We start from the raw sequence: 130,681 nt of genomic DNA, 5'->3' as shown, positions 1-130,681 counted from the left end.
GGAGATACAGTGGTGAACTTTGTGGTACCTAGCGAGAGGTCAGTAAATGTAGCATTCATGGTCATGTCTTTACTGCCCCTCCTTCTCTACCTGGCAGGGAGTAAGGTGTTTCTCTTCTCTGCTCTTGGGGCCTCAGTCTATATGTACAGACTGTATAATGTATAATGCAGACAGACCAGTCCTCCCTTGTGCTGCCACATGAAGTCTAGGGGCATTTTAGGAGCCACTGACCAATCTGGCCCTGGGATCAAGTGACTCAGATGGAAAGCCATGGGCTAGTGAGGGCAGGAAGCGCTTGGCAAGGGTCAAGGGGTCAGCCCCTTGCCTCTGGGCAGGCATGAGTGTGTGACCTGCCAGGGACCTCACGTGAGGGAAGCAGATTCCACCACCTGCTAGAAATGCTTGGAGCAGGGAGCTGACCTCTGTCTGCCCATTTGTAGAAAGGGGTGACCCCTGCAGAGCCCCACCCACACAGTGATGGAGAGGGCCCGATGAGATAAAAAAGGGGGGGATATGTTATAATTATCATTATTCTCTTCCTGTGTCTCTCACTCACCCTTTCCAGGAAGTGGACAGAAAGTCATGATCTGTGGACTCAGACAGGTACAGGTTTGAGTCTCAACCCTGCCACTTACTAGAAGTCATGGAACAGCTCCATGCCTCAGTTTACTTACCTGTCCCATGGGGGCAGTGAGGCCCTCTGAAATTAGTTCATGAGCTGAGGCTTGGAAGTATCCGGCTTAGGGCCTGACACTTCCTAAGTGCCCAGGAAATATACTGTGGGCCACCTCCTCCAGGAAGCCACCTCAGCCTTACCACTCCTGGGTGTCTCGAGTGCTCTGTTCCAAATGGGCCATGTGACCTTGGGCTAGTCATTTCATCTCGGAACCTGCTGCTTATCCATCTGGAAAATGGGCACCCAGCAGCAGCTACCTCCCTACCAGGACCGCAGGCCTGGTCCGGCGGGTTTTCTAGGTTCAGGCCTCTGCCATCCATTTGGACTTCCATGCTTCCCATACTCCCCCTCACCCTCTCTGTTCCTTGCTAGGTTCAAGGGTCTTAGTGCTGTCCATCGAACATGCCAGTACCGGTCCTGCCTCGTAGGGCCTTCACCCTCGCTGTCTCCTCTGCCTGAGACACCTTTCCCCGCCCAGATTCTGGGGGTGGCTCCCTTCCAGCCTGCAAGCCTCCGCATAAGTGAACTCCTCTAAAAAGCCTTCCTGGTCACGCCCCCAAATCCGCGGTTATTCTCTGCACGGCGCTCGGGCCACCAATGCCTTTCCTATTTGCTGTTTTTAAGCCAGCTCTCCCTCTAGACCATCGGCCCTTCCTGAGCAGGAATCTTGCCCACTCATCCCCTGCCGCAGTCCTGATGCACAGCCCCGGGCCTGGTGCATAGTAGGTGCCTAATAAGTACCTGAGGAATGAACAAAGAGAGGATGAAAAGCACGCCACAGACATCGATGAGGTGACTCCAGTCCCGTGCCAGCCTCCCAGGCACCCACATGACTCAGACAAGGCCCTTCAGTTGGAGGAGTCGACGGTTAGTCAGGGAGCCTGACAGCCCAAGAATCACAAAACTCCGTGTGGGGCGCTATAAATAGATGCCCGAGCAAGAGTCTCAGGAAGGTGCCAGACACCGCCTGGGTGAGGTCAGGGAAGACTCCTCAGAGGAAGTGACTTTGAGACGGACCTTTAAGAATCCCTAGGAGCTTGTCGGGCAGAGAAGCAAGGAAGAGTCTCCCTGGGAAAGGGGCCACGTATGAGGGCCAGACTGGGGCGCAGAGCTGCTTTGCTGCCACGGGCGGAAACACCACGGGAGGGCTTCTTCTTCTCTTCCCGGCTAGTCACCGCAACATCTGTGGGCCACCCTCCGCCTCTAAGGAGCACAGTGAGGCTGAAGGACTCCACGATCCCCCAGAAACCAGAAGGGGTGTTTGATGGGGTCACAACAGGTTGCCTCGTACCCCGACTCTGAGAACAAAAGTCCCAAACACCCCTGTCGGTAGACTCAGGGAAACTGAGACACAGGGAGGAAGAGGGTTAGGAGGTGGGTGTGAGCAGAGGTGGGAGGGACCTGGAACGGCAGAGGACTGGAAAGAGACGATGGTCTGAACCCAGGATTGGGGAAGCTCACTCATTCAGTCATTCAACAACAATTTGTTGAGCACTCACTCCGTGCCTAGCACTGAAGGCACGACAACTGAACCAGACAGACACAACACGACTCCCTGCCCTCGGGAAGGTGATGGTCTAGTGGGCAAGCCAGACAAGCAAAATGCCTAAGTTACCTTGCAGTCTGTCAGTGGCTAAGAAGTGCTATGGGACAGAGGAGGGAGGGAGACAGGGAGTGAGTCTGGGTGTGGGGGCCGTACTTCTAAAGATGGAGGGCCGGAAAAGCCTCACCGGAAGGTACCGTGTAAGCACAGAGCTGAGGTGGTGAGAGAGGAGTCATGAGGATGTCCGGGAGAAAGGCACGCAGGCGGAGGGAACAGCGGGTGCAAAGACTCTGAGGTGGATGGCTTCTAGGGGAATAACAGTGTGGCTGGAGTAGTGGGAGATGGGGGGCCCCTGTTCTCACCCATATGGATCTCTTGTACATTCTCACACACTCTTACACAGAACCCCACAAGCCCCCTTTCACACCTGTATAGGTACACACACCCCCAAATACCCTTGCACACAGGAACACAGCAAGGGACACAAGTGTGACCATGAGTGTGGAGTGGCCACACAGCTGCAGAAACAGCCCACAGGCACAGCTGTGCCCACACCACCCTGACACCAGCGGAGGCCTCCAAGGTTGCTGACACACAGCGCCCTCTGGTGACCATTTCTGGCATGGTGGCCGGACGCCTGCCGGTCACTTCACGGAGCCCTGGGCAGCATCGGCCACCCTCTCTCCTCCTCCTCCTCCTCCTCCTCCTCCTCCTCCTCCTCCTCCTCCTCCTCCTCACTTTGCTTCCTGCCGCCAGTTCCTCCACACCACAGCCAGAGAGCGCCTTCCAAAAGACACAGCGGCCCATGTCCCAAACCTGCCAGGGCTCCCTAAGTGGGGAACTTCCCCAGTCATCTCCCCCTTCCAGCCACTGCTAGCCCAAGTTTCCTCCCTAAACCTTTCTTTGCAAAAGCTGTTCCCTTGGCCAGGAAGGCCCTTCCCTGCCTTCTCCACCCGATGCACTCCTACCCTCCTTCAAGGCCCAGTTGTGAAATCGAAAGGGGAGGCTTTCCCTGACACACACCCCCTGCACCTCCACCCCAGCCCTCTCATCAAGGACCCTGGCTCTGCCAGTGGCTGCACCCCCATCTGCCTCTCCATCGAACTTGAGCTCCTCCAAAGCGGGAGCTGGGACTGGGTCCTTCAGGCCCAGCACAGCGCCAGCAGGTGCTTCAAGGCCATAGGAAGTTTCCCGGGAAGAGTAGGGCAGCAGGTGGGAGCCTGTTACTCAGGATCAGGCTCTGAAGTTACAGCGTACAGAGGAAAATGGTGAGGGGAAGGCAGGGGCTCACCTCCCTTGATTACATTGTCACCACTCTCAAGTATCAGAAGGTGAACTCCTACAAGCTCAATGACTCTGCTAGCAAAACAGCAGGTACTATTTTTAGAGCACCTACTGTGTGCTAATCCCTCAAAGCACATCACGTCCCAGGAACATGTCAAGGTGCTCAGGGGCTCTGGACACCCAGGAGCCTCAGTCCAGAGCCTGTGTGTCCCCAGGTCCTCAAAAGTGGCACTTCCTGCCCAGGAGGCAGGGACACGTGTTGAGGGACACCTGTCACACTCCAAGGCTGAGACTTAACGTGACCCAGCGAGGTCAGCACAGTTAGACTTCATCTCACAGACAAAGAAACAGAGGCCCAAGGCTTCAAGCAGCTTCCTGATTCTCAATGCCAGGAAGAATGAAACCAGACGTTTAACCCAGATCATCAGGACAGCCTACTGTGTATCCTAGCATTTTACTAGAAGGTTCATGCTTGTTATCTAGAATCCAGGATGTCGGATTTGTCCTTATCACCAGGGTATGGGGGAGGAGTGCAAACATAGAGACAAGCAAGTTGCCCAGCCTGACCAAGGAGGAGAGAGGCAAGCTGCATCCAGATCAGGCCAACTCCATGACCTGGGAACACCCCAACATCCGCCTGCAAAGACTGCTTTTGAATCTAAAGGGCGTCCTAACTCCCCCAGGAAGGAGCTGAGTGACCTTGAGCCAACCACGTGTCTCAGGCCTTGAAGATTAGCGCACCTGTTCTCTTCAATGCTTCTGTGCCCTTTCAGCCATCCCCAAGCCTAGACTTACATCCTTCCTACGACAAGAGTCTCATGCCCTCACTGGAAGTGTCTTCCGTTCCTAGGAACTTCTGACCATTACCACCTTCTTCCTTAAGTCATGCTGAACTTTGCCTCTTGGAGATTCCAAACTTAAATCCATCCATCCATTTGACATATATGTCCTGAGCATCTACTTTGGCCTGACCCCATGTTAAGGACTGAGGAGACAGGAAAGAACAAGATATACAAGGTCCCTGCCTTCGTGGAGCATAGCTCTGGGAGAGGTTGAGAAGGAAGGCAATACATTAATGAAAGTAAATACATAAAATAATTTCAAATAGTGGGGCTATGAACAAAAAGTAAAGCAGGGTGACGTGGCAGAGAGGCACCATTAGACAGAGCGGTCAAGGAGGCCTTCCTGGAGGAAGTACCTTCTGAGCTCAGACTTGGGGATAAAAAAAGAGCCATGTGAAACTGAGGGTAGGAGCTGATTTAACATGGTCCATGGTACACAGTAGGAGCTCAGAGAAAGGTGAAGGGGACTTCTAGTTAATCATGAACTGAATGGGGATATTTTTCTCTTTTCCCTCCCAAAACCCCTCTAAAAGGACCATAAAATAAAATGAAATAAAATAAATTAATCCTTAAGGCACAAATTCACAAGGACAAAGAGAATAAGAAAGTCAAAGACAGGGGCAAGAGGAATCCACAACATTTTTGAAGCTAAAAAATGAATAGACAAATAGCAACCAACTTAGAGAGTGGAGGAGAGTAAAACCAGGGGTTTCAGAGGAGGGGGCCAATCCGAAACCAGACCACGGACATGCCAGACTCTTAGAAACACTCAGCCTGAGAGGCACCAGGTCCTTCTGGAGGTGGAGGGGCAGGTGGGAATGGAAACAAACTAAGTTAAGAGTTCGTGAAAGGAGGGACGCCCGAGCGGCTCAGTTGGTTGAGCGTCCGACTCTTGGTTTCGTCTCAGGTCATGATCTCATGGTTCGTGGGATCAAGCCCCACGTTGGCCTCTATGCTGATGGAGCGGAGCCTGCTTGGGATTCTCTCTCTCTCTCTCTCTCTCTCTCTCTCTCTCTCTCCCCCTCTCCCTCTCTCTGACCCTCCCCCACTCGTCACCCTCCTTCTCTGTCTCTGTCTCAAAATAAACATCAAAAACAAAAAAAAAGTTTGTAAAAGGAGCAGTTGTGCCTCCCAGCTTCCCAGAGACAAAGGTCATGAGCCTCCAGCTTGAAAGGACCCCCTGAGCACCCACCTTGACACAAAAAGGGAAAACAGTCAATCGTTAACTCCTGGCAACACAAATAACACAAAATAGAAAACGTAGTCCTAATGGGCTACAGCAGCGCAGCTGGAAACAATGTTGACTTAATCACAACATTGTAAACACCACACACTGATGTATCCAAAAATTTTGAGGAGGTCAGATTGGGTGCTTGGGGGAGGAGAAGTACACGGGTCCATACATAAAAGAACGAAATCCTTGGAAGCTATCAGATACTGGCTAAAATTGAAGAGAGGGGCGCCTGGGTGGCGCAGTCGGTTAAGCGTCCGACTTCAGCCAGGTCACGATCTCGCGGTCCGTGAGTTCGAGCCCCGCGTCGGGCTCTGGGCTGATGGCTCAGAGCCTGGAGCCTGTTTCCGATTCTGTGTCTCCCTCTCTCTCTGCCCCTCCCCCGTTGATGCTCTGTCTCTCTCTGTCCCAAAAAATAAATAAACGTTGAAAAAAAAATTTTTTTTTAAATTGAAGAGGAAAAGAAATAGCAATATAAGCATGCCATGGAGAGATGAGGAAGAGCTAAAGGGGTTGGAGGCGGTCTCGCTAGAATATCAACTGTGGCCGGAAGGGACTTGGTCTGTTTGCGACGCCGCTGTGTCCTCAGTGCCCAGAAAAGAGCCTGGCACACGGTCCATGCTCCCTTCCCCACTTCCCGTTTGTCAGGGGCGGGAGCAGGCAGCTCCCGGGTTTCTGTTGTCCTTCCTACAAGCCTCGTAATGCCGTTTGGCTTTTAACCCTAGGTATATGCGTTGCTTTCATAAAAATTAAACGGAAACCTTCAGGAAAAATAAAAAGGCCCGTGGGTCTAGAGCATAGTACCAGCGGGAGCGGGGTAGAAGACTGGAAGGGCACGAGGTTAGGGGTCAGCAGGCCCAGGCCGTGGAAGGCCAAAATGGAATCATTTTGGAGGATCAGCAGTCACTCGGGGACGCTCAGGCCTGCCAGCCACACGCTCCCCAGAAAAGCCACAAGTGCCTCGCCAGAGCCCTGGGGATAAAGACCCCCACACCCTCCTCCGCAGCTGGGCCAGTGCTGCAGCCGCGCCCCCGCTGAAGGGCCAGCTGACCCCCGTTCTGACCGCTGCCTGCTTTCTGCGTGGAGTCGGGGCAGGCCATCCGATGCCCTGTGCCCGGGTACGGGGCCCCTTGGCAGGCTGGGCCACCAAGGTCTGGTGGTCTCCAGCGTCTCCCGTGAAGGCGGCTCTGCCTGGGAGGAGGGGGCGCGGTGGAGACCCCGGGCCAGGGTCTGCTGTGGGCGGGCCAAAAAGGGACATACGTGCCCACCAGAGGGGACCCCGGGCAGGGGAGGCCGCTGCGTGGTGGCTCAGTCTTGGCTGGGGCGCGACCTCAGAGCCCAGGGTCGCTCTGAGGGGCCTGCCGTGGAGATCACTGGGGCGGCACAGCCATCCAAGCCAAGCCAAGCCTGGGGTCTGTCCCTGACGGCACCCTGCGTGGCGCTGAGCGCTTCCCACCTCCCCACGCTAAGAGGCCTCAGGAGGGATCTCCTCGGGACCGGCTGTGCCCTTCCAGGCCTAGAGTCAGGGCGCTGCCTGCAGTCCTGTGCTGGGGAAGCGCCCCTGCCTGAAATGCCCTTGGCCGCCACCCCCAGCCTGCCCCTGCTGCGAGTCAAAGTCCCAGCCATCCCAACCTTCCAAATGTTCTGTTTCCGGCAACCGCACATCTTCCCGGTATAAGGGGAGAAAGAGTGTTCAGGTTGTCCATCCCGGGAAAACTGTCCTTTGGAGGGTTGCAGACGTTCTTTGGTGGAAAGAATCTTTCCCGGGGGGAGGCCCCAGTGAAGGACGGAGATTGATTCAGACACCTGGTGGGCAGGCGGCCACCGTGCCCCCGACGTGCTTAGACAAGTGGCTTCCTCAGCCCTCCTCCTAGGGATGAATTTCCACTGCCCCGGCTTTGGAGGTTAGTGCGTGTGCTTGGGGCTGGGAGAACCCAGAAACGGCAGGAAGGGTGTTTGGTCTCACACACTTGAGGTGCTCCCCCAGCCACGGCGGTGTTCTGGGAATGGCTCAGATCTGGGTCCACTGCAGGGGTGGCTGCTGTGACCTTGTCCTTAGACACTGTGCAGGGGCAGGGAGCGAGGGCACTGTCGTGGTAGGAAAGCTCCCTTCTGCCGGCTGTTTTCTGCCTTGCTCGAGCCATTGGGAAAGTTCGCCAAAAGTTGCTGCCTGGTTCACGTTGCTCAGTAGGAATGTAGGAAATACTCCCAGGGTGCCTGGGTGGCACAGTTGGTTAAGCATCTGACTCTTGATCTCGGCTCAGGTCATGATCTCGTGGTTTGTGAGTTCGAGCCCTGCATTGGGCTCTGCGCTGACAGTGTGGAGCCTGCTTGGGATTCTCTCCCTCCCTCTCTCTCTGCCCCTCCCCGACTCACTCGCTCTGTCTCTCTCAAAATAAATAAGAAAACTTTAAAAAAAAATTAAAAAAGGAAACATTCCCAACAGCTCGGCCATGGCGACCTGTGGGCAAAGAGGAATGTGTTGCCTTATTTATGCTTTTCTGTCAAACATTCCTGTAAGAACCAGGTGTTATTTTTCACATATATTCAATATGTCACGGTTTAATATGTCCCCAAAGCCAATGTTTATCTGATATTTTAATGTAAACAAACAGAATGTCATCATTGTTTGTAACTCTGCCTGTTCTTTACAGCTCAAATCCCACCTCTTACGAGCAGCCTTCCCGCAATACCCAAACTGAGAGCCTCACAGGACCTGACAGCACCTCGTGTCCCAAAACTCCAGAATCTAGTGGTATCAGAGGCTGTGTGTGTGTAGCAGTGTGTGGGAGGCAAAGGGGGACACAGCAGAACTTCCTTGGTTCTAAGCCAGCCCCGCTGTTTCACGGAGGAGTGAAAAACAGTGCCTCTAGGGTTTGACCCTGAGCCGAGTTCTAAGCTGGCATGGCCTCCCCAGCCCCCAGCCCCTCCTAAGTCCCAGCAGATACGTGTTGAGGAAGGAATGACGGTCAGAGACAGGGAAGGCCACCAAATCCACCCCGTCTGCTTATTTCCTGCTAAAATCATCCCCCTTAAACTCAGTTCCAATGCCCCCTAAACTCAGTGGTGTCAAATAACTATTTTATCACGCTCAGGGCACAGCAGGGGTGGCCTGTGTGTGACCCACCACATCTGTGGCCTCAGCCGGATTCACCACGAGGCCCCATTCACTTCCGTGTTGGGCACCGGGGCCAGGAGGACTCCAGGGCTGGGCCCGGCTTGGTCTTTGAACGGGAGCACCTACACATAGCCTCTTCCTGTGGCCACGGCTTCCTCCCCGCCTGGCAGATGGAGACCTAGGTGGAAGTTGTGTGGCCCTTTCTGATGCAGTGTGAGAAGTCACACGGGGTCACCTTTGCCTTACTCTATTGGTCAAAACAGCCCTACCAGTTTTGAGGACCGGAGACATAGACTCTGGCTCACCATGGGAAGAATGTCGGAGAACTTGCAGCCATTTTTATAAAACCTCCACAGCCCTTCTGCAGTCTACTGTGGACGGTGACCATCCACAGAACCACCTACCACACTTCCCAGGGTGTCAGCCACTCCTAGGGCAGCGCCCCTGGTGGGGACTTCCTTCTCCAGTGAGGAGCTGAGACAAGTCCAGATAGGACAGGAGTGAGGGACATGGTGGCAGAATCTGAGAAAGATCCAGAGGCCTCAGTGGCTGGCAGGAAGAAGGTGGAGGCCGAGGGAGGAGGCCAGAGTGATGAGGCTTCGGGCCTCCCACAGGTTCAGGGGAAGGGTGCCAATCACAGAGATAACACCGGGCTGGGCAGCAGGTGTGGGAAGAGAAGATAGTGAACTTGGTGGGAAACATGTGGAGTTGAAGGGTTTGACGGCCATCTCGTCCTTCTCGGCTGAGCGCCAGTCCACCTCCCCCAAGCCTTCTCGGCCGCTCCAGGAGGAATTACTGCTCCCTCCTCTGGGTTCCCGAAAACCCTGTGCTTGTCTTCCTCATGCTGGATTGGAGCCCACAGGCCCAGGCCTAATGCATCTTGGGTCCCCAGCCTCATTCAAGGGCAAGAGAAAGGCACCCCCAGGGTGGAAAAACCACGGACGGTCGGTCTCCCTCAAGAGGCTGCCAAGAGTCCCTCCATTCACCAGTGCATGACCCCGGGCGAGTTCTGGGGTTCTGTAAGTGTTCAGTGAGCCTCAGTTTCCTCCTCTGTAAAGAGGAGGTTTTACTCGTACTCATTTTAAAGAGTCAGGGGAGGACTAGAATGTGTTTAGCACATACCGCTCAACAGAGGCTCGGCTGTAGACTCAGCCCATTCCTGAGGCCCAGGGGCGGGAGGAGACCTCAGGATCTGGGCCAATTCAGTGGCCTCCTAGGGTCTTGAGCTGGACATGTGGGTTCCCCTGAAGGATGTACCTCGGCCAGGACTTCCCTCAGGGGTGTCTGGTCTGACCCAAAGACAGACAGGCGATGAGGGGATGGGAGGCACTTCCCAAGAACCGGTGGGGCAGCCAGATTTAGAAAAGGGGGGAGGCCTATCCTGACCCGTAAGTTACTCAACACCCTCAGCTTGTGGAATCAGGGGTGGCTTCCCAGAGGAGGGGGAAATCTCAGTTCAAAATTCAAAAGGGCAAAGGTGTGAGAGTGAATAGTGTCTCCACCTCTGTTCCCCAGCCACCTGGGCACCCTCCAGGGACTCAGTGTTCCCGCATCCTTGCACGGACAAGGCAATATCTGGGCTTTTCTCAGGATCCTGCACGTCTCTTTGTGACTTAACATCCCCCTTCGGTCCCGCGTGCCCCTTCGTCTCAGCACATGGAGAGCATCCTTATCCGTTTGCAGCTGCAAAAAATCCACCGCATGTCGCCCATAATGCACTTAGCAGGCCCCCTGCTGACTGGCATTTGGGTGCCTTCTAGTACTTCCCATTTACAACGAACGTCCTCACGCAAACAACTTTTCCCACCGTGCCAGGATATCTGAGGCTGGTGGTCCCAGAAAGGGGGTGGCCAGGGCGAAGGGCACCTGCGTCTTAACACAGCCAGGTCATGCCTGCCACGTGGCCTCCCACCCCCCACCCGGGGGCCCCAGCAGGGTGTCTGAGTCCGCCTCTTCCCGCCAGGAAGATTTTAATGAATAAAGCCATTTTTATAAACTGCTTGGGTGGGGAGGGCAGCCGGAGAAGCATCACGGCATGGAGAAGGGTCTGGAGACAGAGCATATCAGTCAACAAGCTTGAAGGGCATGTCAAGGTGAAGTGCGGAGGGCATGAGGGACTGCCCAGCGGTATCGTGCTGGTCAGTGAGGAGGCGCACATACTGTGCCCAGCAGCACAGAACAGCTGGCCACACAGGTTGGGGCGGGCCCCACGGAAGGGACAGAGCTGTGGGCCCGGTGGGGCCCAGCAGTCCAGCACTCAGGCCGAGGTGACAGCGTGCCTGCATTTAAAGCCTGCTCTGCCACTCTGACGAGTGAGTCACTTGGTCCCTCCAAGCCTCAGTTTCCTCATCGGTAAAATGGGCCAACAGCCACTCCCCCGAGCGAGATAACTCCCTCAGGCCCAGGGCTCGGCACCTGCGAGGTGCTCAGGAAACAGTCGCCGCTTGCCTCCAGGTGTTCTCGGCCCAGCCTGGCAGTGTGCACGAGCTGGGTGAACGCTGAACACGAGTGCGTGCACACGCCCATGCCCGTGCAAGAGAGCCCGCGGTGGTGTCTCAGTGCCACCCTTCTTGGGCTGCAGGACTTGGGGCGGCCGCATGGGCTCTCCAAGCCTCAGGGGCCTCACTTGGCAAATGAAATCAGATACCGGGTGCGGTGGTGAAGCTTGAAGGAGGGAGCATGTCCGAGCATGCCCGGCACACCAGAGTCTTGGAGGTGGGGGGGGGGGGGGGGGGGGGGAGGCGGGGATGGATGTGGCTCTGCCTCATGGGCAGGGCGGGTGAGGGTATCTCTGAGGTCTCTTCTGGGCCACCCTCCCCTCCCAGGAGCAGCCCAGCCAAGCAGCCTAGGCCAGCTGGTTGGTTTTGATAAGTGAATTTTATAAGCAACAAACAACACAGAGATGCTTGGGATCCAGTAGAGGCTATGTCTCCCTCCGGGAGTTGCAGCCCGAGGGGACATGAGTGTTGGGTTTGGGGGCCCTGGGGAGCTTCCGTTGGCTGGTGCCACTGGGAGTTCCAACCCAAGAGGCATGAGGTTTTGTTCTATCCACAAGGACAAAATAGAGTAATAAAGTAGCATTAGTCATAAGAATAGTAATGATAAAACGCCCACTTACTGAGCATTTACGATGTTATTTAATCCTCAGAACAAGCCCAAAAGAAAATATTTGCAAAACACATTTCTGATAGAGGGCTCATACCCAGAATATACACAGAAGTCTTACAATTCAAAAATAAGAAAACAAACAACCCAATAAAAAATGTGCAAAAGATCCAAACAGACACTTCACCAAAGAAGAGACACGGATGGCAAATAAACACGTGGAAAGCTGAAAACAGCGTCATTAGTCACTAGGGGAAGGCAAATTAAAACCACAATGACGTTCTACTACACACCCATTCGAATGGCTAAAATTTAAAACACTGACAATTCCAAGTGTTGACCAGGATCTGCAGAAACCTTGCTGGCAGGGATGCACAATGGTATGGCCACCCCAGAAAACAGCTTGTCAGTCTCTTATGAAATTGAATATACACCTATCTACGAGCCATTCCACTCCAAAAGAAAGGAAAACCTTTCTTTACACACACACACACACACACACACACACACACACACACACACACAACTTGTATGTAAATATCAATAGCATATTTTTGCATTATAATTAAAACCCAACTGTCCATGAACTTGTGAATGGAAGAACAAATTATGGCATATCCGCCCATGGAATACTATGCAGCAACTAAAAAGGAATGGGCTACAAATACAGGCAGCAACATGGCTGAGTCTCGAGTGCATTGTGCTGAGTCAAAGAAGCCGCACTACAAAAGGTGACATTGGATACAATTCCATTTGTATGCCATCCGGACAGGTAAAACTACAGTGACGCAAAACAGATCAGTGGTTGCCAGGGACTTGGACTTGGGGTGGGAGGATTAGCTGCAAAAGGACCTGAGGAAAATTGGGGAGTGAAGACAATATTCTACAGGATGCTCGTGATGGTGGTAACGGAGCTGTGCGCTTTTGTCAAAAATCATCAAAATTACACTTACATGTATTAATTTTATGGGGTGTAAACTATACCTTAAAAGCTTGGGGAGGAGGAGGAAAGGCAGTCCGTAAATTAAAAAAAAAAAAAAAAAAAAAAAGCTTTGAGCAGCACAGAGCAGGGGGCGGGGGCGGGGAGGTGCGGGGAGACTCAATGCTCAGAAGGGTGACATCATGGGTCCAAGCCCTGATAGGAGCCAACACACAGAGAGTGAGGATGAGGCTGGGGGGTGGGGGTGGGGGAATAGCAGCTGGGGGGTCTGGAGTTGGGGAAGAGAAGGACTAGAGGAGGCGGCAATGGCCCTTTGGGGCAGGCTGGGTGGGCGAACAGCTGGGGATTCTGAGATTTCAAGGACTGCAGGGGAGGGGGACATATGACAGCTCTAACCGTTCACAGGGCAGCAGGCCAGGAGCCTTCTCACCCCAAACTATAGCTCGGAGAAGTTAGGTCAGCCCTCAGGTCACACAGCCAAGCTGGAGGCAGAGCCTGGCCTCTTGACTCGAAAGTGAGTGCTCTTGCTCTAGGGACAGAAGGAATCTGTCTAGGGACAGAAGGAAGACAGGAATCCCTGAGGACCAGCTTCCTCTGCCCAACTTGATGTGCAACTCAGTCAAGTCACTTCCCCTCTCTAGGCCTCAGTTTCCACCTCTGTAAGATGGGACTCTAACAGAACCCATCAGGAAGAAAGAAAAGGCCAAGAGAGAGGAAGTGACTTATCTCCACCAGCCCAAACACCCACTCGCACACTGGATAAGGAAAATGAATTAGGAAGGTAAATCAGTGGCAAAAAGAGGAGGCTCCTTCCTTCTCCCTAGGCCTCAGTTTCCCCACTTGGCATGGGGGTTAATTGAGCTAAATGACAGGTGGCAAACAGGGGGCCATTTTGAGCACCCACATACATTTTGTTTTCCCCCCATGGTTGCTTTTTCCATCTTTACCCCCAACTTTTTTATGCAAAACTTCAGGCACACAAGAAGTTGGAGGCTCGGATGGCCATTGCTAACGCCTGGCCCACGTAGTCTCCTCTCTCGCCACCTCTCTCTCCCACACGTAGGTCTACGTTGTCTTCCGGATCACTCGAGGGTCAGTTGCTGCCATCGTAACCTTTTGCTCCTAACCCTTCAGCACGTGTGCCCCGAGAACAAGAATAGTCTCACTTGTAGCCACACTATGATCATCCCACTGAGAGAAAAGCTGTAATTCCATTTGATACGCAATTCATATTCCAGTCACTCCATTGTCTCCGAGATATCTTTTATGGCTGAATTTCTTTGTTTGAATCAGGATCTAGCCCAGATTCACTTACCTACCTGCCCCCCCCCCCCGCTAATTTTTTATTTTGAAAAAGTTTACATCCCCCGGGGGGGGGGGAGGGGTGGAAATGGCCAGAGTGGCTCAACGGATGCACACATGGTCTTCACCTGGATACGTCGATTCTCTGGATCTCTCGCTCTCCACCAACCATGTAAGGCTTAGCAGCAGACACACGTAATTGTGTTTGCTCATCAGCTGCCATCAGGTAAACATAAGAACAGCTCAATTTATTATTGATTTCCAGCTTCTGTTGAAACCCCAGGACAGAGGGCGCCTGGGTGGCTCAGTCGGTTCAGCATCCGACTTCGGCTCAGGTCATGATCTCACGGTCTGTGAGTTCGAGCCCCACGTCGGGCTCTGTGCTGACAGCTCAGAGCCCGGAGCCTGCTTCGGATTCTGTGTCTCCCTCTCTCCCTACCCCTCCCCCGCTCATGCTCTGTCTCTCTCTGTCTCTCAAAATAAATAAATAAATAAATAAATAAATGTTTTAAAAGAACAAAGAAAACTTGGGACAGGCTTTCCACATGGCACAGTCAGCTGGAGCGAGCAGCAGCTGCCCCTCTGGACAGGGCAGGAGTCCCCACTCTGCCACAATCCCCACCGCTCCCTTTTGTCTGACACCCAACCTGTCTCCCTCAATCGTCCGACCTGCCTAGACTCTGCGGACACAGCTCTTCCCGCTCAATCTCCTCCAGATGATCTCTGAGAGACTGGGTCTTCTCAGGAGGGAGCCATCCTTGCCCTTGGGAAGGTCCCGTCTGTCAGGTCCACCTGGTGGCTTGTCCCCTGCTTGGGATACCAGACTCGGGACTCAGCCTCACCTGGGTTCAAATCCCAGCGCACTACCTTACCGCTGGGGACACTATGAACGGTGCTCAGTCTCTCCAAAGTCCCGTCCCCTCATCTGGATGATCCCTGCTTCACACCCAGGGAGAGCGTGAGGATTTAATGGGATCACCCACATGCAGCACAGCACTCAGCACGGCACCTGGCAGAGAAGGAGCTCTCGAGAGACGCTGTTGGTAGCAGAAGGCTTTTTGAGAAGGCAATTGCAAAGGTAGGCGACAACATCTGTGCAAACATTCATCTCCAGGCAGCGAAACATTGGAAGTTGACCTAAACGCCCCACGACAGGGAACTGGTTAATTACGGTATCCATAAAATGGAAGAATCAGCAGCTGAGACAAAGATGTTATATTTAGACATGACCCAAATAGCCATCAATAAAGGACTGTGTCTAGGAGGATGGTTAGGGTCTCGTCATCTGTTAATGACATCATGATACTCATCAATGGAAAATGATGCAGCTGTAGCGTGAGGGTACCCACGATGTGCTCATACAGCAGGATCTCTGGGACATACTGGTAAGTGACACAGCACACTTAGCAGCTACCTGCTAACTGGGGGGGTCAAAATGGGAAGAGAGAGGGGCACCCGAGTGGCTCAGTCGGGTAAGCCTGACTCTCGATCTCAGCTCAGGTCTTGATCTCAGGGTCACGGATTCGAGACTTCACACCGGACGTGGAGCTTACTGTAAAAAAAGGCGTGGGGGATATACACGTGTATTTACCTAGCGTGTGGAAAAGTCTGAAAAATGCATAAGAAAGAAGAAAAACCGCTTCCCTGTGTGTGGTGGGGAACTGAGGACACGGAAGACGTGGTCATGAGGTAGATTGTTCTCAGTTACCCGGATTTATTCTGCCTCGGTTTTTGAAACATGTGAACTTATTACCTAGGCAAAAATTAACTTTAAAAATGTTCTCCAAGAGGGGTTCCAGGCTGGCTTAGTCAGTTAGCTCAGGTCATGGTCTCACGGTTTGCGAGTTCGAACCCCGCGTCGGCCCGACACAGTAGACAGTGTAGACAGCCTGCTTAGAATTCTCTCTCTCTGCCTCCCCCCCGCCCCACTCATGCTCTCTCTCTCTCTCTGTCTCTCAAAAATAAATTTTAAAAAATTCTTAAAGAATGCTGTGTGGCTTCCATATATTAACAAAGAAAAATGCTCACAGTGTATCGTTAAAAGGAAAAAAACAGTACGAAATAGCTAATATGATTTGATTACATTTTTAAAATATTTCTTTATTTTGGGGGGAGAGCGCAGGTTGGAGAGGGGCAGAGAGAGGACAGAGGATCTGAAGAGGGCTCTGTGCTGACAGCAGGTGTGGGGCTTGAACTCACGAACCGTGAGATTGTGACCTGAGCCACCCAGGTGCTCCTGATTTGAGTACACTTTTGTTGGAAAAAACACTCTGTGTACAGACCTCCATGAGAGCAGGGGTTTTGTCCACCTTATTTATTCGTTGTGATGTTCTCAGAATCCAGAGTGGCTCCATAAACACTGAATGAGCAAGCGAATAAGTGAATGAGTGAATGAATGAATGGCTACAAGAGCAGGATGTCTAGAAGGACATGCGGCCGAACCGTGACCCGTGGTGGGCTTTAGAGGTAGGTTTGTGAGGGACTTTTATCGTATTAATATTTTTGTGTCTCTTCTGAAATTTCTAAATGAGCACCCCTTGTGCATCTAATCAGGAAAGAAGAACAGTAAAGGCATTAAGAGGAAAAGTGAAGGGGCGTCTGGGTGGCTCAGTCGGTTAAGCGTCCGACTTCAGCTCACGTCATGATCTCATGATTCATGAGTTCAAGCCCCGCATCAGGCTCTGTGCTGACAGCTCAGGTCCTGGAGCCTGCTTCGGACTCTGTGTCTCCCTCTCTCTCTGCCCCTCTCCTGCTCGCTCTCTCGCTTTCTCTCTCTCTCGAAAATGAATAAACATTAAAAAAATAAAACAGGAAAAGTGAAGGCTCTGTCCAGGGACCTGGGGGTGGCTGGAGTCCAGATGAGGTAAGGGGATGAGGGCTGGCCGGGAAGAATGCTGGGCTGGTGACCAGGGCAGGCATCCCCCCACATCCTACCCACACTCATTCCATGCAGTCTTGGTGGAGCTGAGGTACTGGGGGCGGGGGGGGGGGGGAGGTAAGGCCGGTGACTGACCTGGGTCTCACAGCAGAGCCAGGATGGACAATCCAAGCCTGTTCGGGTCTCAGCCTCCAACCTCAGGAAGTTGGACACTTGGTGAGGTTATTCACACCCCTTAACTATCTCACAGATGAGGAAACTGAGGCCCAGGGGTATAGAGCTAGAGAGGCTAAGAGCACAGGTCTGGAGACTAACAGGCTCAAATTCTAAATCTGTCACTTTACTCTCCAAGGAGCCTCCTTCTCATGAGGCTTCAGTCCCCCTGTCCCAGGGGAGGCGGGGGGGGGGGGGCAGTGTGGGTGCCGCACCCATGAGCTACCTTCAACTCGGCATTTCTATGAGAACCACAGAGCTGAGGACAACGGGCATTGGCCACTGTTGTCGCTGTTTGTTTGGACTGCTGCAGGGGTCCCCTGCTTCTCTGCTTCCCTTCCCATGGTCCATCCCCCACTAAGGAGGCAAAGGGATTCTCACAATGGAGGTCATTATACAGTGCCATGGAATGCTATGGAACCACGGAAAGGAACAGGCTGCTGGCAGGCACAGCACCCTGGATGCATCACAAAGACATCATGCTGACTGAAGGAGGCCGACATAGGTGGCCATGTGCTACGCGTGATTCCATTGATAGGATATGCTGGAAAAGGTAAACCGATGGGGACAGAAAACAAATCAGAGGTGGGGTGGGGGAGTGGTTAAAGGGGTTCAGGGGAGGGGCGCGTGTGTGGCTCAGTCAGTTGGGCATCCGACTTCAGCTCGGGTCATGATCTCGCAGTTTGTGCATTCAAGCCCCGCATCGGGCTCTGTGCTAATGGCTCAGAGCCTGGAGCCTGTTTCAGATTCTGTGTCTTCCTCTCTCCCTGTCCCTCCCCTGCTTGTGCTCTCTCTCAAAAATAAATAAACATTAAAAAAGACTTTTAAGGGGTTCAGGGGATTTGGGGGAATGGTAAAACTTTTATAACTTGTTTGGGAGTTTTGCTACACGAGGGTATACATTTGTCAAAACCATACGCTGAGGGGCGCCTGGGTGGCTCAGTTGGTTAAAGTCTGACTTTGGCTCAGGTCGTGATCTTACAGTTTGTGAGTTCGAGCCCCACAACAGGCTCTGTGCTGGCAGTGCGGAGCCTGCTTGGGATTCTCTCTCTCTCCCTCTCTCTCTGCCCCTCCCCCACTTTCACTCTCTCTCAAAATAAACAAACTTAAACAAAAAAAAAACTATACCCTGAAAAGGGTCATTTTTATTGTATGTAAATACTACCTGAATTTTTTTTAATTAAAAAAATTTTTTTAATTTTTTTAATTTTTAATTAAAAAAATTTTTTTTAATTAAAACAAACTCCCACAAACAAAAACCTCAACCATGATGGGTACATTGGGCCTCATCTTACTATTCAATGTATTTATATATACTGTATGTTTGAAATTTTCCAATATTAAAAAGAAAAACAAAAACCCTAAGATTGTATCTCTCATCTGCTCAAAACCTTCCCATAGCTCTCTCCTGGCTCAGAGTAAAGGCCAAAGTCTTCACTGTGGCCAGCAAGGACCCTCAATCTATCCCTCAGGCCCCTCAGCATCACCCCTCTCCCCTGGCTCCCTATGCTCCAGCCCCAATGGCCTCAGTGGGTTCTTTAAACATACCTCAGGGCCTTTGCCCTGGCTGTTGTCTCTGCCTGGATTGCTTTTCCCCTTGCAACATCTCCTGACTCACTTTCTTATCTCCTTCAAATCTTTCATTAAAAGACCTCAAGTCAGTTGAGGTGGGTCCTGGCAAACTTGTCTGAAACTTCCCCCAATAACATGGCCCACATCCCACCTGGCAGAATCTCTGGGACATTCATCCCCAGGAGATGGAACAAGTATTTCTTTCTTTCTTTGCTTATTGTCTCTCCCTCTCCTAGAATGTAAGCTCCTAGAGGGCAGGGAGTTTGGCCTGTTTTGTGTGTCCCCTTAGAATAGTGCTTGGCACACAGTCGGCACTCAATACATGTTTGCTAAATGAAGTAATGAAATGACTGAATAAATGATATCCTTATACATAGGACCGGGTCTCCATGTGGCCCCACCAGCCCCCAGTCATAGGGGCTTTAAGCAGTCAGGGCTCACCGACCCCAAGACTATTGGGACCCGGCTTTGCTTTCTAACTTCTGGAGTCACACATTCATTCAGCAACCCATCCGCAAGTTCTCCTTCGTGGCCAGCATGCTCTGGGGTCAAAAGATAAAGCAAATCCATTCAACCTGGTATATATTAATTATTCACTTCATCTTTTATTGATCTGCTGCCTTGTTTCACAAATGATTTCTGCACGTTTTAAACACCCCAGCAAGCTACTACATTAAAAAGTAGGAGAAAAAGAAAGGAATCTAAAACAGGTTGGGGCGGGAGGGGGGGGGGGTTGGGGCGGGAGGAGGGGGGGGTTGGGGGAGCGCCTGAGTGACTCCGTCAGTTGAGCGGTAGACTCTTGATTTCAGCTCAGGTCATGATCTCATGGTTTATGAGTTCGAGCCCTGAGTTGGGCTCTGCACTCACAAAGCCTGTTTCAGATCCCCTCTCTCTGTCTCCTGCCCCTCCCCGACTCATACTCTCTTTCAAAAATAAACATTAAAAATTAAAAAAAAAAAAAAAAAAAAAAAAAACAGGGAGGATCTTGGGCTCTTCTGCTAGGCTTGGTGTGCACTGGGACTTGGTGTGCCAGGGACTTATTCAGAGAGGAATCTCCCCTGGACTGAGGCTGGTTGGGAAGCATCAGTGAGGGCTTCCTGGAGTAGGTGATATTTGACTAATAGCACAAGCAAAGGCCCAGATGGGAAACAGCATGGCCTGTTCATGGAATTTCCAGAAGCAAGTGCTTTGGAGACAAAGAAGTCACCTGAGACATATAAAGGTCACATCTTGCTTGCACAGGATTACAGTCAACCCTGACTCAGCTGAGGTCAAGGCCCCGTCTGACCCCAGAATCTCTTTCTGTCTCCTTGTACATAATGACTCACTCCTCAGCCTTGTTTTTATTTCCAAACTCCATGATACAATGTACACTTGTTAAAAAAAAAAAAAAATCCTGCTAGGATATTCTCAATAAATACATCTGACAAAGGACTTACAACCAAGCTATAAAAAGAAAAGTCTCCAATAAATCAAAAAGAAGAAAAGTGAACGGGCAAAATCCTTAAGCAGGCTCTTCACAAAATTGGATATCCAAATGGCTAAGAGTCTTTCGAAAAAGGCTCAAGATCATCCGTCATCAGGCAAATGCAACTTAAAGCCACTGAAAGACCACTTGACAGTCACTCATCAGAATGGCTAAAGTTAAAAGATGCCAACACCAAATGGAACTCTCAAAATTACTATTAGGAGCATAAAATAGTATGGCCATTTTGGAAAAAGGTCTGACAGTGTCTCCTAATTTGGTCTCATAAAAGGCAATTTTTCTTACACCTTCCATAAGACACAGCATTCTTGGTAAAGACCCAGCAGGAGTGCTACAATACAGACACTGACAGAGGTGTTCAAGAATGTGTTCAAAAGAGGTGTTCAAGATTTATTCGTAATGGTCAAAACCCGAAAGCAACCCGAGAGCAGATAAATAAATTATAGTATGTGCCCACAATGGAATACCATTCAGTGACGACAAGATAACATAGATGAATCTCACAGATAATGTTGAACAAAAGACATTAGACACTAAAAAGTGCACACTATGATTCTGTTTATGTGAAATTCCAGAAAAATCAAATTAGCTAATGATGCTAGAAGTCAAGGACAGTCCTTACTTGAAAGCGTGGGCCACTGATTGGAAGAGCTGTGAGGGAACCATAAGTGTTCTCTGCCGCGATTTGGGTAGTGGTCATGTGGCAGTGACCTTCAAGCTTGCACCTTAATTAACAAACTAGTAAAGGGTAACCTGTAGTTCATGTGATTCATAAACAGCAGTGGGTGGGAGGGAGCACAGCTTCAAGTGTGAACACGATGAGGGTCGGAGGAAGGCTGGTCAAGTCCCCCTTTCGGAAAAGAAGTTTGCCGCCACCCCCACAGTCTTGTGAGTCCCTGCCCCTCTTCTGGGACTCAGTTTCCCCAACTGCGGAGTGGATCCAGAGATCTCCACGGCTTCTTACACTTCTGTCTCTTTTGGGGTGAGGCGGTATTTCACCCCTATCCCAAACGAGTCTTCTCAGGATTGTCCCTCCTCACCAGCCATACCTGCATAAAGGTCGGATACGAAGCACCAAGCCTCCCAAGGTCCCAGCTGTGTGACCTCAGGTCTTTCAGTGCCTCGGGCCTCTATTTCCTCATCTGTAAAACAGAGTCAAGCATACCTATTTTTCAGGTTTGTGATGAGAATTTTCACTGAGTGCAGGGAGTCGTTACTGAGCGCTCCCTGTAGCTTACCAGGGCTTTGCTATGCACACGCTGTGCACACAGCAAGTGCTTAATAAATGGTGGCTTCGAGAGGACGATTAGATTCCCCACGGTGGTTACATCTTTTTGAGAAGGGGTCCGTGTGGGGGGCCCAAAGTTGCTTGCGGGTCAAACGCAAGAGGGGAAAGGGGTCCTGGTGCAGACGGGGAGAGCGTTGTTTTGTTTGCGGCGGCGAGTGGAACGCGGCCAGCGAGGCGCACGGCCCCTTTAAGAGTCGAATGGAATGTATCAAAACAAAAAGGTCGCGCGCCCACTGGCTGCGCGCCGCACGTGACCTCACAGCTGATTTCCTGGCCCCCCTCCTTTTTTTTGTTGCTGCCGCCGCCGCGGCCGCCGCCGAGTGTCAGTTTCTGCGCCGCCGCCTGCGGTCTCCCGGCTGCGGGCTGCCGGCCGTCCCGAGTCTCCGTCCCCGCCGCCGCCGCCGCCGCCACCGCCGCCGCGGGCCCGCGCACCGCTCCGCGCGCCCGGCCCTGCCGAGCAGGCGCGGGCCGCGGGTCCCAGCGGCCGCTGCCCGGCGCGCAGATGGCGCACTCGGCGGCCGCCGCGCCGCTGGGCGCGCTGGAGCAGGGCTGCCCCATCCGCGTGGAGCACGACCGCCGACGCCGCCAGTTCACCGTCCGGCTCAACGGTAACGCGGCGTCCGGCCCGCCCCCGCCTTTTGTCTGCGAGCAAGCGGGGCCCGCCGAGGCCGCCCCCTAGCTGGGGCGCGCGCCCCCGGCCCGCGGCCCGGGAGGGGCGTCGCGAGCGCGCGCCGCGGGGTGGCCTCCGGCGGCCGCCGCTTGGGTGCTGCTCCGCCCGGCGCCCCGGGATCAGGCCGGGGTCTGCGCTCGCGGGCTTGGTGGGGGCGCGGCCGACTCGCGGGCTGGGGAGGAGCGGGCTGCCCGGGAGAGGCGCGCCCACGCGGAGCGCCCCGGGCAGGCGGGCAGGGGACTCCCTCCGCCCCCACCTCCCCCCCCCCCCCCCCCCCCCCGGGAAGGCAAAGGTAGAAGTAGGGCCAGCTCGGGTGTTCTGCGGCCGGCACCCTGCTTCAGCTACTCGGGACCGTCACCTGCTGGAGCGCGGCTGTTTTCCGGTGTTGGACACCCCCTGAGGGCTGCCGTCAGTGGTCCTGGAGTGTGGGTCAATGGGGACGTCTCCCCTTTCCCTGGGTGCTAAATGGCTTCTTGCCGCCCCCCGGACTTTAGCTTTCCTGCACCGACAGAGTTGGGAGAATCTTCTGAGCAGACCTAGGGTGGAGGGAGAGAGTGAAGTGTCTGCCCCGGTGGGGACGATGGAGGGGAAGGTGTCACCGTCAGCCCCATTGGCTCTCAGGCTTTGGCCAAGTTGCCTCATCTGTGTGCCCCAGTTCCATCTTTGCAATGGTAATACCACCAGTGCACTCCTCTCCGCTGGTTGTAGGGATGAAATACAATAATGAGAGTGAAGAAGGCTTAGAATAGCGCCGGCAGCATAGAGCAAGTGCTGATCAGCGTGGACTGATCACTGTTTTTAAAACCAGAAAGTAAAGTCGCGTCTTCATTTCCTGTAAAGAAAGTTTCCACCACTTACTAACCCATACTCCCTCCCGGCTAAGAGGTCTGGGGGATTGAAAAAAGAATTATAAAATCCAGGACCATGAACTCCTTGTGCACCGCATTAATAACTTTTTCTTCCCTCCCAGCTGGGCCCCTGGAGGCAGTGTCCAAGCCGGAAGGGCCCTTAGGGGCCATTGTGCCCATTTCTGAGAAAGGAAGGCAGGGGATCAGAAAAGGGAAAGGCTTGCCTGAGGTCGGGCAGTAAGTTAGGGCAGAGCTGGGATAGAATCCTACCTGGTGTGACTCCTGGAATGGGCTTGTCCAGCCTGCACTTGGAAGCAGTCAGGAAAGGCTGGGGCTGGGGCTGGGGCCTGGACATTTCTCAGGCCCTACCACATCCCGGTGGTGTGGGCACTATCACCTCCACGTTATGGATGAGTAAACTGAGGTTTGAACCACAGGGACAGTGATTTGCCCCGCATTACCAAGCGCCAGAGCTCAAACCCAACTGACCCTATGCAGCGTTCTTTCCTTGTGGACCTAAGGCCTTCCACCGCCATGGTGCTCGCTGTGGCCTAGCTGGCCATGACACTCAGGGCTGGCCATTCCTGTGTGGAGGGTCCTTGGGGTTTTTCAGATCCTCTTTTCTGAGGTTCCAGAGAGGCCTCTGGTTCCCTTGGGGGCTCCTCTATACATTCATAGAGACAGAAGAAAAAGGGAACATTTGGGGTTTTCCTTTTTTTTGCAAATCAGTACAGCCGAAGGACAGCCCTCTAGAATTGGCTGTGGTCAAGGCTGGATGTGGGCCTGGCTTTATTTCTGAACTTGCCTCCTTCCCTTCCCCAGATGGCTAAGTATAAAATGGCCTGGGCTCCCCAGCCAAGCCCCGGGAGGAGTGGGAGGCGGCCAGCTTCTCTCCAGCCTGCAAGGTGGGGTCTGGGTGTGTATATGGGGAGGGGATGGAGATCATCTCTCTCTGGGCCCAGTCCTGCCTCGGCTGCCGAGGGGAAACAGCCTGTCACGGCGGCTCCCGAACCGCAGAGCAAGCCCTGGAGACTGGCTCCTTGTGCCCCTTGAGAGACGTGAATGCCTAGGCGGACAGCCAGAGCAGCCCCAGGGCTCCTGGTGCAGGCTCTGGGGCCATCCCCCCTGGCAGAGCTGTGCTGATAAGCTTCCAGCAAGCTCTGGTTCTGGGTGAGGGAAGAGACTGAGCAGCTGCATTCAAGTCCTCGCGTTCCACGAAGGCCCTGGGCATGTGAGGGGCGGGGGGAGGGGACACTGCCCTTCCCGTTTTGCGGATGAGGATGCTGAGATACAGGGAAGCGACCGACTTGCTCGAGGTCTTGTACCTGGGAAGGGAAGAGTTGGGATTCCTTCCACAAGTCCTTATTGAGCACCTACCGGGTGCCGAGCATCATTCTAGGTGCTGAGTCCTCGTGGAGCTGACAGTCTAAAGGGGTAGTGAACAGTAAAGAAAGCTTAAAGTGTCCTAGAAACCAAGGGCCTGGTGAGGAATAAAGCAGGGCAGCGGGAAGGTGTGTTGGGAAAGGGCTGCCGTTTAGAATCAGATGTCCAGAAGGGCCACTCTGGGAAGGTGCCATTTAAGTAAAGACATAAAGGAGGCAGGGAAGGGGGTTCTGAGTGGAAGAAGCAGCAAGAACAGGGGCCCTGCGTTGCCTGGTGTGTATCCAGAGAAATAGGGAGTGGAGTATGGAGAAAGGAAGATTCGGGGATCGCAGCAGATAAGATCAAGAGGTCATGGGGTGGGGGGGTACCAGGGCCACAGAAGCCACTGAGGACTTGGCTTTGACTCTGAGTGAGGTGGGTGCCTGGGAAGGTCCTGAGCGGAGGAGGCTAGACGGGATGTTCTGGGCTCCTTCCAGCTGCTCCCAGGGACCAGACTGTGTGGGGCAAGATAGGAGCAGGGAGGTAGCTACTGCACTAGTCCGGACATTGTGAGGAGGGCTGGGGAGAAATGGCCGGGTCCTGAAGAGACGAAGAAGGACGCGTGGGTAGAGCATGAGATGATGCCGGAGCTCAGGCTTGTCCCCCACATCCAAGTTCTGAAACACTAGCTTGCGCATCCCCATTTCCCAGGAAACAAGGGCACACAGCCAGTAGGCATCTAAGCCAGAATTGAGCCCCTATCCCTGGCAGGTCCCTTCCTTGACCTCTCCTCTCCCCTCCCAGCCGGGGCCGAGTTTCCCACATGCTGCAAGTAGGAGGGTCATCTGGGGGGTCCTAGAATCCTGGTGCTTTCCACATCCTCTCTGACCCCCATTTCGCAGATGGGAAGACTAAGTCTCCAGAGAGTTGGCAGGTACCTAGAGCAGGGAGGACGGAGAGGATGCCTGCACTGGCGAGAGGACTAACCCAGTCTGTGGACGGACTCGCCTGGGGGACCCGCAGGCTCTGGCCTCATGTGCCTCCTGGCTGTGCTGGGTTCTGCCCCTCGCACTTCTCTGGGTCACAGCCCCGATGTCTAACCCGCCTCGAGCCACTGATGTGTAGCCCCTCCCCAAACCAGCCTCTATATGTGCAGATGCCCAGAAAAGCCAGCCGGGTGCTTCTTGGGCCTGCCCCCCTGCTCTGGCACCCACTTGTCCTCAGTCTGCCACTTAGGCTCCCGGAGGGAGCAGAGGGCCCGGGTTCCGGCTTTGCCTCTGCTTCAGTTTCCTGACCTGTACAATGGGTGTTTGGATCCACCGGCCCCCGACTCAGGGCCCGTTCTGGCACAGCAGGGTTGGTGGCTCTCTCCAAAAGTCCCACATCTCCAACCCTGAATCCCGGCTCCTCCTTCCGGCCTGCCAGGGAAAAGAATTTCTCGGCGACCACTTCCCCTGATGGCTTCCCGGGGACCTCGGTCCTCAGTGGGGCCGGATGGAGGGTGCCAGAGTGGAGACACCCAGGGCAGGGCCCCATTAGCGGAACAGCTGTAACTTTCTTCAGAATCAGTTACAGTTCATGATCTCGATGTGATTCTGCGGTCCGGGAGAGTGGTACTGATTGTCCCAAGCAGGAGAGGTAAGGTCTTGGACACAGAGGTCTCAGGATTGGCCTGAGGTCCCCTGGCAAAGCTGGGACTGGAACTCAGGGCCCCGCTCTGCCCTGGGCTTGTTCCTGTGGCCCCCCAATGGCGAGCACTGACCCCCTTGCTAGTGAGGCTTGGAGTTCTTGGCAGTTCATGGGACCTGGCCCAGATAAGGGTCTGGGGCCCAAGGAGGCGGCAAGAACAGTTCAACAAAGGCTGGGGGGTCAAGAGCTGGGTGTGTGTAAGGAGCCACAAGGCCAGTGTGGCTGGACCAGGTCCCCCCCCAGGTGAGAGAAAGGATCCAGTGGGCGGACTCAGGGAAGCCAGCAAGGCAGCCGGAAGAGGGTGCCTGTGCACACGTGAGCACTGGCCAGATTCCAGGCACATTTTGAAGGTTATGTCCATGGACCTGCTGAAGGATCAGGTCAGAGTTTGAGAGGAAAGCAGGGCACGGAGGGCCCTGAGGATCTTGGCCTGAGCCACGGGAAGGTGGCCGTTTTCTGGGGCTCTCCAGGCGTCAGGTGTGGGTGGTTGGGACCAGGTGACCTTTGCTGCCTCTCTAAGGCCCAGGTGCCAGGCCACGGGCCAGGCTCCCCAAGACTGTTCACTAGGGGTCTCTGGGTCCTCCCCAGCCTGGAGTCCTGGGTCTGGCCAGCGGGAGAATTCGGTACAGAGCTTTTCCCTCACACGTAGCCCACCCACCCTGGTGGCCCCAGATGCCTTTTTGTACCTCTTTCAGGTAGAAAACTCTCCTAAGTGAACTCAGCCCCACATGCTGCCAGCCTGTGTGACTGCCTCTTGGAGCCTCAGTTTCCCCATCTGTAAATGGGGCTGTAAGAACCTTACCCATTTTGTAAGACCGTGGAGAGGATTGGTGTGTGGAGAGAGCTGAGCACGGGGCTGCCCGTGGCAGGGCCCCACAGATGTGAGCTGCCTGTCATCTCCCTGAAGGCCAGCCTGGGAAAGCCAGGACCCCAAAGCGCCTTCCTACTGCTCTCCCTCCTTCATTCGGGTTTGCCCCCTCCCCAGCCACTGGTCTGAGAACGTTCCACCTCAGGGCCTTTGCACATGCTGTTCTTAACCACCTGGATAGCTCAGCCCCTGCATCTCCTCTTGGATGGTTTGCCTCCTCCAGGTCTTTGCTCCAAAGAGGCCTCCCTGTATACTCTGTTTAAAATGGTAGGCCTTCCCTCTTTGCTGTCCAACTGCTCGCCTCGAGTCTTCTATTACGGTGGTTTTGTTTCTCTGTCTTCCTCCGCGAAGGCAGGGTCAGTCCGTTTTCTTCACTGCTGCATGCATAGCATCCAAAACCCTGCCTGACACATAGTAGACCCTCCGTGAGTTTGGGGGTAATTAAATGGCCAGGGCAGGCAGACAGCTCCTCCGGTGACTGGTGACCAGCTCGGGCCCAAAATAGCCTCCTGGTTTCTGCTCTCCTGTCCTGGGTGAGCTGGAGTAACTCCAACAGATGCAGGAGCCGAGAACCGAGTCCCTTGCGACACAGCTGGGGCGGGCTGCCGTGGAGGCCACAGCCGGACCCTGGCCCCAGCTCAGCCGGCAGAGCCACAGTTGGGACACAAGGAGGAGATGTTGGGGGTCTGGAGGTGGGGGGAGGAGGCAGAACTGGGGCCACCATCACTGGGGCTGAGAAGGGGAAAGGGCGTTCCAGGCAGAAGGAACTGCCAAGGCAAAGGCCGGTGGCAGGAGGCGGGAGGCATGTTGGGGGCGGGGGCAGGAAGAGAACTGGGCTGAGGCTCCGGAGGCCTGGGTGGCAGTTTCCCCTGGCACTCGCTGTAGTACTTGGATCTCTGGAGCTCAGTTTCCCCATCTGGAAATTGGAAGATGAATTGTAGCCTCCCTCCTGGAGCTCTGGGGAGAAACAGAAAGCCTCCCGCATGGGATCGGGCCCTGGTGCCGTGTCCGACTTGCTGCAAGACCCTGGTCTGGTCATTTCTATCTCTAGGCCTGTCCGTCTTCCACACCCGCCATAGACGGGGAGCCCAGACGGCACTAGGGGCGAATTCTCTGGGATGCTTTAAAGTTAAAACACATGAGAGACAATTCGCTTTTAAAAATTAGAAAGATGGGGTGCCTGGGTGGCTCAGTGGGTTGAGCGTCCAAGTTTGGCTCAGGTCATGATCTCACGGTTTATGGCTTCGAGCCCCACATTGGGCTGTGTGCTGTCAGCATGGAGCCTGCTTTGAATCTTCTGTCCCCCCCACCCTTCACCCTCTCGTGCTCACTCTATCTCAAAAATAAAATTTTAAAAACATTACAAAAATTAGAGAAAGACACTTGGCACTGACATGTTTTCTTTTAGGGGCAGTGATTTGTGTTTTCTAATCTCAGGGCCTTTGCATTGACCGCACCCTCTGCCTGTCCCTCCCTCAAGCACCCCCTCGACTCAGAGGTTTTCTTGGAGGGATCTCCCCAGACTGCCCCCCTGGCTAAATGGCCCCATCTTGCCCCCAACCCACTTTACTTTTTCCTTCGCACACTTGCAACTGTCTGAAATGATAAACCGTGGAGTTGTTCTCAACTCTTGTTTCTCTCACTTACCACGTCCGAGTCATCGGCACACCCTGCTGGCTACACCTGCAAAACACCCTCAGACTCTGATCCCTTCTCGCACCCCCACTGCCCCCACCCGGGGCTGTGTCCCCATCATCACTCACCTGGACTAGTGCAGCAGCCGCCTCAGCTGTCTCCCTGCTCCTGCCCCCGGTCTGTTCTCGAGGCTGCCGGACGGATTCCACGAAGTCGTGAGTCACCTCCTGCCCCTCCTCTGCCCACGACCCTCCTATGGCTCACAGCTCACAGAGATCTAAGAGGCTCTGCGGGAGCTGCTCCTGTCACCTCCCTGTTCTCACCTTCTCCCGCTTTGCCCACACTGCTCCAGCCGCCCGAGCCTCCTCACTGTCCCTCAAACACACCACGCCCGCTCCTGCTTCAGAGCCTTTCGCCAGCTGTTCCCTCCGACAAAACACTGTTCCCCCAGACGTCCCAGGGCTGACTCCCTCTGCTCCTTCCTGTCTCTACCAGACACTCCCTCGGCCACACCCTCTGCCACGCTACACATTAACTTGTTTTCCTTGTTTATCCTCTGTCTCCCCTTCTAGCCATTTCCACGAGGGCAGGGCTCTTTGTCTGGCTTGCTTGTGGGTGAGTCCCAGTATCAGAAACAGTGCCTGGGGCTCAGTAAACACGTGTTGGGTGGAATGGATGGATACATGGTTGAATGGACAGATGGACCGATCAGACGGCTGGGGACTAGATGGGTGGCTGCATGGCTGAGATGGCTGTGTAGGTGGATGAGTGGGTAGATGGATGGCTGGTGCTGAGGTTGCTACTCAGAGCGTTTTGTAGAGACGACCTCATTTAGTCGTCCAGCTACGTATGAGGAGTGCTTTCTCATATCCCCACTTTATGGATGAGGAAACTGAGGCACAGAGACATTATTCAGGATCCGACTCCAGCAGCGTGCCTCCAAGTGCCCGTCCCTCCACCACTTGCCTGAGTCAGGCCCCGAGAGTCGTCACAGCCTCACCTGTTCACCACCCTCCGTCCGCAGGATGTCACGACCGGGCCGTCCTGCTGTATGAGTACGTGGGCAAGCGGATCGTGGACCTGCAGCACACGGAGGTCCCCGACGCCTACCGCGGGCGCGGCATTGCCAAGCACCTCGCCAAGGTAGGGGGCGCAGAGGGTGAAGGGTGGGGAGAGGGAGCCGCCCCCGCGTTCAGCTAAACCATGGTCCCGGGGGCTGATCGGGGCCTGTGTCTTGGCTGACGTGTAGACGGGTGCCCCCCGCCCCGGCCAACAGGTTACAGCTGGGAGTATGCAGGCGTCAGGCAGCACACTTTGCCTTCCCCCAGCTCCTCTGGGGCCCGGGTTTCTGTAGAGCTAAGCCTCCTGGCCACTGATGCCTGCCGTGCGTCAGGAGCTCACTGGCTGGGGCCGCAGCACCCGGCATATAGTCCGTAGGCGCTCAGTAAATCCTTCCCGAACAAGTGGATGAATGAACGTTCGAGTACATTGGCTTGTGCTGCAACCCCCAACCCCAGCCCCTTCATCCAAAAGCCCCTCAAACCCCAGGCCGGCTGAAGAGCACGTTTGGGCTTCATGCGGGGAACCGCAGCCTGGAACGGAACGGCCTTCCGTTCGTTCTCCCGAGGGCCACTCCAGGCCCACGTTCCCTCCGCCCGTCCTTCGAACCTCCACCCCGACCTCGGGCCTCTGTTCCTCCTCCAGCCTCTGCCCTGGTTTAGTTGCTGACCGGGGCCAGCGGCTTGTGCCTGAGTATTTCAGACGTGGCTGTCTTCTTCCTTTAAGTGGGACGAGCTGTGAGTCGGTGTGGGGGGGCTGTCCCGTGTGACTGAGGAGGAACCCCGGGAGCTACCCACCTGGGTAGAGGGGAGGTGGGCCGTGGAGCGGGGTGCGCCCCTCCCTCACGGCCTCGGCCAGCCACGGGACCTGCTGGAGGCCCCGTCCGGGACTCCCCTGAGCTGTGCCTGCCGAGGGCACCAAGTGTTCACCGTGTGGCCTCTGACGGGTATCTTCTTGGGCCTTCGGTTTCTTTTTCTGCGAAACGGGAGCAGAGACTGGAGTCTTGTCTCTTGAGGGTCTCAGGTCGTGAGTCCTGAGACGGGGTGTGGACGGTGAGATGCACCAAGGCCTGCTCGGGCACGTGGGGCTGGAGGGTCACGCTGGCCAACCTGGAAGCACGGGGTCCCTAGTAGGTGCTCAGTAAATGCTGCTCCCCTTCATCAGACCAGCCAACCCCACCCGGGCTGTCTTCCACTTTGTTTCAGCAAACGTTTATTAAACACCAGCCGTGTGCATCATCCTGCCAGGCACCAGAGGCAGGGCGTGCACCAGACAGGCCCTCGTTCTCCGTCTCGTGAGCTCGTTGGTGCACACAACCACAGCCACAGATGAAGGCCACACACTGGCACCCTCATCGCTTCCCCCACGATTGGCTTTGGGAGCCCTGTAAGAACTAAGCGTGACCTCTGCTGGGTGCGGGGGGCCCTGGGGCGCCCCTGACCCAGCCTGAGGGTAAGGTTCCAGAAGGAGGCATCAAATGAGTGGCCACGTGGAGATGAGGGGAAAGGCGCTGTAGGCGGCAGGTGCCTTGGGAGCACAGAGGCCCTGAGCTCAGCCGGGGCAGGTGCATTGGGTGACAGATGTCCTGGTGGCTGGCTGGTGGGGAGGGGCGGGGAGGGAGGGGACGGGCCAGACCGGCCACGGGGAGGGGGTTCTCCTGCTCCGTGTCCACCCGATGCCGTTCACGAGCGCAGAGCTGTGCCCGCGTGGCTGCCTGGGTAGAGACTCCCTCGCAGGGCGGTTTTGAGCGGGGCCTCTGGATCCAGTCCTGGCCTGTTCACTTCAGTGCCGTGTGGCCTCGGGCAGCGCACCAAAGCTTTCTGCCTCGGTTGCCCCAACTGGAAGAGGAGGGTGGCGGCAGCACCTCCCACCTTCCGTCGCAGACCAGGCAGAGCATCGGCCGAGGCAGCCAGCTCCCGCCCTCGGGGTCGGGGAGCGGCCCGGGAAGCGCGGTGGCCGGGGTGCGGGCTCCGGGCACTGACCGCCTTTCTCTCCGCCCCGCCTGCCAGGCCGCTCTGGACTTCGTAGTGGAGGAGGACCTGCGGGCCCATCTCACGTGCTGGTACATCCAGAAGTACGTCAAGGAGAACCCCCTGCCGCAGTACCTGGAGCGCCTGCAGCCATAACCCCGGCCCCGCAGGGCGGGAGCCCTCCATGCCAGACCTCTCCTCACGGCCTTCGCCCTGGCCCTCCGCGTGCTCTCAGGAAACCCGCCCCCGCCCCGGGGGACAGACTCAGAGTTATTTTTGTAAGGACACTCACCTGTGGCCCCTGGAGGCCGCTGGCCGAGGATGGGCAGTGGTCCAGCTACCCCGGTAAAGGGGAGGCCGGGCAGCCGAGGGTCCGGCCGCTCCCCCTCCTCAGACGCTGGCTGGCTTCTCAGAAGGCCACCCGGGCCGTTTGCGGGCAGGCCTGCGAGGGCCTGCCGCCAGGACCGGAGTGTGCTCAGGGGCGTCCCGCGGCCAGTCTGGCTCCCCCCTGCTGTTCCCAGCTCTGTGATTGGCAGTAGGGCCAATTTGGGGCCCCGTCTGCCACCACCTACGTCTGTGTCCTTTCTGCAGATGAGGAGGGTGTCCCCCCGAGTGGAGAGGTGCAATAAGAAACCTCGTGTGCCAACTTCCCGGGGGCGTAGCACCGAGCCACGGCTGCCACCAGCACTGCCCCTTCTCTTCCTCCGGCTCGTGTGCCCTGGCGCCGGGGGCCAGGCCAGGGCGAGGGGCGAGCCTCCTTCATGTGCAGAGCCCGGAACGGGTGCGCACGTGAGCACACATGCACACGCACACACATGCACGCACACACACGCATATGCGCACACACACAGGACACTGTGCAGGGCTGTGCGTCAGCGGAGGGAGCGCCGGGTGTTCTCTCCGCGGTACCTGTTCCCTTCACTCCTTGCCCCCTGGCCTGTCAGCTCTGCAGGAAATCGACACCCACCCGCTACCCGCCCCCACCCTCCGTCTGCCTGGAGCCAGCTCCGGGTGTGGCCCGAGCAACCAAGCACTGGGAAGCCCCCCTTCACCGGCCCCTTGGCCACCCGCAGGGTGGGCTTTCTCAGAGATGACCCTTTGGAGCTCGAATGGGAGGGAGGCGAACTGTCCTCAAGGAACCGTCCTCAGCACCCAACGGGAAGAAACATTTCTGCAGAGGGATTTCCTTCACGGCCGCTGGATGTCAGAGCTGCTTTTCTTTCTTGGCAAGCTGGTGGCCGGGCACGTTCTGTGGCCTGGCTGGAATTCCGGGGTTCCTCCCAGACCAACTTTCCTGGCCTGGGAGGTGCACGCCAGCACCCTTTGTTCTGCCGGCCTTGTGAGCTGGCTAGAGCTCGGGGTCCTGACCTGTGCCCTACTTCCCACAAGGTCAAATCCGTGCCCGCTCCTCTGTGGGGCTGGAGGGCGACCCTGGGGTCAGAGTCCCTCTGGGGGACTCTGAGATGTCAGTTAACAGCACATCTGGAGGGGTCTCCTGTCCCCTTCGGGCCTCCGACTGGGGGAGGGTTTGGGGAGGTGTGTGTGTTCGGGGTACTGGTTGCCAGGTGACCCCTCCCTTTTCTCTGACTCGCCGTGGCATCCACTGGCCTGCGGTCGGCCTTTTCCGCTCACCTCTTCGCTTCCAGTCTCTGCACCAAGCTCACCGCTACCACCGCAGCAGCTCAGGGGCCACCTCAGACATTTGCACAGACACCTTCTCACCCAGTGGCAGGAACTCTAGATCAGCAGGTGCACAGAGGCCCGACAGCCTGCCCACTGGGGGTCCCTGAGCCCCAGAGAGGCACTGCCCTTAGCATCCCCCACCCACTCCACGTGCCAGCCCCCAACCCCACTCTGGCCTCCAAGAATTCCCCGAGGGCTGAGGACACCCCTCACTTTCCCACCGTGCTCCTCAGCTCTGTTTGCGAAGGGCTACCGCGAGGAGTCAGAGAATCGCCTAGGCCTCCGCTGGGCTGGGAGTCCCTGGGCAGGAAGAACCCAGCAGGAAGTAGGCTCGGCTGCCGAGTCCCCTCCGAGGCTGGGGGTATCGCATCCCTGGTGCGGTCTGAGGAAAGAGCAGGCTGTAGGCCCAAGAATGGACAGATGGGCCAGTCCAGGAGCTGGGCCTTCTCCCTCTGACTCCTGAGGCAGTGGGGTTGGGGGTCCCCTCCCACTCCCCACCCACACATGCCTTCCCAAGGTCAAGCACAGACTCAGTCATGAAAACTCCTCCCCAGTAGCTCAGCAAGCTGGTGCTGCTTCCCTCCCTGGTCTGCAGGGTGATGTGGGTACCAGGAGAGTACTTGGCCCCAGGGTCCCCCCGGCCCATCCACGGGAGGGTGCCCTGCAGCAGTGGCACACGGGACCCCAGGGCCTACAGGAGCAGAGAGCCAGGTGGCATCAGGAGGGAGCAGCCCTGTTCCAGTCCCCAGGATGTCCCAGCCCGAACCTGTGTTCTTACAGCAGGTGACGTGCCACACTGGCCAGCGTACACCCAAAACACTTAGTACTTGAACCAGGAGAAATGCAGGGTCTCGGGGGGCCGTGTACAGCCCTGGGCCCAGGAACAGCTCGTCCCCAGTTCCTGCAGGAGCAACCTGGAGCCTCCTCAACTCCGGCTGCCTTAAAGGACCATTGCCCCCACTATGGGGCCCTCAGCCTTCAGCAGAGTCTCCAAGCAACAGCCTGCTCTCTGAGGCTGGGACCCCGCCGTCTGCAGCAGACGCGGGCCCTGGAGCTCCCAGCCCACCTCCACCGGCCTGCCCCGGTGCTACTCAGTCTGTTCCAGCCTCACCCCCACCCATCCGGGGAGTTCCGGGAGCCCTTCCTCAGGAGGCGGGTCACGCGGGCCAGTCCTTGCACCACCCTGCAGGGGCAGGGGGACGCTTAGGGATCCCACCCGGGCCCCCCCCTTCCAGCAGATCTCCCCCAAGGGCCCCGCGCTGTCCTGCCATGTCTCACTTTGTGGGTTTTTCTTGCCCAGTCAAAATAGGGGGTAACTCATGTGCCTTTCCTACTCAGGACCTGTTCCATGTGGTGTCTGGGCCAAGGCTGGTCTCCAGACCTGCTCCCTTTTGTTATGTTTCAAACTCCTGAACAGATCGCATGGCATACATTTCAATAAAAGGTGTGATGTGGCGTGCGGGCCCCAGGACTGCTAGATGCGACAGGGTGGGCGCTCACAGGCCGGGGTGGGGGGGCGGCGGTTCCCCAGCATCTCGCGCCTTCCCCACAGCAGTCTGATCCCTGGCCCCCTTCTACCTATTCGATTCGGGAGCCGTGGGGTGTGAGGAAGGAAGGGAGAGCAGGCCTGGCAGGCGGTCTCCATTCTGTCCCTGGTCCCTGGCATTCAGCCGCTTATTTAATGAGCAGCAAAGCCCCCATTTTCAGGTAAGGAACTCGCTGCGACAGGCACCAGGGCTTGGCTAAGGTCTCCCGGCCAGACACCGGTCGTGTCAGGATCCGGGGACTTTGGCATCGTTTCCCGTGCCGCAGCTCCCACCTCCTGAGGCCACGGCCGTGCTCTCAACAAGGCCAGCGGGGCAGCTGGACGGGGGTCACCAGGAAAAGGCTGTGAGGTCCCGTCACCTCACGTCAGCTACTGCTCTTAGGCATGGCCCTCTCCCCGCCAAAGAGCCTTGTCGGGAAATCCTGGTCCAGTGGTGCGGGCCTCTGGGGTAAGCCGGGCACTGTGCTCGAGGACTGTGTGGCCCCGTCGTGTGTGTGTCCCGCTCCCTACCCACGACGCCACTGCCCGGGGAGGGCGGGACCCTTGAGTGGGAAGTTTTTCTCCTAGTCCTCACTCGGAATTACGGTGCTAGTCCGAACAGAACGGGAAGGCACCACGATCACCAGGCCCTTCAGAGTTTCCGTCCGGCTTCGTCGTCACAGCCATGCCGTGAGATCCCGGTTCTTAGGCCTGTTTTACGGATGAGGAAACTGAGGCTCAGAAGCGGGGAGTCATTAGGCTGCAGCCCACATAGCTAGAGAGCAGGGGAACCAGGATCCACACCTAGCTCCTGCCTCATGCTGCTGCGCTTGTGTGTCGTGAGATCTTACTTTAGGTGACAAATGGTAACCGAGGGCAATCCACAGATAACTCTTCTGGCAGCTTCTCTGCTCGTTTGGAAGGCTGAGGACGGTTCCGTGCCGAGCTACGAGGTGCATCACTAATCGGGGGGCCCAGCGGGCGTGAGAAGACATCGCGTGCAGCTGGGGTAGGACGTTCGAGCATTCGCTCACATTGTCCCTTCCCCAGTTCGGGATTCTCTGATTTGCTCAAGTCCAGCCAAGTGTCCCCTGTGCTATTCTCAGGGCCCCGCTCCTTCCAAGTCAGCACCGTAAAGTGCACATCAGAGTCTGGCGAGGCTGGGAACGCGACGGACTTGTCACCACAACCAGCCAGATCCTATCCGGGGTTCTGTTTGCAGTCGTATCCGGCCGACAGCTACACGATATCAAAGACGGGCTTTTCTGGCCTCGGACGCTTTGTGGTTTGGGACCTGCGCCTCAAGCCGAGCCCTGGGTTTTCCTCCCTCTGGCTCCAGCGCAGCCCCCGCTGCCAGCCCATACCAGAGCATCTGCGCCTGTGGTCCCCATCACGGTGACTGGGGACAGCAGCCAGGGGGGCTCCAGGCCCCGCCTTCCGGCAGCGAGGTCATGCGTGCGCTCCAGCGCAGCCGGGGCCCGGCCCCCCGATCCTCGGAGGCCGTAGCCCATCCCAAGAACAGCGGCCAGTGGAGAGTCAGCAAAACTGACTCTAGGTGCTTCAGACAGAGGGGATTTCGTGCGGGGACTGGTTACCAAACCATAGGAAGGATGAGAGGAGCCAGCGTGGAAGCTACCGGTGGGAGCCGGTGACAGAGTGTCGCCGCAAGCTGCGATCACTGGGCCGCTGGAAGGGCTTCGCTGCCCAAACAAAACCCCGGAGTACAGGCCCGCAGGTCCCTGCTGCCACCGCCGCTAAAAACGCCCCCAAATCCAGAAACTCCTTCACTGCCTTCTAGTCTCCTGCCGGCGCCTCCCTCGGGCAGAAATGACCGGGCAGCCCAATGCTAAGGGCTCTGGGAAGTGGGGCTTGCAGGCGTGTCTTCCCTGCGTGGTCCAGGGGAGGAAGGGACGTGGATGCACGCAGACAAGTAGCCGGGATAAAATATTCTTGCCAGCTAGGGGCGGGGCATCTGCCATCACGCCAGGCCATCTAGACGCCAAGGGCTGAAGCCGGCATGATCGAGAATGACAGGTCCCAATGCCAAGCCAACGCAGAAAGGCTGTCGGAATGGCCACTCCCATCGGGAGGCCCTCAGTCCTCAGGACGGTGGCGCCCCAGGGGCTGGCGTGTCATGAGCCTGTAGGAGGTGAAGGGGGACGCTGGCAGGCCAGAATCAGGGAGTTGGATGGGAGACCTGTGGGTTGAGGTTCGGCAACCTCCTGGATCAGGGAGAGGCTGGAAGGCAGGACGTCACAGGATCCTTCAAGAGGCTTCTTTCTACAGACTGTCCAGATGTGAGAGGCACTCCACGATGAAGTCACACGTTAGATGTGGGAAGATGCCGAGACAGGACAGGAATAAGCCTCTCCGCGGTCGTTCTGGAATCTAGAATAAGAAGAGTCGGGGAATAAGAATTCACTGGTGTTTCATCTGCTAAGACAAAACGGCCAACTAAAGAGCCACTTGCCCTCGTTGAAATTTCCCAAGACACCCGTGAAGGGACAGCCCTCCTTTTCCACGTGGAGACCCCACAGTTCAGAATGCCAGTCCCATTCCCACGTGGAGTAGCCGTTATGTGTCCCCGGAGGACATGAGGGTGAGCAAGGCAGATGGGGCTCCATCTTCAGGGGACCCACAGTGCGTGGCGGGGGTCAAAAGCACACACCCAGCCAGAAGAGCCCGTGACAAGGCTGCCGGCATACACAGGCGAGGCACCCACCCCACTCAGAGGGCCCTGGAAGGCTCTCTTGAAGAAGGAATATCTAGCTTGAAAGCTAAAAGAGGTGGGCTTTGTGAAGGGATCAGCGCACAGGCCCCACACGACGTGGTCCCCACGGCCTCTGACCTCATAAGCCACACGGGCTCCCCCGCCACCACTGTTCCTCATGCCTGCGAAGTCACTCCCACCTCAGGGCCTTTGCACATGCTGTTCCATGTGCACGGAATGCTCTTCCCCCAGACATCCTCAGGTGTCCCTCCCTTGCCTCCTTCAGGTCTGTGCCCAACCGTCACCTTTTCAGTGAGGCCTCCTTTCCCAGAGCCTACCCTGCCTTTCATGTTGCTACCCACCCATCCTGACTCCCTTACCCCTTCTCCAGTTTTCCCCGTCATCGCTCACCTCTTACGTTGCGTACATACCCGCTTTGCTTGGGATTGTTTGTTATTTGCTGTGTGCATCTCGCTGCAAAATACAAGCCCCGCGAAGACAGAATTGTTTGTTTTCCATGTTGCTCGTTTTGATATGCTCGTTTGGAGATCAGATCAGTGCCTGGCACATGTTTAAGGCTCAACGATACTTGCTGGATGGTTGGATGGATGGCTGGCTGGATGGACAGATGGGCAGACAGATGGAACAGTCGGGAGAGAAAGCTCTGAGTAGACCAAACAGCATGAGCAAAGGCCCAACAGTGAGGTGGCTTAGGGCATCTTTTGAAGTTGCCGGAAGTGAGGGAGTGAGGAAAGGAGTCTGGGGAGGTGGGCGGGCCAGATGATGGAGAGCCTTGAGCTGTGGCGGAGGCTGCTCACAACTGAATCTGTCTCCACTCGCGGACACACAGCTGCTGCACCTACCGGCCTCCGTGTGGCTGGCGTGTCCCTGGGCCCCGAGTCCTGGCCAATGGAACATGTGTGGAAACGAGCCGGGCTCCTTCCAGGCTCTGTCCTTCTCATTCCACTGCTGGATGAGTCGATGGCAAGGCTTTGGGGACAGTGAATCCACTCGTAAAGACCACGGGTCCCTGAACTGCTGCATGGAGACGAGGCCCCTGTCAAAACCAAACTCTTATTTGGGCTTGGGCCGAGCTGCATTTGGGGGCGTGTTTGTTATACCAAATAGTGCGCCAAAGGCGTCTTCAAGTAGGGCACCTCCAGGATCTACAGCCGGAAATTCGTAGCACGGGCTCAGTGGTCAGGCAGCGGGGACATATTACTGCAGAGTGGGAAGCTGGGGACTCATGTTCTGCAGGGGCCAAATGTTTGTGAACACCGTCCCCTGCGGTGCCTTGGGGGGCAGACCGGGCACCCACCCTGTGGCTCCGGGTTGGGGGGGGGGGAGTCCGGTGAAACAAGCTGGATACCCACGCGTGCGGCTTGTTCCTTCAGCTCGAGGCGAGGCGTGAGGAATACAGGTCTGCAGCCAGAAGAAAGGTGGGTGAAAGCGTTGCAGGCCTTGCAGTTGGAAAAGGCACCTGCTACCGGCCCCAAATAGCAGGGAATAAAACCGAAAACGTTTGAGCCAACAACCTTCTCGGTTCTGTGGGCAAAGGCCTCGGCCGCAGGCCAAGCTCAGGGGAAGCGTTGACTTGGCCTGCTCGCTAATCGTCTGAGAGGCTCGGGAGGTGAAGCATCAGTGAACTGAGACAGGGACAGACGAGTGATTAGAGAGCAAAGCAAAGAAGCCTCCAGAAAGCTATGTTAAAAAGAGAACCTCAGGTGTAGTCCCCTGGAACTTCCTGAAAGGAGAGCTCCCTGCATTTTGGAGGAAATCGCTCTTGCCAGAGAAGCCACGAGCCTGCGGTTTGACCCCCGAGCCACGCCTGTGTGGGCAGGCTGCGCAAAGTGTACAGACTCCTCCTCGGAGAAAACGGGCCTGGGAGGGTCCTCCCAGAGAGCAGAGCCAGGGCGGGGGGACCCCCGATGCCTGCTCCCTGGATCCCACCGTCGCTGGCCTGGTGCTGCCGCGTGCTCTCCCTTGTTCTGATGAGTTTTACCCGCATTCATCCCGTCCCTGTCCCACATCTCATTCTGGTTCAGAGCAGGTAGTAACTTGGCTCTTACTTCTAGATCCCGGGCTGCCGCAGGTGGAGAACATGGTGCATCCCTAAGAGATAGGAGGCCTCGAGCGGAAACGGGGTGTGGTGTGAGGGTGTGCCCCTGGTGGAGGGTGGTGCGAGCCAAGAAGGGGGACGCTACCTCTGGGTCGCCAGAGGGCAGATTGTTGCGGGGGCTCAGTAATTCACCAAAACTCCATTTCCTACCCTTCCTGGACAGATTGCACTTCCCGGCCTCCTAGGTGGTTAATGGCAGAAGTGGACGGAGGCTTTCAGAAGGTGGGGCTTCCCCCCCCCCCCCCCCGCCCCACCTTCCCCTTCAGGAAGCAGCTGGCTGCGGGGAGGGAGCACCCAGCTTGTACATCTGATCTCTGAGGCATTGTGCAGTCTCTCTGTCAGACTAACAGAGAGGCCCGGTCCGGTCAGGCATTTCGATTTGTTGCTGAGGCTTATGGGGAGTCATCGAAGGGTTATAAGCAGGGAAGTGCCATGTTCATTTTTATCTTATGTTATTTTTAATGTGTATTTATTTTTTAGACAGAGATAGAGCGTGAGCAGGGAGGGGAAGAGAGAGGGAGACACAGAACCCAAAGCAGGCTCCAGGCTCTGAGCTGTCAGCATAGAGCCCGACGCGGGGCTCGAACCCACGAACCGTGAGATTAGGACCTGAGCCAAAGTCAGAGGCTTCACCAACTGAGCCACCCAGGCGCCCCAGCCATGTTCATATTTATTTTAATTTTTTTTCAACGTTTATTTATTTTTTGGGGGACAGAGAGAGACAGAGCATGAATGGGGGAGGGGCAGAGAGAGAGGGAGACACAGCATCGGAAACAGGCTCCAGGCTCCGAGCCATCAGCCCAGAGCCTGACGCGGGGCTCGAACTCACGTACCGCGAGATCGTGACCTGGCTGAAGTCGGACGCTTAACCGACTGCGCCACCCAGGCGCCCCTTCATATTTATTTTAAAGGAATCTTGGCGGCTGCAGTGTGGAGAAAGGATTGCAAGGTGAAGGCTGCGGGTAGGAAGGCAGCTTAGGAGGGCAGGACAGAACCTAGGCCACAACAGGGGGGTAAGACAGAGAAACTAGTGGGTTCGGAGTGTTTCGGTCACCTGTCCCAGAATCCCACAGCTGACGAGTGGCAGGGTCGGGATTCAAACTGGAGTCTGTCTGGGTGGAAGAGGGCCCCATGTGGTGTGTGTGTGTGTGTGTGTGTGTGTGTGTGTGTATACACATGGCCCCCAGATCCCATCTCCACTACAGCCAGCCTAGGCCGGAGCCCAGCCTCCCTTGCCTGACCATATGGTCTCCCAGCCAGAAAGATCTAAGACCTCAGTCAGATCACGTCTCTGTCCTGCTCCAAACACTCCACTGCCCTCCCGCTGTGTGAAGGGTACCATCCGAGGGACCCGAAGCAGCCCCTGCTCCCCCCGTGTCCCTCAGGTTCCTCCCACTTCAGCCGCACTGACCTTGTTTCAGTTCTTCAGATCCTTCGAGTCTGTCCTTGCCTCGGGGCCTTTGTACTTCTGTCCCCTCTACCTGAAGTCTTCTTCCTCCACACATTACCATCATTTAATCTTGTCATTTAGATCTGTTGTCATTAGACATGTGTTCAGCTGTTAGGAAAACCCAACTCACAGGGGCACTTCCTTTGTCTTATGTACTAGAAAGTCTGGAGGAGAAAGGTCCGGGGCTTGTGCGGTGGTGCTGTGAGGTTACTGAAGGCCCAGGCTCTTTTTGTCGTCTACATCCCCTTTCTTTTTTTAAATTTTTTTTTCAACGTTTTTTATTTTTTATTTTTTTATTTTTGGGACAGAGAGAGACAGAGCATGAACGGGGGAGGGGCAGAGAGAGAGGGAGACACAGAATCGGAAACAGGCTCCAGGCTCCGAGCCATCAGCCCAGAGCCTGACGCGGGGCTCGAACTCACGAACCGCGAGATCGTGACCTGGCTGAAGTCGGACGCTTAACCGACTGCGCCACCCAGGCGCCCCCCCCCCCGTCTACATCCCCTTTCTATGCTGACTTTTGCCCTCCTGATTGTTGCTTCCTGGTCACAAAATGGCTCCCATACCTGCAGGCATCACAGCCATATTCTAGGCAAGAGGAAAGGTGGATGCTGCCCTTCCTGACCTCGCCATCTAATGGTGCCTCCCTGGGCACCCTTCACCTCATTTCCCCATCTTATTCTGATCCTGCATCACTACTTGGAGTTTTCTTCCTTGCGTCCTTGCTTGTTGACCAACTCTTGCCACTGAAATAAAAGCTCCCAAAGAGCAGGACTGCACCCACCTTGTGCATTGCCAGCCCCCCCCTGCCCCCCGCTGCCGCACAGTCTTTGGAGCGTAGGAATGTTTGTCGAATGAGCGAACAGTTAAGTCCCCTCTAGGTGCCGGAGTCAGGACGCAAACCCAGGTCTCCCACTTCACGGGCTTGGACATCTCACGGAGTGTCTCTGGGACCCTCTCTGTGAGGAATCCAGGCAGCCCAGTCCATTTGCAGGTCAGGCATATGAACAAGAAGCCTGTGTTTTCAGGCCTGGATACAGAGAGAGAGAGAAAGAGAGAGAGTGAGAAATCCTCCCCTGCCCCCCCACTGGGATTTGGGGAGTGCTCCTTACTTAGTGTGAGGCTGTATTTCCTCAAAGGCTGGCTGGCCAGCAAGGTGGTCCTGGGTCGTGCGGAGCCCAGAGTTAAATGGCAACATCTCACCTAGGGGGCAAGTGCCCCCCTTTCTGAGGGAGCTTTAGGGGAGCGACAATATCTAACTAGAATCTAATAACCTTTTTTTTGTTGTTTTATTGTATTTATTTTTGTAAGGTCCTGCCTATGATACAGACATTACATTTGGATGGTCACATAGAGTTTCCCATTTAAATAAATATATTTCAGTGCTCAAAGAGTGAACCCATCAAGGAGCACTAGTGAGGGTGGACTAAGGGTCTGGCACAAATGCCGATCATCACGTCTGCCTGCTTCCAGAACATTTTCATCCCACTTTTTTAATGGCCAAATAATACTCCATCGTGTGGGTTTATCCATTCATCCGTGGGTAGTTCCATCGTTTGGTGACTGAATAGTGCTGGCGAGAGCACGGGTGCCTTTTAGACAGCTTCGCGTGCAGCCACCCACCAGCCCACAGCAGCCCAACCCACGGGGCCCAGGGCAAGTGTCGTCACCCCACACGTCCTTGTCCCGAATCAATGTTCCTTTGGATCGCCAACTTCTTTTAGGCTGGATGTTGGCAACGGTCACCGCAGGGCACAGAGACTTGCTACATATGGTGGCCTCAGTCCAAACTAGGCAACAGTGTGTTTCTGGGCAGAGTTGTGTCACCCCAAAATTCATATGTTGAAGTCCGGGACCTCAGAATGGGGCTGTATTGGAGATAGTCTTTAAAGAGGCAAGTGAGGTGAAATGAGGTCACATGGGTGGCCCTGACCCGATCTGACTGGCTACTTCAGAAGAAGAGAAAATCTGGGCCCACAGGGAGACACGAGGAGTGTGTGTGTGTGTGTGTGTGTGTGTGTGTGTGTGTGTGTGCGCGCGCGCATGCGCACAGGAGGTCATGTGAGGACCGGTCTGTAGTACTTTGTTGTGGCAGCCCTAGCGAATGAATACACAGTATGTTTCAATGTCCTGGGAATATATCCTGAATCGCCTCCCTTCCCCTGCCATCCCCCAGCCCCAGTCCGGCTGCGAAATCAATATACGAATGGATGTCTTGCCTACCTCATGCTCCCGAGGGAGGCGCAGGCCATACGATGCACTGCAAAAAGGCACTATTATTACCAAACCATCTTGGCCCAGTTTGCCTATTTCCTCCTCATATCAACACGGGAACGTTCCCATAGGGGCACCTGGGTGGCCCAGTTGGTTCGGCGTCCGACTCTTGGTTTCAGCTCAGGTCATGATTACACGGTTCACGGGATCCAGCCCCACACTGGGCTCTGCGGTGACAGCACAGAGCCTGCTTGGGATTCTCTCTCTCTTTCCCTCCCCCCCTCCCCCGCTCACATGTACGCTCGCTCTCTCTAAACGAACTTAAAAAACCAACACTGGAATGTCACCCGTTCGCGTCACCCTTCGGTATCCTTGCCCCGTCTGCCCCAGCCCTGAACTAGGGCTGATGGAAGGCAGCGGCCTCATCCATCTATTCCTCTGTCACCAGGGCTTTTTCACAACCTGGCACAGAGCAGGTGCTCAGCAAGGATTAGGTGACAAATGAACGAGTGACATACCTCCCATGGATCACCACAACTGCTAAGTAGGCTCACCGCTCATGCTGACCACTATCAGTCTCCACCAAGAAGATAAATTAGGAGCGATCTGTGCCTTTCCCAGACTCGCTGTGTGAAGCTGTGGCAACTGTTTTATCTCAACGGGCGTGAACGGCATGTGCTGGGGGTTCCCGAAGAGTGCGGTTTCTGCACACACACCGGGGCCTTTTCTGCATCCGAGGTGGCCTGCCGATGGGTGGGATGACGGAGGCTCCCCAGGAACATCCTGGAAGGACACTGGCCAGCTGCAGTTGGGCTAACGACTGCGCTTTTGCAGCAGGGAGCACAGGTAGGCCCACTTTTGTCTCACCAAGTGGAGAGCTGTGCCAAAAGGAGTTTAGGAAGGGGCTGTTCCAGCTGCCTACTGCCGCGTAACCGGCCACTTCACGGAGGCATAGAGCAGCAGCCATTTGATCCTGCTCATGCAGTCTGTGGGTCAGGAATCCAGACAGGGCACAGCAGGGAGGGCTTATCTCTGTCCCTCCACGTCTGGGGCCTCCAAGGGGGCGGCGTGAAGAGGGTGCCGATGACGCTTCGGGAAAACAGCCCCCGCTGGTGGGAGCGGAGGACGGTCGGGCCGTATTTATCACAGTGACAAGCGCCCACAGCCTTTGACCCAGCAAGTTCCCTTTCGGAAATGATCCCACAGGAAGACATGCGCACGGGCACTAGGAAGTTGTGCAAGCGTACGCACCGCAGCCCTCTCGGAAACGGTAAAAGACTACAGGAGGCTGGCTAGGAAAATCATGGTGCTGGTAAGACAAAGTGGTGTGTGCTGAGAGCGACCTCCAAGATTCGGTGGAGAGAGAAACGCGAGTCCCGGAGCTGTGTGCGTGGCACGCACCCTGTGGGTCAAAGAAAACAGTTGTTTTGAATAGACGCATACCCTTGCCCCGGTCTGGACGATCCGTAGACACAGAAGAAAGGAACCAGCGATAGCTTTAGGAGGAGTCAAGGATGAGGCAATGAGAAGACAGGATACGAGAAACTTATCTTCGCCGCATATTGCTTTGCAATTTGAATTCGATGGGTGAATACATCACCCATTCGGATTTAAAATTCTATTTTAAAAATGCTGATTTTTGATGCCTCACATCAGAAGTTCAGACCTTCACGTTAAAATATTATACGAAAGGTGTTTATATAAAGGTGTTTAGTATAATATATTATACTAAAGGTGTTGCTGTTTGCCTTTCCCGCATGCCTACTACGTGCTATGAAGCATCCGTGCAGTAATTTGTTGAACACATACTTGTTTCCCTCCTCGTACAGAAGTGTGCAGTGGCTGGTGTGGGAATGGCGTCTGTGGTTCCCATCCTGCGCTTGCCTTTGTAGGCTCTTCTTCGCAGCCAGGACCGGGAGCCTGCAAACCTCATTTCCCAGATGCCCTGGTCAGGTGACCCTGCCTCCAGGAGGCACCAGCAGGGCTTCAGAAGACAGGAGGGAGGGAGGAGCCATCCCAGCCCAGGATTCTGGTGGCCCCTCAGGCCGTGGTGGTGACAGCAGCTGTGTGACAGTAGCACCCCTGAGGGTGTGGCTCTCAATTCCTGCTCCAGCAGGAATCACGGTTCTGGGAAACATTGTTTCTCCTTTTGCTCCTCTGGTCTTAGGGGCCACAGCCGCTCCCTCCAGTTACTAATCTGTGGGTGTCCTCATTGTTCCCTGGCTCCTCCTGCCCTCCCAACACCTCTGTAAACAATGCCCCGTATTACATTCCTTCTGCCTGAAATACCTAGGGTGACTTTCCCCACCCCCTCACTAGACACTAACACATAGGTAAAATTACACCCATTTTACAGATGAGAACACTGCAATTCAGAGAGAGGAAGTGACTTAACCAAAGGCAAACCCAGCACCTCTCCTCCCTCACCATGCTCCAGGTATCCTCATCTCATTTCTGGAACACATCAAGCTTGCTCACACTCCAGAGCCTTCACACCTCTTCTTGTGCAGAACATTCTGTCGCTAGGTCTACATGTGCACACTGTTTCTCTCCATTCAGGTCCTGTGTAAACGTCACCTCTTGAGAGCTCCGGTAGCCACCCACAATCCCCAAGCCACTCTACACCACCCTGCTTGATTTCTTCTTAGAAATTCTCTGAAAATATTTACTCACACTGGAAAGCCCATGAGACCAGGAATAGTACTTACCTTACTAAATGCTGTGTCTGGTGCCTGAGAGTACCTGGCACTGAATGTGCACTCAATACTTGTTGGCTCTAAGAATGAATGAGTGAAAAGGGTGCACGAGAAGTGCCATTAGTTTTGAGCTCCAGCGAGGCCCCACCTTTCCCACCAGCTGGTTGTCTGTTAGCAGTTCAGGGGTCTCTTCAGGAGGCTCCACTGCGCAGGAGCCCACAGGAATTTCAATTCCCACCATTCAGGATGTACCCTCAGTAACTGGGTGCTCAGTTGCTACGAGCTGAGTGAACCAGCCTCCCTATGAACCTTCCCAAAGATGTCTGTGCACTATCAGTGATCAAGAGGCAACATTCTGGGGGGTGAGGGCAGGATCTCAGCTCAAGTCAGCAGACTGGAAGCAGATGGCCTGCTAGAAGTTAAGCGCAAGAGCCAGGGAGATGGGAAGATCATGGTAGGTCCACAGCTATTGGAGCACTTAACATTTCCTCTGTGCTTTAGACACTGGCCTGGGACCTGTCCTCGTTGACGAAGGTGGCGTTTCCAGAGCTTTTCCTGAGAGGCACCATAGCATGGTGTGATCTCTGCAATCGGACAGCTTCGGTTCAATTCCTGGCACCATTCTTGACCCGGCAGGGTGACCCTGGAAAGTCACTTGGGCGGTTCCCTCATTTGCACAATGAGAATGCTGATAAGACTTTCACAAGGCTGTTGTGAAGATGAGAAGAGTTAAATCACTTAACATATGACACTTGGAACATATAACACTTTGAACAGGGCTTGGCACACATAGCCATCGGCTGTTCTTGTTACCTTATCTAACATTTATCTGGATAAGTTCCATACCCGTATCATCCTATATCATGTCCATAGCAGTTGTGTGAGGAGAGGTACTAATATCACCACTGCTTGGCCAACAAGGAAGCTGTGAGAAGCAGGTTCTAGAAGCAGCCCCAGATCCAGAATGGGGAGCCATGCTTCAACCCCAGCTGTTCTAGAATCCCCAGAAACCCTCAAGAAGAGCAGATAGTTCTGAGGGACCAGACTCAAGTCTAAAGGATAGTTGGGGGGGGGGGGGGCGGGACGGACAAAGGATTGTTGGCTGGGAGACAAAGAATTTTAGGGAAAACATGAAACAACGAGGGACCTACAAATGTTCTGAATTCGCGAGCCTGGCAAGTTCCAGGCAAGGAGAGGCAGTTGAACCTGGTCAGTTAGACAACCTCCAAACCGCGAAAGGGCTTCCAAATTGTGCTAAGGAGCTTGAATTTCATCGTATAGGTGATGAGGGACTGTGAGAGGATTTCAAGCATTTAAATCTACCGCAGAATGTGAGCTGGAAGGAAATACGGATGAATCCTCAGTGGTAAAAGTGCCTTCTACACCTGCCAACCCCCTGCCCAGGCTTGCTGAGCCCCGCCAGAGTTGGATGCTGGGAGCGCTGTGCTTCTTCCTGTCTCTGAATCTGGACATTTTGACATATTAAGAGGTGCTCAAATATTTACGGAGCCCCCTAATGTGTCTGGCAACATTGTCTGTGGAAAGCAGGAGAGGGCCTATAAGTTCAAACACTGCAAAGGTTCCCCCCAAATAGCCCAAAGGTTCACGGGAGCCGCATCTAGGAATCCGTGGTTTCCATTTAGTCTCTCCTGACTTTACAGCAGCGTCCAGGCAGGGAAATGCCAGGTCCTGTGCAGGGATCCCGTCGGGGGGCGGCGGGGGTGTTGCCCCCCATATACCTTCAAAGACACGGAAATATGCGATTATGCTCACGTCCCCGCACCAAGACACGGGTGGGAGGCGTGGTGGAGACCAAAGGGCCTGAGTTGGCCCACCTAAAATCGGCTTTTCTCTCTACGGGACCATGTTTCTTTCATAGCAATGATCGCGTGTTGTAGTTCTTCTTCTCTGCTTCGAGATTCTCAATTCCAACAGTCTGCAAGCAGGGACTTTCGTGGCAGCAGGGACCGCGTCTGTCCTGTCCCCAGAGCATCCCGGGAGTCCAGAGCATTTGGGGGAATGGAGCGGGAGTAGCGAGGGCCTCCGAGAAGGGCCGGTGGCGCCTCGGGCCCCTCGGTGACCTTAGTGGACAGAGGCGGCTGTGAAGGGCAGATCGGGCCGCCTTCGCGGAAGGCGAGACCGAGGCGCCGGCTGCGGGGCGGGCGAGAGGGCGACGAGCGCGGGTAGGACCGGCAAGCGACAGGCGGGCCTCACAGAAAGCGCGGCGCCGCTCGGCGACTGCAGCGGGCAGCGCCGGGACGCCTCCCGCGTGGCGCTCTGGGAGTTGTAGGCACTTTCCTTTCCACTCTCCTTCTGCGCTTTGCTCTTGAAGCCCAAGGCCGTACTAACGGGTGGGCGCTGTAACTCCTAGCCTGTGAACTTTGGGAATTTTAATTTCTAAAAAGGTGTCCTGAATAGAACTCCTCCCAGAGTGCCTCCTTCTGCTGGAAGGTTTGAGGACTACATTTCCCAGGCGACGTCAAGGAGGCGGTGCTTCCGGCGCGCGCGATGCATTGTGGACATTGTAGTCCCGTGGGGGCTCGATTTTCACCTCCCGGGCAGTCCGGGAATGTGGCCCGGACTACATTTCCCTTCAGTCCGCCCGCTGTCCCGAGGCCGTCTTGGCGCGAGACATTTGCGAGCAGAGTGTCTCCAAGATGGCCGCTTGGGGAAGGAGGCGTCTTGGCCCGGGCAGCAGTGGCGGCAGCGCCCGAGAGAGGTGAGATCCGGGGGCCTGTTGCTCTCCCAGGACGAGTGGCTTAGGAGCCGGGGAGCCAGTAAAGCCTCCTGGAGCCGCACCGCTGTCCCTGCCTTCGTACCCGGGCTCCCCCTTCTCGCCCACTCGCCCTCGTACCCCTGCGGGGCACGCGGGGTTCCTGCTCGGGCCGACCCAGGATCTGGGTGGGAGCCGGCGCCCCCTCTAGCTGGGCTGAGGCTGTCTCCATGGAGGGTTCAGGGGAGGTGACGATGGCGGGGCCGGGCGAAGTGGGCCGCGGCCGTACGGGGTCGGGCCGGGGATCGAGGCCGGGCCACGCGGGAAGGATCCGGAGCCCCGCGCAGGCCCGAGGGACCCGCCTAGCATCCCGCGGCCGAGCGGCGACCGAAGCTCCCGTCCCACCTGGCCACGAGCGTGGTCATATTGGCCGCGACCCCTGACGTGGCGAGGAATAGCTCGGGGAGGAGAGAAGGAAGGGGAAACCTTCACTAAGTGGGCCAGCTGCGGGCAGGGCAGTGCAGTCTGCACGTTTATCAGGGGAGCCTTAACCTTCCCCAGTTTGTCTCCCGGGCCGAGAACCGGCCGCTTCCTCGAACCCTCGATGTTTGCGACTTTTCGTGGGTTCTCTGCAAGCGCCCCTGCCGTAGAAGTCCTTTGAAGTGACCTTTCCTAATGAATGGTGTGTGGGTACGGAGCTAGGGACTTGTGTCTTCCAAGGTGGATCTCGATTTGTAGAACTGACTTCTAGAAGATGAGATTGGAATAGTTTTCATGTTTCTTGTTGAATTTACAGTTTTTGCTTCAGGAAAGCAGTGTCACCTAGTAGAAGCCACTAGAAGCTAGCTGTTCAGCTACCAGAAATTTGGGAAAGGATGTGTATTGGTGGAATCACCTGGATTCGACTGCTCAGTCCATTTTGTTATGGCTTGGTTGGTATAGCAGAGGTCAGCAGGAAAGTTTTGTGTTTGCTTTTTTTTTTTTTTGTCTTTTTGGAGAGGCTTATTAAACAGAAAAGTTATCTTTCTCTCTCTCCCCTCACCCCCCCCCCTTTCTCTCAACTACCCTCCTTTTCCTTTTCTTTGATTCTATCACGTTCATTGCTGTTTAGTGCAGATGGCTTTCTCAGCTCAGAAGATTCCTTTTTGATAGTTGTGATAAACCAGCTTGCATTTTATTCTTAAGCTCAGAGTTATCCAACGGTATCGGTTCTGCATTTCCTCTTCCTTGGAAAAGCAGTGAATGGCAAGCAGATATTTTTGTTTTTCCAACTGTCATCTGGTATTTCTTAGATCAGACCATAGGAAGAAGTTAAAGGTTTCCAGATGGTCTTTAAACCTGGCAAACGTCTTCAAGGTCTTCAATCTGAACATTAATCCTTTAGTAATAGGAAGTAACCTGTTTAGAAAACTCAAGAGTATCTGAAAGGCATTTCTCCTTACTGGACAAAAACAATTGAAAGGGCCAAATGGGGATGCCCCAGACATCATCCAAGGGCCGTGCCAGCACAAGTTAAGCTTTTATTGATCTAAGAAATCAGATACTGGGGATTTTTTTCTCCTTGGTTGGAGACCAGCATTAATTCAAAACTGAGTTTGCAAACCAGCAGCCCAGAGGCTGAATCCAGCCCTTGACTGTTGACCATCAGTTTTAAAAAAGAATTTAAGTTAGTTGCCAGTACTTAGAAGTTGAAAGATTTCACATAAAACTCTCCTCGAAAAGCTGAGTGGTGGCCGACATTTTTGGCCAAGGCAAGTACTCTCTAGTTCATTACTCACCTGACGGCTCGACTCACTGCAGTTACCTGCCTGGTCTCCTTAGGTGTTCAGATTGCGACCTTTGGCCTGGAACTACTCACTCATGCAGATGCTGTATGTGAGCCAGGGTCGGGGTGTCAGGTTTTGTGGTTCGGGTGGTACCATCTCTCTTTCTTCCAGATAACGTGGTGCGGCTGCGGGGAGCCCCTCTGTTTGCCTTTGCTGCGAGGCCCTACCGGGGCTCTGTTGGAGGGGACATTTGCCGGAGCCCGGTTTCCCAAAGATCCTCCCACGCTGAGCAGGGGATGGAAACATAACCCGCTGCTGGGCCAGCTAGCTAACTTCTGGGCACGCCTCCATCCCTGCTCAGTGGGCGGAAAGAGTGTTCGGGTGGGGCAGGCTGGATTAATTGATTGCCCAGCACCGCAGATTAAGAGGCCCAAGCATATTATTGGCTCCAGCGTCGGAAATAGGCTGTTTATGGCCCTCTTAAATGAGTTTGTTCCATGTCACATTCATGCTGACTCAAATCTCAGCTTCACATTGTAAGACCGCTTTCTAGAATTGCTTGACACACCTAGTTGGAGTCTGCTTTATGCTGAAACTGAAGGACACGTTGCCTGGTTTGGGGCAGGGGCTGGAGTAGAGCAACACTTTGGGCAAACTTTCCAGATTCGCCAGGGCCTGCAGACTCCAAAGCACGACTTGTATTTAAAGGCCCTGCCTAGTGCCAGACTGTCCACAAGACAGCGTTAATGACGGTCCACTTTAGAATACCCAATGTGTGAATTCTTTACCTGGTTCTTGACTCTAGAGCTGTGTTCATTCAGTAGCCACTAGTCACATGTGGCAATTAAATTTAAAGTAATTAAAAACAGGAGCTCCTGGCTGGCTCAGTCGGTAAAGCATGCAACTCTTGATCTCGGGGCTGTGAGTTCAAGCCCCACGTTGGGTGTAGAGATTCCTTAAAAAAATAAAAGTAAAAAGTGATTAAAAATTCGGCTCCTCAGTCACAATAGTCACATTTCATGTGCTCAGTAGCCACATGTGGCTTGGGGCTACCACACTGGACAGCACAGATAGAGGACACATCCATCACTGCAGAAAGTTTTGTTGATACAACAATACTGGTCTAGACTAAAGTAGGAGAGGGGTAAGAAATAGCAAAATGATAGCTGCTTGCATGTTGATTTTTCTCTCCGCTCCATTAAATCCAGGGAATCAACAGTGTTTGTAATGAAGAACATCACACTCTGAGCTGTAACCTGAATTCTTGTCCAAAATTCAGCACCCTGGCAGCGAGCACACGACACAGATTGCCACTTGTCCCGTCGGCGTCTTTGAGACACGCTTGCCCATCTAGGAAGGCACAGTGCAGGCATCTGTGTGTTCTGCCACTCGGGTGCCAACGCGGACCAGCTCACAGACGGTCCCTCCTGTCCCACTCGGGCTGCTTCTCTTCACTCCCTCAGGGCCTCTGAGCATCCCTGAGTTCTCCGTGATTGTTGGAATGGGAGTATAGCCACGTGCTGTCAGCTCCTGTTTCTCTCATCATGTGAAGATGTCCTTGATCTGGTTCTGACCATGGTACCAGGCAGCGGCGCTGTCCGAAGACCTGGGGTGTTCAGAGGGCCGTGCAAACTGGACTAAACGCTCAGGTTGTAGTGTGAGATCACCTTTCGCGGCCCTCCTCTCCCCTGGCTTGTGCAGCCGTCGGCGTGTTTAGGCGGCCCGTGCCACGGGACTGCTTCCCCATCTTTGCGTACCACACCTTATTCCCCAGGACTTGGGCCTCCTTTCTGCCGCTTTGTTTCATATGTGAATTGGACAGACGTGCTCCCGGATGGCTGGTGGAGGGCGCAGTTCCCAGGCCAGCCGAACAGATGGGCCACAAGCCACGTGGGCAGGTGGCTCACATTCCGGGAGTGACATTCTCCTCATTCTGGTCTGATCCTTTCCTTTTAGAGCTGAGGCACCTTAGGGGTCTGGGGTATTTTATTTCTCTTGGAAAACTGCCGTTCTGGCTCTAGCGTGTGGTAAAAATGTTTCTCTCCTCCTGGTCTGGATGAGCCGCGCGGGTACGGCATCCGCCCCCAAGTCTCTGGGTGTGCGGCCCTTGACGGTTGTGGGTCCTCCTCAGCTGGCCGCCAGAAGGTGGAGCCCGGCACGGCTGGGCCACACGTTCTGCTCCCAGAAATTGGATGTTGCGTGTTAAGATCACCCGCTGGGGTTCATCCTGTTAGGCACGACTTTCCATTTTCCTTGATTTACGTGAGCAGTCTGGAGTCCGGCAGCGCTGACTTGTGCCTCAGTGGTTCAGTCCCGTAGGCCGCGTTCCAGCGCGGGCCCGACTTTCTGAAGAACGGAGGGGCAGCCTTGTACCCAGGGACGGGAGGAGGCGGCTGAAGCCAGGCCTGAGTTTAGCTTCTGTGTCCTGGGCCTCAGTGAGCGGGGGCCGCGGGAGGAGGCGGGAGGTACTCCATAGAGCGGGCACAGGGGAACCTCCCGGCTGCCACTGTGCTCGGTCCCCGGTGCCAGCAGCCACTGGATGGGCCACAGAGTTCTTGGGAAAGCCAGTAATCAGTAGCCATAAGAGTTCTCTAGCTCAGGGCTGTTCAGTAGGATTTTCTGCCACCACAGAAGCGTTGCCGATCTGTTCTGTCCGTGAGGGTAGCCGTTAGCCACGTGTGCGTGAGCATTGGAAGCGTGGCTCCCGCGTCTGAGCAACTAGATTTTTTATTTTACGGTTTTCTTTTTAAGATTATTTACGTATTTATTTATTTTGAGGGAGAGAGAGCACGCGCACGAGTCGGGGAGGGACAGAGAGAATCCCAAGCAGGCTCAGCAGCGCAGACCCTGACGCGGGGCTCGAACCCACGAGCCGTGAGATCGTGACCTGAGCCAAAGCCAAGCCGGCGCTCAACCGACCGAGCCACCCGGGCACCTTTTTATTGTCGTTTTAATTAATTTAAATGTAAACAGCCGCCTGGGCCTCAGATGGGGGCGGTGCTTTGCGGCCGTCACTTTGGCGTGCACACCTGACCCCTGCTCCACCTTCACCGTGGCCCTGGGGGAGAGGTAAGGCCTCTGCCCTAGTTGACGCGGGGCGGCCCTGCTGGAAACGGCCAGGTGTCTTGCCCTTGGATACAAAGCCAGTGAGTAACCGAGAGGGAACTTGAATCCAGGTCTCTTGACTCCCACCCTTGGTGCGCTGTGTGCTTCCCACGGCAGAGAGCTGCTCGGTTTCCAGAGTACAGAGGAGGAAAGTGTGGTCTCGCGGGTGGCTTCCTTTGAAACAGATGATAATGTCAGGTGCTTTTGGAAGTTCCTCGGCCCGTTTGGAACTGTCCTCAATATTTGGGGCTACCTGCCTGTGTCTTTCTGTACTAATTGCCCCCATTCTTTTTGTTTTTTTTTTTTAATTTTCCAACTTTTTTTTTTTAAGTTTTTGTATTTGTTTTGAGATGGAGTGTGAGCGGGGGAGGGGCAGAGAGAGAGCGAGAGACAGCCCCAAGCAGGCTCCACGCTGTCAGCGCAGAGCCCGACGCAGGGCTCAACCCCACGGACCCTGAGGTCGTGACCTGAGCCAAAACCAGGAGTCGGATGCTTAGCTGCTGAGCCACCTGGGCGCCCCCTTGTTGGGCTTTCAATCCACAACGTACAGTCCTACCGCCTCTCTGGCTCCTACTCCCTCTCTGAGGGAGCAGTTGCTCCTTTCGGTTAGCCAAAAGTGCGTTCTCCTCGATCTGGGAGCTAGAGGGACAGTCCGGCACCTCACAGAGCATAGGTGACCCCGTGCTTATTAGGCGGCGAGCAACCTGACATATGGACCTAGTTTCATGTAATTTTCTCCTGTCAGTTATTTCAAATGAGTTTCCACTGTCTTTTTTTTTTTTTTAAGTTTATTTATTTTGAGAAAAAGAGCGTAAATAAGTGGGGGAGGGGCAGAGAGAGGGGGAGGGAGAGTCCCTAGCAGGCTCCGCACCGGCAGCATGGAGCCCGACATGGGGCCCGAACCCATGGACGGTGAGATCACGACCTGAGATGGAAGTCAGGCGTTTAACCGACTGAAGCACCCGGGCGCCCCGCCCTGCCGGTGCGTTTCGGTGACCCGTCACATTCAGGCCCAGTGCAGGGGATACCGTGACGAAAACACACTCTGCCTTCACAGAGCTCAGGATTGACATCCTTTGTATGTCACGTGGGAGGGAGCGCATGCCTGGGCCCTGCCTGTGAGCCCCGGGCCCGCTCCGGGACGTAGGTCTGAAGCAGGCGCTTCCGCCACAGTTCGATTAGGTTCTTCTGGTTCTGCCACGACCAGGAGGTGATGGGGGCTTGCGTGAGCGAACAGGGAAGTGGAATTTTCCTCCTCCTCTCTGGCAGGACCACACGGGTGTGACCCCGGCAGGACGCCGCAGCCACGAGATGCCGCCTGTGCCCAGGCTCGCGGTGGCGGGGTGCTTCCCTGGTAGCGTGGGCTTCTCCGCGGGCACAGAGACGCTGCTGGAGCCGGAACTGGGCTCCCTCTGGCTGCCGAGGGCCCGTGGCTGTCTGCCCTCGTCACCCCAAGGGATATGGGCTGTTGAATAAGATTTTTCTTTTTAAGAAAATGCGTACAGTTAATTTTCCCACTGTTATAAGAGAAACCCATGATTCTTTGTTTTCTTTTTTGAAGAATACAGATAACGTATGAAGGAAAATAAAATCTCAGTCACCTGTTAGGCCACCATCCAGGGAAAACCATTGTTGACCGTTTTTCACGTATAGCATCTTTGATACTTCCCTCCAGATGTTTTGTCTTGGATTTTTAAAAATTGTATATTAAACAGACCCAAAGTATGTTTCTAACATGTGGAAAGTCATAAACTTGCTACCATACGTCTGGCCTTTGAGAACCTTATGCTAAATGAAAGAAGCCAGTCACAAAAGACCACAAACATAATTTCATTTATATGAAACGTGCAGAATAGGTGAGTCCATCGAGTCAGGAAGGGGACGGGTGCTTGCCGGGGGCTGGGGAGGGGTGGGGGAAATGGGGAGCCGTGGGGTTTCTCTTTGGGGTGATGGAAATATTCTAGTATCGATTGTGCTGTTTGTTACACAACTTGGTGCACGTGCTGAGCCACCGAATTGTACACTCCAAATGGGTGAGTTGTGTGGCCCGTGACTTCTGTCTCAATAACGCTGTCATTAAAAAAATCAAAAGCACAGTGAGATACAACAACAGGCACCTGGGTGGCTCTGTCGGTTGAGTGTCTGACTTCGGCTCGGGTCGTGATCTCATGGTTCGTGAGTTCGAGCCCCGCATCAGGCTCACTGCCGTCAGCGTGTCAGCACAGAGCCGCTTCAGATCCTCTGTCCACCGTCCACCCCACCCCCCGCCCTTTCCCTGTTTACGTGCTCTCTCAAAAGATAAATAAAACATTTTTTAAAAAACAAAATAATAACTTCTGGTGAGGATGTGGAGCAGTTGGAACCCTCATGCTCTTTTGGTGGGAATATAAAATGACGCAGCCGTGGGGCACGCGGGTGACTCAGTTGGTTAAGTGACTGACCGTTGATTTTGGCTCAGGTCATGATCTCGTGGCTTCACGAGTTAAAGCTTCGCATCGGACTCTGCACTGACAGTACGGAGCCTGCTTGGGATTCTCTCTCTCCCTCTCCCCCCATTCGTGCTCGTGTTCTCTCTCCCTCAAACTAAATAAATTTTAAAAAATAAAATGATGCACCCACTGTGGAAGACGGTGTGGTGGTTCCTCAGAAAATGAGAAGAATTAGGGGCGCCTGGGTGGCTTAGTCAGTTAAGTGTCTGATTCTTGATTTCGGCTCAGGTCACGATCTCAGAGTCACGAGACTGAGTCCCGAGTCAGGTTCTGCACCAAGCTTGGAGTCTATATCCTTAAGATTCTCTCTCTGCCTGCCCTTCCCCTGCTCACACACCTGCACGCGGATCCCTCTCTCTAAAAAAATCTAAAAAATGAAAAGAATGACCACATGATCCGACAGTCCTTCTAGATACGTATCCAGAAGGATTAAAAGCGGAGAGTTGAGCAGGTAGGTTTATACCACGTTCGCCACATTCCTAATAGCTAGAAGGTGGAAGTGGCCCAAACACGATGGATGGATGATGGATAGACAAGTGCGGTGTATACATATGATGGAACATTGTTTATTCGTCCTTAAAAAGAAAGGAAGTTCTGACTCATGCTGCATAACCTGAATGAACCTTAAGAACATTACGTTAAGCCAGCCACAAAAGGACAAATACTATGTGATTTCACTTGCATGTGGTCCCTAAGGTTATCAGATTCACAGAGACGCAGAGTAGAAGGTGGGGAGTGGGGGCTGGGAGCTGTCGTTTAACGGGGACAGGGTTTTAGTTTCGCAAGATGAAACCGTCCTGGAGATTGGTTGCCCAGCAATGTGACCTAACGCTACTGAGCTGCACACTTACAAATGGTTAGGACAGGAAATTTCATCTGTATTTCCCCGTGATTTGAAGATAGTTAAACCTGCGTGCTCGCCGCTCAGCCTAAGAAGTAGAAAACTAGCATTACCCTGGTGCACATGTCCCTTCTTGCAGGCAGAGGCCACCTCGCTCCTGAATTGTCCTTTCCTTGTTTTTCTTCCTAGTTACCACACACGAAAACGTTCCTAAATGCCGTATCCTTGCATTCTGTGTGCTTCTGATGTGTCTGTCCGTCTGCGTGTGTTCTGAACCTGCTTTCTCCTTCGCTTTGCGTGGGAGGGATTCAGCTGTACCTCCGGTTTCCCTCTCGTGGAGGAACAGCTCAATTTATCGATCCCTTCCCATCAGTTCTGCTCTTCTCGGACAGTGCCACTCAGAACTTTTTTGCGCAGCTCTGACTTTTGGGGAGGTATCTGCAGACTTTGGGGATCCCATGTTTGAGACTACTTCTGTAATTTCAGATCCCTCTGAGAGAAGCTTCCCAGTGATGCAGGGGACCCCAGGGCCACATGCCGGGCAGGCTGCCAGCTGTGCAGAGAAGGTGCCCGCACCCAGGGAATGGAGTTTGTCAGGTTGCTTCTTCATTACGGCCACCTTCTCACCACAAAGCCAGTGTTTCCGAGGGATCCCTCTGATGCGAGCACAGATTCAGAGGAGGAGAGCGGAGGGTCTCAGGCCCACTGTGGTTGAAGGCAGAGGGAGGGAGGCGGATCCAAGAGCCCCGGTCACAAGTGCCCGTGACCCTGAGGCCACATCTGTAGCAGCCACCCCAGCTCAGATGGGTTGATGTTCTGCTCCACAGGCTGGTTAAGGGCTCAACGGTGCACATCGATCTCAGCACTGGCAGAGGGTGTGCAAAGGCGTAACCCTTACTTCGTGGTAAGTACCACGGAACGTGCTGAATTCGAAAGGTTCAGAAGCCATTTGGTAAACGGGACTCTCCTTTCTGGAGCCACTCCATGGCCTTCCCCAAGTGATAGAATTCTCAGGTCTTTGTACTTCCAGAAATGCGTGTAAAAGCAAGCATGTGCACTAAAGTTAGCATACTCTAATCACCGTTCTGGATTTGGCCTTTTTCACTGATCTCGTAGATACTTTTCCGTCACTGCTCTTTCCCTCTCATACTCTTTTTTTTTTACATGAACTCTTTATTAGGACTCTTACTGGTCATTACACACCTGCCATGGAAAGCACAAATGAAGTCCCTTAAGCCCCAGAGACTCCCAGTTAGCTTTTTTTTTTTTTTCCCCCATATGCCCTTGTATACCAGGGTTCAAGTTGGGGGTTGGCTGGTAATGCTCTGAAATCGTTCAGGGCAACCTTCTAACTAGGCTCCTTCTTTAGTTGGTTACATTTGACCCGGAAACAAGCAAGCCACACGTGGGTGGGCCCTGGGGTACCTGGGTGGTGATGGACATGCCTCTCTCCTGGGAGTAGTCAGCCACCAGGTTTCTGAAGTAACTGCCCGTGGCAGCCATGTGAACTGAACCCTGTGGTCCAGGCAGCTTTTAACACCTATGTTTGCAGGCACATAGGGCACCCCAGCTGCCACAGCCAGGTGGAAGTTGAGTACTTGACGGGGTGGCCTCTAACAGATGGGGGCCCCAATGTGTGTGTGTGTGTGTGTGTGTGTGTGTGTGTGTGTGTGTGTGTGTGTGTTTTGAACCTTGCTGTCTCCTTGCATATCTTGGAAATCTCCTTCTCCAGACTTCAGATTCTATCCTTTGGCAATGAAACAAGAACAAGAATCCCTTTCCTGAATTTGGGCCGAGTAGTTTGGCTTTGAGAGGATTCGAGAGGGTCAGGGCAGTGGTGTGGCAGTGCCTGCCTGCTGGACTGGCTGCAGAGGCTGCCTTGTTTGAAGGCCCCTGGGATGTTACTTCAGCGTGGCTTACGCTCTTTTGTTTTTGCACCGTGGGCGACTGGCGATGGGTAGGAGTGGGGTGGCCGGCCCACAGAAAGCCGCGGCGGCTTTAGGAAGCTGGCGTGCTCTGGATGTGTATATTGGGGGAGCCAACCCGTGTCCACACACACTCCTCTGAGCTGTGGTGTTTGTGACTTGCCGGCAGCCGGAAGGCAGAGGGTGGACGGCCGGCCATGTCCCCTCACTGTCCGTTCCTGTGCCGTCGGGCCTGACGCAGGCACACGTGACAGCAGCGGTGAGACAGGAACCCGGAGGGTACAGGGTCAGGCTCGAAGGGACCCGTAGACACACCTACTCATCTGTGTCAACAAAGGGCAGGAGAGTACCGTGCCCACCACGCCTGCCCCTGCGACGGGCTGGGAAAAGGCAGGCGGTGTGGATAGGGATGCCGGCGGGGCTTGCAGAAGCTGGGGGAGGGCGAGGTGGGATGTCTGCTGACAGGTCTCCAGAATGGAGCAGTCTGTTCTAGGTCGGTGGGGTTTCAACAGGCATTTCTTATTGGGCCTCACAGTACTTTTTTCCACCATGTTCAGGATGGCTACAATGTGCTGGGCAGAGAGGGCACCGTACTGAGGTCGAGTTGGGTTTGGTCAGGAATATTCTATAATCCCAGTCTTGACACCCACGTTCGGCTTTGAACATTCTAGAGGAACCTTGTGGCCAGAAAGGCATCCCTGGCCTCGCTCTGATAGTCAGCAGGACACACGGCCTTGGAAGTGTCTCCTCTCCACCACCTGAACGCGCGGCCTGGGAGCAAGCCCTCTCCCTGCCCCTGCACACGCGCGCGCAGTCAGCCCCTTACCAGTGACTTACCCGACCAGCGTGAAACCCTGCCTCTCAGGTTGGCGTGTTTGCTAACTGGCTTCTAAAGTGCTGAGTCCTGCCTGGGAGGAAGGACTGAAACAGCCCCATCTCCTCTCTCTGAACGAAAACCAAGTGGAGGCCTTGAAAGGGCAAACCCCACTTTTCCTGTTTTCTCAACTTCCGGTGGACTCTTGTGGAAACAGCTCATTGACCCATCGTGGAGACGCAGCCCTGACTACTGGTGAGCTGCTTTGGCAACGTCCCATGTTTAGGAGGCTTCTTGTCCGACCCCCAGGGAACGACTTCTCCCCAGTGCACGCCAGTTAATTAGGGCCTGTGATTTAATTAGGAGGCTTCCTTGAGCCCAGCTTAATTACAGTTACCTTTTCAGGATAAAGACTTCCCTCTGCCGGAGTCCCAGCCCGTGCCTTCTGCTACAGTGCTTCCCACCGGATAGGAGGCCCCTCCTGGAGGATGCCCTTCCCCCTGCCCCTGGGGGCACGGTCAGCCTGTTACCAGTGACTTTTCCTTTCTTGTTTTGTTTTTTTTTTTAATGTTTTATTTGTTTTTTGAGAGGGAGAGACAGTATGAGCGGGGGAGGGGCAGAGAGAGACAGAGACACCGAATCTGAAGCAGGCTCCAGGCTCTGAGCTGTCAGCACAGAGCCCGACGCGGGGCTTGAACTCACGGACCGCGAGATCATGACCTGAGCTGAAGTCGGTTGCTCAACCGACTGAGCCACCCAGGCGCCCCTAAGTGACTTTTCCTTTCTGATGTGCCCACAGGAGAGTATTGATCAGGCATTTTCCTAACAGAGTGAAACTGCCTCTTAGGTTTGCTTATTTGTTGGCTGAAAGTAGTTTCTACTGTGCTGAATCCTGCCTGGGGGTAGTAACTGGAAGGAGTGCTCAGGGGTCTGTCGCTGTGGTCTTGGGCTCTGATCGCCCGGCCTTTGTCCTTGAAGTGCGCCCATGACAACCTGATTTTCACCACATCTAACATGTAATCGCGTTCATCTCTGAAGGAGGGCCAGGACCCAGAGCTTCTGGGGGTGACCTTGTTTCACAGCCGCTGAGGCATGTGTGAGAGGTGCTCTGCACTGCCTGTGACAGGGGTTAAGTGACTTGATCCAGCCTTGAGCCGTGTCTAGCAGTGCCCTCTCAGAGGCTGGTATAAAGAAGGCTTTTTACCAGATGAACAGAGAACACAAAACTAGGAGAAACAGTATATACTAGACAGCAGTATGGAGATTTGGAAAGATCTGGACAGGCTGAAACAAGCCAAATGGAAATGACAAGGCGTGTACAGGTCTATATTTAGGTTTGCCCATCAGGGGGTGTGGAAAGACTCTGCTTTGGATGCAAAGTCTGCACTGGAGGGACCTCACATAGGATCCCGAAACTGCCTGCGCTGCCCCGTGGCCCACGGTCACAGCCAACTATCTGGCCTTGACCCAGAGCTGAGTTGTCTGTAAGCGTCCAGATTTGTCTTCCGCTGGTGAGGGTCAGGCCGCCCGTCCCTAGTCCCAGGGGGACGTCAGATCAGCTCAGCCACTTGAAGTGGGTCTTTGTGAAGTGTTTCTTATACGAACGAGAGGAGGATTTACTGGCAGTAAACACCTACAGAGTCCTGGAGGACCAGGGTAAGAATGGGCCAGAACCTCTGGGGCCCTTTGTGTCATCCGTACACTAAATTTCAGAGTCACTGCTGTTCTTGAGGCTGCTGGCTTTGGGAAGGGCTGTGGGGGCTTTGTGTAGCTTGTCCTCTGTTGACGGCCGGAGGAGTTTTGTGCTCCATCATCCAAGGCGAAGGCGACCCTATCTATCTATCTTTTGTCCCGCAGGGCAGGGCTGACTCCTTCTAAACTTTGCAAAGGGCAGAGTGTTTGGCACTGTTGGTCTCAGGTCTGTTGGTTTCCATCAAAGAAGCCTCCTCCTGCAATCGCCGTGATTAACCAAGAGCACGTGTCCCTCTGCCGACCTTGGGCCTCTGTGTTGATAAGAATCCGGGCTGAAACCATTCTTTCTTCCTTGGGGCTCCTTAGGGAACTTGGATCTGTCCACTGCCTCAGGCTATCTCCCGGGCGCAGTACACATCATAGGCTGTCATCTTCTGGAGAGCTGGGTACCCCTTCTTTCCTGTGTCTTTTCTACATTTCACTAGTAATCATTCTCTCAGAAAAACAATAAAATCTTTCCTATCTTACATATTGGGTTCCAGGGAGGATTAACTCCTAAGTGAGATGTGGTGCCCTCAGGAGCTCAGGCTCTCTGCTGAGCGCCAGGCCCAGACTTGAGTCACGAACCTCTCGCGGCGTCTCAGCGCCGAAGCGTGGTGCGTGTGCCCTCAGCCTAACTATCTCCTCTCTCTCCCCCCCCACCCCACCCCCACTCCAAGGGTGAGCTTGTCGGCCACAGACTGTTACATCGTGCATGAGATCTACAATGGGGAGAACGCCCAAGACCAGTTTGAGTACGAGCTGGAGCAGGCCCTGGAAGCCCAGTACAAGTACATCGTGATCGAGCCCACGCGCATCGGCGACGAGACTGCCCGCTGGATCACCGTGGGCAACTGCCTGCACAAGACCACCGTGCTGGCGGGCACCGCCTGCCTCTTCACCCCGTTGGCGCTGCCCTTAGATTACTCCCACTACATCTCCCTGCCCGCAGGCGTGCTCAGCCTGGCCTGTTGCACCCTCTACGGCATCTCCTGGCAGTTTGACCCTTGCTGCAAGTACCAAGTGGAGTACGACGCCTATAAACTGTCCCGCCTGCCCCTGCACACACTCACTTCGTCCACCCCGGTGGTGCTGGTCCGGAAGGACGACCTGCACAGAAAGAGACTGCACAACACGATAGCACTCGCCGCCCTGGTGTACTGTGTAAAGAAGATTTACGAACTCTATGCCGTATGATTTCAGTAGAACAGGGAGAGAAGCAATCGGCCCGGCCCACGAGAGACCACAGAGTGTTCAGATTTGCCACAGTAACAGGTTTTTGCTCTGTGAGGCGGCGGCGGAGCCTGGGAAGGTGTTTGGTTTAATATCTGTTATTTTAAAAAAATAACACAGGTCACAGGCGTACCAAGGGTTTTTCAACTCCTTACACTAAGATGTGGATTTCCATAACCCGCAGGGGGTCCGAGCGGTGGAAGTCTGGGAAGACCGGGCGGTGCGTGTTGGCGGCACGGCTGCCGAGGGGATGTGAATGCGCTTGCGGGGGGCGGGGGGAGGTCTTTAAGTATATTGTTTAACTGTACCATCCAGAGCCAACCAGAAGCTATTGACCATTAAAATTATGAGAATTTCAACTTCGGGTGTCTTCTCTTTCCATGACTGCCTAGCTGCTGCCCACAGTCTGCTCTGGGTGGTAGCTCGCCCCGGGGCAGCGGTGGGCACCTGGTGTCGCCATCCACAGCAAGGACGGGCCTCGGAACAAGGCAGGCCCAGACCCCAGAGCGGTTCACCTCTGACGGCGGCCTCGTTCTCAAGGCCAGCACAGCTGAATGCTGCTCGGGCCACGTGGTAGGATCAGGTGACGAGGTCCAGAGGTCACTGGGTTTCCGTTTGGGTCCACGTGGAGAACTGAGGCCTTGGATCCCCTGTCCAGAGCTTTTGATTTTGAAGGACACACAAATGAACATCCGGCACCTGAGCTGTTCCTGAGGCGGACCCTGAGTTCAAGCCCACTGCCCTAGGCTGAGGAAGCACCCTCCCCTCGGCGCCCGTCTCAGTGTTCCCATTCCATAGCAGTCAGGTCCCGTGTCCCCCTCACAGCAAAGGGCAGATTGCACACCATCCTCCATATCCCTGTAAGGTTTCGGATAAATGAAACCGGCCTTTCCACAAAGACACTCGGTTCCCCGCCTTAACCGCAGCCTTCCTAAGACCTGCTCAGTCCTCCCTGAAGAGCTACATGGTACTTCTTTCTGAAGGGCCCATCTTCAAGAAGCAACCTAGTTTTAAAGGCTCTACCAGGAAGAGCTGATACCAGAGAATAATGAAGGGGTGCATGCGGAGGTGTCCAGAGCTCAAAGGGAGTGACTGGGCTTTTTATTATAAGGGAGATTCAGAGCTTTGAAAAGCTTTCAAAATGGACCGTCCATCATCCACAAAGGGTTTGAAAAACTGTAACTCCGAGGAGCCTAGAAGTACTAATCACTCATTCAAATGCCGGGTGGCAAAATGGTGTCGGGTACACAGTGTCGTTTACGGGGCAGTCTGTCGTCTGGAGCAAAAGGATGAATTGGTAGCGAGCCCAAATAGACCTGGTCTCAATTGTGCAGTGCCTGCGGTCCCTTGGGTGTCTGGCTGCCGGCTCCCGAGCCTGCTGGGCCGGAATGGTAGGTGTTTTTGTAATAAACGGCCCAGGTTCGGAAAGGGAGCCCCATGCTCTGCCTGCACATCAGCTTTCCTGGGGCAGGAGGCTAGAAGTGGACAAGTAGCCATCTCGGTGGGTTGAGGGCTGAGCAGAAGCCCTCACCAGGAGAAGAGGCCAAGTGCGAACAAGGTGCCTGAGGCTGCGCTCAACAAACTGATTCTTGTCGAGTGGACTAGCCCAGGTTCTGGGACACCACCTCACTTACAGGTCTCGTGCCAGGGTGAGGGCTCGGCACTGCTGGGGAGCGCGGGGCAGGACTCTCATGTTCCAGGCCTCTACGCGAGCCGCACCCCAAACTGGCTGGGAAGGGGAGCGGCAGGATCACACCTCCTGCAGCTGGAAGGATTCCCTTCTGTGGGCGCCGGCTTCTCTGTTCCCGTCGCCTTCCCACTTCGACATCGCTGACAAGTGGGTTGTGCTCCTCTGTGACGTGCCACGATGCTCTGGAAGAAACAGCAATTTTTAAGTCACTGCCAACTAAGAAACAAAGGCCAAGTCGGCTGGGCCCTTCTCTGCAAAGTCCACACACGAGCCCTGTGCGTGCCATTTCTGTGAATGCGTCGTGCAATTAACCTAATTACATGAGTCTTGTTGGAACTGCCCAGTCTCACCCCGGTTTCACAGGAGAGCAAAGAGCCTTTGTGAAGGTCAACTCGTCAAGAATGCGGGGGGAGCAGACCCTGGCAAGCACTCACGGACGGTCTCTCTTCGTTAGTCTATCTGCGCCCTCCAGAGTGTTCACATCTGCTTCAGCAGCTGTCAGGCCCCGCTGAAGAGAAGGGAGACTCCTTCCACGGAGCCTGCGAGGAGCCGGGCAGTGCGCCCAGGCAGCTGCGCGCTCACCATTCCATCCAGTCACTCGCGAGCCGTGGCCGCTCAGCAGTGCGCAGATGTGTGGTGCTGCCATCTGGAAACTCACTTGGTTGTACTTTCCATGCTCTGATCTGGGCACGAAACACAGGTGCGCCTGCTTCTGCCCTCGGACCAGTGAAACACCAGGAGACCTGAAGAGCAAAGTGGAAAGTGCCTTTGAACTTCATCTGCAGGCAGAAGCAATCCAGAACTGAGCTTTTCAAGCATACCCAGAATCCCAGGATGCAAGAGAGAGAGGAGAACAAAGCTTTGAGGACAGAAAGGAGAAACTGGAACAGCACCACCACCACCCCAGGCGGCAGATGTTCGTATTCAGACACCGATCTGAAAGCAAGAGTGACATTATCAGGGAAACACAAATCAAAACCACAGTGAGATACCACCTCACACCTGCCAAATGGCCACGATGAACAACTCAGGCGACAACAGATGTTGGTGCAGATAAAGAGGAACCCTTTTGCACTGCTGGTGGGAATGCAAACTGGTGCAGCCACTGTGGAAAACAGTATGGAGGTTCCTCCAAAAACTGAAAATAGAACTACCCTGCGACCCAGCAATTGCACTATTAGGAATTTATCTAAAGGACACAGGAGTGCTGATTCGAAGGGGCACATGCACCCCAATGTTTATAGCAGCACTATTGACAGTAGCCAAAGTATAGAAAGAGCCCAATGTCCACTGCCTGGTGAATGGATAAAGAAGATGTGGTATATACATTCAATGGAATAAATGTATTCCAATCATGGTTTCACTCACATGTGGAATTTAAGATAAAAAACAAATGAACATAAGGGGAGGGAAGAAAAAATAATATAAAAACAGAGAGGGAGACAAACCGTAAGAGACTCTTAAATACAGAGAACAAACTGAGGGTTGCTCTCGGGTGTTGGGTGGGGAGATGGGCTAAATGAGCAATGGGTGCTAAGGGCACTTGCTGGGAGGAGGACCAGGTGTTATATGTAAGTGATGAGCCACTAGATTCTATTCCTGAAATCATTAGTACACTATGTGTTAAGTAACTAGGATCTACATTTTTAAAAAATTTTTAAAAAGAGATGCCAAGTTGGGGTCCTGGTCCCCAGGAAAGGGGCTGCGGCTGCCATTCCAGTGGAGACAGCAAGCCCCGCCTTGACCAGGCAGTGCTGTCTCCGGGGAGCCGCGCCCAACTCCAGAGGCCCCCCAACATGGCTTGACGTGCCACACGAACTTTTGAAGAACCCTGAATCGCTTGCCCTTTTAGTCCTCTGCGTAGTTTCTAAGGCCGGAGAGAGCATGTGCTGCGGTGCGAGCGCGTCTTCAGTACCTCTCTGACCTTGCCAACCTCCTCAAGGGCAGCTGAGCCTCAGCCTTTGGCAGACAGCCAGATCCAGCTAAATTTAACGGTTGTTTGTGTTATATTATTCACTATTCATACGGTAGATTATAAGGTTTCTAAAGTAAGTTTTAGCAAGTGAGTTGGTTGAGTCCTCAAGAATGTGCGGTAAAGACACATCCAGTGGTTTGGGATCTGACTCAAGTGTCGTGTCTAGGTTGAAACCCTGCACGTCTGCTCCAAGTTCTGCGTGCCACCTGCACCCCAGTCAGGGCTTGGGGGGCTCCCAGCCACTGTCACAGTGGCCCCCAAAGCAACCACCTCAACAGTGCGTTTGACGTCGTCTTTTGATGACAGACCGTGTGGCTGCTAAACGTGTGTTTTTTTGAGGGCAGGAGATCGCATCGGCCTCCAGGTGCTGCCCGTTTTGTTTATCGGAGAGAAAAGGGCAGCACTTGGATACGGGCCCTGTTGAAAGTGCCCATCAACAAGTGTCCAAGGAGAGATGTTCTCTCATTCCCATTTAGAGGAAAAGCTTTCTTTGTCACTGCCTTTTCCTGAGCACCTGCTGTGCCCTTGGCCATTTAACTCAATGTCACGCTAGGCTTTAGAGTGGCTGCTACTGCTGTCTTGGGTCCAGCTCTTCCCTGGCTCTAAGAGCCCTGATGTGAACAGTAAGGTCTCTCTGTTCCATGTCTGGAGGGAAGTAGATGGTTTATTTGGAAGATGAAGAGCCAACCCATATGTCTATATCCACATTTCAACCAGGGGCCCTTGGAATGTTCAGGCCCATGGTGGGAGCTGGAGAAGATCACCAGATCTAATGCCCCACTCTTCATGCTCCTGCTCTCAGGAAACTTGACGGCCTCAAACACTAACCACAGGCTGTGGCTTTGGCCATTTTTATTTCAGGGATAGCTTTTAAAACACAAGCTCCATAGGACCAGAGTTGGGACACAGTGCGAGGTGCCGGTATGATATGCAAGATTTTTATTCCAAGTTGGGAAAGTCATACAATGCACCCACAATTTCCACTTTCAGCCTCAATAATAGGAAAAGTTTCATCCTAGACTTTCAATATGAAGTTGATTCACTCATTGAACCTCAAGCATGTATTTTTAAGAAATCAAAAAGGTGGAAGCAGGCATCCAACAGGCACAGCTAGCAAATGACTGCTCTCACCAGGGACCAGATGCCGCTTTAGAATCCCTCCCCACCTGACCAGGCTTCTGAGTCTTCTTTCCTAGAGGATACACGGGACCATGTGGGGTTTTCCTCTCCCTTTTGCCTGTTTCCTTAATAAATTCGTCTTCTGCTTGGAGTGGGGCCTGGTCTACGGGGCTTGAGGTGAGAGTTTACAGGGGAAACGGGGAATTCCTTTTAGGAACTAAAGCCGGCATCACTTGGGTTATGCTGGAAGGCAGAAGGCGTATTAGCCCATTGGTCATGTTGGATGATGGACTGTAGAGCCCTGAAAATGGATATGGATGATGGCTTCTTACGACAGCCTTCTCCCTTGAGTGCTGCAGGTGCGTCTGCCAAAACAATTAGGCACGTGGTCCAGGTAAGTCAAATATGAGAACTGGGTCAGGTGACGTCAGGATGTCTTCTGTTTTCAAGGCTGAAACACTTTCTAGGAGCTGGCGGGGGCTGGAATTCAAAGGAGGCATAGTTCTTCCAGCCCTTGAGGACTACACCTCTGACTGCTCATTCATTTATTTCAGGTCCTTACTTTAAACTGAGCTCCACATTTGTTCCGTAAGGTTTACCCCTCATCCCTGGGAAGGAAGGTTGTTGCCTTTTTGGTTTTCATTCTATTAGCAGAGGCCTAGCCAGGGATCTTCAGTTCAGGACAAGCGTATGTATGTTCCATCTTTCCCACTCGTAAGACAAACGTCCAGTAAAGTCTCAACAAACACAGCTGTCCCTTGTCCAGCACCTGTACCCAGGCAGGTGCTGCTTCCCTATCCCAGCTCAGACCGCGACTAGGAGTTCTTGGATTTCCTCTCCTTTCTGGCCCTGGAGGCCATGAGGCTGAAGAAGAGCCCAGGAGCCAGAGTTCGCAGATAAATGGCCAAGGAAGGCAGGAGGTCGGCCAGGATCACATCTTTCTTTTTCTTCCCCACCGCAGCCAGAACATCTTGGGCCACCTCCACGGGGCTTCGGCCTTGGGCTGTGGTCTTGTCCATAACTAAAATAAAACCAAAGAAACACATGAACTTAGAAGCAGAAGTCTCTCTCCGCAGGACTTGAGCTGACATGAATCGATGTCGGCTGAATTTCCCATCATGGGGCCCTCACCACAGTCTGTCAGGAGGCAAGGGGTTTGCCACCATCCCTGACTATTCCGTACTCCAAAGAAATGAGGAAGCCGTCAGCAGCTCAGTGTGTGTGAGGGGGGAGAGGGGACTGTGGGTGAGATGTGGAAACGAGGTAGATGGGTGACCTTGTAAGTGCTTACAACTGGTGGCTCACGACAAAGGCCAAAGGCCAGCCCAGATGGGGTCTCAAAGAGCAACCACACACACACCGATTCCCGACCTTGGGAACTGTTGTCTACCGGGACGCCCAACTAAGGGTGTTGCAGCACTGATTTGTCTGGGGTAGCTTGGCCTGAGGTCTGCCAGACGGGTGATAGGAGGAGACTATGACCCCTCATGTGCACGACAAGCTGGCCAGACTGAGAGTGAGGTGGGTCAGGAAGAGACGTCCCAGTTCCCCACATCATGTGGTGACCAGATAAGGAACAGGAAGAAATCCTTGGTTTGTTTTCGGTGTCAGAGGCAGCTCAGGAAGGTTAGGAGGTGTTAGGCTGGTTGACGCCAACTGATGTTCCTTCTTTCCTAGTGATGTGACAATGTTGCCGACCAAGCAGAACCAGTTGGCAGCCAGAGAGGAGAGGCCACTAGCGCAGACCATTTGAAACTATTTGTAAGTTGTCCAAACCGCGTGAGCCTCCTCACCGATATCTATTCTCCTTGTGTTTTTGTTAACACAGAATTGATTTCTGATAGTTGCTGATTTTTAAAGGCCATAGAGGGAATTTTTTAAAAAAGATTCTTCTAGGGGCACCCGGGTGGCTCAGTGGGTTAAGCATCTGACTTTGCTTAGATCATGATCTCACGGTTCGTGAGTTTGAGCCCTGCATCAGGCTCTCTGCTGTCTGTCAGCTTGGAGCCCACTTAGGATCCTCTGTCTTCTTCTCCCTCTGACCTTCCCCTGCTCATGTGCGCACGCACACGCTCTCTCTCTCTCAGAATAAACTGGAAAAAAAAAAAGGAAAAGAGCTTTACATTAAAAAGAAAAAAAACATTCCTCTAGGGGTTCCTGGGTGGCTCAGTTGGAAAAGATTCTTCTAGGGGCAACTTTGGCTCAGGTCATGATCTCGCAGTTCACAAGTTCAAGCACTGGACTGGGCTCTGGGCTGTCAGTGTGGAGCCCACTTCCGATCCTCTGTCTCCCTCTCTCTCTGTCCCTCCCTTGCTTGCTCTCTCTCTCTCTCTCTCAAAAATAAATACTTAAAAAAAAGAGATTCTTCTAGGTATAAATAAGTATGAACCTCTCTAGCTCTATGCCTCTATATGGTTTCTGCTGACTTGCTGAGTGAGCGCCTATCCAGGGCATGTGCAGTTCAGGTCTGGCCGAGGTGGGGTGCAGGAACAGGAGGCCCCTGGTGAACACCATAGCATAGGCCCAAAAGGTCACATCCAGGGAGGCAGGACATGGCAGGTCAGTACTTAAGAGGTGGGCAGGCCCCACGCAAGTGTGGGAAAGCAACTCAGTTCCCAGGACAATAGCGTGCATGGGTCACCTGACCCGGCAGGCTGGCCTGAGCCTGCACGCTGGGGCCGGGCCATTCAGCCCACTAGTGGTGACTGCAGGTCAGCTCACCACATCTTTGGCTGAAGCAAGATGGGAGATCTGAGACCGGTACCCCCAGCGTCACCCTAGAAGACTGTGCTCTTTCCTTTGAGTATCCTGAAATCAGTCATTTCTCAAGCACACTGAGTGGGGAATCTTTTGGGGCAAGCAACCCATACTTTCCATGCGATTAATCCACTTTAATTTTACTTTAATTCACTGAGGATGGGTGAGCGGAAAGTCTGGCAGCATTTCAGCCTGGCCCTCAAAGTCCTTTAAGGACTGAGTCCTGGCCAACAGGGACCCTGTTCCAACAGCTGCAATGGTGATGCTCAGGCTAAGGATGGCTCGTGGTAAATGACCATTATTCAACAGTATATATAACCAACACCCGTACATCAAGTTTTTTAGTTTTAAAAATTATATTCCAGGGGCGCCTGGGTGGCTCCATCAGTGAAGCACCCGACTTTGGCTCAGGTCATGATCTTGCGGTTCCTGAGTTTGAGCCCCCCATCCTTCTGACAGCTCAGGGCCTGGAGCTTGCTTCAGATTCTGTATCTCCCTCTCTCTGTCCCTACCCTGCTCACACTTTGTCTCTCTCTCTCTCTCTCAAAAATAAGTAAACATTTTTAAAAAATGTTTTTTTAAATTATATTCCAGGGGCACCCTGGGTGGTTCAGGAAGTTAAGTGCCCCACTCTTGGTTTAGGTTCAGGTCGTGATCTCATGGTTCGTGGCATGGAGCCCCACGTTGGGCTCTGTGCTGACAGCATGGATTCTCTCTCTTTCTCCCTCTCTGCCCCTCCCCCACTCATTCTCTCTCTCTCTCTCTCTCTCTCTCTCTCTCTCTCTCTCTCTCTCTCTCTCAAATAAATAAACTTAAAAAAATTACATTCCAAATGAAAAAGAATCGAAGAATCATCAGGTGAGAGAAGCACATCTCACTATCGCCAGCCGACAGCTTTTCGTGGAAGAAAAGAGAAACTAGGGCCTCACCTCCGTATTTGGACCCATCAGCAGTGACAGCATTTACAGAGAGGTTGGTGTGGATGTAGCCGGGGCTGATGACAGTCACCTCGATCTCATACTGTTCCATCTCAGCACGAAGACAGTCAAAGAATGCCTGGGTTGCATGTTTGGAGGCCGCATCTGCAAAGGTTTGTGGCCAGAGATGCAGGTGAGGGAGAGGGCCCGGGCCCGAGACAGGCCCACATATTCGTTCTCATTCATTCGCTTTTACTTAAAAACTGATATTACAATTTAAGATTACAGTATTACAGCCGTGTTCCTTTCCTGACTTAGGGAAGTACAGTGTATACCTGTTCTTAGGAAATACCCTGCTGTGTAGGAGTAAAGGAGCATCATATTCCTCACCCTCTTTCAAATGATTCAGGAAAAAAATTATAAATCACATATACACACATACATGCATATATACACACAACACATACAGAATATGACAAAGCAAATATGGTCAGATGTTAACAACTGGGGAATCTACATGAAGGCGACATGGGAGTTCCTTGTACTGTTCCTGCAACTTTTAAGTCTGAAATTATTCTAACATTAAGAGTTAAAACATATATATATATCACAACTTAATGTCTAATGAGTGAAACATTTAAGTGGGACAGAGGATGTAAGAGTCAAAGTCTTCCTTCTGTCTTCCAATTCCATTCTCCAGAGATAACCTATGCTAATGGTTTCTCAGCATTTACTTTTTAGATACTCTATGTACATATATGTGATTTTACACTTAATTTTTTTTTTAACAGAAGTGAGCTCTACTGTTTATATTATTCCTGCCAGTAGCTTTCTCCCCCTGGTGACACAGACCATATAGCCTCTGTGGCACCCGTGCAGGCCCACCATGCTCTCCACTGGCCACCAGACTTCAGGGGTTGGAACTTCTGGGCTTGTCTCCAGGTCTCGTCACTGAACAGGGCTGCCAGTGAGCATCCTTGCATGCACGGGAGTGTGTGTATAAAATCCATGCTTAGCTTTCTTATGTATTTTGTTTGATAAACTTCCATGAAGTGGCTTCCTCTGGAAGAGCCATCGATCCTGCTCCACTTGGGAGAAGTCGAGCCACGGCAGCTTGTCGGCCACGGCTCCACAGTGTGGTGAAAGGTGCTCTGAGGGGGGACAACAGTGACCCGACAATGACATTCTTGGGAAACACACAGCATCTCCACTGAAAATCAGTTTCCTCCAATTCAGAGTTCTAAGTAGCTTAGCCATAGGAAAGGGGCATCCATCAGCTGAAATGGCAGGAAGGGAAAAAGCAAGGAAGTGTCCCGGCAAGGCACGTGAGAGAGTCCAGCGTTGGCCCTCCCTGCGGCGCCTTTCTCAGGCCAGCGCCTTTGGTGTGGGCCGAGCTGCTGGGGGCTGGACGAGGAGTTTGCGGGTAGGTGGGTGGAGAAAGCTGCCCCTGTCAGCTGTGATCCCAGGGGTGCAGCCCAGGCCCAAGGACTGAGAAGAGTCACCCTGGCGGAGGGGTCCCCAAATAGAAGGCTGCACCCTGATGACTAGTCTCACAGAGTCCCAGGCCGTAGGTCCTCAGCCAGGCTGACTTACCACCATCACCACAGCTGTCACTAGTGAGCCTCTCCGACCTGCAGGGCACGGGGCTCGACAAGCTACCTGGATCATCCCACCAGCGGTGGGAAGCGGGTAAGGCCGCTCTCCCATTTTATAGTCAAGAAGACTGCTGCTCACCAGGGTTAGCTAACATGCCCAGGCACACCGCCACACTCAGTCTGCTCGTCATAAAGCGCCCAGACCAACTCTGCGGGACCTACTGCAGCCACAGGCCAAGTGGAGAACAAAATTCAGGGAGATTAAGTCAAAGTAAAGTTTGAAAGTAATTTAGTACAAAGAATACTGTATATCCTTTACCCTGATTTATCTATTACTAACATTTCACCTCATTTGTTTTATCATTTGTGATTATATTTCTTCCTGAACCATTAGAGCTGTCTTAGAGAGCTGTCCTGTGCTGCCGGGAGTCAAAATGGAATGCTGGTGAGCAGGGAAATAACAACCCCAGAAACAACTATGGATGGAGAACCCCACAGTTCACAAAGGACTCTTGGTCTCCAGGTGTCTCCTCTCATCTTTAACACAGCCTTGTGAAGTGTGTGTGGTAACCGTCAGTCTCTTCACAAGCAAGGAGACAGAGGGTCAGGGACTTTAAGTTACTTGCCTAAGGATACGCGACTAGAACCACAAGGCAGAGCAGGGGTTCATATCTGGAGAGAAAGAAGATGTCTTTGTCACAGCTCCGGTTCAGATAGCATCCGGCCGGATGTCTGGTACGGTCCTTGCAAAGTGCTGACCCGGCTCTGCCCTCCCTCCCTTCGCTGCCCAGCGCGCAACTGCGCCAGGCGGAGGCCCGCACTGGAAGGTGAGAACAGATGACGTCAGCACTGACTGCACAGGGTAGAGCAAAGGAAGGAGTTCCCTGGGCGGTCTGTGAAACCACCTTTGAAATCTTTCAGCAAAACAGAACCAGGCTCCGTCTGCTTGCCGGTACAACGGGGCGGTAGACAGCGGAGTGAAATGATATCTCAGAACTCTGGCCCAGTCACTCGTACGTGGAGGTGAGTGTGCAAACTGGAAGTCAGTTTGGCAGGGTTAATTTCCTGGTCCTATTTAATATTTCCACTTTTGGGAGTTTATCTTACTGAAACCCTCCCACGAGTGCCCTGAGATGTAAGTATTCAAGGAGGTTCTGGGTAGCACATCATCGGTACCGGTCAAGAACTGAGGGCAGGTGATCCTCACGCGTCCAGGAAGATGGCTCAACAGCTCACGTCATATCTACCCGAGGCATTACTACTGTATCGTCTGGTGGAATCAGCAAGCCACAAAACGGTATGTACAATGTGATTCCGTGTTTGTACGCTACCATGTGTTTGCTCACACGAGAAAAGTTTGGAGGCACGTGCCGCAAAGTGACCCAGCGGAAGTGCCCGTGAGGACGGTGCAGACCGACAATGAGATGGTGGCCGGCGCGCACGGCCCTCGGCCCGGCACCGCTCCGGCGCTTCTCTCCCAGCGCTCAGAGAGGAACTCAGTCTTCCCGGCGGCTCCTCTGGCCTGGGACTGGCCCTGTCGCCCTTCTGCAGCTGCAGACTGGGGGTGCGGCGAGGACACTCGCACGAGGTCACGCGGGGGAGAGGGGGGTGGGTAAGGAGTGGAGCTGCGATCTGAAGCCCGGCCGGCTCAGAGCACATTCTGATCAATTCCCTCCCACACTCTCTATTGAGTATCTGCCCAGCGACACTAAATGTGTTATTTTTATAATCACGAGAAAACATGAGGGAAAAGTCTCTCTAGGGAGAGAGACCAGGAAGTACTCACATGCTGATCGGAAAGGAATGCTGATTTTGCCCTGGATGCTGCTGATCGCAACAATATGGCCTTGTCGCCTTTTGATCATGGAGGGCAGGAGTGCTGAAGAAAGAGAGCAGAGGCTTTAGGGCAGGACTTCTCTTCTGGCCACCACAGCTCACACTGACAGGAGGCGAGCTTGCTTATTGTATGTAGTCAGAGCCAGGGAGGTGAACAGGGAAGGCTTCTCAATGGGGAGCACCACGCTTCCTTGGGACTCTCAGGTCCCCTGTGCCCAGCAGACTGCCAACAGGAGGGAGGAGGCCAGTGGAGGACTGGGAAGGAAGCAAGGAGGGAGGCAGGCAGAAGCCTAATCACTAGGAACAGTCAGTCAGCTCAGTCACCTTTTCTAGGCAGAGCCTCTACCCTTGAGTGATGCCCACGGCTGGACATAAAAATATCCCCACTGTGTATGGGTTTCCAAACGCCATGAAGAGGAAATGGCGGGGGGAGGGGGGGACAATGCTGTATAAATAAAGCTGTCACTGGGGAGAACATCTTGATTTAAGGCTATAAAGCAGATAAAGAAAATGCAAGTGAAAGCCTGGAGAAAACAAACACCCAAGCTCTAATGACAACACCCATTCCAGGGTAAAATAGATGGAGACGGGCAACATTTACCCATTCCAGGGTAAAATAGATGGAGACGGGCTAAAAAGGAACCAAGTAAAGTAAAAAGAACGTCAACATAGCACTGCTCCTTTTTCTTTTACTTCAGGACTGTTACCTTTCGTTAGAGCAACTGGGCCAAAGTAGTTTGTCTCCATGACTTTCTTATCCACGTCTGGGGTAGTGTCCACAATGGCGCCTCGGTAGCTGATGCCAGCATTGTTAATGAGCACATCCACGTAGCCGAAGCACTGCAGGATCTCAGCTGTTGCTGCAACTATGGCCCCAGGGTCCGCAAGGTCAAAGGCCACCGTGTAAGGCTTGTGTGTCTGCACCTGGTCAAATATGACAGAAACCGAATGCATCTTCAGAGTGACAGGCACGTGAACCACATGTCCCTGCTTTTCAGAGGGTGGGGAGTAGCCCGCTGGGCATGACATGCTCAGGCTCTAGCACCTGTCTTCCAAAGAAATGTGGCCTGAAGGATCTTGCCTATGGTGCTCACACCTGACCTGGGCAACCTGTCCCCTGAACTGAAAATGACTTCTAGAGCCAGACTCCCCTTGCTGCCCTGTGCCAGCATGGTGCTCTACGGTACCATTACATCTCAACAGAGGCTCTATTCTTCTCGGGTTAAGTCACTTTCATTCATTTGTTCATGAAACATTTCTGTTGTTGTTGTTAATATATCTTCTATGTGCCGGGCACTAGGGACAGGGCAAAAAGCAAGACAAACATGGTTCCTGTCTTCTAGAAGCAAACTGTCTAGTGAGGAAGACAGACAGATTCTCGAATTGTAAAGAACGGGATGCCAGAGAAATGAAAAACTGAGCCGTCTAACTTACAGGACTTCCCAATGGAAGTGAGTTTAACAAGAGGCAGAAGGAGTGGGGGTATGAAATGAGAGAAGATGGAACAGTAGGAAGTTCTAGGAGTCTGTCTTTCCCCCTGGACGCTGTACTAGCAGAAACTCTCTGATATGACAATTTTGGAACTCTGTAGTCTATCTGATGCTTGCAGCTTCTGGGGCAGTGCTTGGCTGGCAAGTTATGGATAATCTGGGTCAATTCTAGCCATCAGCTTGGTGGTAGCTTTCCATTCCCCACCCCCATCCCTGTGGCAGGCCGCTGTAGGAAAGGCTACCCACATCTCTGGTGCAGCTTGAGGATGCCAAGGTAGGCAATGAGGACCTTGTCTCCAAAAATCAGGATTGCGTTCTGACGGTGGATTGCTGCTCTGATCACTGAGGCGCAGTATGGATGCAAGTTGCATTATTTTAACCACTACTAGCTAAAATAGTTTCCAATAGATTTAAAGGAGTTACACTTATTATTCTGATATTCAAAAATATAAATAAATCCCCAGAAAACACACCTGAGGAAGCCTAGACAATGGGCTTCCTAGACACAGATTTTAAAGCAAATGCTTTCAAAGTGCTAAAGGAAGACATGGAAAAAGTCAGAAAATTGATGTATAAACAAAATGAGAATATCATTAAAGAAACAGAAATCATAAAAAAAATTCTGGAGCTCAGAAGTACAATGACAAAAATGGAAAATACCCTAGGAGTTCAAAAGCAGATTTGAGCACAGAGAAGAGAGAATCAGTGAAACTGAAGAGAGGACATCTGAAATCACTGACTCTGAGAATAAGAAAAAAAGAATAAGGAAAAGTAAACAGGACCTAAGGGATCTGTGGGATGCCATCAAGTGTACCAATAAACACACTGTGTAAATCTGAGAAGGAGAAAAGAGAGAGAAAGGGGAAGATAGAATATTTGAAGAATAATTGCTGAGGGGCCTGGCAGAATGGCTCCCTCAAAGAAGGGTGGCGAGAAGGGCCGTTCTCTCATCAATGAGGTAGGGACCAGAGAACGCATCATCAATATTCACAAGCACATGCATAGAGTGGGTTTCAAAAAGCCCCTTGGACACTCAAAGAGATCCAGAAATTTGCCATGAAGGAGATGGGAACTCCAGATGTGCACACTGACACCAGGCTCAACAAAGCTATCTGGGCCAAGGGAATAAGAAATGTTCCATACATGAGTAACCATGTGCGGTTGGTTGTTCAGAAAACATAATGAGGATGCAAATTCACCAAACAAGCTCTATACGTTGGTCACCTATGTATCTGTCACCACCTCCAATAATCCACAGACCGTTAATGTAGATGAGAACTAATTGCTGATTGTCAAATAAAGGTATAAAACCGGGGAAAAAAAGAATTGCTGAAAACTTTCTGAACTTCATGAAAGACATGAACCTACACATCAGAGAAGCTCAACATTGAGTTAGATAAATTCAGAGGCCCACTTGAAACATTATAATCAAACTGTCAAAAGACAAAAACAGAATCCTGAAAACAGCAAGAGAGAACTACTTCTCACATAAAAGCAATTCTCAATACAATAATCAGCTGATTTCTAATCAGAAACGTTGGAGGCCAGAAGACAGTGGATTGATATATTAAAAGGGCTAAAAGAAAAAAACTGTCAACCAAGAATTCTGTATCTGGCACAACTATCCTTCAAAAAATGAGGGAGAAATTAAGATCCCAGATGAACAAAAGCTGAGAGAGTTAGTTACCACTAGACCTGCTCTGCAAGAAATGCTAAAGGGAGTCCTTCAGGTTTGAAATAAAAGAAAGCTGAACAGTATAATCCAAAACTATATGAAGAAATAAAGATCTCCAGGAGAGTAAATGCAGGGGCAATTATGAAAGCTAGTATTATTATAATTTTGGTTTGTAACTCCACTTTTTACTTTCTACATAATTTAAAACACAAATGTGTTTAAAAACTATTATTAATCTGGTAATGAGCAAGTAACATGCAAAGATGTAATCTATGACATGAGTAACGAAAATGGGGGAGGACAGAGCCATACCACAGTAGAATTTTTGTATGCTATTAATCCCTTTAGAAACCACAAACAAGGGGTGCCTAGTGGCTTGGTCGGTTAAGCGTCTGACTTCAGCTCAGGTCATGATTTCACGGTTTGTGGGTTTGAGCCCCACATCGGGCTCTGTGCTGACAGTTGGAGCCTGGAGCCTGCTTCAGATTCTGTGTCTCCCTCTCTCTGCCCCTCCCGTGCTCGTACTCTGTCTCTCTCTCTCAAAAATAAATAAACATTAAAAAAATTTTTTTAAAACAGAAACCACAAACAAAACAGCTGTAAAATACACACATAAGGAAATACAAAGGAAATCAAAAACACTTCACTACAAAAAAATCAACTAAACACAAAAGACAGAAATGCAGGAAATGAAGGACAAAAAAGCTGTAAAGTATACAGAAAACAAAAAGCAACTTGGCAGAAGTTCCTCCTTAATATTAATTAGTTTAAATATAAATACTTTCAAATCTCTAATCAGAAGACAGATAAAATCTGGAATTTCTTTAAAAAAATCCAACTATACGCTGTCTTTAAGAGACTCATTTTAAATCTAAAGATACAATTATCTTGGAAGTGATAGGATGAAAGAAGGATATTCTATGTAAATAATCACGAAAGAGAGCTGGAGTGGCTGTACTAATATCAGACAAAACAGATTTTAAATCATAAAAGGTTACAAGAGACAAAAAAAGGATATTGGATGTAGGCATACCTGAGAGATATTGCAGGTTTGCTTTCAGACCACTGACAGCAACTATCTCAATAAAACAAGTCAAATGAGTTTTTTGGTTTCCCAGTGGATATAAAAGTTATGTTTACACTATACTGTAGTCTATCAGTGTGCAATAGCATTATGTCTAAAAACAATGTACATATCTTAATTTTAAAATATTGCTAAAAGTGCCAACCATCATCTGAATTTTCAGTGCGTTGTAATCACTGATCACCATAACAAATTAATAATAATGAAAACGTTTGAAATATTGTGAGAATTACCAAAATGTGACACAGAGCTGTGAAGTGGCCAAATGCTATTGGAAAAATGGCTCTGACAGACTAGATTGACACAGCGTTGTCATAAACCTTCAATTTGTAAAATACACCATATTGGCGAAGCACAATAAAATAAGGTAAGCCTGTAAGAATAAAAAGATAGTCATTACAGCAGACAGATATAACAGTTACAAATATCTATGTACCTAATAACTGACACTCAAAATATATGAAGCAAAAATCAACAGAACTGAAGGGAGAAACAAACAGTTCTACAATATTTTGATATTTCAAAACTCCACTTTCAATAATGGATAGAACAACCAATCAGAAGATCAATTACAAAACAGAGGACTTGAACAACATTATAGACCAACTGTACCTAACAGATGTATACAGAACATCCCACCCAACAACAGCCTAATACATATTCTTCTCAAGCACACATGGAACATCCTCCAGGAGAGACCATATATTAGGCCACAAAACAAATGTCAACAGATTTAAAAAGATAGGTATCATTTAAAGTGTCCTATTCAACCACAGTTTAATGAAGCTAGAGATCAGTAACAGAAGGTAAACTAGAAAATAAGCAGAAATTAAATAACACACTTTAAAACCACTGACTCATAAAAAATAACAAGGAAAATTAGAAAGTATTTGGACACAAATGAAAATGAAAACACCACATAGCCAATCTTATGGGTTGCAGAGAAAGCAAGGCTAAGAGGGAAATTTATACCTGTAGTTGGCTACATAAAAAAAAAAAAAAAAAAAAAAATTCAAATCAGTAACATAACTTTACACCTTAGTGAACTAGAACAGAGCAAACTAAACCCAAAGCTAGCAGAGGAGGGAAATAATACAGATTAGAGAGGAGATAAAAAAAAAAAAATTCAGAGTAGAAATAAAGAAAATCATGAATGCAAAAGTTGGTTCTTTGAAAAGATTGACAAAACTGAAAAACCATTAGCTAGACAAAGAAAGATAGGATGGAAATAAATTAGAAATGAAAGCCTGGGCGGCTCAGTTGGTTAAGCATCCAGTTTTGGCTCAAGTCATGGTTCGAGTCCTGCGTCAGGCTCTGTGTTGACAGCTCAGAGCCTCGAGCCCACTTTGGATTCTGTGTCTCCCTCTCTCTCTGACCCTCCCCCACTCATGCTCTGTCTCTCTCTCCTTCAAAAAAAAAAAAACATTAAAAAAAATTAGAAGTGAAAGTGGGTCCCTACCTAGATAAAAAAGATTATACTCTGAATGACTGTATACCAACAAATGAGATAACCTAGAATAAATGAAAAAATTCCTTTAAACACACAAATTACCTGACTCAAGAAGAAATAGAAAATCTTACCAGACATATAACAAACAGGTAGAGAGATTAAAGCAATAACTTAAAACCTCCCCACAAAGAAATGTCATGCGCCAGATGGCTTCACTGGTGAGTTTCACCAAACTTTAAAGAACACCAACACTTCTCATACTCTTCCAAAAAAATGAAGAGGAAGGAGAGAATACTTCTTAATTCATTCTGTGGGGCCAGCATTACTCTGATACCAAGTTCAGAAAAAGACATCACAAGAGAATTATAGACCAACATCCTTTATGAATATAGATGTTAAAATCCTCAACAAAATACTAGCAAACCAATTTTAACAGCATTTAAAAAAGATTATTCACCACAAACAAGTGGGTTTTATCCTAGGAATGCAAGGGTGGTTCAACGTAATAAACTCAATCAATATATCACATTAATAGAACAAAGGAAAAACCCCATAGGATTGTCTCAATTGATGCAAAAAAGAGACTTGACAAAATCTAACACCTTTTAATGATAAAAACTCAGAAAACCAGGAATGGGGGCGGAATTCCTCAATGTGGTAGAGGATGTTTAAGAAAAACCTATAGCTAATATATGTTCAATGGTGTAAGATGGAAAGTGTTCCCCCTACGATCAAAAACAAGACAAGGATGCTTGCTCTCACTGCAGCTATTCAACACAGTACCAGAGTTCTAATCAGAGCAATTACACAAGAAATAAAACGCACCAAAACTGGAAAGGAAGAAGACAACTATTCATAGATGAATGTGATTCCATATTTAGAAAACCCCAAAGAGGCGCCTGGGTGGCACAGTCGGTTAAGCGTCCGACTTCAGCCAGGTCACGATCTCGCGGTCCGTGAGTTCGAGCCCCGCGTCGGGCTCTGGGCTGATGGCTCAGAGCCTGGAGCCTGTTTCCCATTCTGTGTCTCCCTCTCTCTCTGCCCCTCCCCCGTTCATGCTCTGTCTCTCTCTGTCCCCAAAATAAATAAAAACGTTGAAAAAAAAATTTTAAAAAGAAAACCCCAAAGAATCCAGAGAAAGCTATTACAGCTAATATAAGTCAGTTCAGCATAGTTGCAGGGTACCAGGTCAACACACACAGATCAGCTATGTTTCTACACACTAGCAATGACTAATCTGAAAAGGAAATTAGGAAAGAAAATCCATTTATAATCGCACCTAAAAGAATTAAATATTTAGGAATAAATCTAACTAAATAGGTCAAAGATTTGTATGCTAAATAAACATTACGAAACACGGCTGCTAGAAATTAAAGGAGACCTAAATACATGGAAAGACAGCTCACATTCGTGGACCGGAAGACTTAACATTGTTGTCGATACTACCCAAAGTGATGTACAGATTCAATGCAATCCCTATCAAAATAGTAGCATTTTTTTTGGAGGAAATAGAAAAAAATCCTAAAATCCATGTGGAATCTCAAAGGTCCTTGAGTAACCAAGACAACACTGAAAAAAAAAAAAAAAAGAACAAAGCTGGAAGACTCACACTTCCTGGTTTCAAAACTTACTGCAAAGCTACAGCCATCAAACAGTGTGGTACTGGCATAAAGACGGATATACAGACCAATAAATAGAATAGACAGCCCAAAAATAAACCTTGCATTCATGGTCATGTGATTTTTGACAGGTGTGGCAAGACATTTCAAGCAGGAAAGAACAATGTTTTCAATAACTGGTGCTGGGAAAACTGGATATGAACATGCAAAAGAATGAAGTTGGAACCTTACCTGACACCATACACAAAAATTAAATCAAGTGGATTAAAGACCTAGATGTTGGTGTCAAACTATAGAACCGCTTAGAATAAAATATCAAGGAAAATCTTCGTAACATTAGATTTGGCAACAACCTCATGGATATGACACCAAAAATACAGGTGACAAAAAAAATAAATTGAGCTTTGTCTAAAATTAAAAGCTTTTCTAGGGCACCTGGGTCGCTCAGTCGGATAAGCATCTGACTCTTGATTTTGGCTCAGGTCATGATCTCACCACCATGAGACTGTGCCAGGCATTGGGCTCTGGGCTGACATTGTGGAGCCTGCTTGTGATTCTCTCTCTCCTCTCTCTGCCCTTTGCCCCCCTTTCTCTCTCTCTCTTATGCACTCAACAATCCCTCTCAAAATATATAAACAAACTTTAAAAATAATTACATTAAGTTAAAAACTTTTCTTCATCAAAGGATACTGTTAAGAAAGTGAAAAGAAAATCTACCGAATGAGAAAAAAATCTTTGCAAGTCACAGATCTAATAAAGGATTCATATCCAGAATATACAGAAAACTAAACTCAACAACAAAAACAATCTGATTAAAAATGATGGGAGAAGGACTTGAAAAACGCTTCTCCAAAGAAGACATACAAATGGTCAGTAAGCACATGAAGAGGTGCTCAACATCATATGAAATTACGGAAATGCAATTCAAAACCACAATGAGATGCCCCTTTATATCTCCTAGGATGAGTATAATTTAAGAAAATAGTAAAAAATGGAAAGTAACAAGTGTTGGCAAAGATGCAGAAAAAGCAAAACCCTCGTGCACTGCTGGTAGGAATGTAAAATGGTATAGTTGCTGTGGAAAACAGTTGACAATTCTTCAAAAGCTTGTATATTAAACTACCTATGACCCGGCCATTCCACTCTTGGGCACAGAGTCAAAAAAAGTGAAAGCAGGGACCCAAACAGATATGTGCACAGGTCCCTTCACAGTAGCATTATTCATGACAGCCAAAAGGTGAAACAACCCTAGTGCACATGAACAAATTAACGGAGAAATAAAATGTGGTATAAATGTACAAAATGTGGTATATACGTACACTGGAATATCACTCCGACACGGAGTACTGCAATGAAAATGGAATGAAATTTTGATACATGCTACAACATGGGTGAACCCTGAAGACATAAGGCTTAGTGAAACAGCCAGACACAGAAGGACAAATACTGTATTTTCCACTTATACAAGGCATCTGGAAGAGGCAAATTCATTGAAAGAAAGTAGAATAGAGGTTTCCAGGCACTGGGGAGAGGGGAGGAAGAGTGAATTATTGTTTAATAGGTATAGAATTTTTGTTGGAGATGATAAAAAGGTTTTAAGTATAGAAAGTGGTGATAGTTACACATACTCTGAATGTGTTTAATGCCACTGAGTTGTATACCTATAAATGGTTAAAATAATTAGTATGACGTGAATATTTTATTTAAATGTACATCTTTCTATGCATGTAAATACTATGTTATGTACATTTTCCACAATTAAAACTTTAGAAGTCATGGCCAACCTTCCCCCGACCCCCCACCATAGAGAAGATGACTAGGTATTAGCCAGGTAAAGGCGGAGGGGAAGCGTTCACGGAGGGAACCGCCTAAATAAGCAGTGCTAGTAAGTGGCAGAGAGGGGATCTGAATCGTCTGACAGTTCTCCCTCCGCAGGCCGTGGGGACCCATTGCCTACCCTGGCACCGAGTGACCACGTGGGTGCCCTGCACATGCAGCAGCCCAAGTGGCCGCTATCTCCTCAGATGCCTGCAGACAATGCCTCGTGCCCACGGCAAACACACCCCTGGGCTCACCTTGGTGGCCAGAGAGGCAGCAAGTTCTTTGGTGAGCTCTTCCAGGGCCTCCCGGTTCCGGCCACAGAGCACCAGCCTGGCACCTGCAGTGTAGAAGACTTTGGCGCATTCTAAGGGAAGAAGAAAGAACCTTGTCAGCTGAGGAGATTCCATGCCTTTCTTCCCCGGTGCAGGTCAGTCCAAACTTACCCGATGTTTCAGAATATGAATTTGTTTCTTCACATGCTCTACACATGTGTATTCGCCCCTGCTGTGGACCAGGCATGAAGCCAGGAGTTAAGGCCCCAATAATAAATGAGCTGTTGTTGTCCTGAGAGAGCTCAGGGTCAGTGGTACAACAGACATCCACAGGCCAAGAGGAAGGCCGAGACTGGTGGGCAGATTTGTTAGGTACCATGCTCAGAACTTTCCATAATGATCTTTAGCTCTGAACAGCCCTGTGAGCATTATCCTCATTTTCACAGCTGAGGAAGCTCCAAGAGGTCAAGTGATACACTCAACGATCAGGCAGCACCAGCTACCGCGAAACCGTGGTCTGCCGAGGCCTGCATTCTGGCACAATCTAGGCTGTTTCCCAAATCATTTCAATGTAACAGGTACAGATCTACGGGGGGTAGATGGTTCCTACAAGCACAGGGGGCACAGGACTCTGTTGAGAAGGGATGGGGGGCCCTACCCCAGTCCTGAGGCCTCAGGGGCTATCCCTCTGGAAAGCGCTGAAGGCTAAAGGAGCAGAGTTTGCAAAGCACCTGCGGGGCCATGGACAGACACATCTGGGACACAGAATGTCAGCCTTGCTACGCTGGGAAATGACAAACAAGTCAGAAGAGCTGAACGTGCCGGGTGCCTGCAACAGCAAAGGATCAGTAAGGGAGGCTGTGTCTAAGAGGCTGCCTCCAGCTGGGTGAGAAGAGGACTTGTGGCGATCAGGCTCTGCTGAACCCTCTACAACATTCCAGGCAACAAGTGATGAGGACATCCACTGAGACCAAGGTACCTCTATCAGCGTTCTTTTGGTGGCAAGAAAAGAGACCCAACACACACTGGGGCAAAGCAGAAAGACTGACCAGGAGGATGCTGGGATTGCTCAAGAATGAAGAGAAAAGAGCAGAGTGGCCAAGGCTGGGGAGGGGCAGGAGTGGTGGCTGCCCAGGGCCCCCGGCAGCAGGAACCAGGTGCTGGCAGGGCTTTTCTCCATTTCATCTCCTGGGCCTGGCTTCCCCTCATCAACACAGCTCCCCTGACTCTGGGAGAGGGGCCTCTGACTGAGGCAGGCTCTGTGGCCAGCTGCGGTGGGGTGGCATCTCTAAGACTAGCCCAGCAAGGGTCACAGGTAAGTCCCCTGAGGCCCAGGGGGAAGTGTAGGGAGAGGAGACCTCCAGAACCAGGACTAGACTGTGGGGGATATTGAGAGATCAAGTCTGTCAATTCCTGGTTGGGATAGGAGGAGGTTGTGAGTCCAGACAGGGTGTACCGGTCTGAGAGTCCTTCACCCACAAAAGTGTCAAAAGCTAGAAGGGCTCAAAACAGGAAGGGAAAAGAAACTCCAGCATCCTTCAGGAAAACAGAGAGAAAGTTCTTTTGACATCTAGATTGTCTTGTTGTGCAAAGCCCTCTCTTTTCACTCTACAGCTCCTCCTTTAGCTACTCTTAGAGCTTTCACTTACCATCCTCAGACCAGCACCTCCTAGTAGGTCTCCAGGTGGACTTTTCTGGAAGGAAGTGCTAAGTGGACTAAACCAAGGGATTTTCAGGTGCGCTGTATTACCTTCTTTGAAGATCTGGTTGGTCTGTTCACTGGCTCATCCTGACAAAGGGCACAAACCCAGACAGAGCTGCAGCCCTCACTCTGCTTGTCCCCACATGGTCTGGTCAGGGTCACAGCTCCTGCCCAGCCTGCCTTGCTGTGCTTTCTCAGCAGAGCAGCAAACGCCTCATAGGGGTGGGTGTGGCGGCAGCCCTCAAAGCCAGACAGCAGCATTCCTGAGGCTACATCTGCTCATCTGGTTTACAAAATCATTCCAAAAGATGAGGAATCTCTGGCATGGCCAGCCTCCTCACCCCATTTCATCCCGACGTGACTGACACAATGGACGTGTCATAAGGTGCCACCACAGGGTGCAGACACGCAGAACCAAAGGCGGGGAGAGGCACACTAGCATATAAACAGCTTCTGGAAAATGGTCACGTACATTCTGCTTAAGCTTTGCTTCCCAGCAAAGCCAAAAAAAGGAGGAAATTAAAGTCTGTGTAGGGAGTGACAGAAATGAAAACAACAGATTGCAAGGATTCCATTTTCATTTCTTGAAAAAGCTGACACAGGGAGGCAGGAGGGTCAAGGGAAAAAGGAAAACAGTCCCAAAGTACCATTTATCTAGCTAGGGCTGCCAGATGATTCCCCAGTGCTGCAGGCACTCTGGGCCTCCTACATCAAGACAGTTATTCACAACCTCAGGGCTGAGGCTGGCTAAAGTGGGTATGCAGAACATTCTGTTCCTTTAGTCAATGGTCTTACTGTTTTACAAGGATAAGCTCATGGAGCTTAAATATACAAAATAGGGGAGAAATACAGAAAGCTATCTGAAGACTATCACAGTTCAGACTTTCAGAGCAGCTGACACGGCAGGCAGGCGGAGCAGAGCCACCAAGGGCAACCCGTGGCCGTCCTCCTCTGAAAGCTAAGGTGCAGCAGCACCTCCTTGGGAGTCACCAACAGTGGCGCCTGTACTTGCAACGGCTGGGTGAGAATCTGTTCCCGTTCTGACTGGCTGGAGTGGGGAGAGATCCATGGACTTTTGTCCCTAACGTGTTACATAGGACACAATATAAGCAGGGTGATTTGGAATTTGGGAAAAGGCTGACCTAATATAGGAGATACACACACACACACACACACACACACACACACACACACACACACTTATTGTTTTTCTTTCAGTTATATTTTCTATTCCCTTCCCAGTCTTGGTTTCCAGAAGAGGAACCGGAGAATGATAAAGAGGACAGTGTCCTTCTCCAACATTCCCATATCAGAGTACCTGCAAGTTACCTTTCCATCCCAGCCAACTCTCAAATACTGTTCAAGGACTTAAAAAAAAAAATGCTTCTCTCTGAGATCAAGAGAAGTGGCTGCTGACTACCCTATATATAGTAGCTGAGTAAGGTCAGAAAACCGACTGTGGCAAAGGGCCTGGAGGCAGCTGTCCCCACGCAGGTCTAGATATCTAATGACAGGCCCAGAGTTCACCCCCAGAGATCTCATCTAAAACATCATAGCAGCATGTGGATGAACCTACCTACAGCTTTCCCAGGCTCCCCCTGGCTGCCCGCAAGCCACTTACCCAGCAGACGAGACCCCATCTGCTCCTTTATGTTCCTGCAACCGCCAAGTGCTTCCCACCCCCGCACAACCATGCTGCTCCCTGCTCTGGGCCCATCTGCAACACCCTCCCTGTTGGCCCGTGCTTTCCTTTCCCTGGCCATCCCCCCCACAGGTGATACAAGACGGAGTCCTGGAGTCAGACATGGGGTTTGAATCTAGAAGTCCTAGGGCAAGTCTCTGAATCTTAGCTGCAAGGATTCGGGGAGATAAAGCACAACCCAGCCCATTCGTCTGCCGGGCCTCAACGGGAGCATCCGTTACTGAAATGTCAATATGCTGAGGTAAGTCCTTGCCCCTCTCCATCAGACTGTGAACTACCTGAGACCAGGCACCCTGTCTTTTATTTGTCCCGGCACTTTGACCAGAGCCTTATAAATCAGAGATGTTCCATCAGCGCTGGCTGTGCTATGGTACCAACCGACAGATGCAGCAGGGATGGGGTTACCACAACTCTGGGTGCCTCTCGGCCTTCTTCCATGGAACTGAGCCCCCATGCAGATGATATACTGGTGTCGTGTGCTCCGTGTGCAGGTGCTGAGAAGGAGGAAGCTCCATAGGACGTGCCTGCATTTGTCCTTGGTACTATGCCGAAGTCAATGCACATGTGTGCAAGGGAAATGGCGGCAGCTCTACAGACTCATCTGTACGAGGCAGGGGGCGGTGACTGACTCTGGGCCTGTGTCCCGGCACAAAGTTCCTGGGGCCGAGAGGCTCACCGCGTTCACCAAAGTAGATGGAACTAACCTGGAGAACCCAGGTGAGGCACAGCTGAGGTATCATTTATTCTGTTTCCAGTCCCGCCAAGGCCATGCTCAGCTAGAGGCACAGCCCCAGTGACAGGAAGGTGAGGAGAAGGGGACACCAAGGCCATGAACTAGGGATGCTGGCTAAATCCAGGAAAAGGCACATTTCGTTTGGTCCTCACAGAGATAAAAATGTTTTTTTAATGAGTTGTCATATTTGAAAATAGGGAGCCGCGGGGCGCCTGGGTGGCGCAGTCGGTTAAGCGTCCGACTTCAGCCAGGTCACGATCTCGCGGTCCGTGAGTTAGAGCCCCGCGTCGGGCTCTGGGCTGATGGCTCAGAGCCTGGAGCCTGTTTCCGATTGTGTCTCCCTCTCTCTCTGCCCCTCCCCCGTTCATGCTCTGTTTCTCTCTGTCCCAAAAATAAATAAATGTTGAAAAAAAAAAAAAAGAAAGAAAATAGGGAGCCTTCACATAAAAATCCCTATTTCCACAGCCAGCAGCTGCCCACTTAGACGAGACACATAGTGTCCGGTTCGCCACAGTCTTCCTCGTGGATTCTACCCCCCTACACTGATGCTGAATGAAAGTCAGGGACCATTTCTCATTGCACTTAAGCTCTTGCTTCTTCCAAGTGGACCAGAGACAGTGACATACTCTTGTTCCCCAGTCACCTAGCCTGTGTCACTTATTTGCACCTATGCAGCCGAGCTGCTCCTCGAGTCTGGGCCAAGTTCCCTGCCCCTCCTGACAGCACTGCCCCCAGGACCCACCTCGCCCCAGGCCTGAGGTAGCGCCTGTAATGACCACCACAGCGTTCCGGAGATAGGCCTTCATTCGCATCCGCTGCAGCAGCTTGAAGAGGCTGAAGATTCCCACACAGCCAAAGAGCAGGGGCAGGATGGCCGTAGAGGTGATAAAATCCATGACCCTCACCTTCAGCAGACTCTTCCTGAAAGAACCCAAATCCAATGAATTTGTGACAAAATAGGAAAACTCAAGGGACCTGCCAGCCCTCCTCCCCGTAGACTGATACAGAGCCCAGATTTCTCTTGCGCGGACTTTAGCTCTGAACGCAACAAATGTCTTTCCAGGCCCCGTGCTCTATGCTGACTGCTCAGCATCGTGGAACTTGCTTTCTCTCACTCTGGCTAACATGAGCAAACAGCAAAGCCACAGACCTCGCGATGCCTCTCAGGCGCACAGCAACCCCAGAACAAGCTGAGGGAGCCATTCGGCACTGCACCCAGTTACTTATGAGTATTCCAGGAGGCTCTGGCCCGTCAACGCTCACCTGAATCTCCTTCAGAAGCCTATTTAGGGGAAATCAGGTATGCCCATTATCATTTTCAACCCCTATTTGTGAAACTAGAAAACATTTTTTAAAAAGGAAAGAGAGGGGCACCTGGGTGGCTCAGTTGGTTAAGCATCCAACTTTGGCTCAGGTCATGATCTCACAGCTCCTGGGTTTGAGCCCCATGTCGGGCTCTGTGCTGACAGCTCAGAGCCTGGAGCCTGCTTCAGGTTCTGTGTCTCCCTCTCTCTGCCCCTCCCCTGCTCCCACTCTGTCTCTCTCTCTCTCTCTCTCTCTCAAAAATAAACAAACGTTAAAAAAAAAAAAAAAAAAGGAAAGAGGAAACTATACCAATCCATATACTCCTCCCTAACCAGATGGCTGTTTCTGGATGGGGTGTCCTCTGGATGGTCTCTGCGATGGCCCACAAACATCCTCCTGGCCACAGGCCTCACAGACACCCAAAGGGAATTCAGTGCACAGGGGAGCTGCCCTTTGCCAGGCACAGGCACAGACTTAGGCTGTGAAGTGGACTGTCTGGCCGTGCACCATGCCAGGCTCCTGCTGAGCATTCGCTGGTGAGCCACCGCCAGCCGGATGAAATCAGGGGGCCACAGGAGTATTTGTGCATCAGTGGCAATCAGTTCTTAGGAAACACATCCATTCCTTACACAACCGCCCCAAATTTCCTTGCTCCCCCAACCTTCCTCGATTCCTTGTCACTCATCCATGCCCCTATGCCGAAAGCAAGCTAAGAGAGGAGGGAGACACAGGATTAAAGGAAGGTCAAGAATGAGCTAGTGAGGAGCAACACCATGTCTGTCACTTTGTAAGAGACGCCCTGTAAGGCGATTTGACACACGGGCTGAGTCTATTACACAAAAGGCCCACTACCCACAGTCCACCTCCAGGACCGGGATATTATCAGCATAATAATCCTGTCCAGGAAGGAAGAGACTGGAAACCAAAAGCAGAGCTCCTGCAAACCAGTCTAAAGCTTTTAATTATTCATCAGATTGGGAGTAACTACATAAAAACCATCACTCACCTGCTGAATGCCCCATGTCCTCAACTCCATATATTAAAAAAAATACATTTCTGCTTCCATTCCCAAAACAACATCACCTCCGTGGACACCATGAAGCCAGGAACCCACTGAATCCCAACACCGATCCACTTATAGGCTGAGTTGGCTTTGATCCTGAACCTTAGGATCAGGGTGAGTTGTCCTGATGTAAGTTAAACTGCTCGACTGCAAAAGAGTTCTGCTCGGATTTGAACTGTCAACTCAACTAGTTTAGTATTTGGTTTATTTTTTCATCTGCCTTTCCAAATATATCCAATTTCTTGGTCACCATAAAAAATTACCATTCTTAGCAAACACCTGTAAAAATGACTGTTTCCCATCAACCTCCACTTATTCTACTTCTGAAAAATCCCCAACTACTGTCTGCTAAGTGGTTACATTTCCCTCTCACCCTACACTGTGTCAGGCCTACACTTGGATGGACTGGCAATTAAAGTGGCTTCTAAAGTGCCCAGCTCTTTTCCAGGGTACTAATGGCACCATCCCCTGCCCACGGCTGGAAGCCGAGGCCAGGTATTGGAGCTTACAGGTCAGGCCGAATCCCAGGAGGAAATGCTAGGACCCTAGGACCCTCTGTCTGGCACCTGGGAAGTACTCAGAAGCAGGTACTTAGAGCAGGTACCAGTGCCTCTGCAGTTTCATGGGTTTGTGAGTGCTGCCTGGGGATCTTCACGGGGCCCACCCCTGAAGACCGAGGCTGTAGGAGTATTTCCCGAGGATGGGAGGGATGAATTCTCAGGAGGCAGGAATGATTGCCAATCTGTTAGTGTAGCTTTACCAGAAGACTATAGCAATTAGAAAACACAGGTAGACCCCAAGGTAATTATAGCTCAGAACTCTCATGTAATAAATTTTGGCGTAGAGAGCTTTCAACCCAGCAGGACGACCGTCTAGGAAGAACTTGATCCCACTGTAATCCCAGATCCTTGTATCAGGCAGGTCCCCAGGTGGATCACCCTGCTTGGCCCAGAATTACCCAGGATCCGGCCACTGCCCAGGATGACCAGGGAGGTGAAGAAGGGACTCATGAAGGGAAAACAGGCCTCGGCCCGTGGGAGGGGGCCCAGAGCTCCATTAGGTCAGCTGGGTGGAAACAGGTCTGCATACTCCTCCACAGGCCCTGGAGACCAGAGTCTTGTGAAGCCTGCCCTTTTCAGACTTTCAACCCGGGGCTGAACCAGAACTCCACTGAAGGCTGTGGGGGCCTGTTGCCCCCCAAATTCAGAGGCTGCAGAGACCACATGGAAAACACTAATGATGGCAAAGTGACGGCAGTGCAGGAGTTACAAGGATGAACCCTCGAGCGGCCTGTCTGGGTTCGCATTCTGGCTCAGCCACTTACTTACCAGCCTGGGTACGGGACCTCACCACTCTGGGCCTCAGTATCCTCATCTGCAAAATGAGGGCATGTGAGTGCCCACCTTGCAGGTTGTTGTTCTGAGGTCAGATGAATTAATACGTGGAAAAGCGTGCACAGTCTCTAGAAAAGGGGAAGTGCCCGGTAAATGTAGTTGCCGTCAGCATCATCATGACCCACAACTAACTAAAAGCTCCCGACCCAGGAACTGGTCTCACCGCAGTCAGGTTCCCAAGGTTGTCTGAAAGAGTCCCTGGTTTATGAAAACTGGTTTCTTCCAAATGAAGGAAATTCATTAAACATAGAGCTCACTGGAGTTTAATTCTTACATCTTCATAAACCCTTTGGTTTAATTACATTAACAACTAGGAAAAAAGACACCCCAACTCTGTCAGAAGTCAGGATCCCGTATGCCAAGGTTTGTATTAGAAAATGTGGCTGCCAGAAGAGTTGAGGCCAACACAGCAAGGAGAGAGCAGACAAATTTCAACCGCCCCTGCCACCCTTTCCTCACGCCTGGGGAGGAGCGGGATGAAAACCCATCTAGCGAGGTTCCCCCCAGAGGACAACGACGCTCCCAACAAACCGCATTTTCATGCACCTATTTAAAACTCAAGCCAGCAATCTAGGTCACGAAGAAAAGAGAGAAAACTACACACCGTCTGGTACACTTCTGGGATTCCTTGAGCACCTGACACAACATCGCATGCCAGCCTTGGTCTCCTGGCCCTGGGGACCACTTTGCCTGAGGCAAACATGGCACCACGTTAATGGGATCCATCCTCGGCCCACGGGCCGGCTTTCTGTGGGGAGAGCGCACATCTGCATTCAGTCTGGCGAGTTATTAGAGTCAGAATGCAAAGTAAATTAGAAATCAGCACCAGTTGCGCCCAGCTCACTCAGGATGATGATGGTGGCAAAAGACATTCCAGAGCAAGCCATTTATTTGACAGCATCACATTCAATTTCAGGGTAGGTATTCAGGTCACTTTCCTGACCAGGTGAAGGCGGTCATATTGACGATCCCAACTCTCCGGGAGTTTCTCAAGTTCGGAAAGACCTTCCCCCTCGCATTCCACTCTGCAGTGCACGTGGCCATACTGATGGGCCGCTGGGCCACCAGGCCTCTCCAGTCTCTGAGCATCAGCTGGGCCGGCTCCTCCCTGTCTCACCCTCAGCACTCAGGATGTTCAAGAGAGCAAGGCATGGAGGTAACTCAGCCCTACCGCCTTGCTGTGGTGTCCGGGGGCATTCTCCAAGCAAAGAGACAACTTCAAAGTGGAAGAAAGGAATTGTGTCCTGGCTGGCCACATTTCCAGATTAGGAAGTAAATCTCTTCTGTAAAACGGAGTCAAAGTGGGCCTGTGTACTTTGAAAATGACATGTAAGAAGGATTTTAATGTGTTTACAAGTTTTGCCTTTTATACCAAAATGTTCAACTGCTAGTTTCAGACAGAACTGGGAAGGCAGGACTGACGGCATAAAAGAGAGTGGGGAAAAAAATCTAGCTCACAATTTCTAGCATTTGGAGATCAGCTCGTAGATAGAAGGGATAGCCCAGCATCGCTGTGAGCCAGAGCAGAAAGTAGGGCAAGTCACAAAAAGAGAGTGAGGTCAGAAAAGGAAAAAGGCAAGATAGCCTCCCTTGGATAGGAACCACAGATCACACATGGTCTAGATGTGCGAGTGCACTGCCTAATAGAAGCGTATGCACTCACAGTCATGTCTACTCTCTTAATTGACAGGGAAGTGACCTGAAGCATGACCTTCCAGTAATAAGCCACATCAACCGGCATGTAGAAGTTAGAGAGTTTAGGCATTCACGCACTAAGCTCGTCCACCTGTATTTTCACATACCACAGACTATGGAGCTCTAGACCTAAGTTAAAAGAGGGTAAAGGTAGAAAAGTTCCTCGTGGGTGAGTGTTACATGGGCCTGGGCAGCCAGAAAGTTCATGGGTTCTCACTGTGACTTTGAAATTCAGCTGTTCCCTTATTCTACTGAGACATTCCTTTTGGAACCTCAAACTAGAAACAAGACGATCTCCAAGAAATCGACTCTGCACAGAAATGTCACTTTAGCGTTATTCCATTCCTCATCCTTTAGCCGCAATTCTACGTTGAATTTCACAGATGCAATCTGTTCCTAAGATTCCTTTCTTCTCTCGAGCAATTATAAAAAATAATTTGAACCATCAATAAAAACAAGTTGTGGAATCTACTCAGAACCACACATAGAAATTAAACCATTAACAGCCACATCTGAAAATCAAAAGAGGGTATCCAAAAGCTCTCCACAGTTCAAGAATAAAAATGATTTCAGGTCTGAAAGAAGGATTAGTCATGGAATAATGTGCCATGTTATGCACAAGAAAATGGGCTAAAGGGCAGAGAGGAGTTCCAACTGGAAGGCAGGACGCTGAAATCATGCGGCAAGGAGTGGCTTAGTATCACCAAAAGCAGTTAGGATCCCGTTCCCACAAACCTACACCCGCTCTTATATTTCATAACTGACGACCAGCTCTAAACAGCTGATCTACCAAAGGTGACATAAGCTATGGGTCATGCTTATGACCCATATCTGAAAGTACGTATCTATTTTCAGAAAGTAAAAGCAGAGAAAGCTGCTCTTTTTCGGTCTAAGCATATGAGCAGCAGCAGCTAAGGCTGTCTTCAACTGGAAAGAAAAAACAATATCCTACCTCAAATGACAGCTACTTTGCCAGTGGCGGGTCCTGGTGCCAGCGTCTTCTTTGGTCTTTTGACCTGGGACAGAGTGACTAAGAGTATAGGCCAGAGGACAACTTCAGGTCAGCAAGCCGTCTCTAAAGCGCCGGAACGGGACACTGACAGGTGACCTGGAGGGTGTACTTTGGGATGCCAGCCTTAGGGCCCCCAGTTTAAAGGAGTGCCGGCTGGCATTAGTCAAGATAAAACCAAAAGGGAGGCCTGAGACTATTTCAGACCGGGCTCCTGAGCGCCCACTCCCGGGAAGAGCAACCACGCTGAAGCGAGCCCTGCTCCCCAGTGAGACGCTGAGCACACACGCTGCACAGCAGCCCCAGCCAGGGAGGGCGGGAAGAGAGGAGCCAAGCACAGCTCCAGACCCTGCAGGGCAGGCTACCTACACAAGGACAGGGCACGTTTATTAGAAACCGGAGTCTTAGTTCTGCTTTTTAAAAACAGCACTCATGATGCCTACCTAGGACCTTGCCACACACACACACACACACACACACACACAAAACAATTTCGGTGTCTAACATGCTTTATAAAATGAATCAGGTATTACTGGGAGATGCAGGAGTGATCTCACCCAGCTTCCTAGAAAACACACGAGAGGCCCTGACAGAAACCAGACAGCAAGTTCACTGTGAGGGTGAAGCAGAAAAGGCACCAAGTTGGCACTTGGGGAGCTGGGTTCGAGTCCACCACGTCGTGTACTTGCTGTGTGACATGGGCAAATTTACCATCTGCAAACGTGTACTGTAACTTCAAAATGGGGATGGTTATTCCAATGAGAAAACACATAGGGAGCATCCTGTACATGCTAATGTTCTGAACACACATGGTGCTGACCCCTAAACTCACCGAAGAAAGGAAATTCCTGGAGAAGATCTGCGGAAGGAACTAGGCAATGGCAGCCAAGCAGGCGGCTTCGAGGGTTATTCGTGGTTCAGTATGTGTGGTAAAGAGACCAGATGGGTTACTTTATGTTCATTCACACCTCATTTATCAAGCGCCATCCTGTATCAGACTCAGCTAGGACTGGGCTGTAAGGCAATGAATGAGGTAGACATGGTTTCCGACCTCGTGGAGATCACAGCCTAGATGAGGAGGCTGACGACAAACAAAGAAACACAACAATTAAGCGATTAGAACTGTGATAATGAGAGAAACAATCATTGTAAAACCACATAGTGGTGGCCTGTCTAAAGGACAAGCCTCACCTGAAGCTTTAATTCAAAGTCAAAACAATCAAACCACTGTGCTGGCCACACAACACACAACCTGGCCCAGGGCAGCTGCTAGTTTGTGACTCCTGAGTTTTAGATTATTACCTTAAAAAACTACATACAACCACATGAATATGACAAACAAGGTGCCATGTAAACATAAAGTCAGGAATCCAGTGTGTTTAAAAGGAGTTGGTAGGGCTCAAACCAGAGTATCTAACAGGAACTGGGCCTGGGCATGAGCTTCAGAAATAATCATACAACGCAGTAACTCACAATATTTGTATTCAAACTTGAGCACAATTGCCCTCCGTATGTGCTATGGTATAGATTCATTCTACAAACATTTACTGAGCACCTACTGTATGTCGATTTTTCCAGGGTCGGTGGTACAGTGAACAAACACAAAGTGAATCATTGTCCTCATGGAGATGACGTCTCAATGGGAGAGACAAACAGTAAAAAAAACAAATAAAATGTACACTAGAAGGATTCTAGGACAGGGCACCTGGGTGGCTCAGTCAGTTAAGCATCTGACTTCAGCTCAAGTCATGATCTCACGGTTCGTGAGTTCGAGCCTGGCACTGGGCTCTCCGCTCTCATCGCAGAGCCGCCTCTGCCCCTCCCCCCTCTTAAAAATAAAATAAAACATTTTAAACAAAGAAGAAGAAGAACAAAAGACGAAGAAGGATGCTAGGATAGTGGTGGAGTAAGAAGCATCAGGAATCTGTCTGCTAACCTCCTCAATAATCGCCCTGGCAGAATGTTTGGTGTAACTGTGTATTTTAGAACTCTGGAATCTATTGAAGGCTTGCAAATTCTCTGAGAAGGCTTGTCTGGTAAGTTGTAGTTAATTTCAGTCAATTTCAGCTGTAAACACAGTAGCAGCTACACAGGCTCCACCTCAGGGACATGCAGCTGTGCACCACATCCTGGCGCAACACAGCCTGCTGGAATGAGGATGGGCAAAAAAGACCCTCTGCTCCCAACATTATGGATTTGGGCCTGACTGCTGATTGCTGCTTTCTGATCACAGAGGTGGGCCACCATTGTGGTTGCACCTCCCTCCATTGGAGCAAGCATCTCCACCTCTGGATGAGGTGACGACCGGCTATTTAAAGAGCTGGCAGCATGTTATCCTCCCTTCACTTTCCTCTTTTTCTCCTTTTGGGAGCCATTAATTAAAGAGTTGGACATTCAAAAGCAACTGAATGTGTGGGTAAAATTAGAAAGTGACCACGCATGTCCAAGGAAAGTAGGCTTTTAGAAAACTAGGCTCTTAGAAAGCCAGGCTTGGAAAAGACCTGAGAAGACCTTAAGTTTATATATCATGCTGATCCCTGGCACAGACACATCCTACAAAAACAGGGAAGCTAATTAATTAATTAACAAAAAAGAGGAAACACTAGGGAAAAGAGAAAATCTGATTCCAGAGTTACCACGTTATTAGGTTCAAATGTCCTGTTTTCAACAAAAAAGTCAAAAGGCATACAAAGAAATAGGAAACCACGGTCTCTTCAAAGGGAAAAAGACAACAGAAACTGTCCCTGCAAAAGACCTAAAGATAGGTTTACTTTATAAAGAAAGATATTAAAACAACTGTCTAAAGATGCTCAAAAAAAAAAAAAAAAACTAAAGAAAGATGTAGAGAAAGTCAAGAAAATAATGTATGAAAAGAATCGAAATATCAATAACGAGACAGAAAAAGAAAGCAAAATGAAGCACTGGAATTGAAAAGAATAATAACTGAAATGAAAAATTCACTAGAGCAATTCAAAGGAAAATTCGAGCAGGCAGAAGAATCACCGAATTTGAAGACAGGACAATGGAAAGTATTGAATCTAAGAAACAGGAGAAAAAAAGGATTGAATAGAAGTGAACGGAGTTATAAGGGAATCACGAGACACATCAAGCCGACCAACATACACATTATAGAAGCTTCAAAAACAGAAAAGAGCAAGGGGCAGAGGGAATACTTGAAGAAATAGTGGCTGAAAACCTCCCCACTTTGCTGAAAGACACGAATAAAACACCCAGAAAACTCAAGGAGCTCTAGGTAACATGAACTCAAAGAGAACCATACCAAGACATATCGTAATCAAACTTCCTTAAAGGCAAAGACAGAGACTTGTCAAATATAAGAGATCCTCAATAAGATGATCAACAGATTTCTCATCACAAACTTTGACAAATATAATGAAGTGGGCACTATACTCAAAGTGCTAAAAGAAAAAACTGTCAACCAAAAATCTTGTATCTGGCAAAATCGTCTTTCAAAAGTGAGGGGACAATGAAGACATTCCCAGATAAACAAAAGCTGAGATAGTTTATCAGTAGATCTGCTCTGCAGAAATGTTCATGGAAGTCCTCTCCTACAAGGTGAAATGAAAAGACACTACTAAACAGTACTTCAAAGTCATATGGAGAAATAAAGATTTCAGTAAAGTTATATACATGCAAAACAAAGAAACTGGAATTATTACAACGGTTTGTAACTCCACTTTCTATTTTCTACATGCTATAAAAGATACATTTTTTAAAAAGTTTTGTTTAAAAGCTAGTCTTATTGTAACTTTGTTCTGTAACTCTGAATCTTGTTTCCTATATAATTTAGGAGATTAATGCATTTTAAATTATTAGTTTAGTCTTTGGGACACACAATGTATAAAGACGTAATTTTGTGACACCAACAACCAAAAGGGATAAGGGCTATAAAGGAGAATTTTTGTCTGTTATTAAAGTTAAGCTGGTATAAAGTCGAATTACAGTGTTACAACATTAGCATGTTAAACATAACCCCGATGGCAACCACAAAGAAAATTACTATAGAACATACACAAAAGGAAATGAGAAGAGAATCAAAACGTTTCGCTACAAAAAAATCAACTACATGTAAAAGAAGACAGTAATACAGGAAATAAGGGGAGGAGAGCAGAAAACAAATAGCACAATTACAGAAGTAAGTCCTTCCTTATGTAATTACCTTAAATGTGAATGGATCAAACTTTCCAAAGGACAGAATTTGGCAGAATAAATAAAAACACATGATTCAACTACATGCTGCCTACGAGAGACTCACTTAAGACCCAAAGACACAAAGAGGTTGGAAGTGAAAAGATGGAAAAAGATACTCCATGCAAATAGAGAGAGAGAGAGAGAGAGAGAGAGAGAGAGAGAGAGAGAGAGAGAGGAGGGGTGGCTACACTAATATCAGACAAAACAGACTTTAAATATATGAAGTAAAAACAGACAAAATTGAAGGCAAAACAGACAGTCCTACAATAGTAGTTGGAAACTTTAATATCCCACTCATAATAATGGAAAGTACAACCAGACAAAAGATAAGTAAGAAAATAAAGGACTTAACACAATAACTAGGTCTAAAAGACGTATAAAACACTAGCTAACAACAACAGCATGCACATTATTCTCAAGTACACATGGGACAATTTTCAGGATATACACATGTTAGGCACAAATTCTCTAAGTAGTCTTTTTTTTTTTTAATGTTTTTATTTATTTTTGAGACAGAGACAGCATGAGCAGGGAAGGGGCAGAGAGAGAGGGAGACACAGAATCCAAAGCAGGCTCCAGGCTCTGAGCTGTCAGCACAAAGCCCGACGTGGGGCTCGAACTCACGGACTGTGAGATCGTGACCTGAGCTGAACTCAGACACTAAACCGACTGAGCCACCCAGGTACCCCTCTCTAAGTAGTCTTTATATTTGAATGATAGATATCATACAAAGTATCTTCTGTGAACCACAACAGGATAATGTTGGAAATCAACAACAAGAGATACGAGAAAATAGAGATAAATAAAAACAAAAATATAATATACCATGGGTGCCTGGGTGGCTCAGGTGGTTAAGTGTCTGACCCTTGATTTCACTCAGGTTATGATCTCATGGTCTGTGAGATTGAGTCCTACATCAGGCTCTGTGCTGATAGCATGGAGCCTGCTTAGGATTCTCTCTCTCCCTTTTCTTTCTGCCCCTCCCCTGCTCATGTGTGCTCTTTCTCTCTCTCTCTCTCTCTCTCTCTCTCTCTCTCTCTCTCTCTCAGTATAAATAAATAAAGTTAAAAAATACACATATATATGTGTGTGTGTTATTTTTTTATTTTTTTTTTTTTTTTAAATTTTTTTTTTTCAACGTTTATTTATTTTGGGGACAGAGAGAGACAGAGCATGAACGGGGGAGGGGCAGAGAGAGAGGGAGACACAGAATCGGAAACAGGCTCCAGGCTCTGAGCCATCAGCCCAGAGCCCGACGCGGGGCTCGAACTCACGGGCCGCGAGATCGTGACCTGGCTGAAGTCGGACGCTCAACCGACTGCGCCACCCAGGCGCCCCAGTGTGTGTGTGTTTTTAAATATGTATTATATATATTAAATATTTATTATTATGTTAAATAAATATTATACACACACACACACATACATACACACATACATCAAACTTATGATACACAAAAAAAATGGTGCTAAGGGGGAAACTCATAGCTGTAAATACATACATTATAAAACAAGAAAGATCTCAATGACCTAACTACAATTAAAAAAAAAAAAAAACTAGAAAAAAGAACAAACTAAAGCCAAAGCTAGCAAAAGAAAGGAAATAATACAGATTGGAACAGAGATAAATGAAACAGAACAGAAAACAGAAATCAATGAAACCAAAAGTTGGTGCTTTGAAAAGTTCAACAAAATTGACAAACCTTTAGCTAGCTGGGCTAAAAAAAAAAGAGAGACGAAGAAAAGACTCAAATTACTAAGATCTGAAAAGAAAGTGAGGACATTACTACTGATTCTACAGAAATAAAAAAGGATTACAGGAGAGTACTATGAACTTGATACACCAATAAACTGTATAAACTAGATGAAATGGACATATTCCTAGAAACACAAAACTACCAAAACTCAATTACTAAGAAATAGAAAATCTGAATAGACCAGTAACTATTAAGGAGACTGAGTCAGTGATGAAAAAAAAAAAAGTCAACAAAGAAAAGTCGGCTTCACTCGTGACTTCTACCAAACATTTACAGAAGAACTAATACAAGCCCTTGAACTTTTCCAAAAAAATCGTGGAGAACACTTCCTAACTCATTCAATGAGATCAGCATTACACTGATACCAAGAAAAAAAACACCATAAAGAAAAAAATCTAAAACCAAAAGAAAAAAAAACTACAGACCAATATCCCTTTTGAAAATTGATGCAAAAATCCTCAACAAAATATTAATAAACAAAACTCAGCAGCATATTTTAAAAAATATACATCATGACCAACTGAGATGTCCCTGAAATGCAAGAATGGTTCAACATATGAAAATTGATCAATGTAAAATATGCCACATCAACTGGAGGAATAAAACCACATAACCATCTTAATTGATGCAGAAAAAACACTTGACAAAATTTAACACACTTTCATGAGAAATACCCTTAACAAAACAGGAACAGAAGTAAACTACCTCAAATTAATAAAAATTATATATGAAAAACCCACAGCAAACATCATACTCAATGGTAAAAGACTGAAAGCTCTTCCTTTAAGATCAGGAACAAAGCAAGGATGCCCACTTCACTCCTTCTATTCAACATAGTATTGGAATGAGGCAAGAAATAAAAGACATCTAAATTGGAAAGGAAAAAGTAAAATTATCTCCATTTGCAGATGATATGATCTCATACATAGGAAACACTAAAGACTACAGAAAAGGTGTAAGAATAAATAAATACTACAAAGTAACAAGATATTAAGTCAACACAGAAAAATCAGTTGGCATTTCTATATCCAAACAATGACTAATCTGAGAAGGAAATTACAAAAACAAATCTACTTACAAGATAGCTGAAAAATTAAATACTTAAGTATTTACTTAACCACAGACGTAAAGACTTAGAAAATGAAAACTACAAAATACTGCTGAAAGAAATTAAACAAGATATAAATAAAAGGAAACATATCCCATATTCGTGGAGTAGGATACTTAATATTATTAAAATGTGATCTATAGATTCAATGCAATACCCAGTAAAATCCTAGGGACATTTTTCCAAAATAGAAAAACCCATCCTAACATTCATATGGGAACTCAAATGTCTCCAAATAGCCAAAACAATCTTGAAAAAGAACAAAGCTGGAAGACGCCTATTTCCTGATTTCAAAACAAGGCTACAGTAATCAAAACAATGTGGTTCTAGGGTGCCTAGATGGCTCAGTCAGTTAAGTGTCTGACTTCGGCTCAGGTCATGATCTCATCGTTCATGGGTTCGAGCCCCGCGTGAGGCTCTGTGCTGACAGCTCATAGCCGGGACCCTGCTTTGGATTCTGTGTCTCCTTCTCTCTCTCTCCTCCCCCACTCATGCTCTGTTTCTCTCTCTCTCAAAAATAAATCAACATGAAAAAAAATGTGGTTCTGGCATAAAGATAGACATATAGACCAGGGGGATACAACAGCAAATCCAGCAATAAACCCTTCCATATATCATCAAATTACTTCTGACAAGGGTGCCAACCTCAGTCAATGGGGAAAGGACAGTCTTTTCAACAGACGGTGCTGGGAAAAACTGATATTCACATGCAAAAGAACAAAGTTGGACCCTTACCTTATACAAAAGTTAACTCAAAACAGATCAAGGACCTAAATGTAAGACCTAAATCAATAAAACTCTTTGAAGAAAAAACATAGGGCAATAGCTTCACAACATTGGATTTGACAGTGATTTCTAGGATACAACTCCAAAGACACAGGCAACAAAAGAAAACTACACAAACTAAACTTCATGAACATTTTAAAATTTTGTGCGTTAAAAGACACTATCCACAAAATAAAAGGCAATGTACAGAATGGGAGAAATATTTTCAAACCATTTATCTAACAAGGGATCAATATCCACAATATATACAGAACTCATAAAACTCAAAACAAAACAGGTGTGCCTGTTAAGTTAAGCTCCTGACTCTTGATTTTGACTCAGGCCATGATCTCATGGTTCATGGGTTCAAACCCAGTTTGGGCTCCAAACTGACAGTGTGGAGCCTGCTTGAGATTCTCTCTGCCTTTGTCTCTGTCTCCCTCCCCCCACCTCTCAAAAATCAGTAAATAAACTTAAAAAAAAAAAAACTCAAAACAAACAATCTGATTCAAAAATGGGCAAAGGACTTGAATAGACATTTCTCAACAGGAGGTATGAAAATGGCCAGTAAGTACATGAAAAGATGCTCAGTATCACTATTTATTAGTGAAATGCAAATGAAAACTGTGACATAGTACCTCACATCCACTAGAGCGACTACTACCAAAAACAAAAACAAAAACAAAAACAAAAACCAGAAAATGACAAGTGTTTGGACATATGTAAAGAAGTTGAAACCCTTGCGCACTGTGGGTGGGAACATAAAATGGTAGACATGCTGAGAAAATAGTACAGAGGTTCCTCAAAAACATAAAAAGATTTACCATATGATCCAGCCATTCCACCCCTGGATATATACCGCGAAAAATCAGACAGAATCCCAAAGAGGTAAGTGTACACCCATGCTTACAGAAGCATTATTCACCATAGATAAAACACGGAAGCAACCCAAGTGTCCATCAACCAGTGAACAGATAAGCAAAATATAGTATACATACAATGGAATACTATTCAGCCATAAAAAGGAAGGACATTCTGCAATATGTTACAACACGGATGAACCCTGCAGACATTATGCTAAGTGAAACAAGCCAGTCACAAAAGGGCAAATACTTTATGATTGCACTTATATGAGACATTCAGAGCAGTCACATCCTTAGAGAAAGTCGAATGGCACTTGCCAGGGACTGGGGTGGGAGCAGGAAGGGATGGGAGTTATATTTTAATGGAGAGTTTCCATTTTACAAGATAAAAAGAATTCTGGAGATGGATGGTGGTGAGGGTGGCATAACACTACGAATGTATTTAATACCACTGACCTGTACACTTAAAAATGGTCAGGATGGTAAACTCTGTGAGGTGCCAGGTTGGCTCGGTCTGTGGGGAGGGCAACTCTTGATCACAGGGTTATGAGTTCGAGCCCCATGCCGGGTGTAGAGATTACTTGAAAATACAATCTTAAAAGGACAGTTAACTTTACTATGTGTATTTTATCACAACAAAAAAAGAAAAGTAGGTATGTCATTCACTAAGGATTAAACACTAAATGCTGTCCAATTTCAAGTAGGCTCGTGGTTGAAATCAGATTATTTTAAATTCTAACAAATTACTGCCTTAGTTTCCTCACAGATTTGGATAAATCCTCTGTCCCTGTCCACCATCTTTCAGACAATCTGCCTTACTGTAATTTACGGAGGATGATACTTCACCCTGAGTTCCAAGTTATTTTTAGAACTGAAAAACATTATTGTGAAACTTAGCTAGGAAACGCCCTTTATTCTGAAGCAGTTTTTACAATGCTTCTACTTAAAACTTGTAAAGCATGGACTCTTATGCCAGAAAACATTAAAAAAAAAAAAAAAAAAGAAACTTCACAAACTGAAAGGGCAAAAGGAGAAGGAAAGCATAACAACCTGAGAGGGGTTTTCCACAGCCAGCTTCTAAGATTTCATTTAAAAATAGCCCAGCAAGTGCCCTATCACCTTATTTTCATAGTGTCCTAGCAAACAGCTCCCTGAGACACAGCTATGTCTCCTCAGGACAGGCCCACCGTAGGGGGTCAAACAAACTATTTCTTTCACTCACTCTTTTCTTTCCCACTCCCCCCCCCCCACCCGACCCCCGAACAGATTTTTTCCCCTTATTTCTCTCTCAGAGCCTTTTTGGTTTTAAGAAAATACTTGGCAAATTCCAGAGTCTATATTAAAAGGAAAAAATCCTTCAGATTGACAACATCTTTTACACGTTCACCGTATTTGTTGTCACAGCGCGTAACAGTATAAGGGCTATCTTTTAAACTGCATTTAAATATACGCTGTTACATAACGAAGCTTTTTTTTCTGATGATATAAGCGTTAATAAGCTTAGCCACAGAATGAGGTGAAAACAAATTTTAAAGTCAAATTTATGAGTCAAGAAATGGAACATGTTATTTCTTTCATTCCATGGCAAAATGCCGATGGCTATTGAGGTTGGGCACTGGGTATATGGAGGTTCACTGTACTATTCTAGTTTTGTGTATAAAGATACACAAAAGCATTTCCATAATTTCTACTTCATACTCAACTTTGCCAGAATGAAGTTGGAAAAATGAATAATTAGCTACACTGAAAGTATCAACTTTGTAAAATAAAATTAGCTAATAAAAACCATCAACTAGAACATCAAAAGGAACAAATTGATCAATGTTAAGTTACGGTGGCATCTATGTGGGACGGCATGGTGGGTGGGGTCTTGATTGACACCATTCCTGGGACTTGAGGCCAGGTGACTACAGAGTAAATCACCAGACTTTTCCAGGCTTCCTATGAGCTGGCTCCAAGCCACATTACTCATCGTAGTCTGATAATCACTACTTGCATTAGAAGCACCAGTTAAAATCCAGGTCTAAGGCCCCACCCAGTGTAGACCTTTGAAATCAGTAATACCAGAAAGGGTGACACCTGGGAATCTGGACTCTTGATATCCTCCTCTGATGATTTACTAAAGTTTGAAGCCCCTGAAGATCTCTACAGTTGTCTACCAAGAGAGATGTGCCACCCTGGGAGTGACAAGGGCTGTCTGCCAACCTCTATTCACAGGGTCAGGAATCCTTTCTATATTCCATCAACAGGAGTCCAGAAGAAGCTCCCAGCAAGGCCTCCACCCCAACCCCAATGCCCAACCTTACCACCCCCATCTGCCCAGAAACTACTGAGACCAATCCCATCATAATTTTTATCCCTGTTTACACCAGTCACCACAGGAAGCCCAGACCCCTTGAGACAACCCTGGGCTCCCAAACCACTCTGCACTCTCTTCTGATCCCATCTCCCACTCTTCCCGATATTAAACACGTGGTCCTCTCGGTCAATCAGCAGCAAAACCACTTGTGTCTTCAACTCTGAATAGTTCCTTCACCTTCCTCTTCTAGCAATGTCTGGCTCGTCCTGAGGACAGATTCCCCTGCAGACCTCTGCAGTGGTGGCTGTTGTCTCCCCCACGTCCCTCATGAACTAGCTCCTCCCTAGTACTCCTCCTTTCTCCTAAAACTGCCCAGCTGTGACTCTTCTGTGTCACACTAGGTCACTCACTGCCCCTCCTTATAATCACCCGCTTTCCTTTTGGTCACTGCCCCCACCCCACCGTTACTTAAAAGATTTTAGCCACTATTACTCTCTTCAGGGCATTTTCTGTCATTCTAATTCCTGGAGATTTTATATACACATATACACAGGCTTCCACCTGCCCATGCCTTAGTTCCGTGACCCTGTCCTCTATTATCTTGTCTTCCACCCACTTCAGCCACTCCCACGGCCAAAGAGAAGCCCTTTATAATCTTCATTTCAAACACCCCATTCTGGCTACCGCCTTTCTCCTTTGCGAATTTATTGCCACACATGTTACATCTAAACATGTTATAAACCCAAGAGTGTTAATAATTATTGCTGGTTTAATACGATCTTATGACTTTTACAAAAGTTAAGAGAAAATGTATTTATACAGTCTTTTTTTTTACTTTTTTTAAGTTTATTTATTTTTCACAGAGAGAGACAGACACAGAGCATAGGTGGGGGAGGGGGAGGGAGGGAGAGAAGGAGGGAAGGAGGGAGGGGGAGAGAGACAGAGAGACAGAGAGAGAGAGAGAGAGAGAGACGGAATCCAAAGCAGGCTCCAGGGCTCCAAGCTGTCAGCACAGAGCCTGATGCGGGGCTCGAACTCACGGACTGCGGACTCATGACCTGAGCCGAAGTCAGACGCTCAACCGACTGAGCCACCCAGGCGCCTCTACAGTCTTTTATAGCTACCCACAAGTTAGTCATTTCCAGGGCTCCTTATTTCTACCTGCAGATATACAGTCTGGAGTCATTTCTTTTTGGTCTAAGGGACTTGGCTTAGTGTTTCTTGAAAGGTAAGTCTGTAATCAATAGATTATCTCAGTCTTTGTTTATGTGAGAATATCTTTACTTTCATGTTTGAAGGATAGTTTTAGATATAAATTTTAATATGGAATTTGGTGTTGACTCTTTGCTTTGAGCATGTAACTCCACTGTTCTGTGACTACCATTCTCTTTTCAATTGTTTAATTTATACACTTTATTTTTTAAAGCAGTTTTAGGTTCATAATAAAACTATATCCCTTATCCTCACAGATGCCCAACTTCCTCCGCTATCACCATTTCCCATCATGCTGATAAATTTGTTACAACTGATGAACCTACATGGACACATCATTATCAACCAAAGTCCACAGTTTCTATTACCCTTCACTGTCGGTGCATATTCTGTGGGCTTTGAAAAATGTATAATGACATGTGTTCACCACTGCAGTATCATACAGAATAGTTTCACTGCCTTAAACATCCTCTGTGCTAATTCATCCCCCTCCCCCAATGCTGGGTACCCATTGTATTTCTACTGTGTCCACAGTTTTGCCTTTTCCAGAATGTCAGATAGTTGGAATCATACAGTATACAACCTTTTAAGAGTGGCTTGTTTCACTTAGCAATATGCATTCAAGGTTCCTCGATGTCCTCTGATGGTTTGGTAGCTCACTCTCCTTTCACACTGAATAACATTCTTTTGTACCACAAAAAAAAAAAAAAAAAAAAAAAAAACACAATATTCCCGTATGTCCCACAGTTTATTCACCTACTGCAGGACATCTTGGTTGCTTCCAAGTTATGGCAATTATGAATAAAGATGCTAAAAACATCTGTTTGCAGATTTTTGTGTGGACATAAGTTTTCAATTTGCTTGGGTAAATACCAAGAAGTGCAATTACTGGATCATAGAGTAGAAGTATGTTTAATTTTTTTTAAATTTCTTAAGGCTTATTTTTGAGAGAGACAGAGAGAGAGAGAGAGAGAGAGAGAGAGAGAGAGAGAGAGAGAGAGAGAGAGAGAACACGGTGGAGGGGCAGAGAGAGACACACAGAATCCAAAGCAGGCTCCAGGCTCTGAACTGTTGGCACAGAGTCTGACACAGGGCTTAAACCCACGAACCATGAGATCATGACCTGAGCCGAAATCGGACGTATAACCCACTGAACTGCCCAGGCGCCCCAGAATATGTTTAGTTTTATTAAAAAAAAAAAACTGTCAAACTGTCTTCCAAAGTGGCTGTGACATTATGCATTCCTGCCAGCAATAAATGAAAGTTCCTGTTGCTACATATCCTTGCCAGCATTTGGTGGTGTCAGTGTTTGGGATGTTGGCCATTCTAATAGGTGTGTACTGATATCTCACTGTTGTTTTGCCATTCTCCAGTGACATATGATGTTGCACATGTTTTCGCATGTTTACTTGCTATCTGTAGATCTTCTTTGCTGTCTGTTCAGTCTTTTGCCTAAATTTTGAGCTGTTCATTTTCTTACTATTGAGTTTTAAGAGTTCTCTGTGTATTTTGGAGAACAGTCCTTGATCAGAGATATGTCTTTTACAAATATCTTCTCCCAATCTGTGATTGTCTTCTCATTCCTGACACTGTTTTTCCCAGAGCAGAAGTTTTTAATTTTAACAGAGTCCATATTATCTTTTTTTTTTTTTTAAGAGAGAGAGAGAAAGAGAATCTCAAGCAGGCCACGGACCACAGGGCTCGATTCCACAACCTTGGGATCATGATCTGAGCTGAAATCAAGTCGGACACTCAACCAACTGAGCCATCCAGGAGCCCTAGGTTTTCAAGTATTTCTTTCATGGATTGTGCCTTTGGTGTTGCATCTAAAATGGCGTCATTAATACCCCAGGTCATCAAGGTTTTCTCCAACACTATATTCCAGGAGGTTTATAGCTTTGTGATTTACATCTAGGTCTATGGTCCAGTCTGAGTTAATTTTTGTGAAGGGTATAAGGCCTATGTCTAGATTCATTTTTTGCATGTGGATGTGCAGTTGTCCCAGCACCATTTGTGAAAAAAACTATCTTTGTTCCATTGTATTGCCTTTGCTCCTTTGTCAATGACCTGCTGACCATACCTTCTGTGGGTCCATTTCTGGGCTCTCTACTCTGTTCCATTGATCTTTCTCTTCTTTCACCAATACCATATTGTCTTGATTACTGTAGCTTTATAGTCAGTCTTGATGTTGCATAGTGTCATCTTCCAACTTTGTTCTTCAGTTATCAAGTTGGCTATTCTGGGTCTTTTGCCTCTCCATATAAATTTTAGAGTCAGTTTGTCAACACCCACAAAATAACTTGCTGGGATTTTTATTGAGACTATGTTGAATCTATAGATTAAGTTGAGAAGAACTGACATCTTGACAATATTGAGTCATTCTATCTGTGATCATGGAATATATCTCTACTCATTTAGTTCTTTTATTTCATGTATCAGAGTTTGGTAGTTTTCCTTAGATACATCTCGTATATATTTTGTTAGACTTATACTTAAGTACTTTGGGGAAGGGGAGGATGCTAACATAAATGATATTGTCTTTAGTTTCAAATTCCACTATTCATTGCTGGTATACAGGAAAGTGATTGACTTTTATGTATTAACTTTATATTCTTAACATACTATAATTCCTTATTAATTCCAGTTGTTTTTTTACTGATTCTTTTGGGTTTTCCACATAGACAATCATATCATCTGCAAGAAAAGACAGTTTTACTTCTTCCTTCTCAAACAGTGTATTTTTTATTTCCTTTTCTCATCTTACTGCACTGGTTAGGACTTCCAGTACTACGTTAAAAAGCAATTGTGAAAAGGAACATCATTGCTTTGTTCCTGACCTCAGCAGGGAGGCTTTGATGTTCTCAGGCAAGTTGAAGTTCTTTTCTATTCCTAGTTTGCTGAGATTTTGTTGTTGTTGTTGTTATCACGAATGGGTATTATATTTTGTGAAATGCTTTTTCTGCATCCATTGATATGATCCCATAATTTTTCTTCTTTAGTCTGTTAATGCTATGCATTACTTAATTGATTTTTGAATGTTCACCTAGCCTTGCAGGCTGAGATAAATTTCACTTGGTCATAGTGTATAATTATTTTTATACAATCCTTGATTCGATATGGTAATATTTTGTTGAGGATTTTTGCATATATGTTCGTAAGAGATATTGGTCTGTACTTTTATTTTCTTGTAATGTCTTTGTCTGGTTTCAGTATCAGGGTAATATTGATCTCACATAGTGAATTAGGAAGTATTCCCTCTGCTTCTATCTTCTGGAAGAGACTGCAGAGAATTGGCGTGATTTCTTCCTTAAATGTTTAGCAGAATTCACCTGTGAACTCATTCAGGTCTGGTGCTTTCTACTTTGGAACATTAATTATTAATCCAATTTCTTTCACAGATAAAGGTCTATTCAAATTGTCTATTTCCTCTTGTACGAGCTTTGACAGATTGTGTCTTTCAAAGAATTGGTCAATTTCATCTAGGTTATCAAATTTGTGGGCATAGAATTGATAGTATTTTTATTATCCTTTTCATGTCCATGGAATCTGTAGTGATATCCCTTTTCTCTTCTGATATTAGCAATGTCTTATTTTTCCCCTTAGCCTAGCTAGAGGCTTATCAATTTTATTAATCTCTCCAAAAAATCAGTTTTTGGTTTTGTTGATTTTCTTTACTGATTTCCTATTTTCAATTCCATTGATTTCTACTCTAATTATCATTATTCTTATTTTCAATTTGATTTGTTCTTCTTTTTCCTAAGGTAGAAGTTTAAATTACTAATTTTAGATTTTTCTTCTTTTCTAATATATGTATTCAATGCTATAAATTTCTCCGTAAGCACAGTTTTCACTACATTCCACATATTTTGGTAAATTAGATTTTCATTTCCATTTAGTTAAAAATATTTTTAAATTTCAGATTTCTTCTTTGAGCCATTTGTTATTTAGAAGTGTGCTGGCACCTGGGTGGCTCAGTCAATTACGCATCCAATTCTTGGTTTCAGCGCAGGTCATCCCATGGTTCATGGGATCAATCCCTACATCCGGCTCTGTGCTAACAGACTAGAGCTTGCTTGGGACTCTCTCTCCCTCTCTTCTTCTCCCCTGCTCGTACATGCTCGCGCTCTCTCAAAAATAAATGAACTTAATTTTTTTAATGTTTGTTTATTTTTGACGGAGAGAGAGAGAGAGAGAGAGAGAGAGAGTGAGCGAGCATGACAGGAGGAGGGGCAGAGAAAGAGGGAGACACAGAATCTGAAACAGGCTCCAGGTTCTGAGCTGTCAGCACATGTGGGGCTAATGTGGGGCTTGAACTCATGGATAGCGAGATCATGACCTGAGCCGAAGTCAGATGATCAACTGACTGAGCCACACAGGCGCCCCCAAAATAAATGAATAAACTTTTTTTAAAAAGTGTGTTGTTTAATCTCCAAGTATTTGGGGCATTTTCCAGCTATCTCTGTTACTGACTTCTACTTTAATTCCAATGTGGCAACTGTATGAAAGCAGACATTGTATGATTTCTACTCTTTTAAATTCGTGTTTTATGACCCAAAATGCGATCTATCTTGGTGAATGTTCCATGTGAAGAATTTGTAATCTGCTGTTTTGGGATGAAATATTCTATAGATGTTGGGGTGCCTGGGTGGCTCAGTCGGGTGAGCGTCCGACTTCAGCTCAGGTCATGATCTCGCAGTCTGTGAGTTTGAGCCCCACATCGAGCTCTGTGCAGACAGTTCAGAGCCTGGAGCCTCCTTCGGATTCTGTGTCCCCCTCTCTCTGCCCCTCCCCAGCTCATGCTCTCTCTGTCTGTCAAAAATAAATAAACATTAAAAAAATTTTTAAACAAATATTCTATAGATGTCAATTATATATAGTTGATTGATGGTGCTGTTAACTTCAAATATGTTCTTACTGATTTTCTGCCTGCTAGATCTGTCCATTTCTGATCAGAGAGGTACTGAAGTCTCCAATTGTAATAATGGATTCATCTATTTGTAGTTCTACCAGTTTTTTTCCTCATGTACCTTGACACACTGCAGTTAGGTGCATACACATTAAGGAATGTTATGTCTTTGGGGAGTATTGACCCCTTTATCATTATGTAATGCCCCTCTTTATTCCTGATCACTTTCCTTACCCTGAAGTCTGTTCTGTCTAAGCTATTCCTGCTTTCTTTTGATTAGTCAGCATGATACATCTTTCTCTATCCCTTTATTTTTAATCTATATGTGTCTTTATATTTAAAATGAGTTTCTTGGGGCGCCTGGGTGGCACAGTCGGTTAAGCGTCCGACTTCAGCCAGGTCACGATCTCGCGGTCCGGGAGTTCGAGCCCCGCGTCAGGCTCTGGGCTGATGGCTCAGAGCCTGGAGCCTGTTTCCGATTCTGTGTCTCCCTCTCTCTCTGCCCCTCCCCCGTTCATGCTCTGTCTCTCTCTGTCCCAAAAATAAATAAACGTTGAAAAAAAAAATTAAAAAAATAAAATAAAATGAGTTTCTTGAAGGCAATATATGGTTGGGTCTTGATTTTTAGACCACTGATGTTTAGAGGGATTATTGATATAGTTAGATTAATATTTATCATATTTGTTACTGTTTTCTCTTTGTTGTAATCATTCTTTGCTCCTATATTTGTCTTCCACACTTTTTCTACATTTTGGCCTTTTTGTTTGTTTTGTTTTAAGTAAGCTTCACACCCAGTGCAAAGCCCAATAGCGGGCTTGAACTCATGACCCTGAGATCAAGACCTGAGTTGAGATCAAGAGTCAGACACTTAACCAACTGAGCCACCCATGCACCCTTACATTTTGGAGTTTTAACTGAGCATTTATATAATTCCATTTTCTCTTCTTTCTTAGAATATCAGTTATGCTTTTTTGAGTGGTTGCTCTACAGAATGCAGTATATATTTATAACTAACCCAAGGCCACTTTCAAACAAAACTATACCACTTCACAGATAATGCAAGTGACAAAATATTCCTAATTCCTTTCTTCCATCTATCATTGCTGTCATTCATTTCACTTATACATAAGCACACACACATACATACACACACACAAATTGATAACAAACTGTTACCTATTAGGTCAATAAAGGATAATAAAAATAGAAGTTTTTATTTTACTTTCACTTATACTTTCACCGACATTCTTCCTTCTTTGATGTAGATCTGAGTTTCTGACCTATACCATTTTCCTTTTCTGAAGAACTTCTTTTAACATTTCTTGCAAGGCAAGTCTAGTGGCAACAAATTCCCTCAATTTTTGTTTGAAGTCTATTTCTCCTTCACTTTTGAAAGGTATCTCCCAAGGGTATAGAATTCTAGGCCTTTTAGGGACCCTGGCTGGCTCAGTCAGTGGAACATGCAACTCCTGATCTCAGGATTGTAAGTTCGAACCCCATATTAGATATAGAGATTACTTTAAAAATAAACAAAAATTGGGGTGCCTGGGTGGCTCAGTTGGTCAAGCGTCCAACTTCAGCTCAGGTCATGATCTCATTGTTTGTGAGTTCGAACCCCACGTTGGGCTCTGTGCTGACAGCTCAGAGCATGGAGCCTGCATCTCCCTCTCTCTCTGTCTTTCCCTTGTTCGTTCTCTCTCTCTCTCTCTCTCAAAAAATGAGTAAATGTTTAAAAAAAAATTTTTTTAAATAAACAAAAATTTGAGGCACCTGGGTGGCTCAGTCGGTTAAGCATCCAACTTTGGCTCAGGTCATGATCTCACAGCTCCTGGGTTTGAGCCCCATGTCAGGCTCTGTGCTGACAGCTCAGAGCCTGCAGCCTGCTTCAGATTCTGTGTCTCCCTCTCTCTCTGCCCCTCCCCCACTCATGCTCCGTCTCTGTCCCTCAAAAATAGTAAATAAAAAATAATTAAAAATATTTTAATAAACAAAAATTTTAAAAATATATATTTTTTAATTCTCAGCTTTTTTCTCTTAACACTTTGAAAATTTCACTCCATTCTGTTTTTGCTTACACAGTTTCTAAGGAGAAATTAGATATATTTCTTTGTTCCTCTATGGGTAATATATATATATACATTTTTTTTTCTGCTTCTTCCAAGATTTTTTTTCTTATCTCTGATTTTCTGAGGTCTAACAATAGTATGCCTAGGTGTTGTGAGGTTTTCTTGACATTACTTTACTTGGTGTTCTTTGAGATTCCTGGATTTATAGTTTGGTGTCTCAGATTAATTTGGGAACATTCTCAATCATTATTGCTTCAAATCTTTCTTCTGATTCTTTCTCTTTCCTTCTGGTATTCCCATTATGCGTATGTTACATCTTTTGTAGTTATTTCACAGTTCTTGTATATTTTTCTCTTTTTGCTTTTCAGTTTTGAAAGCTCTCATGCTTTCATGCTCAAGCTTAGATATTCTTTCCACAGCCATGCCCATCAAAGACATTCTTCATTTCTCTTAGAGTGTTTTCTATCTGTAGCATTTTTTATTCTTGCCTAGATTTTCTATCTCTCTGCTTACATTACCCATCTGTTCTTGCATGTTGCTTACTTTTTCCTTTCTCAGTCTGATAGTTCCAACTTCTCTGCCATATCTGACTCCAGCTCTAATGCTGTTCAGTGTCTTCAAACTATCTTGTCTTTCAGTATGCCTTGTAATGTTCTGTTGAAAGGCAGATATGATGTGCTGGTTAAAAAGAACTGCAGTAAATAGGCCTTGAGGAATGTAGAGGCAGTGGAAGCATACTATGGCTCTGTGGTTCTATCTAGTCTTTTGGTGAGCCCATCTCCCAAACTGTTAACTTCATCAGTGGTTCTCAGGGTTTTTCCCCCTCCTTAGATAGGACAGGATGACTAGAGGGAGATGGGAGTTGATGATTTCCCTTTCCCTAAGTAAGTTCTCTAGATAAAATAGTTTCTCCTGGGGGCAGGTCTTGTTAAGAACAGAATGCTGTGACATATTTCAAAACAGTTACTTTTCTCTCCCCATACCAGAAGCACAAGGGAATTTTTCTCCAATATTCAGTATGAGGGCCTTGTGGAGCTTCTTAAGTTAAAACTCATCAAACTGTGGGGCCCTCTTCTGACTGGGTCCCTCCACAGTTTTTAACTCTCAGACTTGTTCACACGGAGCCTCCAGCAATTTGTCAATTACAGTTCAGACTTTCTTACCACTCCAATAAATGTGATTCTCTGTACCTCTCTCACCAATTTTGGTGGCAACAGTTTGCTCTGTGATCTCATGATTCTGACAGATCCTAAATGTTGGCTGATTTTTCCATTTGTTCAGCTTTTTGCTTGTTGGGATTGGAAGGGCAGCTTCTAAGCTCCTTACATGCTGAATAAGAAACCAAAAGTTCCAACACCATTCTTTAAGATGAAGTTAAGCCATTAATCATATGGTTGTTCCCGGTATGTGAAAAAGTAATTTTTCTCTTATTGCTTTTAAGTTTTATCTTTGCCTCTCAACAGTTTTACTATGATGTATCTTGGTGTGAATCTTTGTGTTTACCCTACTTGGGGTTTGCTGAGTTTCTTGGATGTATATACTGATGTTTATGGTAGCCTGAATAAAAATCCCTCAAAGATGTCTACATCTTAATCCCTGGAACCTAGGAGTATATTACCTTATTTACATGGTAAAAGGAAATTTATAGATATGATGAAATTAAGGATCTCAAAATAGGGAGATTATCCTGCATTATCTGGGCAGGCTCAATACAATCACAAGAGTCCTCATAAGAGGGAGGCAGGAGGGTTGAGTCATATGGGTAGATGTGACAATAGGAGTAGAGGTTAGAGTAATGTGAGGAAGGGGCCCTGAGCTAATGAATGCTGATGGCCTCTAGAAGCTAGGAAGCAGGTAAAAAGATTCCCTTTAGAGCTTTCAGCAGGAATACAACCTTGCTGACACCTTGATTTTAGTCTGACCTCCAGAACTATAAGATAATAAATTTATTGAGTTTGAAGTTACTGCATTTGTGGTAATTTATTACAGCAGCAATAGGAAATTAATACAATGTTCTTTATCAAATTTGGGAGTTTGGGGACATCATTTCTTCAAATATTTTTTCTGTCCCATTCTCTCTTCTTCTGGGACTCCCAAATGATAGTACTTGATATTGACACACAGATTTCTGAGGCTCTATTAATCTGTCTTCAACCTTTGCTCTTTTTGCTTTTTTTCCCCTAGGTATGAGTCACCCTTTCCTGTTTCTTCAACATGTCTTATAAATTTTTGTTTAAAATTGGCTGTTTTAGATATCACATTGTTAGCGACTCCAGATTCTCATTTTCCCTTCTGGAGACTGCCAGAGTAGCTGACTTTTAAAATTTGTTTAATAACTTGCCTGTATTAAACCTGTAGATTTTGTTTCGCTCAGTGTGGCCACTGATATCTCTGCCCAGTTTTTCTTTTTTTTTTTTTTTTCTTCTTCTCATTTTCATTTTTATGTTTGGCTTCCTACTGAGGGTAGACTCTGTATCTGAGTATCGTAATGGTCAACAGTACCTGTCAGGGTTTGTGCCCAAACACCTCAAAGCAATACAGCTTCTACCCTTTGCAGATAAATCTGTGTGTGGTATGGGAAGTAGCTTCAAAGTTCAGGCACATTTTAAGTCTTCCTCAGCTTTTCCTTTCCATTAAGCTTTCTTTAACTCCTCTGTATTTGCACACTGACATGCAGGGATGTATATAGATAGCTTGTGCCCTCCCTAGTCAACTATGCTCACACATGTAGCTTTCCAGTCATCCAGGGTATTTGGGGGTTTATCAAACCCATCTACGGCTGTCTCACTCATAGGACTTGTCAAATTTCTAACTAGTCTACTGGTCCACTGCATGCCCAACCAGGGCCACAACCTAAGACTAAGTAAGCTGTTGGCCTTCCCTACTCACTTCCCAACAAGATTACTAGCTTTATTGACAAAGATGCTGGGCATGGTTTTTTGTTTTCTCTCTGTTCCAAATAGTTAGCTTCCTCTGACAGTGAGACAGCTGGTCTTCACCACCTGCCCCACCCTGGTGGAACTACTGAACTAACTGAGCTGGGGGTATGGGGTGGGAGTAGTGCAGACAAGAATGCCACAGATTCTCACTGGTCTTACCTAATGTTCAGTGCTTTTTCATGAATAAATGCTTCTCAATTGTCTGTCTTTAGTCAATTCACAGACCTCTGAAATGCTTCTTTTTGACAATTTTGTCCTGTTTAAAGTTAGTTTGGGGGGGGCAACTTGGTAACCTCTTCACCATACCAGAAGTCTTCCCAGCCCATCCCAAGGACTTAATAGAATTTTTTCTACTGATAGAAATTAAAACTGATGATGATAACACAAACCTAATCAAACGGAAATTATTTCTCTCAAATATCCTATCTGAATGTCTTCATAATCAAATACTGCAGGTCACTTAGAAACTTTCAAAAGAGACGGCTTGTAAGATGTGATGTGTGGCCAAGTTAAATTTAAAATGTTGAGGGGGAAAAAGATAAATTTCAAGTTTATGGGAAGAAAGACAAAAGAGACTAGATCACTGCGAAACTGCTTCTTGTAAGAATTCACATTTCCTCACTTTCTCCAGTATCCCTGGCCTGGTTTAGTTGCTACAGTTGTCCAACCATGCCTTCCTTCTAATACAATTCAAAACCAAATTTTGTTTCTTACGATTCAGTGTTTTTCCCCCAACAAATAATTTCCCTTTAAATTTAAGTCTGTCTTGATTTTTACCTAAGATCAAGTTTCCAGCTACCATTTTTCCATTGAGATATAAATGAGAGGTGTGAATAATAATTTAAAATTATTTATATGATACAGCAAACTGTCTTTGGAACCAGGCAGACTTAAGTTCAAATACCAATAATCAGACTACCTAGGTAAGTATCTCTAGACAAGTTACTTATTAGTTCAGCCAATTTCCTCATCTGCAAAATATGCCTAATACCCGTCTCACACAGTTGCAGGAAGGATTAGAAATGATAGCACTTATCTCTACAATTGCTGGGTTATCTACTTAGAAAGTTGCTAAGTAATGTCAGGGTGAAAAGAACCAACAGACAAAATGGATAAATTAATCTTCCTTGCTACGTCCGGCACTCATGGGTGGCCAAATTAACTATTTTAATTTCCTTCTCTTTTATCCCCTTTTTCATTAATTGAGACACTTTCTACATAGTACAATATTCTACCACACAGTAAGGAACATAACAGTTTCCTACAAAGTGGCATTTAAATTTTACTTTTTTAAACAATTTTTTGGAGCATTTACTGTCTAGGAAATATTGTCTGAGAAAAACTTAAGTACCATAGTTTTTAAACTTGTAGACTGAATTTTTAAAATTCTCCACCTTTTCTCAGTATAGAGTCCTCTGAAAGCCTTATTACTGTTGAATCTGCTAAAGTACAAGTTGATACAGGTAAACTGTGTAAATGATATCAAGAGATCCACAAACCCCCTGGAGTCCATCTGGACACAAGTTAGAATACCTACCTTTGCTGGCAAGTCCTTCTTCAATGCAAATATTCACCTCTTAAACCTGAATGAATTAGTACACCTGGATTTGCAGAAGTCTAGATTCCTTACACAGAGGCAGTCCAGAATTACAAATGAAATGCAAATCACTGTAATTACTACAATGGTGGAGCGACTGGTTTGGAGTCAAAATGTTGCCACCATTTACTTTCTGTTCCACCATGGAACTTATCATCCCCTTTGGATCCCAGCTCCCCTACCAATAAAAGAAGGAAATAATCCTCATTCTACACACATCTTGAGACAGTTATGAGCTAAGGAATAGAGAGATAACAGTTCCTTGCACACTACAAAGTGATGAGAGAGGTCCATTGGAATTACTTACCCTGGCTGCTAAAACATCCTCTGCTGTTGCATGTTTACCTCATGTGAGTGTTTCTCAACCTGAAAGTATGAAATGAGATGAAGAAGAAAGCCCAGAATTGTCTGATGCCTCATGCCAGAGTTCTTGGAACACCTGGTTGTACGTGATCTGTCCACATGTGGTCTCTCCCTGGTGGCCTAAGCCCTTCAATTCATCTCTCTGTTTCCTGTGTCAGATACAAAATGGATGTTCCGTAAATACTGCTGAATGAATGATGAACAAACGGACAGCCTGTGTGAAATGAGCCGACTGAGCCCTAACAGCACCTGGGGCTCCCTCCTAGTTTTCAGGAGCTAGAACGTCAGGCCGCAATCACCATCCCAAAGAGTCAGTGGGGAGCAAAAACGATACCACTTTGGTGCAACCTACCAGACTGGGCCCTTGGGAGGTGCACGCGCAGGTATATGAGAACCACTCTTTGTCACAATTTGTAAATCTCCAGGTTGAGAAGAGAGAAAAACACTCACCCTTTGTGAAGATCTGGAAACGGACAGGAAAAGAGGAACAGTGCTGCTTTCAGATGCTTTTTATGTGTTACAGAATGCTATAAGATCTAATGTCACAATCCTTCATTCCCTTGAAAATGTGGTACAAATTACTACGTATCCCAACTCCTCAAACCAGAAGTACGTTTCTATATCTAACATAATCTTTTACCTATTCTGTGATTCCTTCTTTTTTTTAAATTGTTTTTTTTTTCAACGTTTATTTATTTTTGGGACAGAGAGAGACAGAGCATGAACGGGGGAGGGGCAGAGAGAGAGGGAGACACAGAATCGGAAACAGGCTCCAGGCTCTGAGCCATCAGCCCAGAGCCCGACGCGGGGCTCGAACTCACGGACCGTGAGATCGTGACCTGGCTGAAGTCGGACGCTTAACCGACTGTGCCACCCAGGCGCCCCTCTGTGATTCCTTCTAACACACGACTTTAATAGAGTGAAACAATATTACACAGGTGTCCAAATTATACTTTAAAAAAGTAACTTTTAGCTTGCTACCATAATTGGCTATTGTATGAAGAAAAATATTAATAACAATTACTAACTTTTTAAGGTTTGCAACGTCCTGGGTTACATACTCCATACCCATGATCTCATTTCATCCTCGTAGCAATCCTATGGGGTAGGTATGATAGCTATTTCCATTTGCTAAATGAGAAAAGCACCTGAAATCACACTGCTAACAAGTGGCAGAAGAGAGATTTGAACCAGGTATTCAGATTCTAAAGTTCACATTAACTATTAAGTACATCAAATAAGGTGTAAATAATAATAATATTAATAATCCTTTGGTTGGAGCCTAAAACAGGAAAAAATTTTAACACTGTCCAGGAGATGAATAAATCCCTATACTCAGCTGAAATCACCCAAACAAAATACAAAAGCTTTTATGCAAGAATGGAATGTAAACAAGCTAAATGCCTAATAGGAACTCAGTACAATTTCCTTGATTCACTTTAGCAAATGTTTTAAGCCAATCTGGACTATAATACCATACTCACAGAGAATTGTGAAGCAACAGCGGTTTCCTAATATACCTTGCAGTTGAACAACTAAGTACTACTCACATAAACCTGGAAAAACTTACCTCTCCCTTCAAAACTTCGTGTTCCTAGTACAAACATGACCTTAGCAATAAGTTCAAACTACTGTAAGCAATGTTCCATTAATTCAGCTGCTATCAGCAGACCTCTCCCTCCATAAGCAGATGAGTAGACAAGTCTCAGGTTACCACGAACTTAAGATGAGAGGGAGAGCTCAAGTAGAATCTAAAATCATTTATTCAATGTCCTACCTTGGTGGGTGGCAAGAAGCTTCCAAGCTAAATTTACATGCCATTCAGGCTCAATTTTCATCCTCATGTGTATGGTTTTCCAGAATAGATTAATGGAGAGTTCATTTCTGCATTAAAATCATAACATTACCGACAAAAGAAAGGTCTCATATGTGGATGACTGGGGTTAAAAATAAGAAAACAGACCCAAAATGGAGTCACGTAAGCTAAGCCCCACATCACCAAACCGAGTCTTAATTACAGTCTCAGCCTCTGCCAGAAATGGAATCTTAAACCAATCAGGAATCATCTGGTGAACATTAGTGACGTAATTTGTCTGACAGACCCCTAGCTCCCCTAAAGGAAAGTGACCTTGCCAAAACCAAACCACTTTTTGCTAATATAACTTCCTTGTTCCCACTCCCTTCTGCTTATAAAAGTCTTTTCATTTTGTGCAGTTCTTCAGAGCTCCTCTCTGTCTGCTAGATGCAATGCTGCCTGATTCATGAGTCACTGAGTAAAACTAATAGGACCTTTACTTTTTTTTTTTTTTTTTTTTTTGAGAGAGAGAGAGCACACACAAGTAAGCAGGGGGCAGAGGAGCTGAGGGAGAGAGAGAATCTTAAGCAGGTTCCATGCTCAGCGTGGAGCCTGATGCAGGGCTCAATCCCACAACCCTGGGGTCATGACCTGAGCTGAAATCAAGAGTCAGATGATCAACCAACTGAGCCACCCAGGCGCCCCAAGCTAATAAGATCTTTAAATTTTACTTACCTTGAATTTTGTTTTTTAACAGTGGGTAGGACTGGGAAATGATAGTTTTGGCTGGAAACTACCAGCAGGATCCAGATCCACATTTTTCTTTAAATCAATGTATAAGAAATTGTGGGCTAGATTTGGCCATTTGAGGGCATCCTACCTATACTCAACTACATGGAACTCACTTAAAAGTCATCTTCAGAATAATCCCCCTTCTGTGTGTGCTCCACTCCAACATTTTACTGCACTGTAAGTATAAGTAAATTTTTGGAACTGACCTTTCCCTGTTGCCAAAAGGGAACGAGATCATTTTTTTCTCCCTCTTTTTTCTTACAACATTTTTTTTAAAAAGCTAGTATTTATAAAGTTTTCTTCTGTCCCTTTGATATGTATGCAAATCTTTTTAAAGGCTAAATAAGCTAGCTGCAGAACTCAGGAATAATTTTCCTGAGAGTCCTGGAAGCCTTTTATTTTATTTTATTTATTTTATTTTAATCTATTCTATTCTATTCTATTCTATTTTAGAGAGTGTGAGCAAGGAAGGGGAGAGGGAGGGAGCATCCACAGACTAGCACAGAGCCCAGTGTGGGGCTCACTTGGGGCTCAATCTCACCATAAGATCATGACCTGAGCCAAATCAAGAATCAGATGTCTAACTGACTGAGCCACTCATGCGCCCCGAAGCCATCTCTTTTAAAGAACTTACCAAATTCAGGGGCGCCTGGGTGGCGCAGTCGGTTAAGCGTCCGACTTCAGCCAGGTCACGATCTCGCGGTCCGGGAGTTCGAGCCCCACGTCGGGCTCTCGGCTGATGGCTCAGAGTCTGGAGCCTGTTTCCGATTCTGTGTCTCCCTCTCTCTCCGCCCCTCCCCCATTCATGCTCTGTCTCTCTCTGTCCCAAAAATAAATAAACGTTGAAAAAAAATTAAAAAAAAATAAAATAAAATAAAGAACTTACCAAATTCAACACCTGAAAAACAAATAATCCAATGAAGAAATGGGCAGAAGACATGAATAGACACTTTTCCAAAGAAGACATCCAGATGGCCAACAGACACATGAAAAGATGCTCAACGTCACTCATCATCAAGGAAATACAAATCAAAACCACACTGAGATACCACCTCACACCGGTCAGAGTGGCTAAAATTAACAACTCAGGAAACAACAGATGTTGCCGAGGATGTGGAGAAATGGGAACCCTTTTGCACTGTTGGTGGGAATGCAAACTGGTGCAGCCGCTCTGGAAAAGTGTGAAGGTTCCTCAAAAAATTAAAAATAGAACTACCCTACGACCCAGCAATAGCACCACTAGGAATTTATCCAAAGGATACACGAGTGCTGATGCACAGGGGCACTTGTACCCCAACGTTTATAGCAGCACTTTCAACAATAGCCAAATCATGGAAAGAGCCCAAATGTCCATCAGCTGATGAATGGATAAAGAAATTGTGGTTTATATACACAATGGAGTACTACATGGCAATGAGAAAGAATGAAATCTTGTCATTTGCAACAACGTGAATGGAACTGGAGGATATTATGCTAAGTGAAATAAGTCCAAGAAAGATACATGTTTTCGCTCATATCTGGATTTTGAGAAATTCAACAGAAGATCATGGGGAAGAGAAGGGGAAAAAATAGTTTCAAACAGAGACTCTTAAACACAGAGAACAAACTGAGGGTTGATGGTGGGAGCAGGGGAGAAGGGAAAATGTGTGATGGGCACTGAGTAGGGCACATGTTGGGATGAGCACTGGGTGTTGTATGTAAGCGATGAATCACGGGAATCTACACCTGAAACCAAGAGCACACTATATACACTGTATGTTAGCTAACTTGACAATAAATTATATTTTAAATAAATAAATGTAAACATCTAGGAAGACAGTGCCTCAGCTCCCCATCAGGGTAGGAGTTTAGCCTACACACCTCTATTACCTGCACAAAGAAATCAAAGATGTTTTATTTTACCTTCAGATAAAGGCAATTAATTAGTACAGATGACCACAATTACCAGCTGAATTTAGGACGAACTATGAAAGCAAGTACATCAAATGCCACTGTCAAGTCTTCTTAAAGATTACCATTCGTCTTGAGACTTTATATGTAATGGATTGTAAAAGGTAGAATTTCTTTTTTGTTTTTGTAATCTCATTAGCACACTACTTGTGATGTATCCCAGTCTGGGTTAATGCTCATTCAGTAATAAAACTCGTTTCTTTCATTACATATCTGTGAAGATCATTTCTTAGGTAGGCAGATTTTATTTTCCCCACATAAACGTGTAGAAATTCTACTCTCTACTGGGCTACCTTACTGCCACTTTCCCAACCTTGATGACCACAATACAAGAAAAAAAAATTCCTCCCTGACAAGAGTTTGTTAGGGATTTAGCCCATTAATGTCATCTGAGTGCCAGATACTCCTATATCATTGCCTCTGTGACACCTCCACTTGGATTATTTCAAAGACACCTTTTCCAAAACTGAACGCATGTTCTTCCTTCACGGTTTCCTTTCATGGAAGCACAAGCCGGAAAATGAAGAATTAGCCCTGACACCTCCCTCTCCCTTCTCACCCCAGAGTGAACATATTATCAAGCACTATTGATCCTACCTCTTAAATAGTTCTCAAATCCATCGACTTTTGCCTCCACTGAGGAGCCAAAGTGATCTTTTAATAACACAGACCCGCTGATGCTACTCTCATGACTGAAATTTTTCAATGGCTTCCCACCATTCTTAGGATAAGCCTAAATCCTTGGTATGACCTATGAGGCCTGCATGGTCTGACCCCTGCTACCTCTTCAACCTCATCTTCCTGACTCCCTCTCTCTCTGCCCTCCAGCCCCGACTGGGAGCTTAAACTCCATGACAACTGAGACTATGACTATTTGTTCATGCTATATCCATAGCACAGTGCCCAGCATATAATAAATGCAAAGTAAATGTATGTCCAAAAATAATGTTGATAAAACAACTGCAGCATCCTAAATGGAAGGCAAATAAACATTAAGTAAATTATGCACGGTGAAGGAAAAGAATGTCCTTATATATTTGTACCATAGGTGGCTAACACAGGGTGTGGACCATAGTGAGGCTATAAAATGTTCGTTAAATCATTTTGCAAACCAGAGACAATATGATGAAACAAAACATTGGCACTCAGTTTTTATTTAGCATTATAGGGCAAATTACCGATGCCAATCACATCTCATATTTAGGTATTTATCCCTCCTCTCATCCCCAATATCCATCCTGTAGGCAACCAGAGGTCTAACCACATGTTTGAAGGAGGAGGGTGGACTCCAATCAGAACTGGAAAGTAGATATGGTTTGTGGAGCTGACTATAAATAATCCAAGACTGGGGAGCAAGACTGCTCTTAGGGTAAGACCCTTACCTCCCTTGTGTGTTTGACTTGGGCAACATCCTCCACCCTTTGGCCACACAGGTCTTTCAGTAACTACAAGACACAAGCTGCTCCCATTCTCGAGGCATTGCGACCTGCTGGATTTGGAGTTGTAAGAAACACAGGGTGGAGGGCCACACCATCACGGTGAGGCCCTTCCTTTTTGCTGACTCCAAGAGCCACAGTCCTTCCCCAATCCAGGTTCCCTCTCCCTGGTAGCTCTTCACCCTTCTCTTTGCCCAATGTAATCCAACTCAGTCCTTAAAGGTCTCAGCTAAATATTTCCTCACCAAAACCTTCCCTGTCTCTCCTCATTCCTCCCACTGCCAAATGGCCCCATTATACATTCTCCTAGCACCCTCTACTGTCCTCCAGAGCACGTACTACAACTGCAACTGATATTTAATTTGTAATTCTCTTTCCGTCTCCACTGTTAGACTTATAAGCAACCCAACAACAGGACTGTGTCTGTTTTGACCATAACTATATCCCCAACACCTAGGACACTGCTGGTAGAGAGTAGCTATATTCAATAAATATCTGCTCAAAGAAGGAATGAATGAAATCCATAGATAAGCACTAGTTTTTGGAGTACATTGAGCTGGCTCTGCCCTTACTAGCTCTGTGCCTTTGTATAAGTTTACTATGTATGAGCCCATTTCTTCCTCTATAAATAAAAATAACTGTCCCTACTTTATAGGATTATTGCGAGAATTGAATAATTCAATAAAATGCTTAGCATAAACTCTGGCACATAACACTCAATGAATGTTAACTATTATTATTCTTAATTTTTTTTTCAATGTTTATTTATTTTTTGGGACAGAGAGAGGCAGAGCATGAACGGGGGAGGGGCAGAGAGAGAGGGAGACACAGAATCAGAATCGGAAACAGGCTCCAGGCTCTGAGCCATCAGCCCAGAGCCCGACGCGGGGCTCGAACTCACGGACCGCGAGATCGTGACCTGGCTGAAGTCGGACGCTTAACCGACTGCGCCACCCAGGCGCCCCATATTATTCTTAAAGCATGGGGAAAGAGAGGAATGCATATGTTAGGGAACGTACATTCATTCCATGCTCTTGACTAAAACACAAACACGGCTCCTTTATACAAACATATAGTGGCAAGTCTGAATACAATATTTTAAGTATACTATAGGAATGTATTATCTAAAAGAACTCTGAAGAAGAGAGCACAGGCAGTAATTTCTTTGACATCAGCCACGGCAACTTCCTTCAAGATATGTCTTCTGAGGCAAAGGAAACAAAAACAAAAATAACTATTGTAACTACATCAAAATAAAAACCTTCTGCACAGTGAAGGAAACAATCAACACAACTAAAAGACAACCCACTGAATGGGAGAAGATATTTGCAAATGACATATCTGATAAAGGGTCAGTATCCAAATATACAAAGAATTTATAAAACACAACACCCAAAAAACCAATAGCCCAATTAAAGAATGGGCAGAAGGGGCGCCTGGGTGGCGCAGTCGGTTAAGCGTCCGACTTCAGCTCAGGTCACGATCTCGCGGTCTGAGTTCAAGCCCCGTGTCGGGCTCTGGGCTGATGGCTCAGAGCCTGGAGCCTGTTTCCGATTCTGTGTCTCCCTCTCTCTCTGCCCCTCCCCCGTTCATGCTCTGTCTCTCTCTGTCTCAAAAATAAATAAATGTTAAAGAACGGGCAGAAGACATGGGCAAACATTTCTCCGAAGACATCCAGAAGGCCAACAGAGTCATGAAAAGATGTTCAACATCACTCATCATCAGGGAAATGCAAATCAAAACTACAATGAGATGTTACCTCACACCTGTCAGGAGGCTAAGATCAAAACACAAGAAACAACAAGTGTTGGTGAGGATATGAAGAAAAAGAAAACCCTCTTGCACTGTTGGTGGGAATGCAAACTGGTGCAGCCACTGTGGAAAATAGCATGGAGGTTCCTCAAAAAATTAAAAACAGAACTACCCTATGATCCAGTAATCACATTACTGGCTATTTACTCAAAGACTATGAAAACACGAATTCAAAAGGATATATGCACCCCTATGTTTATTGCAACATTATTTACAATAGCCAAATTATGGAAGGAGCCCAAGTGTCCATCAAGAGACGAATGGATAAAGATGTGGTATATATATACAATGGGGTGTTATCCAGCCATAAAAAAGAATGGAGTCGTGCCATTTGCAACAACACGGATGGAGCTAGAGAGTATAATGCTAAACAAAATAAGTCAGAAAAAGACACCATGTTTTCGTTTGTTTCAAACAAAACAAACATACAAAGGAGAAAAAGAGAAACAAACGAATGCAGTGCCTGGGTGGCTCAGTCAGTTAAGCGTCTGACTCTTGGTTTTAGCTCAGGTCACAATCTCATGGTTTGTGAGTTCAAGCCCAAAGTCCAACTCTGTGTGGACAGCGCAAAGCCTGCTTGGGATTCTCCCTCTCTGCCACTCCCCAATCATGGTTGCTCTCTCCTTCTCTCAAAATAAATAAACAAACAGAGAGAGAGGGGCGCCTGGGTGGCGCAGTCGGTTAAGCGTCCGACTTCAGCCAGGTCACGATTTCGCAGTCCGTGAGTTCGAGCCCCGCGTCGGGCTCTGGGCTGATGGCTCGGAGCCTGGAGCCTGTTTCCGATTCTGTGTCTCCCTCTCTCTCTGCCCCTCCCCTGTTCATGCTCTGTCTCTCTCTGTCTCAAAAATAAATAAATGTTAAAAAAAAAATTAAAAAAAAAAAACAAACAAACAGAGAGAGAGAGAGAGAGAGAGAGAGAGAGAGAGAGAGAGAAAACAAAACACAGACTCTATAGAGAACAAACAGATGGTTACCAGAGGGGAGGTGTATGCGGGAGAGGTGTGAAATAGGTGAAGGGAACTAAGAGTACATTTACCTTATGAGCCCCGAGTAATATATAGAATTGTTGATCACTGTATCATACACCTGAAGTCAATATAACACTGTATGTTAACTATACTGGAATTAAGACTTTTAAAAATCTAGAAAGCAATTTTAAATAAAACAGAAAAGAAAGGGGGATGGGCTAAATGGGTAAGGGGCATTAAAGAATCTGCTCCTGAAATCATTATTGCACTATATGCTAACTAACTTGGATGTAAATCAAAAAATATTTAAAAAAGAAAAAAAAAGAAAAGCGTAAATAGATCTGTTTATAAAGCCAGGAATCTTTTTGGATGTGAAGGATCACGCATCTATATGCCTTGCACACTCCTGTGTACAGTGTCGGCCTCTTTCAAAGCAAAGCACATCAGCAACCCATTACTGCAAGGCAGTAGGTTCCAGACCTGGGCTTCAAAGTCTAAAGGACCAGAGTCTAGCTGTGCTGACGTTGGCCCAGAACATGCAGATAAAACACCAGGCTTTTGCCTTTGAGATAAGTGCCCTTCTCTCCCAGAAGGAAACTCCATGCCTTCATGAGAAAATGTCCCTTCGTTCTCATATTGTCTGGCATCCGAGTAACCCTAAGAGACCCCCCTTAAACATTATTTCTGTTCTCTCTTAGAGTCTCCAAATTTAAACACATCACTTGACTTCTCTGAGCCTCAATTTCTTCATCTGTAAAAACGGAGCTAAAATAGTACTTCCCTCTTAGGTAAATGGCTCGGTATGTGCCATAAAATAAACATATGGTAACTACTGTTTCAGTGTTTCTACCAGGTTCCTAATCAATCTACAATCCAGAAAAAAAAAATCACAACAAAGATCCTTTTCAATGCTATAAATGTGGTTTTTTTCCAAAGTCCTGCGTTTGCTACAGTAAAAGAAACCCCCTCACCCAGGAATAAAAGGAATGATTCTAATGAAGCTTCAAATGTTCCAAAGGAAAACAATGGAACAAATCAGGTGGAACAAATTGTCTACTGAAAAAGATTAATTCAGCAAAATGTAATTTATGCATATCCATTTTTATAATGCCTCCTTTTAAAGGAACCCCTATTGGGACTACATAAACTCTCATCAACTGTTAATCTGGAAGCCTCATCATATGGTTTTGGGGGACGGCAGAATGCCATCCCAGAAAAATCCCCGCAAGAAGGAGCACTCAGTCTTACTGATCACCCCCGACCAAGGCCCAGTCATGACCCTGCTTCTTCCTCCCAGCTCCACTCCTTCCCATCATAAGCCTCAGGAGAAATAAAAAGCTACCCTGGGAAAAAGTTGGGGGACCTCTGTATGTTCACAAAACTGTATTATGACAAGGCTCCAGACCACCTTTTGAATATAACTTCTTTAACAAGGACCTCTTCAAAGGCAACCCCCGGACCAGAATGACTAGATTTAACACAGAGGCCTAGTTGTAAAACCCTGCCTCCTCCACTTACTTGTTGCATAACTTCACTGAAAGCATATGAAGAGACCACCCACTTTACTCTTTTGCGGTGAGGAGTAAGAGAGAGATCTACAACAGAAAACATTTACGTGGGTGTTCAAAAAGCTAGTTCCCCTCCCTATCCTGCTGAAGAATCCGATCATTTTACTGATTTTATCTCTGGATCGCCAACCTAAGGACACCTTTTTCCACCTGCCACTTCTTTAGAAACTGACTTCCTCTTGGTTCTCCTCACCACCAACCCTGCCCCCACCCCCACCTCCATACCGGTCGGAGGACGTGAAAAGCACTTCCCGGTAATTCCACTGCAAGAATCAATTATTAGCTCGCTAAACACAGGTATATATGAAGCTCAGAAGTTACACCAAAAGTAACTTCTCAACTCTCGAAGCACTACACCAAAGGGAACTTAAAAGAGAATCCTACAGGTACCATTTATTGGGTAACTACTATGTGCCAGACACTGGCGGGGGGGGGGGGGGGGACATTCTACAGGCAATCTCATTTACATTTCACAACAACCTCACGAATATGGGCGTATTATTCCCAAAATTACAGCTGAGTACACAGGCGCCAAGAGTTTAAGACATCTGCCCTAAAGTGCACAGTCAGGATGCGTCAGGACAAGGATTGGACGAGTAAGAGAAGTAAGAGAGTCCCCTGCTGCGATACTCTCCCCTGCCGTGCGAAAAACGGGATCTCCCCGGCTAACCCTAGGTCTCTAACACCAGGCTCCAGCGCCACCAGCCTCCAGGGCTTGAGCCCTGCCGCGCGGCGCCACGTCCGTGGGTGCGGAATCCGGGAAAGAGACAGGCCCGAGCCCGGGGCGCACACCTAGCGCTCGGCGAAGCCCGGGGGGGTCCGCGGCCTCACTACAGCCCTTTCCGGCCGCACACACCGCCGCTGGGACCTCCGCCAAGGCGCCGGCGGCCCAGAGAGAAAGTGCCAGAGGCGGAACTCCAGTATAAGTGCCAGTATAAGCTGAGCCTTCCTTCAGAATGAGGGGCGGCGGGCAGCCAGAGGCCCGTCGGGGTCCGCGGCCTCCACGCCCGCTTCCCTCCCCCTCGCCCGGGGCCCAGAGAGCACTCGACTCAGGATAGGCCCGCGCGCCTCAGCTCCGGGCGCGCCCCTCCGCCCCTCGCCACCAGGGTCGCTTCCTCCCTAGCCCCTACCTGGTCGCCTCAGTGACCATGGTCAATCAAGTTCATCCTCCCGCCTCGGAAGCGACGCGAGACCTCCCTCGCCCAGCCCGTGCGGCTCTGTCCAATCCCGGCCTTCAGGCTGCGCATGCGTGCCGGGCTGCCTCCCTCAAGGTGCAGGCAGGACCCGCCCGACTCTGAGGTCAGAGAGGCGAAGCGTACGTAATTGCCTTCCTTCCATCTTCTGGAGGGAAATTCGGAAGGTCGTGGTTTGTGTTTCGAGCGCTCTCGCGGTTAGCGTGTTGGGGTCGGGGGTGGAGGGCGTGGTCGGGACAGTGGAGAATATCTGCTACAGTTATCAAGACTTATTATGAACTATAAAGACATAACTAAAACAGCAAAGATAAATGAAAAGATCACTGGAAAAGGAGAGGCTAGAAACAAACCCACAGATTTGTAGTCGCGTTTTTTTCCCCCACAAAGGAGCCACCGTAATGCAATAGGAAAGTTACTTTAGGTAAATAGTGCTAGATCACTTGAATGACAGCAGGGGAGTGGGGGGCGGGTAATGAGCCTTGACCTCTACCTCGGACCAAAAAAATAATTCAAGACTACACCTAACTGTGAAAGGTACAACTCTAGAAAACAACAGCGTGATATTGTGATCGTGGGACGGGGAGA

General features: G+C 49.0%; 3 protein-coding genes, 6 long non-coding RNA genes and 1 pseudogene across 26 annotated transcripts; 5 read left to right on the top strand and 5 right to left on the bottom strand.

Annotated features, from left to right (window-relative positions):
* Window positions 1–20,555: 20,555 nt before the first annotated feature.
* LOC109494228 lies at window positions 20,556–21,761 on the bottom strand. Its single transcript, XR_002738200.2, has 2 exons — window positions 21,429–21,761; window positions 20,556–21,332 (listed from the first exon to the last, which is right to left on the bottom strand). It is a non-coding gene; the product is annotated as an uncharacterized LOC109494228 (long non-coding RNA).
* A 38-nt stretch (window positions 21,762–21,799) lies between these two features.
* On the top strand, window positions 21,800–34,717 carry NATD1 (N-acetyltransferase domain containing 1). 5 transcript variants are annotated; one of them, XR_006589438.1, is made up of 4 exons: window positions 21,800–22,086; window positions 29,575–29,693; window positions 30,815–31,061; window positions 31,619–34,717. XR_006589438.1 is itself a non-coding variant. In XM_023243430.2 (3 exons), exons 1-3 carry the CDS (start codon window positions 21,981–21,983, stop codon window positions 31,733–31,735), a joined length of 342 nt encoding a protein of 113 aa, XP_023099198.1. In that variant the 5' UTR covers window positions 21,800–21,980; the 3' UTR covers window positions 31,736–34,717. The 5 variants fall into 5 exon arrangements, 4 of the variants coding, with proteins under 4 accessions (XP_023099198.1, XP_006939987.1, XP_044900297.1 ...); XM_023243430.2 differs by lacking the exon at window positions 30,815–31,061; XM_045044362.1 differs by lacking the exon at window positions 21,800–22,086 and having other exon boundaries at window positions 29,481–29,693; window positions 30,815–30,995.
* A 185-nt stretch (window positions 34,718–34,902) lies between these two features.
* LOC109494227 lies at window positions 34,903–39,839 on the bottom strand. Its single transcript, XR_002148922.3, has 2 exons — window positions 37,929–39,839; window positions 34,903–37,175 (listed from the first exon to the last, which is right to left on the bottom strand). It is a non-coding gene; the product is annotated as an uncharacterized LOC109494227 (long non-coding RNA).
* A 589-nt stretch (window positions 39,840–40,428) lies between these two features.
* Window positions 40,429–48,454, bottom strand: LOC102899862. 8 transcript variants are annotated; one of them, XR_006589342.1, is made up of 5 exons: window positions 45,989–48,454; window positions 45,708–45,842; window positions 43,835–45,407; window positions 43,290–43,507; window positions 41,443–42,096 (listed from the first exon to the last, which is right to left on the bottom strand). It is a non-coding gene; the product is annotated as an uncharacterized LOC102899862 (long non-coding RNA). The 8 variants fall into 8 exon arrangements; XR_006589339.1 differs by having other exon boundaries at window positions 41,443–43,507; window positions 43,835–44,682; window positions 45,090–45,407; window positions 45,989–48,440; XR_006589345.1 differs by having other exon boundaries at window positions 41,443–43,507; window positions 45,989–47,715; window positions 47,812–48,440.
* An 89-nt stretch (window positions 48,455–48,543) lies between these two features.
* Window positions 48,544–62,952, top strand: TMEM11 (transmembrane protein 11). The gene is made up of 2 exons (XM_003996354.4): window positions 48,544–48,695; window positions 62,041–62,952. The coding sequence occupies exons 1-2, from the start codon at window positions 48,634–48,636 to the stop codon at window positions 62,555–62,557; spliced, it is 579 nt and encodes a 192-aa protein (XP_003996403.1). The 5' UTR covers window positions 48,544–48,633; the 3' UTR covers window positions 62,558–62,952.
* Window positions 62,953–63,672: 720 nt separating this feature from the next.
* On the bottom strand, window positions 63,673–65,441 carry LOC105261149. Its single transcript, XR_891025.4, has 2 exons — window positions 64,718–65,441; window positions 63,673–64,465 (listed from the first exon to the last, which is right to left on the bottom strand). It is a non-coding gene; the product is annotated as an uncharacterized LOC105261149 (long non-coding RNA).
* A 1,739-nt stretch (window positions 65,442–67,180) lies between these two features.
* On the bottom strand, window positions 67,181–130,174 carry DHRS7B (dehydrogenase/reductase 7B). 6 transcript variants are annotated; one of them, XM_045044209.1, is made up of 8 exons: window positions 95,329–95,464; window positions 94,440–94,503; window positions 88,773–88,951; window positions 83,876–83,985; window positions 75,190–75,406; window positions 74,433–74,525; window positions 71,064–71,216; window positions 67,181–68,398 (listed from the first exon to the last, which is right to left on the bottom strand). In XM_045044209.1, the coding sequence occupies exons 3-8, from the start codon at window positions 88,924–88,926 to the stop codon at window positions 68,193–68,195; spliced, it is 933 nt and encodes a 310-aa protein (XP_044900144.1). In that variant the 5' UTR covers window positions 88,927–88,951; window positions 94,440–94,503; window positions 95,329–95,464; the 3' UTR covers window positions 67,181–68,192. The 6 variants fall into 6 exon arrangements, with proteins under 6 accessions (XP_044900144.1, XP_019672853.2, XP_006939985.2 ...); XM_019817294.3 differs by lacking the exons at window positions 94,440–94,503; window positions 95,329–95,464 and adding exons at window positions 91,727–91,860; window positions 92,397–92,532; XM_006939923.4 differs by lacking the exons at window positions 94,440–94,503; window positions 95,329–95,464 and adding an exon at window positions 130,034–130,174.
* On the top strand, window positions 68,397–71,211 carry LOC123381850. Its single transcript, XR_006589326.1, has 2 exons — window positions 68,397–69,138; window positions 70,976–71,211. It is a non-coding gene; the product is annotated as an uncharacterized LOC123381850 (long non-coding RNA).
* LOC109494225 lies at window positions 75,406–78,090 on the top strand (annotated as a pseudogene).
* On the top strand, window positions 83,981–91,732 carry LOC123381849. 2 transcript variants are annotated; one of them, XR_006589324.1, is made up of 3 exons: window positions 83,981–88,014; window positions 89,094–89,330; window positions 91,498–91,732. It is a non-coding gene; the product is annotated as an uncharacterized LOC123381849 (long non-coding RNA). The 2 variants fall into 2 exon arrangements; XR_006589325.1 differs by lacking the exon at window positions 91,498–91,732 and having other exon boundaries at window positions 83,981–87,538; window positions 87,789–88,014; window positions 89,094–89,414.
* Window positions 130,175–130,681: the final 507 nt, after the last annotated feature.

The sequence above is a fragment of the Felis catus genome, chromosome E1 (genome assembly GCF_018350175.1).
Source record: "Felis catus isolate Fca126 chromosome E1, F.catus_Fca126_mat1.0, whole genome shotgun sequence".
NCBI classification, from domain to species: Eukaryota; Metazoa; Chordata; class Mammalia; order Carnivora; family Felidae; genus Felis; species Felis catus.
Note: the sequence above shows the minus strand (reverse complement) of the source record. Positions and strands in the feature narration are given on the sequence as shown.

Bases quoted from the DNA above. Each gene is read 5' to 3' on its own strand.
- NATD1 (XM_045044362.1), top strand. From the start codon at position 31,901: ATGGGCAGTGGTCCAGCTACCCCGGTAAAGGGGAGGCCGGGCAGCCGA.
- TMEM11 (XM_003996354.4), top strand. From the start codon at position 48,634: ATGGCCGCTTGGGGAAGGAGGCGTCTTGGCCCGGGCAGCAGTGGCGGC. The intron at 48,696-62,040 runs GTGAGATCCGGG...CCCCACTCCAAG, and splicing joins GGCGGCAGCGCCCGAGAGAG to GGTGAGCTTGTCGGCCACAG.
- DHRS7B (XM_019817294.3), bottom strand. From the start codon at position 92,495: ATGTTTGCCTCAGGCAAAGTGGTCCCCAGGGCCAGGAGACCAAGGCTG. The intron at 75,407-83,875 runs GTGAGCCCAGGG...ATATTTGACCAG, and splicing joins CTGCCTCTCTGGCCACCAAG to GTGCAGACACACAAGCCTTA. The intron at 68,399-71,063 runs GTGAGGCCCTAG...GTTTTATTTTAG, and splicing joins TGATGGGTCCAAATACGGAG to TTATGGACAAGACCACAGCC.